General features: G+C 33.1%; 1 protein-coding gene across 4 annotated transcripts; it reads right to left on the bottom strand.

Moving 5' to 3' along the window:
• Positions 1–128,358: 128,358 nt before the first annotated feature.
• LOC149567490 (G2/mitotic-specific cyclin-2-like) lies at positions 128,359–131,922 on the bottom strand. Of its 4 annotated transcripts, none has more exons than XM_089820674.1 (12): positions 131,768–131,922; positions 131,614–131,674; positions 131,388–131,448; positions 131,213–131,269; positions 131,081–131,123; positions 130,897–130,986; positions 130,566–130,700; positions 130,315–130,404; positions 129,916–130,137; positions 129,474–129,572; positions 129,211–129,389; positions 128,359–128,856 (listed from the first exon to the last, which is right to left on the bottom strand). In XM_089820674.1, the coding sequence occupies exons 1-12, from the start codon at positions 131,780–131,782 to the stop codon at positions 128,709–128,711; spliced, it is 1,200 nt and encodes a 399-aa protein (XP_089676800.1). In that variant the 5' UTR covers positions 131,783–131,922; the 3' UTR covers positions 128,359–128,708. The 4 variants fall into 4 exon arrangements, with proteins under 4 accessions (XP_089676800.1, XP_089676801.1, XP_089676798.1 ...); XM_089820675.1 differs by having other exon boundaries at positions 131,614–131,671; XM_089820672.1 differs by having other exon boundaries at positions 128,494–128,856; positions 129,211–129,572.
• Between the last annotated feature and the right edge of the window lie 12,257 nt (positions 131,923–144,179).

The raw sequence follows: 144,179 nt of genomic DNA, 5'->3' as shown, positions 1-144,179 counted from the left end.
TTCATGTCCACAATATCACACAACACTTGATCCTTATACTGCCCAATCTAGAAACCAACAAGGCATTGCTCCCTTACTTCCAAAGCATTCCCACCCTACAACTAGCTAATCATGTAAGGATAAGGATGTATCATTCTCTTCAAACCAAGTTTCTAAACCATCTCCTTAGCAACAAGGTTATCATTACTCCCACCATCCACAACCATATTGTAGACTTTACCAGTAGACTTGGAACAAGTCTTGAAAAAAATAGACCTCTGACAAGAATCTAGTGTCCTCTAACCAATCAACACTCATCAAGCTAGTAAACTCTCTCCTTGCTTAGGTTGACTATCTTGGATTTCACCCTCATTGAAAATAGTATCTCTTTTGTTACTAGCCTTAGGATATTCATAAAATCTACATCCTACATCTCCACATTTGTAGCAAGTGCTCTTAAAATCACCTCTACCTATTCTCTTCTTCTAATCAATAGGTTTTGGTTCATCTTTTGCACTTAGTTTAGCTTTTCCTCTTCAACTCATCTTCTTCCTTTAGAGCATACTGATAAGCATCCTCAACTGAAGAAATATTTAGCATATCAACCTCATCCTAAATATTGAATCTCAAATCATTAATTTATTGAGCTACCTTATCATTTGATAATTCTTTATGCCTAGATCAAATAATAAACTTTTAGAACTCCTTAGTATAATATTTTATAGTCATATCCTTCTCTTTTAGATTCTACAACCTCTTAAATAACTCAAGTTCATAATCAGCAGGAATGAACATATCCTTCAACTTAGTTACCATCAACCTCCATCTAGTGATCTTCATTTCACCTTCCTCCTCTCTATCTCTTTGTAGTTCCTTCTACCAAAGAAAAGAATGTCCTTTCAACTTAGTTCATGCCAACCTCACTCTCAATAGATCTCTAATATCTCCAAGCTCAAAGTAGTCTTCTAATTCACCAATCCAATCAACTAGGTCTTCAAGAGTAAAATTACCTAAGAAATTAGAAAATTCCATCTTATGCTTCACCCTCAATTGAGATCCAAGTCTAGCAAACTAACCAAACCTAGTTCCAATAGGTCTCTCCACATGATTAGTTCTATCCTCATCACTAGATCCTATAATTTCAAAGTCTTCAAAAACTTCCTCATAACCATCTTCAATACTCACATGCCTAGGTACACAACCTAAAGCACTCACAATTTCAGCAATCATGTTACTCTTCATCAGTGCCACCTTAGATTTGAAATTGTTTTTAACCTCCTCCATTTCAGATCTAAAATCTATTTTAACCTTATTGAAGATCCTTTATTCTACAACATCACTAAGATCATCAATTTCCCTAGGTTCCAATCTTCTTCAAGGCATCTTCCTATTAATGTAATGGTCAAATCATTTTTCAATTAGTGCCTAAATACTTAATCATTTGGTTGGTTATATTGTTATTGAGCTTCACAGTGTTAACAGAGCTATTGCAGTGTTAACCAAGCCTCATAGTGTAAATCAAGCTATTGGAGTATAAACCAAGAAAAATTAAGTGTTAAAGAAGTAGAACACAAAGATAGTGTCTACCAAGCTAGCCAAGTAGAAGGAAGGTAGTGTTGACCAAGCTACAGTATCAACCGAGCCCTTCAGTGTCGACCAAGTTCTCCAGTGTCTGTCGAGTCATCAGTGCTAACCAAGTTCATGCCTACTCTTGAATGATCAATGTGGATTGAGAACTAGCGTCAACTAAGTGCTAGAGCTTGTCAAGTTGACAATGTTTTTAAGTGTCATAATATCACCCGAGTGGTCTTCAGAATTTGAGTTATAGCATTGAGTCAACTTAGTGAACATTGTTGAATTAGGTATTGTAGCCAACTCCAAAAGGTAATTATTTGGATTCATATATATGTAATATATCTTTTGTAATCCAAATAAAAGTATGTAACAAATAAGAAGCATAATGAATGAAAATTGAAGAGTAAAGGTTACAAGAAGTATAAGGAAAAGAAGAGTCCCATCTATCATAGCAAGGTGATCATTTCTACATCAAAAGAATCTCAATCAATAAACAAAGTTGTAGAGCTAAGATCAGCCATTGGTTCATTCTAATAGGTGCATCAGTCAAATTCTCTAACTAGGTGGACTTAATAGTCTTATGCTAAATCTCCTAACTGAGTGCATACTTCATTGTATTGTATAAATCCTTTTACAAGTTAGACCTAACAGTCCTTATTCCTCCTAACATAATAGATTACCAAAAGTGATTATTTGTAATCCTTAATAGGCCAACTTCATACTATAGTACTAAAGCTTGTGGTTATCATCCCCACCCCAGTTTTACTTTCTATTTGGAAGGTTTTTGGGTTACCAAACATTGTGTCAACTCTTGTGAATGTTTTATCACTTTCAGTTTTTCATGCATGCAATTAGATCATATTATCTTTAAGAGGATTGATTGGTCAATTGAAGTTAAAGTTTTATTGGTTCCTAAATCTTAAGTCGCCCCCACTACTACATTTGGACCCAAATTATGAAAACCACCCGTCACCCAAATAATAATACCAAGAATTGGCTCCCGTCAGATGGGCATCAAACTTTTGGCATCACAAATTGTGATAGCAAGCTCATCTATCACAATTGAGATGCCAGATGCTATCACAATTTGGCAGAAGCCAAGGCTAATATTTTTTCATCACATTGTTATAATTGGGACATGCAACTATCACAATTAAGACATCTGACATTTTCATTGTGTCATCGCAATAGCGATGCCCGATCGGAAAGGTCAATGGTCATCCATTAGAGTTGGTGTCACAATTGTGACAATTCGTGACAGCAAGACCATGGGTGTGATAGATATCCATCAGATTTAGCTGTCATAATGGTGATGACCATGTGAAAATAAAATTGTTCATCCAACATCATTCTGTTAGATTGAGGTGTCATAATTGTGACGACCTACTAAAATATTTTTTAAAAAAAATGTTGCTAGAAGAGGAAGTGGAGGAGGACCCTTCAAATAATGATGTTGTGGAGGAGGATTTCATAATCTTGTTGATTAACTAACTAGGTATAAACAACAGGAAATAGACCCTTGATCTTTTTTTACTTCTCAACTTACAACAAACTTCCACCATCAACATGACTAGATCACAGATCTACAATGCAAATGTCCATATTCAAGGTGAGCCCCACCTATTTTTGACTCTTGTTAATTGTGGATCCAACAAACATTAAGTATATCTTCAAGAATAAAATTGATAACTATTTTAAGGTGAGTGTTATGATTTTTTTGAAATTTGTGACTTACAGTGAAATTGGACTTATGATTTAAAATTTTATGTTCAAAAATTGTTTTAATTTTGTTGGCATAGTTTTTCTCATGAGATAGTGTCAATATTTGGCTGATGGTATTTTTGAAACATACATCCAAGTGTAGAGAATTCAACACAAATCTACACTTTTCACTTGGCTCATTTCATCAACATTTAAAAAATCCTGACATAGATGTGTTTCATTTGATCTTCAATGTGCATGAAGGCTGAAAAAAAGAGCATTGGCCCTTTCCTTTAGATCACCTATTATTGGTCTATTCTCCAAAGACCAACTCTTACTCCATATAGTAACCAAAATCATCATTCCCAAAGACCCTTTTCATCATGATTCATCTAGAGAATCAATTGACTTTTGTCAAAAAACAAAAAAAAATTGGTTTGGTTCAAAATTTTCGCTCCACAATCATGACTATGCATAGAATGTTTGAACATGCAATCTAAGAATATCACCCGAGCTATGAGAATGGCCAAGCACATCAGGGACTTTGATGATCATGTTTTCCATTAGAAGACTACATGCCAGTGTAAAAAATCTAAAGATGTCATTGATGAATGATTAAAGTGGAATTTTGGGTTAGAGTGACTTTACATGAAAGGAAACCCTTCTTTTCTATGTTCTTGTATTCATGTTTACATGAAAGGAAATACTTTACAGTCAAAAAAAGAAATCTAATTCTAAAATTAAAAAAAACAACAAATCTTGCACTTCTTGTAATTACATGTAAATAAATCAAAACTAGCAAAAAAAGTACATCAAAGTAATGATTAAATAAACTAAATTTCCTATTGCTTTTAGGCAAATAAATGAATGCTTTTATATTACAATTTGTTTGCTACTTGTTGATCTTGATTTTAGTGCTTGGATGAAAAAATTGTTCTCAGTTCAAAAGAAAACTTATTGATTTATTGATTTTCATTTTGTTGTTATTTTTTAGTTCGTGTGGCTTGCTCTACAACTAATTTTCTTTTAACAATAATTTTGTACAGATAAATTTTGTCTACCAACAATAATTTAGATTTATATCTATCTAATCCCGTTGCAAGAAAAACTCATTTAAAATTTGAAATAAGAAAATTTGTATGCTACACCATATCTAACAATTAATCTACTCTAGGATAACAGGATACTTTATAAAAAGCAAAAACTTAAATTCCACATAGGACAAAAATCGGTCCAAGATGTAAAGTAAATTGTTCATGCAAGTTGATCCTTAGGGACCCAATTTTTCTTCCTATCCTCTTCACTCAACCAAAGATTCTCCTCTATAGTTGAAAACAATATTGGAAAAGAAGGACCAACTTGACACTAAAGTCGATGAGAGCAATGTTGCAACTATTAGCAATATTGAGAAAGAAGCTTTCGAGCTATTTGAGATTATCACAATTGACAATTAAGCTATACTAAAGGAAGTTGAGGTCATACATGTTTGCACAAATGTTTTAGAAGATTTATTAAATGTATTATAACTTAAAAGTACAAAAGATACAATATATTTCTTCTTAAGTGTTTGTATGAGCTCAAATCTGCTAAACATGCCAAATGTCTAGAAGAACAAAAACCTAAGAAAAGGCTTATAAAATATATAAATATCATGAGATCCCAATTCAAAGGAGCTTAAGTGAGATAGAATAAATATAACAAAAATTGTTTTGAACTAGAATGTGAGAGGTATAGAAGCTGATTAGTTGAGCACATGTTAATGTTTACAGTCACCAAAATAAACCTTCCATTTTCCCCCTTTGACAATAATATATTTATGAAGGCTATTGTTTTATTTCCATGGCATACATGATAATAATTGGGCCAAACTAAGCATAAAGGGGAAAACATGCAACAAAATGGGTTTTTGAATGAAAATAAGGGCCAACCATCTACCAAATAACTTGACCATTGTAGAGGACTAACAAGATGCTTCCACCAAATCAAAATCAATTGAGAATTAATTTTATTTCCATGCCATGTAAGGTTGTGTGTTGTTCCATCAAGTTATTTTTTATTTTAAAAAATAACAATCTGCATGAGTTTGGTGCAGCAGCACATCTGCGACAGGAAGTCTGATGGCAACAAGAAGGCAATTTGGAATATCAGTAAAATGTAGAATTTTGCGACAGGAAGTTGTAGAAAATATTAAAATTTAGAAGTATTATAATGTTGAAAATATTAATTTATTAGAGAAATATGCATGATGGATGTGCCAAATGTAATGAAAAATCTTTTGTAACTGAAAAGGAATCCAAAGAATCATGCAACTGATAGGAATATGAAGAGTCATTTGTAACTACCCAAAATAATTATTAAAAGAAAAGAATGATCCATAGAGAGAAATCAGTTAATTCAGAGGGAAGGACAAAAATGTAAAATCTATCTCCACCCTCTAGCTATCGACAATCATGGTGATAGTTTTGTTATATTTTTCATTTGCAATAGATTTTAGAGTTTTGTGTTATTTCATTCTTAGCAGATTTCAACATGCATTTTAGTCTTTCTTTCATTTAGAATTTGGTATCATTGGTGTCGGATTTCTCAAATTTATAATGATTTTGCAGCAAATCAATATCATACTGTTGATTTAATTTTGATGGGATAGTTTGATCAATTCTATGAATCAATATTGAGGAAAGATTTATTTCAAAATATGAATCGGTTATTGGTTCTATAAATGAAAGATTATTTTGTCCAAACATCAATGTGATTTAAAAAGATGATGAATCAAGTATCAATGTAAATCAATTTATAGTTGGAAAATACATTTCCATTACATGCAGCAACAAAGAGACTTGGGCTGAAAGGAAACCTGTTTGAAATTAGAAATTTAGGGAGCTCTTTGTTATTAATTTCTGATTTTTAGATATATATGATCAGCCGGTCAATTCCCTAAATGTAGATTTTTGAAAGGACTTTAATTTTCTCAATGGAATCATTTCTTTATTCCAATATTCACACTAGTACAACTTTCAAAATTTACAACACATTTATGTATTTTGGAGTTTTTTGGAATTGGATATTTGAAGGGGAGAAATCTGATTTTTCTCTTCTATGGGCAGATTTTCCATACTTTAAATATTTTTGGGATTCCATTTGGGGAAACATGGAAATAAGATATAAGGTTTGGTGTGAAGAGATTAGAAATTAAAATGTTTAAATGAGAAGCCTTGGAACACTTTAATCACAGGAACAATATAGAGTTGCCTCTTTCTATCTACATTTTGATAGTAAATTAATTGGAGTTTGCAGATTTGGTCAAAGAGCTCATTATAAATTTTATTATGATATAGAATAGATCCACTATTGAGTCCCTTGAGTGTTTAATTCCTTAAGGAGAGTTACAATGTTGATCCCTTTGCATTAGAGTTACTAAGAACCATTTTTGGGGATCAGCTTACTAGTAGCATTTTATAGTTCAGTAAAAGTTACTATCCTCAATCTATTGGGAAAATTATTTCAGCTCACCAGTACCATCTTTTCCTGTAGCAATAGCATAGTTGATGTTGTTACCCAAAATTCATGCCTCAATGTTGTCTCCTTGGGTATTTTGTTATTTTAATTGTTATATTTTTATGCATATTGACAGTGGAAGCATTTTATGTTGATTTGATTGTCAATTCTCATGTGAAATATCAATTCAAGTCTAATGTTATGAATTAAGCTTTCATTATGTTTAGTGATGAATGATTTAACAATGTTATGATGTGAATAATTGAGATTTTTCCATACTTCTATCGATTTCCTTATTTTAATTGTTGTCCCTTACCATCCTCCCCATCCCGAAAAATTGGGGGATAAAAGGAAATATTGGATCAAGGTTTGTGTGAGATCAAAGATGCAATTTTTTTTACAATGGAAATAATAGGAGTTATTTCTTGTTCTTGTAAACATATTACTCCACAAAATACAAATCCTTTGTCTAAAAAATGATTTCACCTTATGCCGAAAGGATGCATTCTAGATGAGAACAAATAGACAATTGGGTAGAAACAAAGAAAGAATGATGTGAAAACACTAGAATAAAATTGGAAAATATAATGATAAACAATCAATAGAAATCTAAAATAAGTCCTAGTGAGAATGTAAATACAAGCTGAAGAATCCAATGATCTATTTATATCAGAAGTTAATGGAAGTTGGACTAGATTATAAGTATATCAGCAACACTTATTTGATGACACTTATCCTTATGTCATACAACATAATATAAAGGTTTTAAACAATAACAAAAACACATGAAAATCATACCATCAAGGGTATAGGATTTTTTCCTTAGTAACAGAGATGTCCAGTGAATATTTTCAATAGTAACTTACAAAGTGAGTTGGTCCTAAATCTGCAAATTAGGCCTAATCTTGCTCAATCTAAGTGAAGGGAGTTAGGAGGAAAAAAAAATTCCCATTCTTTGATGCTATTTCATAGATTGAAAAGAGTTTATAAATATGAAATTTAATTTAGGGGTCATTTAGGATTTTTAGGAGAAAAAACTCAAATACCTCATTAGAGGGCTAATTTTATCATGTCTCTTTTAGCCCTTATTGTAGCAAATTGGATTGTGGATTTTTTTGTGGACAAGAACCAAAGTATCTATGATTATATGTTGGGTCTAAGTAACATATAAACACATTCATTCTCTATGAGTAATTCTAATTTGATTATATACTAGTTAGTAAAGTGCTTGTGGAAAGGTAGTCCTTGGGAAGGAACAGGATTCAAGGTTTGTTTGGTTGGAGAGTTTGTAACTCTACCAAGGATTGTTGGATTTTCTTGTTAGATACCTTAGGAAGGCCACTAATGATTAGACTATTGGATGGTTATTAAGACCTTGTTAAGAAAAAATGTGTTTAGTTAGTTTAACCACAATCCCCTCTACATCATATTGGTCTCAAATACATTATTATTGTGATCAGTTTGGTATATATTAGTCACCAAGAATCATTATTTCTAGAAATATCAGAGGCTAGCACAATGACTAAATATTAGAATGTAGTATTCTTATTTCAGTACTTAGCCAATGGAGAAAGTGGTATCCTAAGGAATGAAAATATCTAAATTATCATATGGAAAGGGCACAAGTACAATGTTGGGCATCTCTTCTTCAAGCTTATAAATATATGTTGTACAAAAATATGGTAGGAAAAGAACCACTCTTTGTTTAGTCTTCTCTAATATGTGCCTAGAAAATTTCACAAAGCTAAGAGAGATATCAAAATCTATTAATATTCTCTCATTTTGGTGTTTGGTGATTTTAGACTTGATGAATAATTGGAACTCTGATCTTAAATGGTATCTTTAACATACTTATACCAATTTCTCAAAGCTAAGAGAGATATCAAAATCTATTAATATTCTCTCATTTTGGTCTTTGGTGATTTCAGACTTATGAATAATTAGAACTCTAATCTTAAATGGGATCTTTAACATGGTATCAAAGCCTAGTTAAGAGAAAGATTAGATTTATTTAGAGAGATGTCTCTTCTATGATGGCATGTTCTTTTGAGTTTGAAATAATGTCTATTGATGTTTGTTGATACAAGCTCAGCTATCTCAAGAGTTTTCTATACTACAAAATTAGACAATAGTAGGAAAGATCACAAAGTAACCTAGGCTTAGGATGGATAACCATGATGTTAGGAAATATATATGAATAGACCATCCTATGAAACATGTGTGAATTAATTAATATAAGGAAAATTAATTTTTTTTAGTTCTTGCTTGACAAAGAAGGTAATCAATGAGTCAATTCTACTATGAAGGAAGAATCAAGCTCAACCTTATTTGCAAAATGATAGTCACACCATTGAGTAACCGTCACCAGATAAGATGTCATTCTTGCGTGGAAGCATGTCAGTTGTCAAGTTTTAAAGAAATATGACAATGTATGTCTTCCAATGCACTAAATAATAATAGATCATTGATGTCAGCACTAGCAAGTAAATGTTTACGATATTTTATGAAGCATGATAGTCCTATAGCATTCCAACATTATTCTTGGCTAAGAACCAATTCAATAAGGACTTCACCATAATCCCTAGAAATATCTGAGAATTCAAAGTTTCAACATTGGCCAGAGTTTCTAAAAACATTCATTAGCGTTACAACATTCTTGTGATCAAGATGTTTAATGAGCATGGACACTATACAATGACTAGAATGGCTTGAAAAATGAAATCTTCACATATAAATTATAATTTAACCAAAGTATTTTGAAAGTAAAATTCAAAATTCACATCAATAGATATCATATATAAACCTAGCTAGAGATGTAGCTAATGAATTTTGACTTTTGCATATTGTAAGTTGCAACAAGGATTATAAATTGTGAAATTATGAATGTTACCTACTTTCTCCATTAAGTGTTGCATGTCATATAGAACACATAGTGTGAGTCAATTCTAAAGGGACTAGTATTTCTCACTATCAAAAAAATGAAACATAGGTTCAAGTACACAACATATTGTGGTGGCCTCCTTTGCTAATTTTGCCATGTTTTGAAGATTAATCTTTGACTGGACTTTAGGGTCCTTTGCTTCCTTCTTGTAATATTATTAGACATATCACCACACTCAAAATAAATAATGAGAATAGTTCATGAATCAATGTATACTTTAGAATGATCTAATATCATTTGTTTCCACTATTCAAATTCTTCTTCGTGTCTCCCAATTTACAAAAAAAGTTGTCAAATACAATTAAACATGATTGTAGATAAATATAAACATTAGAATACCTTAGAGAGGAATAATTTGAGGCAATCCCATAGCAATCCTTTCTTTTGAATACTTCATACATTGCAACTAAATTTCTTAAATAAATGAGTTTGACTATGGCATCCTTCTGCATTGCCTAAAACCAAGAGATTCACAAAGTTAGCTATCATGCAATCATAGGTTAATGTTAAACTTCACTTGGTTTCAAGAATAGTTTAATATTCTCTACTAATCAGGACCAACCATGTGAAGCTGGAAGCTCATTCCCCCCCTCCCCCAACATCTAAATTCCTCAGTAACATCTAAAATTCATTCATTCTATTAATAAAATGTAACATTCATGAATTATCACATGATAACATTCAATAACACATTAGTTTCATTAGAACATTAACATTACCATTGAAACATAAGATTCATTGCAACATTCACATGAACATTCAATAGAACATAAATCATTATCAAATAAGTTACATGAATCATTTCTTTTTTCTTTTTTTCTTTTTTTGTCCTTTCCTATATTGTTCAGAGGCATATCCATGTCATCATCGATATTTCTTCTCACTTGTGAATGTGCACTCATTGTTCTTTGCAAAGGAAAGTCCTCTAAAATAACAAATAAAAGGGTTAAATTTAAAAAAATTGAGACTTTAAAGATTTTAAAGAACATTTTAGTGCTCTTTACCTTGTCCAACCACATCATTTTGCCTACTGACTTGGACCTCAACATGCTCATCAGGAACAACCTTTGCATCCCCTACAACTGTAATACAAGATGTTTTTTTAATCCCAACACATATTATAGTTAATTTTTTATTACTACACCAAATTTGATTTAAAATGTTTACTTGTATTAATAATTCAAAAATAAAAAATCGAATAGAAAATATATAACTTGAGTACTAGGATCCACATTCGAATTGTCGCCTCCATGATACTTGGCTGATGTAGCAAGATTGGCAAGCAGCAAACCAATGTAAATAATTAGTGCATTTATCAAAAATATATACATATAAAAACAAGACAAATACTATAAAATATTAATCATTCATTTTAATACGTATAAATATATTTACTTTAAAGTCTTAAAAAAATATATAATCATTATTTCCTTACTTTAAACAAATATAAAGACTTGTATTTTTGGAACTTAATATCAAATACATTAATTGTTAAAGTATTCAATTTGAAATAAAATCCAATTGATTTATTTACCTCATCAACCAATCAAACAAAAGAACCTTGCGCACTTATTGCTCAGAGTCGTTCACCCACAACTGTATAACCTTTTGTGTAGCCTAATTTCTTGTCCTCTTCAAAGATTTTTTTAAAAAACTCCATGGCCTAAATTTTTTGTTTGGTATCATGAATTTTTTTTGTAATCAATTTCATCAAGAAAAAATTGTTTATAATTTATAATTTTTCATTTACTTATACTTACAACTTGTGTAGCAAGTTTTGAATATCCACCCGAGCCAAGCTTGTGTTGCTTGTGCTTCTATTTTCTTGCTTTGGATGCCTTTTATGTGTCAGGCAACCTATGTGAAGTTTAAAATATATTAGATCATATAAGTATTAAGAGTAATTATTACATAATTTCATTCTTAATATTATGACATACCTTCTTTCCTCGGGTGGTATTGTTTCTCCATCATATCTTTCTTTTACCTCGGTGGCATCCTTTATAAGATTCTCCCACTGAATAATGAGAATATAGGGGGCACACTGATAATACATATTTTTTTTCATTTGAGTCCTATAGTTGAAACTAATATACTTCAAAGCTTGGCCCACTTTCTCAAGGAGACAAAGTCTTTGAAAGATGTTGGGTCCAAAAAGTGATGTCATGGCATCAACAAGTTGGTCCTTTAACTCTTTTGCCTACAAATTCCACCTTTTAAGAAAAAAAAAATTGTTAGAATCATAAATGAAATGAAGCTGCCTTTTAATTTACTTGAAGAAATTGATCAAATTAAGGAAACGTGATCTAGCAATGAAATCAAAATATGATACCCCATGACTATGGTTAGCCCAAATATATGCAAACATTCATCATTAAGTTTTTCATAAAATATATTATTCCTTGCAAAATAATAATGTGATTAGTAGTTATTGCAAGGGACTGTATGGGAGGTTAGTGCATTTAATTTTGAGTATAAAATTATATAGTAAAAGAAAGGATCAATCTTTGAAGTACCTAGAAGATGGGGTATTTTAAGGGGAAGAACATCTTTATTGCTAACAAGTAATTGATCATAGTTCTTTAATGTTCACATAAATCTAACATGGGATCACCTAAGAAGCTCCTCATTGCCTCTTGCATAAAATAAATCCAATATTACAAAATGGTCCCTAAGGAATAATAGTTCAAGTAAAATAAAAACATGCAAAATGAGAGAGAGAAAGAGGAATCAACTTACCAATAGGCAGTGCCCCCGCATCTATTTTCAAGCTACGTGTTACCAAATTTGTAGTCAATAGTGCCTCTTTAGTTTTGTTCCTTGTAGTAGGAATTGTAGTGAACAAAGGATCAATGATAGGAGTTGAAAAATGAGATTTTTAGAGCACAATAAAACAAGATTTTTATCTAGCTATTAAAAAAATATTGTTCGAGCAAAACACAAGTGTAGGATAGAACATGCAATGTACTTAAACCACCTAAAGTATCATCCTCTAGGGGACTGCCCTTAACATCCTTACCATCCTCTAAAAGAATAACACATGTGCATTTTATTTAATGACATAAATATAAGAGTATACATTAAAAACCATTATTGAGCTTTTTTTATAATTAAAAACTACATTAATACTTACTGTATATATGTGAACTAGGGTCACAAACCTATCAATCATATCTTGTGTTGTAGGAATCTGAGGTTGAGTTAATGCCACTTGTAATAAATTTTTTCCTATATCATTAATCAAGTTTTTCAATGCAACCATAGGACTAGGGTCTATAAGAATTTTCCTTAGGGAAAAATTCACCCATGACCAAGGAACTCAAACACAAGTGCAATAATAGACCAAAAGAGTATGATTAGAATAATGATATGATATTCAATTCAACGTATAAGTACACTAGGAGTGCCTATATATAAAGGCCTCTATAATGCTTCTAGAATGCATAGGAATCAACAACATGATAAGTCATACAAGCAGGCACGTGTCCACCAGGTGTGGGTTATCCTCCATTAAGCACATGAATAAGTGTGATGATGAGAGGATAAGGCTACAAAGGTGTAGCATGAAAAATTATGTTGTAGAAACTATGTGTTAAAATAGGAGTGCAAATAACTGTATTGTCTACATGACAACTCAGTTAATTATGCGAACTCCAGTGTTGTAGGCACCATGTGTTGAATTAGAGTTGCTTACTCAAGTGTTGTCAACATGACAACTCATAAGAGTACACAAAATCCTAAGTGTCTCACCTAAGAAATAATAAAATAATGCATTGACCTAAGTAAACTTAAATAAAATGTAATAAGTAAATACTTATTTACACCAACGCCCCCCTTAAGTGCAACTTAGGGGAATGCATTTAAGCTTATGAAAGCTAGGATGAAATGCAAGATGGGTCTTGTCTACTAGGCCATGTTAGGTTCCCATGTACATAATGTAATGCAATCTCTCATAAAGTGGAGAAAGAGGGAAAACCTCATGGGAAAAATCCTCAAACAAAAAGAGAGATGAAAATCCAAGATGCATGGATGGATGGAGTAATCAAGAATTGCCCCCCCATTACAACATACATCAAGTATATACAAAAGAGAAGTATAAGAAGGACAAAACGCCATAAGAGAAAAAGGTCCCTCCCATAAGAGAAAAGAAGAAGAGAGACAAGGTAGTCCCCTCCTAATGTAGAGTGTTGACCAATGATAGTTGCTCTAATATAGAAGTTGATGCATGACTATTGAATAATGTTCCTCCCCTTTGGAAGAAACAATATCATAGGTACATATGAGATGCTTCCCCTATGTGTAGAAATAATTTAGAAGATCAATCATGCCTCTAAAACTTTCTCAATTGTCCCTATGTCAATACTAACTAGCACCCCTTCCAATGCTACTGAAAAGAATAATGTTGGATCTAGCAAAGATGGATGTAAAACCTATCCCAAAGAACCAACTATCTCCTCAAATGATAAAGAGACCTCCTACAATTGTTGTACATAAGGATCCACAATCATATCAACCTGTGAATATTGATCATGTAGAGAATGGACATGAGGGTTAGAGTGAGCCCTCAAAAAAACTGAAGAAGGATGTTCTCCATCAAAGAGAAGATGTACATCATCAATGGTGTCTCCTATATCCACTATGTATGACTCCACAAACAAATCTGAAATATCTACCAAGAATTCATCCTCTGATGCTGGAGCTAGAAGACTAGGTGTACCTTACCACATTGGACCTATAATTGTGGCTATATATGCATGTGAAATATATTGATGATGTGACCTATCCCTATATCTATCAATAGGATCCCACATATCTAATTCTATTGAACCACTATTATTGGTGTCGCTATTAGTTTCCATAATGTATGAAGTGCAGAGAGGATTAGAGGATAAGTTGGGTGAACTTTCCTCAAAGTGAATATTACTCTCTATGAAAATATCATGAGTCTCAGGATCCATAAGTTTGTATGCCTTAACACTATCTTCATATCCAATGAAAGTACAAGGCTTAGGTGGTGGTGCCTTGCATCCCTTGGAAGATATATTTTCTCATGTTGGACAACTGAAGACTCTAAAGTGTTTCACAACTAGTTTTCTGCTACACTATGCCTCAAAAAGGAGTCTTTCCATATAAGGCATTATGAGGAGACCTATTAAGTATGTGATTGGCACTTCTTATAGCTTTGACTTCAACTGATGGATCAAGAGGCTTGGCTTGTATCATGTAACTTGCCATAGACTTAAGAGTTCATAACCTCATTGCTGAAACAACTATCTTATGTGGACTAAATGTTAGTGGATTCTGAAGATTAATACCCTCAGGTTTACAAAAGTCTAGAAGTCTTGTGTTCACATATCTACTTTTATTTTCCATCTTAAGAACTTTGATGGCTTTCCTTGATTGATGTTCAACATGACTCTTCAAGGCTAGAAATGTGTCCAACACTTCATTCTTGTGATGAAGAAAGTAGACCCATGTGTAGCATGGAAATTCATCAATGAAAGTGAGTATGCAATGACCCTGGCTGACCAATGTCACTATAAAAGGACCTGCTAGTACCATGTGAACCAAATAAAGAACAACTGGTGCTCTTGAAGACTTCTCTTTAGTAAACTTCTCCTCTAGATGCATATCCACTAAACATGTTGAATATTCACCCTTAGAAAAGTTGATTGTAGGTAGACCATTGACCATATTTTTTGAGCAAAGTTGTTGAAGATAGTGGAAGGCAAGATGTCCATACCACTCATGCCATAATTTGATGTGTGCATGAACTTGAGTCAATAAGGCATGTAAAGGAGACTTAGGCACAAAGTGGGAGAAATAATATAACCTTGTGTCATGATTAACTTTCTCCACTACAACCAATGAATCATCTTTGAGAGTGCACACCATTACCAAATTTGGAAGGAATGTCTTTGAATTCCCCATTTTCCATCTCCACATGTCCTTTTCCTTCAAGTTCCATTTTTGTATTATCCCCTACAAAGATGTGTGGTACCTTAGATTGCTTCAATGAAGAAAAATCTACTTTTGAAGAACCCATATGATATGAGGCACCTGAGTCAAGAATCCATTCCACTAAACAATTTGAGTTTTCCATAAGTGCTTGTCCTTTTGCCCTTTCAATCTGAAGAAGAAGAAGTTCATTTCTCTTTATAAGAATTAGGAAGTGGAACATTGTGTTTCTTTATGATGTTTGTTAAATCATCAATCCTTTTATGATAACACTCATGTTCATCATGACCCAACTTCTTGCAATAGGCACATTTTTTCTTCTCCTTATTAGTGTCCCTCTTCTTGTTTGAAATTGTGGAAGACTTGCCTTGTTTATTTGATGATGGTGTTGAATTTTCTATATCCTCTTGTGTGTTATTTTTCCACTTCTTCTTCTTTCCCTTTAATCTATTTGAAGTTTGAGAACTTTCATTATTGGCCACCAATGCCTTAGACTTGGTGGATGGAGAATCCCTATGGATTGTAACTTCTTTTCTTCTCCATCCAATAGTTGATCATAAAAATTAAAAGTGACTTTCTGATAGGCAGCCCCTAATGTAGTATTTGTGGTATTATAAGAGAAAACAAATGTGGAGTACTTAGATGGCAACTTATTATGAATGAGATAGATTAACCTGTCATGTTTAATAAGACTACCACTATCATCAAGATTCATTCTTAATTCAATCACCTTTATGATAAAATCATGTATAGAATCAAATGTCTTAGGATCTAGGGAGACAAGGTCATCTTAAATTTTGTAAACATCCTCCTCAGACACTTTACCATATAGGTTTTTGAGGGCATCCCAAGCATCCTTGGATGTCTTTTACTTCTCAATCTAATAGAGAATTTTATCTTCAACCTCCAACATAATATCACCTAGGACTTTCCTATCTACAGATTTCTAATCATTAATGTCACTTTTAGATACTTGATCACCTATTGGTTTAGGAAGGGTACCATCAACATATTAGGAAACTTGATTATGCATTAATTGATACCACATTTTAATGGACCATGTAGCATAGTTATGTAGTGTTAATTTTGGAAACTTAAAATTTCCCATGATCCAAGAAATGAAAGAAAACAACAAGAAAAGAGGAACACAATACCAAGAAACACCCTCCTTTTCACTCAATCAAGAAACCCCCCCCACCAAAAAAAAAGATGCTTTTGACACTTTATATGTAGTGCATTTACAATAGCCACTTGCCAATTTTGGCCTTAGTTGGCTTCTCATTTTTTTTTTAAAACCTCCTTTTAGAGTTCAAAACTAGAACATTACAATGTATCTTAGATATAATACAATTTTAAAATTATATCAAAGCATTACAATGCAAAAAATGACCTAATTATGAAAGTGATACTGTTTATCCACAACCCTATAATCTAATTGCAGATCTAGAAAGTAGACAAAAAATAACACACTTTCAAAAAAAAGGGAACCTTTTTTCGAGTCCAGATGAGCCCGTACAGAGCATTTAAAGTTGTAAAATGCAAGATTAGACATGTACAATTTTCAAAAGATGAAATTTATGACAAATCCATGCACAAAAACTATAAAAGAATTACACTAATGAAAAGTTTAGGAAATTCTAGCAAAAATAAAAAAAATTGCACCTGATTTGAATCCCAGATGACTAAGATATGGCCTCCCAAAGTCGGACTATGAAATCAAAAATGAATATAGAGAGGGTTATAATTAGCAAAAGATGAGGTTAAATTTGATGATCAAATGACTATCACAATAGTTCAAAATTGCCTAGGAATGATGGTCATATGGCTATCAAATTTAAGATAGCAAAATGATGACATCAGCATAATTGCCCCCTAGATGACATCACAGTTGATGTGTCTTGTACAGATGATGATGTCAATGGTATGATTAAGTGAGGTGTTTTTTGACATTTTAAGTCATACTTGTTGACATGGATGATCTATGGTGACAATTCAAAGAACACCACGTGACGGTTGCTGCACTGCTGGTGGGTCTACGTTTGTCGACTTGTCAATGCCAATGTGGTAGATGACGTGGGTGACTTTTTATGGGGCTGCATGGTAGTAGATCTATTGAAACATGTCACAATGGTGGTCACCTATGCAATTATTGATGATTAAAATCTAGGGGCAGTCAGCAAAGGTCCAGTCATTGAGGTTGGTAAAACTTTTTGTGAACGGCACAAGAATCTTCTTTGCCATGCCAGAGATCCATTGCACTGGTCTGGGAAGGTGATAATTACCACCAACTGCTATTTATGTGCCAAAAGTGAAAAATTGGTGGTGAAACAAATTGTAGGTCGTCAACAAGGATAGTAAAAATGGCTTGTGGGGATTTTTTAATCCCACATCAGCTATGGGAACACTCTTTGAGGTGTTTTAAAAAAAAGAGTACTCAATGGTTCATACAACAAGCAAACCATTAGAAGTGATGGCTTGGCTAGTTATTGTGGAAACAACCAGAATACTTAGAATATTCATGCTGATTACAAATGGAGGAGGAATATTTAGATGGAATATTCTATGGGGGTTGGAGTTTCACTGCCTAGTTCTTGCAAAAAATTATTCTCTGCAGGTCAAATAGACCAATTTTTATTTTTTTTAATTCCAAAAGTTTGAAAATATTTGCAAAGAAAAATAATTACAGATCTAAACAAAATAATTGTGTAGATTTAATAGATCATACCAGATTTGCAAATCGGGGCCTTCAGGTGCTAGTTTGCAAAAAAAAATTGCTACAAAATTGATTTTGGCCCAATATAGGCAAATTTATAGTCAATTTTCATTGAATCAATGTTTTGGATGTAATGGTGAGGTCTATTTTGGCTCTCCCAATTTTTGCAAATTCTTTGGATTTGGTTTGAGGTGCTAAAGTAAGAATTTTTTCAAATGGCTATGTGAAGAGAATGTCCCCAAGCTCTGATACCATGTAAGAATTTTTCTTAAGAAAAAATTCACCCAAGACCAAGGAATTCAAGCACAAGCACAACAGTAGAATAAAAGAGTATGATTAGAATAATGATATGATATGATATTCAATGTGTAAGTACACTAGGAGTGCCTGTATATAAAGGCCTTTTTAATGCTTCTAGAATGCATAGGAATCAACAACATGATAAGTCATACAACTAGGAACATGTCCATCAGGTGTGGGTTATCCTCCATTAAGCACATGAGTAAGTGTAATGATGAGAGGATAAGCCTACAAAGGTGTAGCACACAAAATTATGTTGTAGACACCATGTGCTAAAATAGGAGTGCAAATAATTGTGTTTTCTACATGACAACTTAGTTAATTATGTGAACTATAGTGTTGTAGACACCATGTGCTAAATTAGAGTTGCTTACTCGAGTGTTGTCAACATGACAACTCATAAGAGTATGCAAACTCCTAAGTGTCTCACCTAAGAAATAATAAAATAATGCATTGACCTAAGTAAACTTAAGTAAAGTGTAATACGTAAATACTTATTTGCATAGACAAGGTCTATAATTTAAATCAAGAGTAAATTTAGCCAACTCATTGTGGCGTGACTCCTTATCCTCATGGACTACTTTTTACTTTCCCTTGTCTTGATCAACACACATTTTCAAGAGCAATATTATTAGCTCTATATTTAAAATTAATCTAAAATAGTAGTGAAGAATAAAACATAATAAATTATATACATTAACATATTTATTATATCTAATTTGTACAACAATAATGAGTTTTACCTATTGGGAAGAAGAACCATTGCCATTGTGCATATCTTGTGGTTTTTGATCCATATTGTAGCCCTACATTTCAATAAAAATCATTGAGTCATGTTAAAACATGTATTAGTATTCTAAGTTAGCAAAAAAAATACAAATTTAATGGTGTGTTTATCTTCATTGCTTGGAGTTGATTTTAAATGTGCCTAGTATGTACCACCTTGCCCATGATACTGCCTTTTTTGTGTCTATGCAATTCAAATTTTAATCAATAAGAAGCACTTCACCTCCACGTACTGATTTTATGGAAAATACAAATACGTGATTTCTCTCATGTGCCTCAAATATGTAATTGGGTCACTTCGTAGTTGATGCAAGTCATTTACTATTTATAAAACCTACAATATTCCCTGATGCTTTTGGCCTTCCATCAATGTATATAGCTATTATTTTACTTTGTTTACTAAATTTTTGTTGTATATAATTTTTTGCAAGTGCATACCTATACATACTTTTTTTATATCTAACAATCTACATATAACTACTATAATCATAGCAAGGTCTAACATACTCCATCAATTCAACAACCTTGTTGTAAGAGACCTTTATGCCATCCATGGAAAATTGACCCAAACCATGTAATGAGGATGGTGCTATGTGATATATCCTCTCTCCAACACAAAATTCAATGTTTATTGGAGGAAGTTCATTGGGGACCCATTGTTTTTGTAGACATTTACACCTAAAGGGCACATCAGAGTCATCTTTCCTCTCATCATCATAAGAACATGACCCCCCTTGAGCAAGGAAAAATTTCATGTGCTTATTGAATTTCTTTCTAATATTTTAACCTCAAGTCAATCTACTTGATTTAAACATACTAAATGACTCACTTTCTTCTTCTATTCCTACATTTTCCCTACTTGAGGAAGAAAAATCTGACAAGTACCTATTTGTTGGTACCTAGACTCCATGAAATAAGAGAGATAGGTGGCAATGAGTGAGATATTTTACAAATGGTAAAAGATATTAATCTCTATGGGGTGTACTGACTTATACCTAATGATCCATGAGATTGCATGGGATGCTTGTGAAAGGGCTTCACGTTTTTGCAATAGTAAATCAATTGTCTTATGTTAGCTAAAACATTCATGATACATATACTCAAAATTACATCAAATAGTAGCATCACATATGAATTATAAATAGTAAAAGTTTATAATCATCATGATCATCCTCTTCCTCCTCCTCATCGTCGTGATCAATAGAAGCATCATCATCATCATGATCAGTAGCAACATCATTTGCATTAGTAGTATCATTTGCTTAATGTTTATTTCTACACATATGGTTTTGAAAGAAAACTTTGGTGTAATTAATGTGTCTATCTATAAAATATTGGACATTTTGTACTTAATGTTTATATTTTGTACATATGGTTTTGAAAGATAAATTTGGTGTAATTAATGTGTATATTTGCAAAAATATTGGACATTTTGGACTTATTGTTTATATCTACACATATGGTTTTGAAAGAAAAATTTGGTGTAATTAATGTGTATATCTACAAAAATATTAGACATGTTGCACTTAATGTTTATATCTGCACATATGGTTTTGAAAGAAAAAATTGGTGTATTTATGCCTCTTCATTTTGTGTTTGTTCAAGGGAAGCTCGTCAATGGTAATATACAACAAGAATACATTTTCTAAGAGTTTACAATTGTTTAACAAAATTGACGTTTTACAAGAAAATGCACCTAAAGAACTATTAGCTTAGAAGCAAGAACATGGTGTTGATATTATATCTACCTTGCTAACTCCTAATGGGTTGGGCTATTATTATTTTTCCCATCACATTCACTTTGATAGCCATGTTAGGGAGGTGATCTCACCTAGTTCATCCTCATGAATTTGAAGTCCTTAATGATGACCTTAGGTGCTCAAATTAATGTCCAAGACATTTGCACCTTAAGGCCCTATTTGAACATCATTTGAAAGGGCCTCAATTTCAACCACAAAATGTCTCTCAATATGTTTAGAGGTTTAGAGGTAATGTCACTTAACTCTTCACTGAATTTATTCTTCAACATCCGTGGCTTCCATTGTTGGGCCAACATTTTAAGCCTCTATATCCAACCATTTGTTATCATTTGGGGAATGCACTTTATTCATAGCATGCAAGTGATGCATTTGCATATGCAATTTTATCACCTTGAAAAATTCAATTTGATCCTACTAGCTAGGAACAACTAATTGTTCAAGTTATTTTCACTAGAAAGTTTATTATCTTCAAGTAACCTAAATCCTTGCTTCTCCCAGTTGTACTGTTTCTCTGCTGTTATATATTGTAGAATAGATTTTCAATTTCTTTATCCATATTTTTATGATGCATAGGAAAGCCCATATCATCTTAGGATAACACTAAGGAAAGTGGTTGCAAATATATGAATAAAAAACTCAAAAAGGAGTTCAATTAAATAAATAACTTGTGTGTGTGATGCTATTTAATGAAATACTAAACTAGCTAATCATCATATACTTATAATGATCAAAATATGTACAAAGTAAGATCTTGGTACATAAAATTTTAGCAAAAAATAGAGGGAACAAAATTCAAATAGGGATTCATATTCCTAAAAGAAGTCATAATATGAAATATGAATTACAATGAAAAGATAACTTAAACTAAATTTATAGTATAATAGAGCCAGATATGCAAGTTAGAAGTGCATGATATGCACAATGTATAAACTAGAGCCCAACTAGACTAGAATATTATAAATTTAGACTCGATTAAGTGAACTTAATTTAGAGCATGAATGTACAAACATGTTCTTGATTATGTATACAAATTTCTATGATGATATTCTTGAACATATAGGCAATTAGTTAATGTAAGATTGTAAACTCTCTAAGCATGAAATGCATGAATAGGTCCTAACAAACAAAAAAAACCTTATTAAGTACCCTTGCACAATGAAAGACTTTCAAAGTGAAGAAAAAGGAGCAAAACCACATGGTCAAAAAACCATCAACAAAAAGTGAGAGATGTAACTATATAAAATGTAAAATAAAGGGAGGCCTCAAGAGGACCACTCAAAGATAGATTCCTTCATTGAAATAATCAAACATAACTAAAGATAGCATGGAGATGATAGAGGCTTCAGAAAGATGCTTACAACTTGTTCCTCTATCAATGTGTACTACAAGTGGAGACTATCATCTTGAATCAATTGTTAAATATAGTGAACATGCATATTTCAATACACTTAATCCTTTGATGCTCCACTAGATTGCATAAAATGTGAATAGCACTCTAATTATCACACAAAAGAATAATGAGACCATTAGGAGGAAAGAGAAACTCTATCATTAACTAATTAAGCCATTAAACCTTTTGAGCATTAAGAATTGCTGCTTTGTACTTAGCCTTTGTAGATGATAATGCAATTAGAGATTAGTACTTGCAAAAAATTGCAGTAAGGCATAAACCAAGATAAATAAATAAAACAAAGCTAGAAGTAGACTAATTGTAACAAATTTCCACAATCCATGCTATTCATTTATGCTTTTGGGTGAGATTGTGTGTAAGTTTATTAGCATCAACATTTCAGATCATACTCAATGATCCGTCATTGAGATGAGAGAGCTAAGAAAAAACATATTAGGTTACAGAACCAAACAGAATAAAAAGAAAAGGAGAGGGGACCAAGGAAGATAGCACGCAAGTGAAGGAGACAAATGATTAAAAAAGAAAGAGAACAAAGAGGCCAAAAAGAAAATAAGAGAAAAGAAATGATATCACAAAAAAATCACAACACCATAAAGAACTAAATTAAAAGATATACATAAATATCTAACTAAAACTAAATAAGATAAATTGTATATATATATATATATACATATATATATATATATATACATATATACATATATATACATGTATACATATATACATATATATATATACATGTATATATATATATATACATGTATATATGTATATATATACATGTATACATACATATATACATGTATACATATATATATGTATATATATGTATATATGTATATATGTATATATATGTATATATATATATGTATGTATATATATATAATAAAACTAAGAAAAATATAAAGAACAAGAACCTAGGAGATAAAGAAAAATGTAGTAATCAAATAAGGTGAGATAACAAGCAACCAATTCAAAAGGATATGAGGATAAAAGGGGGGTAAAGGAAAAGGAGGAGGTTCCTAATTAAAGAACTAGAATTGGGAAGGCAGGGGGGGAGGGAGACACCAAAGAAAAAGAATAAAAAATGATAATAATAACAATAATAGTGAAAATAATAATAATTAATTAAATTACATTAAGTTAAAACAAAAACATAAATAAAATAATAAATAGATTAAATAAATTAAAAAATAATACTACTAATTATATATATATATATATATATATATGAAAATATCTGCATGTATGTATATATGTTTACATACATACATACATACATCCATACATACATACACATATATATATATACAAACTGAAATAAAATTAAACACAATTAATAATAATAATAAATGATAATAATAACAATAATAGTGATAATAATAATAATAATAAATTAACTAAATTTTAAAATATATACATACATACATACATACATACATACATACATACATACATACATACATACATACATACATACATACATACATATATATATATATATATATATATATATATATATATATATATATATATATATATATATAGCGAGAGAGAGAGAGAGAGAGAGAGAGAGAGAGAGAGAGAGTACATCAATATAAGAATAACAATAAAATTACAAACACCAATAATAAAAATTAAAGTTATATAAAAAAATTAAATTATATATACGTAAATTAATAAATAATAATAGTAATAATAATAATTTAAACTAAAAAGGGAGCGTGTGAGACGGTGAAAGGAAGGGACCAAGATAAAAGGAAGAAAATACCCAAAAAGGAAAAGCATAAGTGAAAGATGAAAAAAAAGGCGAATGGATCCTGATGAAGTGAGCCAAGGCTAAGAAAGGTAAAGGGACGGGTAGAGAGAGAAGGGGGGAGATAAAGGGTGGGGGGAAGAGTGAGAGGGAAACAACAAGGGTAGAAAGAGGAGAAAAGACAAGAGAAGAGCCAAGTAGAGTAGAGGGCTATAGAGGTCAACCAGGGGGATGATGGGGTCTCTTGATGGAGGATAAAAGTGGATGCCAAGCCAGGTTGAGGACCCATCCTTCATCCCAATTGAGATTTGTGAGGTGATTAATTATATCAATCACCTCCTTCATCTTTCTCTTATAATAATTTTCCTCTTTAATGAGAATTTGAGTGTTTTCCAAACAAATATGATGTTTGGTTGAAGATGAATGTTGAGCTAAGGAAGATTTAATCACCCTTTCATCCTTGATGTCGAAACTATGGTCCTTGATTCTTGTGGTAAAGGATCTACTTGTTTCACCAATATAAGGTGTACCACAAGAACAAAACACTTTGTAGACTCCAAATTCTAAAAATGTGTCTCTAGAGTCCTTAAGAGAGGGCAAGTGCTTTCTAATAGTGGAAAGGGGTTTGAAGGCACAACAAACTCCTTTTTTATCATAATTTTGGATATTTTATGGGAGATTCCTTCAATAAAAGGGAGGACAATAGGGGGGGTCACCATCCCTTGAGAAGGGATAGGTCTCAAGGAAGAGTGAAAAGTCCTTGCTTGTCAAAAGGCTTTGGATATATTCTTGTTAGAATACCCATTGAGCCTAAAGACTTGATGAAGGTCAGATAAATCTTGGTCAATTTTGTCATCATCACAAATGTGAAGGGCCCTAAGGGAGAGGGTTCTCAATACCCTTTCTTTTTGGTGAGGATGATGATGGGGCAACGAATGGAGATCCAAATCTGTGTGGGTACCTTTGCAGAGCACCTAACAACCTAGGGAGCCATCAAGTTTCCTTGAGAGCAACACGTCAAGGAAAGGAATGTGATCCTTTGACTCCAACATCATAGTGAAGGAGATGCAAGGTGAAACATTGTTAAGTTGAGTGAAAAACTCCTCTAATTTTTCAAGCCCATGAGGAAATAAAACATTAGTGACATCAACATAGTGCGTCCACCACTTGGGTTTGAGAGGGAAGGAGTGTAATGTCATTTCCTCAAAGTGCTCCATGTAAAGATTAGCAATGATCGGGGATAGAGGGGAGCCCATCACCACGCTATCGACCTATTCATATATAATGCCTTGGAAGGAAAAGAAGGTAAATCTTAGGCACAACTCTAGTAAAGTGGAAACCTCTTCATTAGCATTGTGTTTAACAATTTCAATAAAGTCAAGAATGGGAACCTTAGTGAAGAGGGATACCATGTTGATGCAATGAATAGAAGTAGACTTCCAATCATCAGAATCATAAACCCAATCTAAATTTTTGAAGCCAATGATGCAAGAGTCACTCGATGAATAGTATGTACCTCAAAATCCATTTGATAGTCTACCACTAACTCATGTGGATCATGAGAAAAGTGAACATGTGAAGGTCAGCCACAAAAGAAATATTAGGACAAGTATGTGTTAAGTATAAAAGTCTGCCAAATGAAATATCAACTAATAAAGAAGTGCTATTGGTATTCAAAACAATACCCAATTGAAAGAGTGTGGCAGCAAGCTTGGAATCAAGCATGCCAAACCTTTGAAAGCATGTCACTTTTGTTGACAAATGAAAATCACATGGAAATATTGGACAACCTCAATCCCAAGGAAATAGTGTAGATGCCCAAGATATCTCATATAAAAAATCTCCATCAATGTTCACTGAACATTTTGAATCATACAGTGAGATCTAGATTTGTAAGGACCAAATCATCTACATAGAATACCAAGATAAAATTATACCCCTCTTGTTGTTTCCCTCTTGCTATTGAGTGTAAACTATGGGACTAGAATGACAATGAGTGAAACTATAAGAGAGAGAAAAAGAGTTCATCTTCTCCTACCAAGCCCCAAAAACTCGCTTGAGGCCATATAATAAATGTTGGATACTACAAGAAACATAGAATTCCTAAAACAATACCTGTAGTTGATCCATATAGATCTCCTCATGAATATTTCTATGCAATAGTGCACTCTCTACATCTATTTGAAAAATTCACCATCCCTATGATGTTATTGTACAATAAGTAAAATGATGTTGAGGCCAATGTTATGGAATATGTATGTTGTTGGATCATTTTTGGTAAAGCTGATTGTTCATTTGATTTTACTTAATTTGATGATAGTTAAACAAGAATTTGTAATCAAACCAACTAATCAGCAACTAGACCAATTTAACTAGGTCATGGCTTATTTATTTCTAAAAATATCTATTATAATATGTTTTTTTTTTAAATTTCTTGCGAACTCTGCCCATTTTTCATGGTCTGCATTTTTTTCTGCAGGATCTTGAGGTAAGTCACTTAGCACAAGTTGAGTAAGTTTTATTGTTTTATTATTTGGATTTTAGAATATGTATGCAACTGGATCATTTTTGGTAAAACTTATTGTTCATTTTATTGTACCTAATCTGATGATAGTTCTACAAGAATTTTTAATCAACCTAGCTAATCAACAACTAGACCAATTTAATTGTGTTATGGCTTGTTTCTTTCTAAAAATATTTGCTATGATAAATTTTTGTAAAATTTCTTGTGAACTCACCCCATTTTTCATGGTCAACGTTATTTTTGTGCAGGATCTTGAGGTAAGTCACTTAGCACGAGTTGAGTAATTTTTATTGTTTTATTATTTGGATTCTGGAATATGTATGTAGCTAGATCATATATGTAATAAGCACCTTGAAAAAGATCTCTCTAAATATATAAAGAGATACATGTTTAGAAGGAAACATAAAGACATTCATGTTTACAAGGAAAAGAAAAAAACATTTACATATGTACCTCTTCTCGCCCTTGAAGAAAATCATAGAGCAAGGGTACGGATATCAAAAGATCATGACATGGCAATGAAATTGCAAAGCAAGGGCATGGCACAATAATGAAATCACAAAGAAAGGGTATGATATGACAATGAAATTGTAGAGAAAGGGCATGAAAATGAAATATAGAGATTACAAGGGCACAAAAACCAAATGCACTGATCACAAGGGAAAAAACAACATTCATAGCTCTCCACCCTCATCTAGAGATCTCCACTTCTTTCACACATAGCCAAAATCAAAACAAATGGAAAATGATTTTCATGTTTTATTCTTTTTGTTTTATTCTTGTAAGGGTGTCACAATTATGACACCGACATTGGTATTGTGATGGTGTTGGGCAGGGATAATTGCAAAAGAAAAAACATGAAAATGACCACAAATTACATCACCATCACAAATTGACATTTCAATTTGACCCCAAATATTGTAGTTCCCCCCCTCTTAGTCACCTATCCTACCACACATTTCAAAAAATTGGTATTAGAGAATTTGGTTCTCACATTAGAAGTTTAGCAACTTCAGAAAAGATCAGAGGAAATGGAAGTGTATAGACTTGAGAAAGCTACTGAAAATGAAAAGTTGGATCTGCAGATAGCCATAGAACAATTCAAGAAAATAAAGGATAATCTCTCTCAATCCTTGAAAAGAAGAAAAGACCTAGCAACATAGATAAATGAGAATCTCTACATAGAAGAAAGAATTGAAGACATTTTCCAAGACACAAGTTCAGATGAAGTTGATGCAACAATCAAAGACCTACTTGAGAAGAGTCTCACTCTTTATGAAGAAGTTAGAAAGCTAAAAAGAGGACAAGGAATTTAGTCAATTAGAATGAGTGAAGACATGGATAAAAAGGACATGTAAAATAAAGAGAAAATATTGCTAACTAAAAGATAGAAGAAAAGGACAATGAAATTGAACACCTATCTCTTCAACAAGAAGATTTGATAAGTCAATTCAGTTCTGGAAATCAAGAGCTTGTCAACTTGAGAATAGATAATGAAAGATTGCAATATGATCTCAGAATTGAAAAGAAAACCAATAAAAGGATAATGAAATCTCAAGAAATCATAAATCAATTGGACAAGAAAACTCAATTCAGAAACAAAGGCAAAGTAGGATTAAGCTATACAGATAAAGGTGAATAATCTCAGCAAGGAGCTCAAAAGAACAAAAGACCTAGTTGTAATCATTATGGAAAGATAGGGCATACATCAAACAAGTTTTGGAGAAATGGTAAATCAAAATTCAATGGAAAATGTTATAGTTGTAACAAGCAAGGTCATAGAGAAAGTTAATGCATAGAGAAAACCAAGTTTGAAGGAAAATGTTTCAATTGCAACAAACAAGGGCACAAATATTGAGAATGCAAGATCAAGAAATGGAATCCAACATAACAAATTGTGAAAGCTATCTTTGGCTAGGATTACAACACATGGTGTAAATGTCACTTATGTGGTGAGCATGGACATAATGGAGAAAATTACATAAAAACTTAGATGAGGAAAAGAGATCCTACAAAGAGATGTTTTGTATGCACAGAACTTAGACATCTAGCTAGAAATGGTATGAACCAAGGTAAATTTGAAGATGAAAAGAAAGGAAAGGAAGACAATATCAGAAGTCAAATAAGGTAGTAATGGGTAAATAAATCTATAGAGAATGCAAATCAAATTTATGAAAGTGTTGCTAGGCAAGTCAATGAGTTGGGTGACTCAACCATTTCAAAATAGTTATCCATGGAGATCACTGGAACTATGATTCAAAGAAGATATCTCATATTAGTTCTATTCAGCAAGCAAGAAGATCCAAATTAGCATTTTAGATGCCTTGGGATCACTAAGTTAGATAATAGTTGAAGTAATATCTTAGACCTTACTGAGCAAGGTCAGGTTACAAGACCTTATTGAGCAAGGTTGGGTTGCAAGACCTAATTGAGCTTGGTTGCAGATGATGAGTTTGGAGTTCCAATCAAGTGTTGAAGACTTTTTTTGAGTGGGATGGTAGACGAATGAAACTAAATGGCATCACAAAATTGAAGATTAAGTTTAGAATAAATGTAATTGCTCACAAAATTTATAGTCCCAATTGACTTAACAACATTCTGTCTGAAGTTGTAGACTTAGCATTCAAGGTCATCAAGAACAATCTATCCTTTAACCTCACTGAGTTGCAATTGATCTAATTAAGAAAAACATGGAGATCATCCAATCATCCAAGACTAATCCATGTAACTTTGGATCACTTCTTGTATGTTTATTCTTTTATGTTCAATTTTTTTTTTCCTTCAAAAGGTATTGTAGTATGGAAAAAAGATAAACCTATTTTATATCAGATCAATGATTTTATAGATGAAATGGGAGATAATTTTGAGGGCATCATGGATGCATATTTTGAGACCTTTAAGGAAAGGATGTAGAGTAGGTTCAGAATACCCAAATAGCTTGTTGATGATTATGAACAAGATATATGTTTCCTTGTGGACTATGACAAGATAAACATTTAGGTAGTTAGGCCAAGGGTGGAATAGATAAAACCTCTTAGTTATGAGGTAAAAATTGATGACACAAGAGATATCATTAAGGCTCTTGTAAATGAGCCTATGGATCCAAAGGAGTCATACTTTTGCACATATGAAGAGGCAAATACCAAGATTTCTTTGGAAATAAAGATACCTTAGGCCTTGAAGAGAGGAAGGAAGACAATTGAAAAGATTCAAAAGGAAAGCAAGAAATTTGGTTCCCCTCTTTTGCTCACAAAAGAAAAGGGAAATGACATTGAAGAAGAAGAAGGAGTAGAGGAATTGAAGAAGAGGAAGAGGAAGAAACAACAGAGGAACCTCCAAAGAAAAATGGGAAAGAAACCATAATAAAGAGAGCTACAATGTACTCTCCTACATTCTTCACCAGAGTGCCTACCAAGTCAAGGAAAAAGCTCAAACTTCAAGATGAAGAAGAGGATGAAGAAGAAAAGTAGTAGGTAACTTTTAAGAAGTGTTCTTCTACCTTCAAAGAAAGATTGAGAAGACTCATAGAAGGAGGAGGCATGACATATTTCAAATCTCTTAAGTATGAAACTAGGAGTAAGGAATAGAAAAAATAGAATGAAGAAGCCTTAGTGGAAAAAATGGCTAAATGGAAGTATTCTCTAAGTGAATTAAAAATATAAGTTCTACATATCATACTAAAGGTAGTTGTACTTCAATGGGACAATGCTATAACAATTGCTGGGGTTATTAGGGAATAAACCATGAGGAAGGTTATGATAGATCTTTCAAACAAGGAAGTGAAGGAAGCATTGACCAAGCATGAACAAAAGCGAACTCCTAAGTTGAATGCATTCCTAATTTTGTCCAAAGATATTGCATTTTTTGTGTAATCAAATAAAAATGCATGGAGAACATATATGGATTGCATGTTGTAAATCATATTGAGGAGGTTGTACAAGTAGATGATGTTGATGATGAGGAATATGATGTTGAGAAAAATGATGAAGAGGATGTGGATAATCATATAGTTAGTGAGGATCTACTTGAGATTTAGGATATCCAAGATTGCGATCTTGAAAAGATTACAATAGAGGTAAAGGCATCCGTTCCTAATTCTCCAAGAAAAGCAATAGCTACATCAAGCTTAGTGGAGACTACAACTGAGTCATAGATAATTGAGCTAAGTACTGTCACCACTACTTCATCTTCTAACTCCACTCTTCACAACTCTAGGCTAGACCAAGTTACAACAAGCTATTATAAATACTCCCTCTATTGTTGTTGTTTATCAAATTAGTAATGTTGTTTTTGCTACTAGTGTTTCAATAGTAAGTGCAATTATAGTTGAGGTTAAGCCTTAACTAAGCACTGAGGATTTGAGTAAAGGAAAGGAAATTATTCCTTCCTCTATTTCAAAGGAAAATGGTAAAGAGATAGAAGCCTCCATTGATAAAATTGACCTGGATAGGGATATAGTTATTCCAAATTGGGATACCTCTAATCTCACTCCTAAAGAGATGGATAGCCTTGTAGAGATTTGGAAGAAAGGGAAAAATAGCAGAAGCTGAGAGTAGAAAGGAAGAAGAGGAATCAAGTATTAGAGGACATAAAATGTATATTTACTAATGCACTTAGTATTCAAATTGATAAAAAAAAACCTATATTGGATCAATTTGTTTACATAGTTGTCAAGTTCAATGAAGATCTAAGTGGCCAAGAAAAAATACTACAGAGGGTAGAAAGAAAGTTTGATAACAAAGTTTTTGAGAAAGTGGCACAAAAAATTGCTATTGATCAAGTAGAATTGTCCATTATTCTTGTTAATTTTGAAAGTTCTATAAATAATGTTGTTTCCTTATTTATAAAGTTAAGTGATACTAAAAGTTTCACCAAGAAAATAAAGGACAAGTTGTCTAAGATTAATATTGATTTGAAGACAAGTGTACATCAGTTGTCACTTGACCTAAACACTAGCTCTACAAATTTCATCAAGATCAGTATCTGATAGACTTGCGGGTAGAATTGTTAAGAGAGGAAGCCAAAATCTAGGCTACAATAGTAGATATTTGGAGTTTGATAATTCCCAACATGGATATAATGCAAAAACATATTGTTCATGCTAAAAAATTAATCCATGACAATAACTTTTTAATTGTTGATCATATGATGGAATTATTAGCTGAAGTATAGATAGCTTTGGACTCTTCCAAAGTTTTGCAAGATAATTGGGACAAAACAATGTCCACAATTTTGAAGGTACATAGTGATTTCCTTTCACATTTTGGTGTTAACTTGTAATTGTGTATTTTTTTGGCATTTGTGTCAAAAAAGGGGGAATATATCTATGGGAATATAGAATATAGCATATGTATATTAATGGATACAATTATTAATTGTGTATTGTCTTTGATGTTACACAAATGTCATATCAGTCATCAGACAGAGTCTACCAAGCTTAGATGATCAACAAAGCAATTTACAGTATCTACCAAATGTTCCTGAACATTACTCAGTAAAGTTAGTTCTTACCGAGCTCACTCGGGCATCAAAGGATTTTGTAGCAGAAAGTTAGTGTTAACCGAGCTCCCAAGGTTAATGAAGAAAAGTTAATGTTTATCGAGCTCACTCGGGCATCAAAGGATTTTGTAGCAAAAAGTTAGTGTTTATTGAGCTCCCAAGGTTAACGAAGAAAAGTTAATGTTTACTGAGCTCACTCGGGCATCAAAGGATTTTTGCAAGGTTTGCAATGTTTACCAAGCCTCACTTGGTTAACACTAGAAACCATTTTGGAGTAGTGGTTACTAAGCTGGATCAACCAGCGAAGGATTTTATTGTTTTGATATTAAGTTCAACTGTTTCGTGCAACCCACTGATGTAATGATTTTTTTAGTTGTTGTAACCTATATTTGAGCTGACTTGATAATTTGAAAGGTATATATATAGATGTTCAAGTTGTGAATTTAAGTGTGAAATTGAATAAATGGATGAGGATGGCATAAGCGAATATTAAGTGAATTCTGATGAAGGATTAGATATCCTAGAGGAGATGCAAAGTTGTATTCGATTAGTAAGGATCCAATGAAGTCAAGCAGAGATCTGCAATCAGCAAAAGATAAGTTGCATATCATTCAGGTCATCTCATTGTTGCTTTCTAATCATTGTAACAGTGAATCCAAAATCTCTTTACAAAGTTGGTTTAACAGCCATTTTGTAAATCCTCTAACAAGGTGATAGTTTAGTTGAATTGTTATAAAGACCTTTAACCACACCACTCCTAATAGGGTGATTAAATCCTCTAACAAGGTCACACCTAACAGCGTGTATTGTAACCTTTAACAGGGTTGGCTCCTAACAGGACTCACTTCAGAAGAGTGAAAATTGGTAACTAGTTACTTGGTGGTTTTTCCCATATTGGGTTTCCACGTTAAATCTGGTGTCTCTTGTGTTCATTTATTTAACCTTTACATGCATATTAATAACTATGAATGATAGATGATTAATAACTAGTTAACCTACCGAGTTATAGTATTTCTGCACTATTTACCATGTATAAGCAATAAGTAAAGACGTCAAAGGGATTTTTTGAATTGTTTTTGTGGTAACTGATTCACCCCTCCCCTCTCAGTTACTTCATCTATATTTCCAACATATTTAAGGAAGGATACAACATCAAAGGGGAAATATATGTACATTAGAGCTACAAAAACAATTTTTGAAAAAGAAAAAATAGAGTCACTATCAGTTGAGTATTGGCACAATAGTCAAAATTGAGTTACAGACCCAAGCACATTGATAAGGAGAGTTTTGAATTATATTTTTGAAGTATTTATAATTTTGGTATGATAAGTGTTTTTTCACTAATGCCAAAGGGGGAGACTGTTGACCTTATGGTCAAATCTTTTGTCAATTAGTGCCTAAACACTTAATCATTTGGTTAGTTATACTACTATTGAGCTTCACAATGTTAACTGAGCTATTGTAGTGCTAACTGAGCCTCACAGTGTAAACTAAGTTATTGGAGTATCAACCAAGTAGAAAGTAAGTATTAACCAAGAAAAATAGAAAGAAAGTGTCTATTGAGCTAGCCAAAAAAAAGGAAGGTAGTGCTAACCGAGCTACAGTGTCAACTAATCCCTTCAATGTCAACCAAGTTCTCCAATGTTTGCCAAATCATCAGTGCTAACTAGGTTCATGCCTAGTCCTGAGTGATTAATATGGAATAAGTACCAGTGTCAACTAAGTGCTAGATTTTTCTAAGTTTACATTGTTTCTAAGTGTTAGAATATCACCCAAGTGGTCTTTAGAACTTGAGTTACAACATTGAGTTGACCTAGTGAAGATTGTTGAATTAGGTATTGTAGTTGACTCCAGAAGCTAATTATTTGGATTTGTATATATGTAATATATCTTGTGTGATCTAAATAAAAATATGTAACAAATAAGAAGAAGAATGAATGGAAATTTAAGAGTAAAGGCTACAAGAAATATAAGGAAAAGTAGAGTCTCATCTATCACAACACGATGATCATTTCTACATCAAAGGAATCACAATCAACAAACTAAGTTATAGAACATAGATCAACCACTAGTTAATCTTAATAGGTGCATTAGTCAAATCCTCTAACAAGGTGAACTTAATAATCTTATGCTAAATCTCCTAACTGAATGCATATTTCATTCTATTGTATAAATCCTTTTACAAGGTGGACCTAATAGTCCTTATTGCTCCTAATAGGGTAGATCATCAAAAGTGATCAAAAGTAAGCCTTAATAGGCCATCTTCATACTATAGTACTAAAGGTTGTGGGTATCATCCCCACCCTTATTTTACTTTCTATTCGAAAGGTTTTTGGGTTACCAAATATTATGTCAACTCTTATGAATGTTTTATTGATTTCATCTTTTCATGCATGCAATTAGATAGATTAGCTTAAAGAGGATTAATTGGTGAATTGAAGTTAAAGCTTTATTGGTTCCTAATTCACCCTCCCCTCTTAGTCACCTAGCCCACCATAAATTTCCAACACTTCTAATATTTTTACAAACCCAAGGCAATAGATCCAAAAATCTAGAAGATCAATCAACTCCACTACATCAACATTCTCTTCTAGGCTCCATCCATGTCCTAGTTCAAACTACCTCAACTTTGGCGATTTTTCTAAACACTTAGGAACACCTTCATTCTAATAACACCTGATGTAGTGAGAATCTAAGGGTAACCCTATTGAAGGTAATCTAGACCCCTATAAACAAAAAAATAATAGAAACACAACAATTGAGCACCACTATTTGGTGAACAAGTCCACAACTCCTAGCCAAAATACCATCAGCATGCAAGATTGCAAGCAAGTTGATGATGTTGTTGCATCACTTTTAGATTATATTTTCTCTCAAAGATATCACCAAAAGAATTTTTATTCCATTAACTCTTTTTTAACATTCTTAAGTTTAGAAGCAACACTGAACAAAGTAGCACCTTCAATTTTAATGTTCCACCACTTTTCCAGTAAAGAGTTGATGTTTGGATGTTGCATCCACATTGTCTTGAACCTAAATGAGAAATTATTCCTAGCTTGAAAATGATGAATCTTAAATTGGAGTGGAAAGTGGTTAGAGGAAATGTTCTAAATAGCAACTTGAGGGAGCAGACACAATCATTAGTCTAATCTAGAGAGATGAGGCTTTGTCCAAATGGGCTTCAATGGAGTCATCGCCAACTCTTTTATTGCTCTAGGTAAATTCAATACATTGGAGGTCCATATTCATTAATCCTTCATTACTAATGAAGTCCATAAGATCCAATCTACCTTCCAATTGGCTAGTATTTACTCCTTTTTTTCATGTTCATAAAGAGGAACATTAAAATCCCCTAGCATCTCCAACTCTTTTATTGATCCAATTAAATTCAATACCTTGGAGGTCCATATCCATTAATCCTTCCTTATTAATGAAGTCCATAAGATCCAATCTATCTTCCAATTGGCTAGTATTTCCTCCTTTTTTTCATGTTCATAGAGAGGAACATTAAAATCCCCCAACATAATATATTTACCATTATAATCCAAACTCTTAAGCTTAGATAAAGAGTCCCAAAAAAATTTCCTAGAATTTTTTTTATTTGGAGCATGTGTGTGTGTGTGTGTGTGTGTGTAAACTACATACCAATAGTTTCCCTAAGATAAATTCTAGATCTTGACTGCAATAAAGTTCTTATTGGCATCCATTAGAGTTCTAGAAGACATAGATTTCTTCCACATGACCAAGGTTTCTCTAGAGGCTCCTTCAGAACAACTAGCCATAAGACCATAATTATTAAAAGATTTCAAACTTTCAGCTTTAGCTTTCTCCATCTTCATTTCCTGGATCACCATAATGTTATGTTTATAATTCCAAACAAAATTTCTAACAACATCCAATTTATGGATGCTATTCACCCCCCTTACATTCTAGGTTATAATGTTCATTATTTTTAGGGGTAAAATCTAGAATAGTCACTTTCTTTCCATCAATGATATTCTATTAACTTTGTGTTGCTCTCTTATTTTTGGATGTCCTTCAACCTAATTTTTCTAGGGTTCCAACATCAGGTTTCAATTTTAGAGACCCTATTTCCAATTTTCTTCTTCGAGTAGCTACTCCTGTTGACATAGTAAGAAATGTCATTTTATTTTCAGCTTTTTTTGTTTGTCCCATTTTCTATTTTAATTCTTCCTTGCCTACTTTCTATTCCATTTTTTTTGAATAAGTACGTTCAAGCATATTCAAGGAAATCTCTTCAAAAAGAGCTTCTAATAGAGGTATATTTCCTCAATCCAGAGAATCCTTTACAAATTTATTCAAGATATCTTCCAACTTTCTTTTCCCTTCCTCTAAGATTTCTCCTTCCTCAAACTCCCCTAGCCCATCCACATCATCTGGTTCCTCAACATAATTTTGATAAATGGCCATCTAGTTTTGTATCCTTCCTAATTCCTCATTATCTTATGGAGAGGATAAAGGAATAACCTCATCATTCATTGTCTTCTTTTCTTCATCCTCTAGCATCTCCTTCTTATCATATTTAGTCTAAGAACTAAGGATTTCTTCACTTAGCTTTCCTTTTAGTAAGGATTCTCCTATTACTACTTTAGGTTTCCATACCCTTTTTTGAGCCTTCTTTTCCACAGTCTCCACCTTTTTCTTGGTTTTAAGGTTTAGTGGAAAATTTTAAGCCCAAGGACCCATTTTTTTAATAGACAAAATGAGCATTAGGAAGATCTTCAAAAATAACCTCTTGTGCCCATTTCTTTAGTTGTGAGTAAATCTCCACCTTTTGAGGAAGATCTTTTAGGTGTGTTACTTTGACATAGATCCTAGCAGACAAAAGTTTAGATCTAGAAGCAGTCATATTATCAATAGCTATAATCTCTCCAAACGATCCAACTATCCCCTTAAAAATATCTTCATGCCAAAAATCAAGTGGGAGTGCCTAGAGTGTTACTCAAATAGGAGTAGCTAGAAAGAATGCATCTGAGAGGTCCATATTTGGTTCCCATTTTTTGATCATTAAGGAACTATTTCCAAATAACCATGGTTGACCACATAAAACTATATTCAGATCCTCCTTACAAGTAAATAAAAAGGAGAAAAAACCTTTAGACATTAAAGCAATGTCCACCTAACCTCGAAGGATCCATTTCCTTTTAATCATATTTCTTAAGGTTTCTTGATATCTTGTCAGGTTCCAAGAAATTTCCCAAATAGGGTTAACTCCATAGAGGAAATAGAATAATCAACTATTAGGTTTGGGATGAAAATTTGGAACTCTCCTTTTCCTAGCATTCCACTACCGAGCAAGGAGAGTTATATTATATAGAGCTCATAAAGTTGGACTTACCATTTTTGCTCCTACAAATATTTTTTGCATGTCTTGGATTTCTACAATGGTAGTAAGAATATGTCTTTGGCTTTGGATTTGTGTAGGAATTCTTGTGTTTAACTTTCTTAGATGACTCTCCTTGTTTGATAGTGGAATGCTCAATATAGCCTCATCTAGATGTGTCTCTTAGTCACATTTTCCCTCTTAGTTTTTCTTCCAAAATTCTTATCCTTTCCTTTGATCTCCTCATCATTTCATTGGTTTACTTTTCAAATGTCAGTTCACTCTTCAACTTTTCATTCTTAGTTCTCAGTTCAACAATTACTTCCATCTGTCTTCTAATCTCATGATTTGCACTAGATAATTGATTTAACATATCATAGTGATTATGAGTCAACCTCATGATTTCTTCATCCTTAACATCTAGTCTTACATTTATTTTTATCTTATATTCTTCAATAATTCTATTCTCATCTTTAGCTTGTCTCTTTGTTCTAGCACTTTACACATCCTAGTAGATTAGAACTCTTGTTCTCTTTTCATTGATTTCATTTACTCAATAAGGTTGTATTTTTTCTCTAGTAGATCAGCTATAGCATAATTAGATTCATCATACATGTTTATATCTAATAGTTTCTCAATCATTTCTTCTTGTTATGTTGTGTCATTCATTTGTTGGCCAATTTCCTTCCTTTTACTCAATGACTACTACAATTTCTTCTTCATCTCATTGATTCGATTTAGGGCCATCCTTAGTTCCAATTTTTTATTCTCAATGCTCTAGTCAAGCCTATACCTCTCCATATCTCATATCTTTTTTATTGGGTGGTAAAGCCTTTTAACAAGAGAACTATGCTCTAATATCAATTTCTGGATTATTTAGGAAAGGTATGGTGTTGAGAGGGAGGGGGGTGAATTATAGTTTCCCATGTAGTTCATCCTCATCAATAGAATTTCAACACTAGCAGCATCAATAATAACTCTTCAAACTCTCAACATCTTTTATCCATCCCTTATTTTTATAGTAATATTTTGGCTCTTCGATATTTGACCTAATTAGGGTTTAGGAATTCTCTATGATGTGTCGTAGATCAAAATCAATGATCTATAATAATCCTTGTTTCATACTTTTCTTTTTTGTTATTTCACTAGCCTTTATTCTACCTTGGAATCATAAATAGTCAAATCAAATTTTCCAATAAATATTTACTTTGATTTGTTCAAATTATGTTTCTCACCTAGTGTAGTTGTTGGACATCAGATTATGTGCCAATTCAGACTTGTATGAGCTTCTTGAATAACTCAGTGTATACTATGTTCCTCCTTGATAGTTATGTTGTCACTTAATCTCCTTCCAAATCAGTTAATCTTGCAATGCTTAGTGATGTCTACACTTGGTTAAGCTCTCTCTACTTGATAACAATCGTGCTTAGTGAATATAGAATGCTCAATGAGTACTGAGATTAGTTGTGACTACTCAAACTTAGACTTCTTCCTTCCTCTTTTCCTAGGCACTATAGTATGCCTCAATGACTATGTCTATGACCAATATCTTCTTCACTCATGAATTTACTTTTGATACTAATTGACAACATGAATGTTCATAGGAGTAACACGAAGGTCAATGAGAATGCCATCGAGGGTATGGAATCCTCATTAGAACAACTTCAATGGGCATCAATATTCTAATGGTAAGAAGTTGAAATTATCATTGAGGATATTGTCAGTGTATGGAATTCTTGTCAGAATATATGTAAAAATGTATTCAGATTTTGTCAAAAGTTTGACAAATTTTGCATGGTATAATTGTATTAGGTAAATGATTTGGCAATTAATGATTTCCATGTTGGTAGTGGTATAGTATTCTCCCACCATAATCTATTTTTTAAAGTTTGATTTGAAATTGCAAAAATATTCTAAATAATGCACAAATGATTAGATGAGGAGTGTTGATTGTACAAGTGGCATGTATCCATCTCAAAGTCATAGTATTTGAATGTGAATGAACTCAAAGCCATTACACAATCTCTTGCATAAATGTCTTTGAGTTGATTCTCATTCCAATACTATGACTTTGAGCTAGATACATGCCACTTGTACAATCAGCACTCCTCATCTAATCATTTTCATGTTATTTTAGAATATTTCTACAATTTTTAAGTCAAACTTTTAAAAAATGGTTTATGATGAGAGAATCCTATACCACTACCAACATGGAAATTGTTAACTACCAAATCATTTTATTCATAATATTATACCATGCACATGTCACTAAAGTTCCAACAAGGAGAATTGGTGTCATTTACAAGTTTGAAGAATATAGAATAATAAGAAATACGAAAGCATATTATGGATTTATTAACATTTTCATCATAGAAAAGAAGGTTCATGTTAGTGATGTTCTAGTTATACCAAAAAAGGTGTTTCTATTATGATTATGACAAGGGTAGGTAGATGTTTTCATGAGACATAATAGCATGTACATTGTATTACCAACTATAGTGGGGTATGTAAATGGTCATCTAAGAGAAATATGACACAAGAAATAGTTATTGTTGGATACAATTGTCTAATTGTGTATTGTCTTTGATGTCACACACATGTCATATCAGTTATCAATGAGTGTCTATCGAGCTCAGTTGGTTAGCAAGGCAATTTTTAGTGTCTACTGAGCTCACTCAAGCATCAAAGGAAAATGTGGCAGAAAGTAGTGTTAACTAAGCTTTCATGGTTAATGAAGGAAAGTTAGTGTCTACCAAGTTCACTTGGTCTCCAAAGGATTTTTTAGGGCTCGCAGTGTTAACTAAACTTTTGTTGCTTAACACAGGAAATCTTTTTTGGATTAGTGTTTACCAAGTAGGGTTGGCCAATGAAGCATCTTCTGAAATGTTGAAATATGATTTATAATATTTTGAGATTATAACATATTATAACTAATCAAAACACTCTAAAATTTATATAATGATGATCTTTAATCTGAGATCTATAAAAGGGTATTTTTAGTTTTTGATAAAAATTGAGGTTTTGATAGAGAAATGAGATTTGACCAAAATAGGTTTTGGTATCATAAACGGTGACACAGATCTATGCTTTTACCCAAAGTTTAATTTTTTCAAGTATTAATTCTAGCTAACTGAGGTAATGATTAGTGGTGATTGTAACTTTTAAATGAGCTAACTTGATAATCTAAATGGTATGTATGAAAGGTCAAGTTGAGAATTCTAAAAGTGTATGAGTGAGTATGAAAGTGTATTGATTGTTTGAGAAGGAAAGTGTGAGAAAACTTTGAAGGATAGTCAGATATCCTTGAGGAGCAACAAAGTTGTATTTGATCAAGAAGGATCTAGTGTGAAGTATAACATAGATCTATATTAGCAATTCAATTGCATCTCATTCAGGTCATTTCATTGTTACTTTCTTATCATTATAACAGTGATTCCAAAATCTCTTAGCAAAGTTGGTCTAACAACCATTTGTAAATCCTCTAACAAGGTGATAGTTCTATTGAATTGTTCTAAAGACCTCTTGCAAGCACACTTCTAAAAGTGTGATTAAATCCTCTAACAAGGTCACACCTAACAGTGTGTTTTGTAACTTTTAACCAAGTTGGCTCCTAATAGGGCTCACTTCAAAAGAGTGAAAATTAGTAGTTACTTACTTGGTAGTTTTTCCCATATTGAGTTTCCATGTTAAATCTAGTGTCTCATGTGTTCATGTTATTTCCTTTATTCTTGCATGTTAATCACTATGAATGTTTAAGATCTATTAAAGTTAACATACATTGCATCTACCTAGTTACAACATTTTAAGTATGTTTACTGAGTGACAATAGTAAATAGTTTTATCAAACGTCTAAGGGATCTGTGAATTTTGTTTTGTAGTAATTGATTCACCCACCCCCCCCGCTCTTAGTTACTCTATCTATATTTTCAACAATTGGTATCAGAGCTTTTGGTGCTTGTAGGAAAGGTTTCAAGGACCTAAGCTAAAGATCAGGATGTCTTACAAGAGAGAAATTCCAAGGCTTAACAGAGATAATTTTTAAGCATGGTAGGGCCTCATGAGACTTCATCTAGCTTCCATTGGTGATTTAGGATTGAAATACCTTCATGAAGAATACACAACTCCTTTTGGTACATTATTTGTTGGTGGCATTGCTAAGAAAAAGACTCATAACACCATGATGATAGACATTGCATTTTCCCTAAGCTATGAGGAATTTGATGATATCAGAGACAAAAAAAACTACCTTTAAAATGTGGAACAAACTAAAATACATCTATGGTGGTGATGACAATGTGAGGAGAGCCAAAGCAAAAATCCTAAGAGGAGAATTTGATTAGATGAGAATGAGAGAGGATGAAAACATTGCCAAATATGTTGAAAGGATCAAAGCAAGTGTTAGTGCAATCAAAGCTTCTGGAGGAGAGATCAAAGAAGAAACTATTGTAAGTAAAGTTCTTAGAACATTGCTTACCATTTATGCAATCAGAGTATCTGCAATTCAAGAAAGAAGATGTGAGACAAATCATAAGATAACTTTGGATACCCTAGTAGGAAGATTAATAGCCTTTGAGCTAGATAACTATGATAATTATGTTCCAGCTTCCAAGAATATTGAATCAGCATTTGAGACCAAGCTTTAACTTAAGGAAAAAGGCAAGAAAGTAAAGGACACTCAGTCAAAAAGTGAAGAAGAATCAGAGGAAAGTTCTGACAGTGATCTTGAATTTTTTGAAGCTCTACTTGCAAGGAAATATTCTAGAGGTAGAGGAAAATACAAAGGTAAAGTTCCCTTAATCTATTTTTCATGTGAAGAAATTGGTCATATTGCAGCCAGGTGCCCAAATAAGCAAAGCAAGGATGAGAAGAAAGGTCACAAGTGTAATGGCAAGAAGGATTTCAAATCATTCAAGGATAAAGGTAAGAAAACATGTTTTATGGCTAAGGACTCTAATGATTCTGATAATAGTGAAGATGAAATTTTTTACATTTTTGTAAAAGATGAATTTGATGATGATAAGATGGCACTTATCTCTCATGTGAGAAAAAATGATACATGGATCATAAATAGTGGATGTTCACATCATATGACTGGTGACAAAACAAAGTTTGAACACTTTGAAGACTATGATGGTGGTAGTGTAAGGTTTGGAAACAATGAACCTTGTTGCACAAAAGGAAGAGGACAAATCTCATTAACCAAAGAACTTGTATGTGATAATATCTATTGGGTTGAAGGACTAAAACATAATCTATTGAGTGTGGCACAACTAATCAATATTGGATTCAAGGTGGAATTCATGCATGACAAAGCAAGGTTGTTGGATGAAAAAGGAAAACTAATTGGATCAGGCAAACAAACAAAAGGTAACTTTTTTTATTTTGATCTTGGTGAGTGCTCATGTTTTATTGCTCAAGTTGAAGAAAGTTGGTTATGGCATAAAAGGTTATGTCATGTAAATTTTGATAACATGGTGAAAATAAGAAAATTTAGGAAAGTAAGAGGCATTCCTAGTTTGAAGTAACTTGATATTGGTCTATGCAAGAATTATCAGATTGGTAAAATGGGAAAAACTAGCTTTAAAAGTAAAAACTATCAGTCTAAAGATATTTTAAAAATTTTGCATACTAATTTGTGTGGACCTATTGGAATTGAGAGCTATACTAGAGAAAAAATCTTTATTCTTTTTGTTTATGACTACTCTAGAATGATGACTGTTATGTATCTAAGAGAGAAGTTAGAAGCATTTGAGAAGTTCAAATGGTATTTGGAAAGAGTAGAAAAGGAAATGGAAAAAATATTGAAATGCTTGAGATCAAACAAAGGTGGTGAATTCATCTCCCATGAATTCAATGAATTTTGCATTGAAAGAGGAATCAAAAGATAGGTATCAGGTCCTGGAACTCCCAAGAATAATGGAATAGCTAAAAGGAGGAATACATCTATCATGGATTGTGAAAGTACTCTAATGATTGAAAAGAACATTGCTATCAAATACTGCAAGGAAGCTATCAGCATTGCAATTCATACCTTAAATTGAGTGCAGTTGAAGGGACACTTTTAAAACCCCCTATGAGTTATGGTATGGCTATAAACCAAATGTAAGTTACTTGAAAGTATTTAGAAGTAAATGTTACATCTTGAAAGAATCTCTAAAAGGAAAATTTGATGTGAAGGGTGATGAAGGTATATTTTTGGGATATTCTTGCAAGAGTAAGGCATATAGATATTTGGATTTGTCTACTCAAAAAATCATAGAAATTGCACATGTGAAAGTTGATGAGTTTGTAGAAAGGACTAAAGAAGAAAGTAGAAAGGAACCAGAAGATTACATGAGATTTATTTACATTGAACTTGATAAATTGCTAGACACATCTATTAATCAGGAGATTTCTATTCCTAAGTCTTCCTCAGTCACCAAGTTGCAAGAAGTTCAAACCAAGTCACAAGTATACAAGTCTCGGTCTAAAGCTACCAAGCCAATGCCTACTAAGTCTGAGCAACCAGAACCTAAAGTTGAAGTTCAAGAGGATGACAATGCAATTCATTCAAAAGGCAAGGAACCTGTATTGGCCAAGTATGTTAGAAGGCATCATGCACTAGATCAAATTATTGGAGATAACTTAGAAGGTACTATGACAAGAAGTAAGCTAAAAGGTACATGTTTACTTGTTGATTTTGAACTAGAAATTTCAAAGATGCATTGAAAAATAAAAGGATAGAAGCTATGAATGAAGAAATAAAGAAAATAGAGAAGAACAAAACCTAGACCTTTGTACCTAGGCCTGAAGATAAAAATGTGATTGGAACAAAATGGGTATTCAGGAATAAGTTGAATGAAGATGGAAAAGTATCAAGAAACAAAGCTAGATTGGTGTGTAAAGGATATTCTCAAGAAGAAGGAATTGATTATGGTGAGAATTTTGCTCATGTTGCAAGATTGGAAGGTGTCAGGACCTTACTTTCATATGCAAGACATAAAGGATTTAACATATATCAGATGGATGTCAAATCTATATTTCTCAATGGTATTCTTGATGAAGAAGTCTACATTGAGCAACCTAAATGTTTTATTGATCCAGACAAAAGGGATATGGTCTGCAAGTTACAAAAAGCATTGTATGGTTTGAACAAGCCCCTAGAGCATGGTATGAGAGAGTGCATAACTACCTTATTCAAATTAATTTTTAGAGAACTAATGATAATAGTAGTTTGTACATCAAGGAAGGACTAGATAACAAGATTGTTTTGTAGGAATTGATGAAATTAAACTCCACAGCTCGCCAAGATCACCTACATGCAAATAGCTTGCTAAAGAGAAACAGAAGGAGCAAGAGCTTGAAGCAAACAATGCAAGAGAAAATATTTCACAATAGGAAAATAAAATTGCTATGTGAATAAATGAATTTACAATGAGAGAGACTGAATATAAAGGCTTCAAGAAAGCTTGTAGAACAAGCTGGAAGGTGGTAGAAGATAAGGTTGACAACTAAGCACACTTCCAAAAAAAGGTGGAACATGCTAGAAGGGAACAAACTCCCATGTTGTCAACAACTCATCACTACAACTATTAACTACATGCATTAACCTAAGTAAGCTTAAGTAATGGAATAAATAATTAATAAATAATTAATTATTTACCCTAACATGTTTTAGCAGAAATATTTGTTGATGATACTTTGTTTACAAGGAATGATGATCAATGCAAAGAATTTTCAAAGAAAATGAACAAAGAATTTGAAATGTCTATGTTTGATGAAATTAACTTTTTTGTTGGTCTTTAGATTAAACAGAGCAAGAATGGTGTCTACATCACTCAGTCTAAGTATATCAAGGAGATACTTAAGAAGTTTGGTATGGAAGATTCTAAACCAGTTAGAACCCCCATGTGTACTAGACTAAAGCTTACCAAAGATAATGAATTAAAAGAGGTAGATCAAACCTTATATAGATCAATGATTGGAAAATTGTAATATGTAGTTTAGACAAGGCCTGATATTGCTCTTGTAGTTGGTATAGTGCAGGCAAGATTCTCAGCAAAATCTAGAGAAAATCATATGATGGTAATCAAAAGAATCTTGAGATACTTGAAAGGTACTAAATATTATGGCTTATGGTATAAACTTGGAAAAAAATTGTACTTAAAAGTGTTTACTGATGCTAATTGGGCAGGAAACATTGATGACAAAAAGAGTACAAGTGGTGGAGCATTCTTTCTTGGCAAAAGGTTGGTATCTTGGACAAGTAAAAAGTAAAATTACACATCCCAATCTACAGCAAAAGCAGAGTATGTTGTAGTAGCAGTGAACTATTCTAATATTGTTTGGTTTAAATAGTTGTTGGAAGGAATGAAGGTTGAGATCAAAGAACTAGTTGTCATGCTTTGTGATAATACAAGTGCAATTAACATTTTAAAGAATCTAGTGATGCATTCCAAAACCAAGCACATTGCTATAAAATATCACTTTGTCAAAGAATTGGTGCAGGACAAGAAAATCATATTAGAATATATCCATACAAAAGAATAGATTGCAGATATATTTACCAAGCTATTACCTAAGGATGCATTCTTGTTTCGAAGAGGTAAGTTAGGGGTCATTCCCCTATCTGAAGCTCACTAAAATAAAGTTTTAGTGATGCATCAACAAGAACCAAGTTAAAGATCTATTAATTGATGTAGCATAGTCAAGGGAACATTACATATGAATCAACACTCCAGGTACATTGATACTCATTTGGTATGTGTTATCTTTGGCATGTGTTGTCAAAGAGGGAGAGTTTACTGTCATATCTTTTTGAAATTTGTTTAAGGGAGATTTTATTGTTTGAAGAAGAAGCTATGTAATTTCTTCATAGAGGGAGATTACTGCATTAGAAAGGTTTAAGGCATAAAATCTAAAAAGGAGAAAATTTTCAATTAGAGAATGACTTGTTTTCAAATTTCATTGTGCTATGACATGTTGTGTTGCCATCAATGAAAAAGAGGGAGATTGTTGAATACAATTATCTATTTCTGTGTTGTCTTTGATGTCACATAAATGTCATATCAGTTGGTTAGCAAGGTGATTTTAGTGTCTACCAAGCATTCCTAGACATTACTCTACATAAACAATGTCTACCACGCTCACTAGGGCATCGAAGGAAAATGTGATAGAAAGTAGTGTTAATCAAGCTTTCATGGTTGATAAAGGAAAGTTAGTGTCTATTGAGTTCACTTGGTCTCCAAAGGATTTTGCAAGACTCGTTGTGTTAACTAAGCTTCCAAAAAATCTTTTCAGGATCATTGTTTACCAAGCAAGGTCAACCAATGAAGGACTTTGTTGATTTGAGAAATAAAGTTTAATTGTTTCAACTATTAATTCTAGCTGACTGAGGTAATGATTATTGGTGATTTTAACTTATAAATGAGCTAACTTGATAATCCGAATGGTATATATGAAAGGTCAAGTTGAGAATTCTAAAAGTGTATGAGCAAGTATGCAAGTGTATTGATTGTTTGAGAAGGAAAGTGTGAGCAAACTTTAAAGGATGATCAGATATCCTTGAGGAGAGGAAAAGTTGTATTTGATAAGGAAGGATCTATTGTGAAGCAAAATAAAGATCTGTATCAACAATTTAGTTGCATCTCATTCAGGTCATTTTATTGTTACTTTCTTATCATTGTAGTAGTGATTCCAAAATCTCTTAGTAGAGTTGGTCTAACAGCCATTTGTAAATTCTCTAACAAGGTGATAGTTCTATTGAATTGTTCTAAAGACCTTTTGCAAGGCCACTCCTAATAGGGTGATTAAATGTTCTAACAAGGTCACACCTAACATTGTGTTTTGTAACCTTTAACCAGGTTGGCTCCTAATAGGGTTCACTTCAGAAGAGTGAAAATCAATAGCTAGTTACTTGGTGGATTTTCCCATTTTGGGTTTCCACATTAAATATAGTGTCTTATGTGTTCATCTTATTTTTTTTATGCTTGCATGTTAATCACTATGAATGTTTAAGATCTGTTAAAGTTAACATATACTACATCTATTGAGTTATAACATTTTAAGTATGCTTACCAAGTGACAATAGTAAATAGTTTTATCAAACATCTAAGGGATCTGTGGATTTGTTTTTGTGGTAACTGATTCACCGCACCCCCACCCCCGCTCAGTTACTCCATCTATATTTTCAACAAACTACCAAATCATTTTATTGATAAAATTATACCATGCATAGGCCATTAAAATTCCAACAAGGAGAACTAGTGTCATTTACAAGTTTGAAGAATATAGAATAATAAGAAATATGAAAGCACATTATGGATTTATTAACATTTTCATCATAGAAAAGAAGGTTCATGTTAGTGATGTTCCAGTTATACCAAAAAGGTGTTTCTATTATGATTATGACAAGGGTAGGTGGATGCTTCCATGAGACATAATAGCATGTACATTATATTACAACTATAGTGGGGTATGTAAATGGTTGTCCAAGAGAAATGTGACACAAGAAATAGTTAGTTGAAAAGTTGCAAAGAATCTTTGAAACAAGTCTTTTTCTCAAGCTTAAAATATACTACTCATCAAAGTAACTATAATTGTGCCACAATAATACATAAAAAAACTTTCCTTAATAAGTGTTATGAGAGTTTTTGATTGTGGAATCCAAATTAGTTCATAGAAAAGGATTGAGCTTGGGTCCTTGGGAAAGCATTCATATTTTAATTCATTGTATCTTTTTACCAATAGACTTTTACACCTCTTTTCCTTGTAATAATCTATTATAGAGCTTGAACTATACTTACTAAATTTACTTGTGGAATTTTTCTCCCATGATGCTCTAGCATAAAAATAATGTTAAGGTGATATTCTTTAAGTACTTTCTTTCCATTTAAATTTCTAAGTTATTATCTCATGGTATACATATATTTCATTTCTAACACTATGTAAACTAAAGAAACACATATAAGTTGATTTTATAAGAACAAAATGTAAGGAAAATTGCAAAGAAAAAAAAACCATTTCCACATAACCCATAAAATATCTGAGATAAATATGTAATTAAAATCCACATGCAAGAGAATAACCAACATACCTACAAAAATGTGACATGTGAAATACCTTGGAAACCCTCATTGAGGGAAAAAACCCAGTCTCCAAAAGTATCCATCACCATGTATTATTCAACAAAAACATCATTGCAATACAACCACAGAAGCCTTTAAAGACATAACCACAACCAAGCAATCCATGTGAACAAGCATGAATCTACAAATCCCATGCCATGCTTTCAACCTTCACAAATGCTCCCTCGACTAACATATCAAGCCTTATCTTGCTTGACTCTTGCCTTTTTCCATTTTCCCTTTTGTCTTATTTGTACAACTACCCTTGTGGTTTCTTATATAGTAGAAAGTCCCACAAAACCACCAAGTGGTATTATATAAACTATGTGCTAAAACCATGTGCTACCTAACCCATTGACCCCACATTTAATATTGAAAATTTTATTTTTTTTCCCAATGTTAAATAATTACCTAAAATATTATCATCATGTTACAATACAACTTATCAAGTATATCCCACAAGAATCTTTACATGTTGCATGTTCATCTAGGTTCTCCTAGGTGCAACATTACATAGTAAAATAAAATAATACAATATAAAAATATTATGCAATGTATTCAGCACTAATTATCTCAACAATCTCCCACTTGTTCCATACATTACATAGGGTCAATCAGTAGCCACATAAATGAACAAGAAATAATCCCTCTTAGCACATCCACCATCATGGATCAAAGTAAACAAAGTCCTCTATCCTAGTACTTGCATCATAATCAAAGTATCCAACATCTCAAACATGGATGATCCCACCTCCTATTATGCCACTTCCACCAGACATACATAAAATCCATCCAAAGAGAAAGCCACCCAACCTATCACATTAGAAGATCATAAAATTATGTATCAATTGTAGATGTCAAGCACAAACACTTGATCCAAAGGTAATCATATGTATCCATAGTTGTCAAATATCCATAGCTGAAATAACACCCACAATAGGTGCTAACACATATAACTATCCATACATTGAAAGGTACACCAAGTGAATCTCATATCATCAACATATCCAATCTGTAACCTACAATCACAAGCCTCAAGAGCAATACCTATCACATATATGCCAAGAACCTCCTACTATAAAAGATAATGTCAAATATGTAACCAATCCACTCACAACATCTTACACAAGTGAATCCATGTAGTATCAAGGATATCTACAATACATAAACCATTAATCTACAAGAACAACTCTCATAACAAGTCTCCAACACTCTCCCAAGTTCTCCACAAACAAAAAAAGAAAAAGATAAAGGAATAATCATGGCATCTGTCACATACATGAACATAAACTAGTTATCAAAATCTCCAACTAATTTCAAATCCAATCTAAATGAAACTGAGCATCTACGAAGATAACCAAAACCAAAGAGAAACCATGCAAATCATAGCTTGTATCATGTCCTTCTACATACACTTTTGGATGTAAACTATGCCAAGTAAGATCTCCTCCATAAAACCCCAACAAAGAAGCCACAACAACACCCGAACCATACCATATAACTAATTATGGATGCAAGCCTCTCACAAGAAGATCAAACTCATAAAACATTCCTAAACCAAGGAATAACCATTCCTAATCCAAGAAATATTCCCAATATAAAACCATCTCCAAAACTCAACCAACATAACAACACCATATGCACATGAAGATAACCAATGCTAAACAATCTCTCAAATGAACCCTCTAAGACTCACTCATGTACCATAGTTCAGGATCCATATCTATGAAAGACAAGCATAAACATAATACACCTAATAGAAACAATGAGCTATACCTCTCAAGCATTAACTTCCAAGTAGACCAAGAGCGGGGAATGAGAATTCTTATCGAGATATCCAAGTCTCCAACCAAGACTCATCTAAGAATAATCTCCTCTCAAGTCCATATCAGGTGAATGCCCCTCATACTTCTCACTAATACCAAACAACTGCCCCAAGAAATACTTCTCTATTCCAAGAGAAATCAGCATCACCACCATCTCTAAGTATCCATTAGCACATGTAACCAATAAATCCATTCCAAATCCAAATGCAACATAGCACTATCATGAAGTATCTAGCAAATAATTAATGTACTCAATACCAAGAAACTAAACTAATATGAATATCAAAGTTCCAACCATGGTCTTAGAAACACATGACAACATGATCAAAACCATCTCAATCAAAGAGATAATGTGCTCCATATGAACATACTATAACATGTCAAAACTCTAAATGTGTATCAAGAGTATACCATGACATAATAATGAAACTATCCTAACACCACAGATAATATGTCAAATGAAAGCATAAATCACACCTTTACCAAGAACCTTGTGAGTGCTCAAGATGAAACCATCTCCACACATCATGAAGAAAACCATCTTCATACACCATGAAGATAACCAAGTACACCATGCAAATGTCAAAGATGATTCTACAGAAATAAGATCTAGGACAAACCTCCAACATCTACAAACACTCAATAAATATATCAACACCAAAAACTCCCACTCAAACATGGTGCCAAGTCACCCATGACATCATAACATCCATCTCCTACATGAAGATCCTCCAGGTCTACACACAACCAAAGTCTCAATACCAAGTGAAACCAAGAAGATACAAACCAAACTAGGAACTGATCCCCATACTACCACCTCATCACTGTCACAAGATCTCACTAAACTATGTATCTAAGCTATCCATGACATAATTATGAAAAAAATATCCTCTAACCATGAGAATCAACCAATGCATCAAACCATCAAAGAACTCAAAGTGCACATCATGAGCTCCTCAAAAGAAACTCAATAACCATGATCCTCAACCAAGAAGATATACCACCATAACCAAATCAAGAATCCAAACCAATCATCATCAAGGATGTACCTATATATCTAATCATGTCGTGCCAAAATCCATAACAACATGATTACATCCATGAATTGAGTGTGCAATCTGTCAACATAAAATAGGCAACCACAATCCTCCATCATGACTATCCCTAGTAACAACATATCATCCCTTCTACATGAAGAAAATATTAGAAAATCATTTGACTTAGTGCATAGACTACCCAAATCTATGCCACCAATCTAAATATGCATCAATAATAAAGGATCAATGGACAAAGACAATCCATATCCAAGGCATAAATGCAACATGTAAGTATAGACTACTTACAACATTGCACAACTTGTAAACCGAAAAAGTCACCATACATATTCAAATCAAACATCAATAATCACATCATCACAAGACCAATCTGGAATATGAACTGTGTATAATGACATCAAATCCAAATCTCCAAAATATACAATGTCATAAACTCATAATGTTACCATAGTCAATATATATCATTAACCATTCAAATCATTATATCACCAAATAAATCATGCCAAACATGCACCAAATTTGTACCAATGTGTAAATCTCTCCAAGAGGTTTCCATTGACTACTTGAAGTCTAAAATCTGACTTTGTATGCCCAAGTTATGCCCTAATCTATCCTCAAAATAAATAACATCTGACTTTCAGGCTCTTAAAACTTGACAAAATTTTAAAATCATATAATTAAACCTACACCAATTTTTAGTGCTCTGAATTATTTTTCCAACACCTATAAAAAGTTTGAAATCTAATATCTTGAGAGAAAGTTATGGCATTTTTACTAAGATAGTCTTTTTACCATCTTCATTGCTTTTTTTTGTGACAAAAATTCTGACGAGATTAAATTTGATGACCATCATGGGTTGAAACTATAAACCTTTTGCATTTTCTCTTCACGTGGCCAAAATAGAGCATATTATATATCAAAATTTATGAAAAAACCAACCTGAATCCAATGGTGATGTAAGTTTTTACCTAGGAGGTCATTTTTGCAAGCTCTCCCCTAAAACCTTCATTTAAATAAAACATCCAAAAAACTCTTTTGACCAACAATTTCACATGCCCAAAATATACCAAAATTCCATCATAATAGCAAACCCAAAATCATTATATGTGCAATAAATAATCTACAAACTCATATATCTTGCCATTTCTTTTATCCTCTCATGCATTCCCATGGATTTAATCTAGGGTTACAACAATAAAACAATAGCTTTGATACCACTTGTAAGGAAACTTGCATAGAAAAATATAATCATTTCCACATAACCTATAATAAATCTAAAATAAATATGTAATTCAAATCCACATGCAAGAGGATAGCCAACATACCCACAAAAATGTGACACAAGATATATCCTGTGAAACCCTTGACGAGGTAAAAAACCTAGTCTCCAAAAGTATCCATCACCATGTATTATTCAACAAAAACACCATTGCAATACAACCATGGAAGCCTTCAAAGAAATATCCATAACCAATAAATCCATGTGAACAAGCATGAATCCACACATCCCATGCCATTCTTTCAACCTTAACAAATGCTTCCTTGGCTAACCTGTCAAACCTTGTCTTGCTCAACTCTTGCCTTTTTCCCTTTTGTCTTGTCTCTATAACTACCCTTGTGGTTTCTTATATAGTAGCAAGTCCCATGAAACCACCAAGTGGTATTACATAAACCATGTGCTACCTAACCCATTGACCCCACATTTACCATTGGAAATTTAATTCTTTTTCCCAATATTAAATAATTACATCAAATATTATCACAATGTTATAATAAAACTTATCAAGTATATCCTATGGGAATATTTGCATGTTGCATGTCCATCTAGGTTCTCCTAGGTGCAACATTACATAATAAAATAAAATAATAAAATATAACAATAAAGTATGCAATGTGTGCAACACCCATTATCTCAACCCAACAACATTTCATAAGACATAAGAATGAATATGTAAGTTGATTATGAAAATCACAATATCATTGGCTGAATATTTGAAGATAAAATCACAAGACTTACAAATGAATAACATATTTTGGATTTCTTTCATCATATATACTTGATGGATCCATGTGTTAGATAACTTAAAGGGAGGAGGGTGGAATCAATTATATCTAGTTATCCTCCATGCCTTTCAAAAATCAGTACCAATTTAAACTTCATAAATTGTCATAACAATAATTCAACAACCACATTCATCTTCTCAAATCAAACTTATAACCTTTTAGCATCAAACTATTATCATATTGTCCATTACTTTACTGAATATCAGAGCTATAACTTAGCTTATACCAAGTTGCATCAATAAGTAAATAATATGAAAATCAATGTGCAACACATAAGAAATCATACATTTGACATTGATATTTTAATGTGGAAACCCTCTAAAGGGAAAAACCACATGGGAATCAACAACCCAAATATTGCATTCTTTTGAAGTGAGGTCTATTCAGAGCCAATTGTAATCATCCAAAAATGGTCATCTAGACTATTAGCCCCCTTCTCAGCATTTTGGCTAAATTTAATTAATCAATTACCTAGACCAAGTTGCTAATAATAAATTGATTTGATTATAATCTATAGTTTCAATATGCTATCATAAGTCCATTATTTGATTAAAAGAAGATAACCTCTTTTAATTAAATAAAAGACCCCATTCTTCTAACCCACTTAAAGTGCACACATAAACTCATTTTCTAATTTTCTAATTAAAAGAAAAAAGGCTTTGTGACTTTTGTCTTATATGAAAAATTAACTTATATTCTATTGGTTGACTTTGTGTGTGCACATGGATAACTCCTCTTTTTTGAATTCCATTGTTGATCATCCACCATCTTCATCTTGATCTCTACCATCTACATGGCTTAAAAAGAGAGAGAGCTTTCCCCCTCAAAGGATCTACCATTTGAATATTTTTATGTTGTAGGTTTTTTGATAGGTTTCTTGGAGCTTTGAGGAGAACTTCCACTTATTTTCTTCATTCTCTCATTCCACCACACACTAGCATAGTTGCATGTTAATGTAGTTCCTTTGCAATAGCATAAGATCACATAGTTTAATTGGCATGGGTGTAACACTTTCATTTTTTTAGCTTAGTTGCATTGTGCATTTCATCTTAGCTTACTTTCATTTTTGCATTACATACTCAAGAATTATTTTACACTAGCATTCTTGCTCTTGTTTAAAGAATCTTCCATCTCATGGTTTACTAGCAAGGGCTACATTCCTAAGGCTTAGCTAAGAGCTCTCTTTATGCTTATTTGTATGCCTCTTACACTCCATGGCTAGGGAGCTCTAAGTTGCCATTCAAGCTTTCCAATCTATGAAATATCTTAGATAGAAGGGTTTAGAGAAGTGCAATTTTTTAGTGTACATATTTGGTGCCCACCGTAGGGCTCGAATCAAGTTTTTAGCTCTATTTGCTTTCATTTCTTATTTCTAATTGTTTACAACAACATATTGGATCTAAAGTAGTTTTGTAGAGTTCTCACTTTGGTTTTAAGGATAACCCATATGCAGATTGGTTTGAAAGCCAAAACCTTAGGTTTTTGAAGAATTGATCATATCTCATAAATGACTTGGATTTTGATTCTGAAATTTGTTTTGCAAGTTGGCTATGTGTCAGTCCAATTTTTAGATCATTTTGACTTGCTTTGCATTAGTTATGAAATCTTATTTATTTTTCATAAGCAGTCATTTTTGGTCATGAATCAGTGACTTTTTTGGAAAACCTTACATTTTTAAAAAGAAATTGAATTCTACAGGGGGTACTTTCTTTGTTTTTTCAATCTTGAGGTCATATTAAGGATCAGAAACTTGATTTGATAAATTTGGTCTGTTTTGACAAAAAGGGGTCCCTAGGGCACAAATGAAGAGATTTTTTTGAATTTCTTGTATTTTTGGAAATCTCTCTCATTTTTAGCAAGGGTCTCTTCTTTTCATTTCTATTTTTGAATCTAAAATCATAGAAAAAAAAGTCCAGTCTTATTGACTAGGTCAAAAGCAAAGAGTAAAAATGAGAGCATTTGTGATTAGCTTGTACTTTCTTTGCATACACTTGGTTGGAAGATAACTTGGATCTTTGAAGCAACTGACCACTTTTTATTGCAGGTCTTACTTGGTTGTTATGCCCTAACCTTTGTTGCTTTGCAGGGAGTTTCTCATTTTCATTGCTAAAAATAACACATGTCAAAGCTTCAAATGCGCAAGGGCTACTAATGATTGTTTGTAGGGCTACCCAAAGCATAAAAATCGATCTTTCTTGTATTTCTTTTATTCCATGTGTGGCACTCTACTAATTTCTTTCATTTCATAGAAACATTAAACTTGTGATTGAGGTTCTTTAGTGCTAGGAGAGTATGCTCTTCACCCTTGTGGTGAATCAAAAATATTGAACCACATTTGGATTTTGAAAGCAAGAAGATAATTGAATCTTCTAGCATGTTTGGGAGAAGCAATTCAGGTAGGAGAGTATTATCTTCACCCTTGAGGTGAATCAAAAATCTTGACCCTTGAGAGTGGATCCATTTTTTGGTAGTTAGCATCCTTTAGAGAGCCTACTATTGAACAACCTGAGAGTAACAACCCAAGTGGGGACAGGAAAATTTCCTAGCTCTTCCAACCCATTATAAACTCAAGGCTATCAAGGACACAAAACCTTGGTAGACGTAGTGTTTAGCTTTTCTTAGTGTGATCTCTTATGGGATTTTCACCATAAGGAGATCACTAAGCAAGACCACTTAAGGTGCTCTTATGACCGCAAGGTCTATTATCCACTGCGAGTTGGGGTGTCCCTTAATTGGATGCAAGAGAAACATTATGAATGAAATCCCTTTATAAATACCCTAAGTTAGTAGCTACCCTATTTTGCTACTCAACTTTTTGGTGCAAGGATTAATCCTAGTGGACTACCTGGATCACCCCAAGATTTTACACTCACCATTTGTATTCCTTTGGTTGTGCTTATGGCACTTCCCTGACAAAGCTAATATCTCTTGTGGAAAACCACTCAGTGTAAGGAAAAGGAGCATCAAGCGTGGGCCATGTTATTGAGTAATGAACCATGACTTTTAGGTAGATATTGATTGATGTGTTCTCGAATGTGCTAGACCTATGGAAATCTATTGAACATACAAATGGTGATAGTTCTAGGGATTTATTTTAAGATCTCACATACGCTTGGATCATGCAAGGTTTCTTTGTCCCTTGCTTAATTTTTTGAAGACTACTCCATGTGTCACTATCTTGCTTGGAAAGAAATTGCTTTTGAACATCAAACTTTCTATGCTATCAGCTATTGTCAAACTTTGTCAACCAAGTCAAAGCATCAAGTCTTAACATTTTTCTTGTGTTGCTTACTAAGGGGAGTCTCATCATTTTATTTTTCTTTTCTATGTCTCTATTTCTTGAACATGCTTAAAGTGACTCTTTGGTCTTAGTTCTCTTGGTCTTTCTATCTTCATGGTCTATGTCCACTTGCTAGTAATCTTTTTGCTGAAATGGTTACCTTGTTTTCTTGACTACACTCTTAGGTTGGGAAAGTTGTTCACTTGTCACCCCACTTGCTCTATCTACTTGGCTATTTGGATTCTTTCCTAGATCTTGACTTGAGTTACTAGTTTTGTAAGTTTCTTGGACACTTTCTTTAAAATTCACTTTATTCTATCTTTACTATTTTGGAAAGTGAACACTCTACATCTTTAGTTTGGACCTCAAGTTATCTTGTGTCACCTTATTAGCTTCCTCTAGTCTCCTTTAGGCTTGATTATCTATCTACCACTATGGCATTCAAACCTTGTGCTACCAAACCTCAACCAAATCTAGATGATCATAATATCCTCCATGTCACTAAATAGTTTCAAGATCTACATGCTCGATACAAAGAACTAGAAGAGACAAACAATCTTTCTTACCTTCATCTCTCTAAACATATGATAGAAATGAAGTCTAAACTTGAGAAAATATTAGAGGAGAATAGTTCATTCTTAAATTAATCTCCCTTAAGACCTTTACATACACATGGTTCATCTTCTTCAAGTTTTACATATTCTACTCCATGGCATCAAATGTCTTCATCTTCTAGATCTAAAGCTCCTTAGAGAGAAACAAAGTGGTACTTCCTTTGAGCCTATTCCAAGATATCATGATGGACCTATCTTTGACCAAGACAATGATAAAGACATGGATGCATACCATTCACTTGAGAAACAAAAAAAGGACTCTAGATATAGTTTTGATAGAACTTTTTCTCCCTTGGAAGATTCTTATGATGAAACTTTGAAACACTTCTTGGCACCAAGCTCATCACATTACCTAAGTCTAGCTCATATGGAAACCCATTATTGGATATCTATTGTGCTTATAATCAACATAATGAGCATAGCACTTCAGATTGCATTGAGTTAAAATGTAAAATCCAAGATATTATTGATAATGGGATTATTGATACCTCTAATGACTCGTGTGATGAGGATACTTTTCTTAAGAAAGATCATATTAATGAACCTATGTCAAGTGATGGTTTCCTTGATACCTCCACTTCTTCCAACACTCATGCACCTCCCAACACTTCAAATCTTTCAACATGCCTCTATCAAATAAAGAACCTAATGATTTTCATGTACACTATGACTATTCTCAAGGGCTACCTCTAAAAGAAAATCAAGCTAACTTTCACTTGGCTACAAACCTTTTCCATGCTACTAAGCCTAAATATCCAAGCACTACTCCATTAACTCTTAATTCTCCCTTTTCCTTAAAAGTGGCTCCATGTCAAGAGGACTCTCAAAAATAAAAATCTATAACTGTCAAGAAAGATCAAGATCAATCACCCTTTATCTCCTTCAAAATTTCACCACTTCATATCCTATGTCTTTTCCATCCCCCAAGTATTATGAAGATACCACTTCCATTATCTCCCTTGAGCTTACTAGAAATTATGAGAAAATTTCTCTTCCTATGCTATCCAAAGCTACTTTTCAAGATCAAAGTGTCCCCTCATGTTCTACTTCTCCATATCCACTTCAAAATTGTGCTCAAGCTTCAAGTGCTCCTATTAAAAATGTTGTTCCTATCAAAGCTACTCATGTGTCTAATGATGGATTTGACTATGTCGCTCACTCTAAAGATGTTGATATCCATTTTCACTATCCATGTTCCTTCATTTCCTACAGTTTCCACTCCTACCTCTCCCATCATACCTCAAGATCAACAAAGACACTCATCCTTTATGAATTTTCACCCATGTATCCATTTAAACTAGTCATATCATCCTTATTCATCCACAAATCCCAAGTCCTTAGGAAGTGAGAATAAACATAAGAATCCATTGAAAAATGAAGATCGCTATGTCCCATCTAATCAACATATGAATGAATAGAAGAAATTTAAGAGACCACAAAGGTCCTCTATTAAAAAAGCTAAATCAAAGAAAATATGGGTTCCTAGACCCATTATTGAAGAAATGTATTCTGAAGTATCCAATGGAAAATCTAAAGTTATATGGATTCCCAAATCTCTCTTCAAAGACTTGAACATTGAAAAGAAATAAAAGTTAACATTCAAGCTTTCAAAGGCTTCCATTCCATCTTCTTCCAAAAATCTTCCTAAAAATATTCCAAAGCCTTCCACTCCACTTTTTTCCAAATCTCTTCTACCACCTCATATATCTAAACCTCAAGATATTTCATCCATCATTCCTCCATCATTCCAATACCCTTCAAAGTGTGTGTCAATGTTGATTTTTCCCAATATTTCAGCTACCCTCATGAAATCCTCTAAAGCTTACACTTACTTTCTATACATGAACTCTTATCCTCCATATACTCTTCCTACTATCATCTCCCTTCCATCACCCTATCAGCATCTTTGAGCATACTTATCTATGGTCTTAGCTTATCATGACTTATCCTTCCTATAAGAGCATTATCTAAGTTGAAAAAAAAAAGCTTCACCTATTTCTAAAAATTCCAAAAATAAAAATGTGCCTTGGTGAAAACCACTTCTTGTGGTACCTTGTTAGCAAAAGTAAAGACAAATAAATTCATCCTACGGTGAAAACTACTTCTTGTGGCACATCAGATAAGTACCATGATGAAAACCTATAAGCAAGCATCATGCATAATTCTTCCATCATCCATCTATTCCCTCTTCTCTCTTTGATCTTGACAATGTTGAGCTATCTTTGCATATTGTCTATCTTATCCATGAGATTCTCTATTGTGCTTTCTCATTCACTCATAGCCTCCATCTTGAGCTTTATTCTTATTTCTCTATCCCATCATTGTCCTATTTGGTTGACCCCTTGGACTTAATCAGAATAAATAAAACATGGTTCTCATAGGTCTCTTGACATGGCTACTATTTTGGACTATAAGCTTCATGCTATCTCACTTGTTGGCTTCACTGCTTATCCTACATGCTATCTTGCTCATTACTTCCATTTCTTATCCACAACATACTTTACCTCACTATTTCACCTCTTTCCCTAGCTTGGGTACTTGTGAGGAGTCAGTCCTTAAGGATCACTTTCACTTGCTTCATACTCCTTTCTTATCCATCTATACTTATCCACTAGCTTGTTTCTCCATCATGTCCTATACCTTGCTAGTCATTGGGACAAAATGATATGATCTTGCTTGAGAACTAGTGATCTCTAAATCATTCTAAAAAATCCTAAAAATCATATATGATGCTGAAAAAATCCTTAAAAAATAAAAAAAATGTATTTAAAAAATGATCATCTTAGTGAAAACCTAGCAATAGGAACTTTGATGTATCACCAAAAAAATGAAAAAAGTCATGAAAAAATCTACCAAGTGGTGAAAAGCTGGAAATAGGCACTACTTGAGACCCTTGCACCTATGTCTATTAGTCTTAATAACTCACTTTGCAACATATTTCCTAGCTTGGAATTTTTTCTTGTCCTCATCTCAAGGGCATCACTACTTAGCCTATCAAGGTATTCTTGTGCATTAGGGTTTCTTTAACAACTCACAGAATAGTGTTTCTCAAAACTTTTGAGTTAGTTTACCTATGATCTCTGATGTTGCAATATTTCTCACTATTAGAATCAAGTCTTGAAGAAATGGCCAAGTGACTTACACTAATGCACTTACACACTTAAATGACTAAGGTATGCTAATCTTTATCTACTTTGTGTGTTTCCTATGATGATTTCTTTACTATATGTTCCCTCACTAATAGTCTTTTGGTGATGTGATGGAATAGAAGACTAGTGGCATGGAGTATGTTTTCTTGATTTTTTCTTGTGGGTATACTTTATTTGTCGATAGAGTTTAAAGAATTCATGCTTATCCTACTTGACATGACTTTGGACCTAAAACATACCATCCTTGTCTATATTTGCAAGACTACACCCAAGGGTTATCCTAGTGTTTATGCATTGGTACAAGTGTAATCTTGCTTTATTAAACTTAGGGAACCTATCTGATATAAATCATATTCATATCCTCATAGTTCATGCTAGTGATGATTGTATGATCTTTTGATGTCCCTAATAAAGCTCGATGATAAAAAAAATAGGACCTACTTATGTAACCCTTGCAATTGCACCTTTTCATACTAGCTTGCATTCTAGGGTTCATTCTAGCTTAGCTTTGCATTTTTCACGTTGAGAGATGTCTCTTCTTTATCTTTCATGGATGTCTCAACTAACTATGTTCATCATTTTCTTACCTCTTCTTGATCTTATCTTATCTCTTCTTTTCTATCTTACCATCTCATCTATGCTTTTGACCTATCTTTTCTAATCTTGACATCCTAGATCCATTTTTGGGATCAAAATCCAAATTTGGCTTCATTTTGCTAGTCAAAAATTTCTTCTTTCTTCTACATTGTTGGCTGACCTATTCAGGCTTAATTTTTGAATCTTTTTTGGGGAAATCATCATTTCTTCATTTCTTCATCATTTCTATTCTCTTCCACTCTTTGCTTTCATTACTATTTCATCTCATTTCATATTTCTTCTTTCTTTGACCTAATTCTTATGCTTTATCTTTCTTGGTCAAAGTTAGTCAAACTGGGACATATCTTCATTGCTTGGTGGTCACTCATTGGTCTTAATTCCTTATCTATCATCATGAATTTTTCTTTGTTGTAAATTGATCAAATCTAGCTTATTTATTCATCTCCTCTATCTCATTTTGATTTCAATTCTGAGGGGGCATGAATATTCTATCATTGTTGCAAATTTCTTTCTTCTACAATTATCTATTTTTCTCTTGATCTATCTTCTTTTCTTGGTGTTAGTACTCTTCTTGAATTTTGATATCATCTCTATCTTAGTGTTCAGAACTATCACTATCACACTATACATTCAGGATTTGCTATCTCTTTCTGCATTTCATTCTTCATAATTAGATCTCTCTATCTATTGCTGCCTACTTGGATTATGTATTCTTTGATGTCATGTATTCCTAGATTGATCACACATTAGTCAAAGAGGAGCAAATGTAATCAACTAAAAAAATTCATCTAGACTATGAGGCCCCTTTCTAGCATTTTTCCATAATTTATCTAATGGTTATTTTTTATCAAGGCAAATCTAAATGATGAAATAAGAGTGTAAATGTTATGTGTTTCTTTTTGGTAAACCACATTGCATATTAGCTTGTATTATAGGTTCATTTTCTAGTTTAGTCTTGCATTCCTATATATGGGGAGAGCTCTCTCTTCATTCTTTTTTGCGGCCATATCACCTAACTGCTTTCACATCTTTCTTTGCTTTCTTATTTATCATTTCTTTTTCATCTTCTTGATCTTTCGCTTCATTTCTTTGCTATCCTATCATCACAAGGGGTTAATCTAAACATCACATTCAATCTATCCAAGTGTCATATATTTTCAAAAGCATAAGCCTATATCATACACATGAGAGCTAAAAACATCATACATGAGAGAGATACATGAGCATATACACATAAGTATCCAAGCAACACCATACATGAGAAAGAAACTAAAACTGAAACATCAAATGAAAACTATAACATTGAAACATCCATTTGAGACAAGTACACAAATCTGTCGATCAAAAATCTAGTATCCCATATATATATCCCAATGTGTCATACTACATATATACAAAAAAATTAGATCCAAAATTTGGATATCCATCTCAAAAATACATGGATTACAATCAAAAATGTCAAAACTGTCATAATTAGCCTATGATTGGCTTACACCCTCTCTAGCTAGTGGTGGTCGTGGTGCTGGAGCCTATCTCCTATCTAGCAAATGTATCTCACCCTCTAACCTACCTACCCACTCTAAGTAGTCAGGAAGTCCTTGCCTTGGCAGTACCACACCCCTATAGGAAACATAATAATAGGCAGCACACGCACCATGATGTGATGCCTCTTTCCTTTCCATATCTCACTCCCTACAGAGCTCATCTCCCTGAGCTAGCTCATCCATAAGCTACTAATCTCATACTACAATAGTGACCTGAACTACCTATAGCTCTACCTTCAAAGAATAGATCCTCACATCTTAGTCATCATCCCCTTATGCTAGCTACTTTGCCTGCACCTTCGCTCATCCCACTCACTATTGCCTCAAAGGCACCTCCTCCTACTCCTCCTCCTCCCTAGTAGCATTTTCCCATGTCCTCCTCCTCCCAGAGTAGGAACACTCCCCAATCTCCAACCATCTCCCTCCTCCACCTCCACCTCCACCCCCACCCCCACCTCCTCCATGTCCCCTTGCTATAGATAGCACATCAAACTTTGTAAACCAAGGAAATGGATGTCTCTACCTCTCATATAGATAGGTTAGGTTTGCTCCTACATCTACCACATTTGGGTGATAATCCTAGGGAGTCCACACTAGAGCTATCACATCATGTACTACTATGTGATAATCCAGCATAGGCAACAATCCCCATGCCTCATCTAAGTGAAAATGAGCATAGGTGGTGGTCTCCACTGATATCACCTATCACTCCACAAACTGCTACCATACTTAGCTAATAACAAATCACTCTATAATATATGCATGCCTCCCTACCAATGGCCTACTATACCTCATATAATCTAGTTCCTAGGCATTTGACCACCTATGGCAATTAGGTAGGGCCACCACGTGAAAGTGGTCAACTCATCAAAAATACACCAGTAATATGCGACATCCCCACTATGAGTCTGTGGGGCAAATCTTGTGTACCCAAAGATATAAGGCTAGCTCCGCTCCCATGGCTGCACCCATGGTTAGATCATAGCAATGTGCTTCCAAGCTCAGATCTATGCTAGTACTACTCTACATGCCCAAGAGTATCCCTCATGATAGACTACCTCATGGAGCTCATGGTACATATCTACTAGAATAACTGGGCCCCATGTCATCCTGTGTGGCTGTACAATCAAATCCACCACCAATTGACCCCATCCTAGTGGGAAGCCCTTATGGCCCCTATCTGTCACCAAGGCCTATGCTACTAGAGAACATAACAAGTTGGGAAGAGGGTAGTCTACTCCATACTCATCAATGAGTCACTCCCAACTTAGATGCTGGTCTAGGATAGTAACATCCTGGAACAACTATTGCATCATGGCTCACCCCTCTGTTGGGGTCTGATCATAGTACACCTATGACATTCAACCAAACTTAGCATTAGTATCCCTCACAATATATCAAAATGTGTAAAGCATGACAAGAGCAATCAAGAATACAACTTACGAGATCACTATAGCATGGCACTTGAAGAATTTGATATACATCCTCCAATGTAATCAAGGGCTCTTCAGTCAGTAGATGGAAGGTATTATGCTCATTATGCCACTGCTCAGCCAGTGAAATCAGTTTCCCATTGTTCACCTGTATATGGGGCATTCGAATAACCCATCTCAATCTAATGGCTGATATCACAACATTCTCATCATCTGTCAAATGTTGCACAACTCATAACCCCACCACTTTTGGGGCTCTGATAAGTAGTTCCAGAAATACCTCTTGCAACCATAAAATATGTAAACATTAGTACACAATCAAAAACATGATCACAACACAAAAAAATAATGAAAATAGGCTGTGTAATATGTTTTCCTATATGCAGGCGATAAAAAATGTTGGCATAGTATCGTGCGATGCTTTTTTTGAAGTGGTACAACACTATTATTTCATGCAATATTTTGTACCAGTCCAGGCGACAAATGGGTAATGTCCCATATGACACATTTAAAAATAGTCATGCAATACATTTTTGTAACACGATGTATCATGTGATATTCTATAAAGTACGCATGTGATACATTTAAAATATCACATAATATTTTGCATTTAAAACCTTAAAACATGTGAAAAAGACAACAAAAGATTGAAAAAATGACGAAAAGGTTTTTACTTACCAATGCCCCATAGTCGTTGTGCAACCAGTTGCACTCAAAATGATGTCGATGAGTTAGAATGCCCACTAATGCCATGATGATCTCATAACCACTCACAAGCTCTCACAAAATCATAAAAGACAAAATGATTTGAAAATGACACTTGGGCCCCTTTATAGCCTCCGACCTCATTTTGACCTAATTTTCAAACTCCTTAGAATTCTACAAAAATTGCACCCCTAGCTAGTTTCGATGTCCTAGAACCATTTTCAGGATCAAAATTGAAATATGAGTTTATCTTGATGGTCAAAATTGCATTTTAAAATTCTACCTTCTTCTGAGCAGTTAGTTGACCTTCTGAGGTCTAATCTCTGAATCATCATTGGGGCATCTTCATTTCTTCATGTATTCATCATTTTCATGCTTCATATCTACTCACATTCACTTTTCATGTTTAAAATCATCTTTCTACTCGATTTGAGCTAATTTTTATGCTCTATCTTTCATGGTCAACTCTAGTCAAACTAAGACATTCTATCACTCCTTAAGAGTCACTCTTTGGTTCTAATCATCTATCTATCATCTTGGGCATTACTATATCTCAATTTTCTCATATTGTGCTTGTTTTTGCATCCCCTTACCTCATTTTGATTTCGATCTCGAGGGGGTAGAAATACTCTATCATCACTCCCTAAAACTATCTATTTCTTAGGAGCATTTGTTTGATCTTTTGAACTTTCTCTTTGATAATATCTTCTCTACTAGGTCTTAGCATTCTTCTTGAACTCTAACATCATCTTTTATCCTAGTGTTCAATACTACCATTATTAAGCTGTACATTCAAGATGTGTTATCTCTTTATGCATTTCATGCTTCAAAATTAGATATCTATATCTATCACTGCCTACTTGGCTTATATTTTTTTTGATGTAATGTGTTCTCAAATCAATCACACATTAGTCAAAGAGGGGAAAATGTAATCACCCAAAAATGCCCATCTAGACTATTAGCCCCCTTCTCATCATTTTGGCTAAATTTAATTAATCAATTACCTAGACCAAATTGCTAATAATCAATTAATTTGATTATAACCTATAGTTTGATTATTCTATCCTAAGTCCATTATTTTAATAAAATAGCATGTCCCCTTTCAATTAAATAAAAGACCCCATTCTTCTAAGCCACTTAAAGTGCACACATAAAGTCCTTTTCTAATTTTTAAATTAAAAGAAAAAAGGCTTTGTGACTTTTTTCTTATATGAAAAGTCAACTTATATTCTATTGGTTGACTTGTGTTTGTACATGGATCACTCCTCTTTTTTTAATTCAACCATTGATCATCCACTACCTTCATCTTGATCTCTATTGTCCGTACAACTTTAAAAGGGAGAGAGATTTCCCCCTCAAAGGATCCACCATTCAAATATTGTTATGCTATGGGTTTTTTGATAGGATTCTTGAAGCTTTGAGGAGAACTTTGACTTCTTGTCTTTATTCTCTCATTCCACCACACACTAGCATAGTTGCATGTTAATGTAGTTCCTTTGCAATAGCATAAGATCACATAGTTTAATTAGCATGGGTGTAACACTTTCATTTGTTTAGCTTAGTTGCATAGTGCATTTCATCTTAGCTTACTTTCATTCTTGCATTGCATACTCAAGAATTCTTTGACACTAGCATTCTTTCTCTTATTTAAAGAATCTCCCATCTCATGGTTTACTAGCAAGGGCTGCACTCCTAAGGCTTAGCTAAGAGCTCTCTTTATGCTTATTTGTATGCCTCTTTCACTCCATGACTAGGGAGCTCTATGCTGCCATTCAAGCTTTCCAATCTATGGAATATCTTGGATAGAAGAGTTTAGAGAAGTGCACTTTTTGAGTGTACACCAACCTTGTTAAAGATTACATGCACACTTTTATTGTGACTTGGTTAAAGAATTTTAACCAAAGATCATCTAGACCTTATCACTCCTTGTCATTACTAAAGAGTGGCCATCTCTAAAGGACTTAAAAACATCACTAAATGATGTTACCATATAGGATTTCAAAGACTTTTTAGGTCCACTCGGTTAAGAGATTTTATCTTCTACAATGGTAAGAAAGTAGCAGTCAAATAATCTACAAGATTTAGCACTAGCTTGCTTGTTAGATCTTTGCTTCACTCTATCTTCTTCTTTTTGATCTCTATCTGGTAGATTCACACTCTTATTCTTTTACTTTGCACTTCCTCCACTTGATATTTCTTCTTCTACTCTTCTAGGTTAATATTTCTCTTCTTTCTTTTTATTCACCTTCAATAATTTATACTTTATCAACATCTATCAACAATAATCAACAACTTAAATAGTTAACTTTTGCCTTCCAAACTTTTCTATATAATCATGATTGCAGATCTGATATTCATTGAATTTAGACACTCAAAAAATAGAACTTCCTTGAAATTTGTGCTCATTTTTATCTTGCATAAATCTCCTTCATTGGATCTTCATTATATTTCTCCAACCATAGATCACATAACTAACTTTGACTTTATCCTTTGAACTTTCTCGATCATTCTTTGTTTTCACAAAAAGTTAGCCTCGGATTAGATCTTTCTTAATTTGTTCTTCTTGTTCATATTTGGTTAACATTGTAACTTTCTAGGGAAATACATCACTATTTAACCATAGAATTACTCGATTAATACTAGACTTTAACTTTTCTTTACCAAGAGCTCAGTGATAATTGTAATCACCTAGTGTATAATGTATCTCATTTTTAACCTAGTTGCTCAATTTAACTTGTGTGGCTTAGTGAATACATGAACTTCATAAAAAAATCACATGATTTTAAAACAAACTAACATTATAGTGCCATAATCTGGAATTCATTCAAGTACCCATTGAATACCAATTTCATCAAATCCTCTTCATCAATCAAATGATATGGTACTTGATGGGGACACAACCCAACAACAGAATGGACACAATAGAAAAGGGGAATTATATTAACTGAGAAAATAAGCCAGTACAAATAGTACAGAGAAAATAAACTTTAGAACATGCCCTAAGGGCTTACAATAGCATAAATCTGGAGAATATTTCTCCTTATAGCACCTCCTCTCAATCTCCAATCCGAACTGCCTTTTACAATGCCAAAAATCTCCTTAAATAGACCCCGGAGGGTTAAGGACTAGGAGTACATTCTAGACAGTGCTAGTAGGCATCCACCGACAAAATAGAAGGTTCCAGAAGCTGTGTTAGAAGTCAGTGCAAATCTAGAAGAATCCAGAAATGGTAGCCGAACTTTCGAGAGGCATAACTTTTGAACCGTAGCTTTGATTGACGAACCGTTTACATTTTCGGAAAGCTCTAGAAGTGCTCTATAGACCTATGGACAAGCTTTGCTCATCCCCCATTTTTTGACCCTTTTCAAGGTCATTTAATGCCCCAAACCTGACGTTGAAGCATTCTTAGGAGGTCTCCAAAAACCAAAAAAATGCAATAACTTTCAATCCATGGGGCCTTTTGACCTGATTCTTTTTCTGGAATGCTCTAATTCACAATTACATTCATCTGGCCAAGTCACACCTTATAGGTCACCAAAATGATGGCCAAATTGCATGCTCCTATTTTTTTGAGATTTTCAAACACACTGATAGTTGGACTATGAGAGTTGGAACCTTTATTTGAGCCAAATGGGTATCCAAAAATGTAAAGACATGAAACAGAAACTAAGTCTAAGTACATTTTTTTGGGTGACACAGGATTGCCCTTATACCTCTGGATGCTCTTGCATCAGTACTCTACTGAATCAACATAATGTCTAACTAGATAAGGCTTAACATCAATAACAACATAACAACTAATATGACTCTTTTACATAGAATAACAATATTATCAGTTATATCAATAGTTAAGTCTAACAATCTCCCTCTTTGGTATTAATAGTGACACATAACTCATAAGATAATCAAATGTATGCATTGACAAAAATACAACTTTTTCAGCTCTCTGACTTTATTTAGGTTCTTTGTAATTGATTTCAACATCATAATTCACTCAATTCATATTTCAACAACTTCATCTTCACAACTTCACAAAAAAAATTATTCTCTTCTTTTTAGTTCTTCCTATTATTACTTCTTTCCCTCTTTAGTCATTCTATCCCTCTTTGATGACAATGTCAAAGGTAAATATAAGTTCCAATATAAAACTTATAAAATTTTTTAGTAATACCTCATATTCTACATGTAATATATACATCAGTTTTATTACAATCACTTACACATATTCAAGAAACATCCCTAAATAGTGAACTCTTGCATCAACTCCACAAAGATGTATCTAATCATCCATGAATTGATGCAATATGCATCTTTTCTTAATGAATCTTGGATAGGGGAAGGACCCCTAGTTTATCTCTTAGATACTCAAAAACATCCTTAGGCAATTACTTGGTAAATATGTTAGCAATTTGTTTGTGGGATTTAACATGTTCAAGCCTCACTTTCTTCTCTTGTACTTTCTCTCTAAAGTAGTGATACTTGATAGATATATTCTTTATTTTGGCATGTATCACTAGATTCTTTGAAATTTTTATATTAACATGCTCGATTACCTTCTCTTACATTACTTCTAATAATTTTTCAATCAAAAAAATATTAGGACAATTAATTGCAACAAAAACATACTCAACTTTAGTAGTAGATTGTGAAATACAACTTTGTTTCTTGCCCAAATATGTAATGAGTCTTTCTCCTAAGAAGAAAGTTCCAGTACTTGTAATTTTTTTGTCATCCATATTACTAGCCTAGTCTACATCAATGTAGACTTTAAGTGTAAAGTTACCATCTTGTTTTTACCACAATCTAAAATCTTCAGTTTCTTTTAGATATTTAAATAACCTTAAAACAATAGTCATGTGTGTTTCCATAGGATTAGAAGAAAAGATAGCAACAATTCTGACTGCATGTGCAATATTAGGTATACTATACACAACATACTATAATTTACCAATCATTGATCTATAATGGGTTGTGTTTACCTCTATTCTATTATCCTCCTTTCATTATTTGCATCCATTTACCATAGGTATCCATTTACCATAGGTGTACCAACTGGCCTTGACTCATCCATTCCAAATGTTATCAAGATCTCCTTTACATACTTAGATTGGGTCATATATATACCATTTTTTGTTTCATGAACTTATAAGCCAATGAAAAATTTGATCTCACCAAACATAGACATTTCAAACTCTTTTCTCATTTAATCAACAAATAGCTTGCATAACAAATTATGCCCACCAAATATGACATCATCCACACAAAAATTTGCAATCAATGCCGTGTTAGTTTCACTTTTCAAATACATATTACTATTCTCATGTGTTCTAACAAATCAGATTTTGATTGAGTATGAATGCAAACTTTCATACCATGCTTTCAATGCTTGTTTTAGTCCATACAAAACTTTGTTTTCAATTTCCAAACTAGGTAATTCTAATTAGGTTCAACAAATCTTTATGGTTGTTCTATGTACACTTCCTTTTCAAGTATTCAATTCAGAAATGTTGACTTAACATCTATCTGATATACCTTGAATATGTTGTAAGTAGCATAAGCCAACAAAGTTCTAAATCCTTCCAATCTTGTGACAAGGGAAAAAGTCTCACCATAATCAATACCTTCTTCTTGGCTATAACCTTTACAAACTAATCTCACCTTGTTCCTCACAACTTCACTATTTTCATTCAGTTTTTTTCTTAAAATCTACTTTGTTCCTATTACATTCTCATCAGTTGGTCTCGGTATTAGTGTCTATGTATTTTTTTTCTCAATCTGATCAATCTCTTCATTCATGGCATTTATCCAATTTTCATTATCAAGTATAGATTTAATAGTTCTTTGTTAAAATTTAGAAATTAGAAAGGTGCCATCTTTCAATGTACTTCTTGTCATGACTCCAAAACCTTTATCTCTAATGATTTGTTTGAGTGAGTGGTTCCTTTAACATATTTTTCTACCATAGGTTCATTTCTACAATTGTCTAAGAAGTTAAGGTTTGACATCAATGACAACATAACAACTGATATGACTTGTTTAGATACAATAACAACATTATCAATTAGATCATCACTTAGGGTTAACAAACCCCTCCTTTGGTATTGATGCAAACTCATAAACATAATATTTTACATTACAAAATATTACTCATAAGGTAATCAAATATATGAATTTATAACAATACAACTATTCAACTCTCTGACTTTATTCAAATTCTTTGTAATAGATTTTAACATCATAATTCACTTAGTTCAAAATTTGGTAGCTTCATCTTCACAACTTCTCTCAATTTATATGATTTTCTCCTTCTCAATTCTTCTTCCTCTTATTACTTTTTTTCCCCATTTAGTAATTCTCTCCCACTTTAATCATTCTCTCCCTATTTGATAACAATGACAAAGGTAAATATAAGTGCCAATGTAAAACTTATAAAACCTTATTGTAATACCTTTGTACCTAGTATGTACTATTTACATCAGTTTCATCATAATCACTTACACATCTTCAAGAAACGTCCCTAAAAAGTGAAATGTTGCATCAACTCCATAAAACTATATCTGATCATCCATGAATTGATGCAACATGCATCTTTTCTTAATGAGTCTTGGATAGAGGAAGGACCCCTCGTTTACATCTTATTTACTCAAAAGCATCATTAGGAAATGGCTTGGTGAATATGTCTACAATTTTTTCTTTGGATTTAACACATTCAATCCTCACTTTTTTCTCTTGTACTTTCTCTCTAAAGCAATGATACTTGATAGATATATGCTTTGTTTTTTCATGGATCACTAGATTCCTTGAAATGTTTATTGCACTAGTATTATTAGAGTAAATAGGAATAGGCTTGACACCTCACTTTACATTCTTTCTAATAGTTTCTTAATCCAAACAATATTAGAACAAGTAATCATAGTAGCAACATACTCAAATCTAGCAATAGATTGTGAAATACAATTTCATTTCTTTCTAAACCATGTAATTATTCTTTCTCCTAAGAAGAAAGCTCTGCCACATGTACTTTTTATGTCATCCATATTAGTAGCCCAGTCTGCATTAATTTAGACATTAAGTGTAAAGTCACCATCTTGTTTGTACCATAATTTAAACTCTTCAATTTCTTTTAGATATTTAAACATCCTTTTAACGAGATTCATGTGTGTTTCCTTAGGATTAGAAGAAAAACTAGAAATAATTCTAGCTACATGTGCAATATAAAGTCTATTATGCATAACATACTATAATTTACCAAGCATTGATCTGTACTAAGTTTTATTTACCTTTTTTGTATTATCCTCCCTTGATAATTTGTATCCAATCACCATAGGTGTACCGACTGGCCTTGACTCATCCATTCAAAATGTTTTTGGGATCTTCTTCACATACTTAGATTAAGTCACATATAAACAGTCTTTTATTTGATGAACTTGTAAGCCAATGAAAAAATGGATCTCACCAAACATAGTCATTTCAAACTCTTTTCTCATTTGGTCAACAAATTACTTGCATTAAAAATCATTCCCACCAAATATGATATCATCCACAAAAAATTCAGCAATCAACACCATGTTATTAGTTTCACTTTTCAAATATAGATTATTGTTCTCACTTGTTCTAACAAGCCCAATTATAATTAAGTGTGAATGTAACCTTTCATACCATTCTACCAATGCTTTTTTTAATCCATACAAATCCTTGTTCAATTTACAAACCAAGTGCTTTTGATTAGGCTTTACAAAACCTGCTAGTTGTTTGATGTAGACTTCTTCTTCAAGTATTCCATTCAGAAACATTGACCTAACATCAATCTTATATAGCCTAAATCTCTTGTGAGTAGCATAATCCAACAAAGTTTTAACTCGTTCCAATCTTGGAACAGGGGCAACAGTCTCACCATAGTAAATACCTTCTTCTTGGGCATAACCTTTGCAAACTAATATTGCCTTGTTCCTCACAACTTCACCATTTTTGTTTAATTTTTTCTTCTTCTAAAGGTCCACGTTATTTCTATTACATTCTTATCAGTTGGTCTTGGTAATAGTATCCATGTGTCATTTTTCTCTAGCTAATCAATCTCTTCATTCATAGAATATATCCAATCTTCATTATCAAGTACAACTTTAACAATCATTGGTTCAAATTCAACAATTAAATAGTTACTATCTTTCAAATTACTTCTTGTCATGACTCCAACAACTTTATCTCCAATGATTTTTTCAGGGGAGTGGTTCATGCTAACATATTTTTCTAGCATAGGTTTAGTTCTCTAATTTTTAGCATTATCTTCACTCAGTTAGGGCTCTCTAACATTATCATTAGGTTCAGTTCCTATTCTCTACTTAACAAAGCCAACCATTTAAAGACAGAAGATCAACTAGCTACATGACCCCTAACATAACTCTAAATTCTTCTTTAACATCTTATGTTCATTCATGTTCCTATTCTATTGTCCTCATTTTATGCATTGGTGGGTCATGGTCACTTGTAGGTGGGTCATGGTCCTCTTGTTCAACATTGTCAACATGTTCTACAATACTAACAAAAAAGGTTTCATTAATTATTATACTAGTTTCAGTTAAACATGTTTATTTTTATTAATAATTACATTAAAAGATTAATAGAAAATGACTACATGCACTCCTAGAATCCAAATTGGGACCTTCACCATGTGTGGATAATGCTCTCAAAGAAACAATCTACATTCCAATGTCATGCACTTTATTATTATTCATTTCTTATTTTAAAAAATATATAGTCACTTTATGTTGGAACATAACATCAAATCAAAAAGATTATTGGTAAAGAATTCAATTCAAAATATATTTTTATTGATCTTTTTAACCTTTGTGAAAAATCCAAAAGAACTTTAATTGTAATATCTTTGATTAATTTTGTAATTGCATTGACTAGGTTAGCATATTTTATGATAATGGCATCATAATCCTCATCAATCATAGCTCTCCTCAAGGACTAGCACATGTTCCTTTCCTTTTCCTCGAGCATCTGTCTATGACAACAATATTATTAACATAATCAAACTTACTCCAATACATTCAAGAAAAAAGAAAAAAAACATTTTTCTTTTATCTAACTGTAATAATTACAATGAGTTTGACCTTCTTGGAAGAAGAGATGGGAGTATCAATATCCCTATCTGCACCATGTGGTCGTTGATCCATGTGGTCCTAAGAAAATGATAAAGTACAAAAATGTTAGAAATAACTTAATAATAAAATATTGTAGCAAAAAATATTACTATTCATAATTTTATTAAATAAACTCTCTATACATTGTACCTATTGATCCATGAGATTGTGAGAGATGCTTAGGAAAGGGGTTCTTGCATATGTTACATAAAAATTGCAAGCATTTAGAAATCAAATTTGTCTACAACTTAGAATGCAAAATAATTCAAATTTACATTGTAAATGTTTTGAAATGCATATCTATAAAGATATAGAATTTAGCTACGAATTGCACCAAGGTCAAAGCAGCTGACTGTTGAAAGAGTAAACTTTTCCTTCTAGAAATGACTAAAAGATTTTAGATATTATACAAGTCAAACTTGGCACCTTCTCCCAAACTTGTTTTCACTTGACTACTAAATTCTACATCTTATTGATCTTTTAAATAGCCATTTTAATTTTGTAAGCCAACCTACTTCAAATCTCATTAGATTTGTTTGCTCTATTGTATTTAAATATTTTAATTAAAAGTCATCCTAGTATACTAGATTAACCTATAATTCATACAAGACCATTTGAACAATATTTTTTGTAGGGCATTATAAGATCATTACATCAGTGTCAATCATATTTTATCCATTGTATTCTTCCTTATCTACCTTAATCCATTTTCCTAAATCACCATATTAATCCAACTTAGGGTCTTTCTTTATAGACATTCATTCATTTAAAATAATATTAGGACACAAGATTAACTTGGAAATCATTGAGGAGCATTTGAAGAATCTTTATCATAGTTTTAATACATCAAGACATCATCCTAAATCATTAACTACATGCTTGTTTCTTATCATCAATCATTGTTCCAAATTCATTAAAGCAAACAAAATAGTGTGTAATACCCAAAATTGGCACATTCCCATGATAAACCAATTCTAGTCTATTTAATCAATCTTAAGTCCTATTTTACTAGGCAATTCTGACTTTTGATAGTTGCTACTTAACCTAAGTGTCAAATGAAAAAATCTCTAATCTGCATTAATTACATAATTTATTTAATTCCTAAGCCTAATCAAATTAGCAAAGGTAAACCTACTAATTTATTTAATTTATTATGAGTCCTAGCACTCTAATTAAATTAAATTTACCAATTTTGCTAAAATACATATTAAGGAATTAAATGTATTTGATTTAATAAAATATATCCTCATTTAATTATTGAGTTTAATTATTCAATCAATTAAGAATATCCATTTATGAGGTCATATTCTATTTTATTAAATTAAATATATTCTCTAAAATCCTCTTTTTAGTTCAGAAATGGAAACCCTAAGTTGACTAAAATCAAAAAAGGAATTAAATCAGTTAACTCTTTATTCCACTCAAAAGAAATCAATTAGCTTCCTTGTCATAAGGAAACTTTCTATTCTGATTGAATCTTCTTTAGATCTTGACTGTTCATTCAATTTGATCTCAACTATTGGTCAAATTCTTGGATTCTATTTAAGAAGCCCTCAATTCCTCATTTTGGAGGTTGGCAATTGAATAGTATTGAACTTATGTTGAATTGTTGACTCAATTACTCTTGTATTCTTAGCTTAATACTCTCATATTTGCAATCTCATATAGATTAATCATGCATGCATATAGATTAATATGTTCTTATGTTCTTAGATTTACTTGCATACATCTAACTTAATACTGCACATCATCTAACTTTATTAAAATCCTTCATTCTAGATGTTTGGTTGCTAGTGTCTTGGTCTGAGAGTGAATAGAAAAATAATTATAGTTAGGAGGCAACAAATTGACTTGTTGGTTATTTTGGATGAAAAATCCCATGTTCATTCTAGGATGATTCTTCAGATAATGATCACATTGAAGTGTGTGTGAATCATAGAGGCCCACATTTCCACATTTCTAGCACTCTCTGTGGGGCCGAGAAAATAAGTTTTTCTAGCGTCATTTCTTCTATTTTCTGCTTATTTTCATCTTTTTGCCCATACAAAACATCATTTTCTCACATTGGAAGTCATTCCCTCACACATTAAAATGCCAAATTTGCATTTCCTTTCATGGCTTACTATACTTTCTTGTGTGAGAAAATGCACATTTTACACTTCCTGATGGGGTTCACTACACTTTCTTGCACCATGTGTTGTGTTTCTTCATGCAAGACTTGACACTAGTAAACTAAAAGTCTTCATTTTTGCTTCATTTTCATGATTTCTTTGATCTAATGACTATTTTTGCAACATTTACTTGATGATATCTAACCTTTGATGTAGCTTAATAGTGGTTTGCAGATCGCTTGTTGAAGACACCCTACTATAGAATCTTAAACAATACTAATGATTTGATTGTAAGATGCCTTGTCAAAGAATCAATTCAAACCCACTAAAATGATGTGTCTTCTTTTACTACTTTCTCACACATAGTGTAATAGGGCTTGTGAACTTTGTCGGGCTCTAGACAAAGGAATAGTGGAGTATGTTCTTTCCTACTTGGAAGTGATTCCCAAGAGTAAATTAGAAACCTAGATGCCTTTGGAATATAGTACCCAAGGAAGGTAAGAAAGTTAGTGATTCTCCCAAGAAAATATTTTTATGAAGAGATAATGATTTCCTTTTAGGGGATCAAAGTCTTGGAAAAAGACAAGTTGGGATTGATAAGCTAACTCGGTGATGAATATGTTCTATGTACTTGGGTAAGGTGACAAGGTAGAGGAGTGTGCTCCTTTCCCTTGAGGGAAATCAGAAACTTGGACCCTTAGATCTGAACCACCTATCTAAGTCATCCTTTAGAGGGCCTGCCAGAGCAATCCAACCTTTGAGAATGACCCAAGTGAGCACACACCTTTGGCCAGTGAGTCCAACTCACTATAGTAAAGAAGCTTTGTAGAGAAAAATACTCCAAGGCCATGTTAATTTCCTCTTCTTCATTCTAATATCACATTTCAAAAAGAGGCATTGTATGTTGCATTGGTCAACGTTGTCCCTAGTCTTGCTAGTCAAATGTGCACTTACAGATGTTGGTGTGGGTTTCTGGCCTCAACTTCACTTGTGAAGCCATGGGAATTAATATGAATGGAAGACAAGTAAAAACCTCTTAGTTAGTTGTTACCTAGTTCACCTTCGAAAGGAGGTATAATCTTTATGCAAGGAGGGGGAAGAATCTTCATGTAGACAAGCACCATAGGCATGTACCTAGATGCTAGAAGGTGGTATACACACTTGACCCCTACCACAAGGGTACTCATTCATCATATATGTTATTGAGTCCTTGGAATACACCAAAAATATGAGTGCCCTCTAGTGGGGTGATATGACTATGTGAGGTGAATGCATGCACATAAGTTGTGAGACAAAGGTTTTGCTTCCTCTACCATTTTTGGTTATAGGGATAAAGCATGTATTTTTTGAGTCTTTAAACTTGTCCAAGTATTTCAAACAAATGAAAGGTCAAGACTCCCTCATCCTTCTAAGTTGCTTTGTCCTTTATTGGATTGTTTACGACTATTGCTTACTTCTTGTATCTCAAAACAACTATCTACTTCCAAACCAAAACGATATCCAAAATTTGAAAACTATGTTGATATCTATCTAAAAATTGTAAGTAGTGTCAATACTTGAATCAGAACTGTCAAAACCATTGAAAATCTCTTCAAGTTCAGTTAAAACCTATTAGTCTGGTCCTTTTCTCACGTCCAATTCTATAAAATTTTGTGTGAGAAATTTATCTATCTGCACTTCATCGTAAGGTTCTTTGTAGTTCCTCGTGTACTTTTCTATATATCTTCATGCAAAATCCTACCAAATACTATCTTTTCAAGTCAAAACCTATCTTTTGGTCAACTGTCAAATCCTTGTGTGACCCTATGCAAGTCCTCATGTGAGACAACTAATTGTTGTTCTGGAATTTCACCCGATTCTTTGAACTTCCTCACGTAGTTCTTTGTGAATCTTCATGTGGGATCTTGTCCTAAAGCTATCAAAATTGTTTAGATAGTTGTGTCTTCTCACCTGGTTGTCTATATTTCCTCACCCTGGAGTCATTTTCTCATGCGAGTATCAAAATCTATCAAAAATAGTGAGCTATTTTGAGCTCCCTCTTCAAAAACTTGATCCAAGTCTAGTTTGTGGCTATAACCCTTACACTATTCCTTTGTCTACAATGAGCTTATGTTCTAAAACTTGGTTATCACTACTTGAAACATAGTACATCAAAATGGCTAGAAATAAATACACTCAGTCTAATATTCCTAGTAAGGAAGAAGAAATTCTAATTACAAATATGAAGAAACAAATCAAAACAATAAGCGCTCAACTTCAAATACTAAAAGAAGAAGACACATTATTTAGCATATTCTCCTTGCAAAGTTATTCCAATTCCTCTAAAAAAAATGAGCCATCAACTTCTTACGATGTTGAAACGAAACCCTTGGAAAATAGTGTACCCAAGAAATCAAAAGGTATCTTTGAAAACAAACCTTGGGAATTTAAACCAAAGCGTGATTTCACACCTTTGCAAAAATCTTATGAATTAACCTTGGAAGAACTTCTTGAAGAAAAGCACATTATTTTACCTAAATTCAAGGAGTTTCCTTTATGAGTAACTATTGTTCCTATCATAGACATAATTTACATAAAAATTCACATTTTAAGGAGTTAAAATACAAGATCCAAGATCTCTTTGATAATGGAAAAATTTAAAAATCTAAGCTCTCATCTACTAAAGATTCTACTCTCAAGAAGGATCAGCATCATGAAACAAAGTCTAGTAATGGTTTAAATGTGACACTTATCTCTTCCAACATACAATCACCTTCTAAAGTTTCCAATCTTTCCAACACATATTCACCAAACAAAGAACTCATTACTCCCCATGTTGACTATTTATACCCTCAAGGACTGCCTTTAAAAGAAACTCAAGCCAATAAATATTGGGTTGTAATTCTTTTCACTATCTTCACAGATCATATGTCTTCATGCCTTGCTATGCCTATGAAGTCCACTCCAAGTAATTTTCCTTCTGAACTTCAAGAGCCTATATGTAGACTCTAGAAATAGATTCAAATACAGATTTAGATACTCCATCATCCTTGGAATTGGTTTCATGTCAAGAGGACTACTTCAACAATGAAGAAACAAGTGTTGATCAAGACCAAGATTCCTTCATCCCCTTTCAAATCATCCAAGATCTCATGTCTCCATCTCAAGAGCCACATAGTCCTCCATCTCCCATGTCATGCACTTCTACCAAGCAAGATCAAGATATTCCTTCCACCATCCTTCTGGAGATTTTTAAAAGACCAAGAGAAGAATACTTTTCCTATGCTACCTAAAATTCCTTTTGAAAATAAAATTTTCCCTCATCCTCTTGTTCTACCTTGCTACATTCACTTCAAAACTATGCTCAAGCTTTAAATACTCCTGTCAAAGGTATTGCTCGTATAATAGTTACTCATAAATCTATTGATGGATTTGGTCATGTTGCTCACTCTAAAGATGTTGATATCCCTACTTAAGGTCTATTCACATTTTCTAAATATATCCTTGGTCCCTATCCATCTAAGCTAAAACCTTCAAGTCTTACATCCATATTGGGACCTTATGTTCCTCTACCTCCTACTTCCACTTTCATCTCATTAATTGTTCCTCCTACCCTACCCCAAGATCAAAAAAGATACACATACTTGAACTCTTCACATTTATCTTTCCATCTAGACTAGTCATATTGACCACATTCATCGACAAGTACCAAGTCCTTTGGAAGCATTTTGGATTATCATCTCAAACACAAGTGCATGAATCCATCTTCAAAAGTTCACTATGTCTCCTCTAATCAACATGTGAATGTTAAGAAGGAAAATACATAAAATAGATTGCAAAGGTCCACTATTCAAAGAGCTCAACCAAAGAAAGTGTGGGTTCATAAATTTGTTATTGAAGAAATGCATTCCAAAGCATCTAATGAAAAATTAAAAGCTATATGCATTCTAAAGTCTCTTTTGAAGGACTTGACTATTGAAAACAAATCAAAGTTGACATTCAAGATTCCAAAGCCTTCCACTCCATCTTCTTCCCAACATCTTCCTAAAAAGGTTTTGAAACCTTCTACTCCACCTTCCTCCAAAATGGCTTTGTTGCCTCATATATCTAAGCATCAATCTATTTTTTCCATGATTTCCCCATCATTCCATTACCCTTCAAGGCATGTGTCAATGTTGATCTTGCCTAATATCTCATCCACCCAATCCTCTAAATCTTACACCTACTTTCTATCCTTAATTGTTTCAATCTTCTAAAACCAACAACCTTATCCTCCATCTACCTCTCATTTTCCTATCATTTCCCTTCCATTACCTTATCAACATCTTTGAGTGTACCTTGCTATGGCCTTGGCTTATCTATATTTATCTTTCTTATAGGAATGCTATCTAACTTGAGAAATATTGAGTTCTTTCTGAAAAAAAAAAGTCTCTACCAAGAATGTTAAAACCTGGTAATAGGTGCCTTTTGTTTCAAAATGCTATATCTTGCAATTCTTCTTCTGGCTCATGCATATTTTCTTTCCTACTTTAGTTTTCTTCTTTCACTCATACATCCATGGATTGAATATTTTCATAGACTCAAGGGAAACACCCTATAGTGTCATAGGAATCTCTTTTGCATCAGTCACCATTTGTTCTAACTGTATTTGTCTACTATCGCTTGTGTCACTATTGAGATTCCTCTCAAAGAAAATCTCTCGCATCAATCACCAGTTGTTCTAACTACATCTATCTAGTGTCACTCAGTATCCTACTAAAGTTATTCTTACTAAAGATTCCTCTTTGACTTTAGTCACCTATTGTTCTAATTGAGTCTATCTACTATCCTCACCCTATTGAAGAGATTTATTTCACATATTTTTTGAACATTGACACTTGACATCAATCCTATAACTAACATTGAAATACAAATGCTGATATGATTTGAGATATGCTAAGCTTTTCTTTGTTTTTTTTACTTTGACTATATCATGTCTCTTTGAGAAACTCGATGATGTCACTTTCAATTAGAGAAGCAAGGACTGGGGGCATGATATTTTCTTTACTTTCTATTTGATGGTTTAGTTCCAATGATTTGAAGCATCCATATAAAAGGGTTGTCCACTATAAGAGCCTCTATCTCATGTTGGATGGCCATGTGTACCTCAACACATTTTATATGAACTCTTCACTCAACTTGGTTCTTCTCCTTTCTTGTTTGAATGAATTCACTATACTACAATAAATACCAATACTCATCTTGCTAAGTGAACATACAAGTCACTGCAAGTATACTTAGCACACTTCTATATTAGGTTATGAATGCAAGGGTTATTGCACATAGAATATTTACTAATTACTTAGCATAAGAAGGATCTCTCATGTATCTAGTGTGTCTCCATGCAAGAAATGATATGGTCATTGTAGCGTTTATGCTCTTATGCTTATGTTTGCTTGCTATATTAAAAGGGACAAATGTTCTGGTCATTCTAGCTTCTTGTACCTTGAATGCTTACATTTAATCCTAACAAAATTAGAACATGTGTCATATTCATATTTCCATCATTACAATGTTAGTTAGAATTGTATGAAATTTGTGGGTTTAGCTAAACACTCAATGATGATAATTTTATGAGTTCACTAACCAAACCTAGGTATGCATCTAGCATAGGGTTACATTTCATACTCCACTTGCATAAAATTACAATTTGATCACTACTTTACTTGCATCTTTCTGCATGAGAGGTTATTGGTTTCTTCAAAGTATCATGTTTCTTCACAACTACACAACTAATTGATTAATCACCCTCTTGGCTACTTTGGCTGCTCTTAACCCAGTTTCTAGATCAAATTTGAAATTTGAAACACTTAACAACTCAAAAACACACTTTCAAATTTTGGGACCAATGCGATCAAATGCTTGTGTAGTTCATTTTTTTATGCTTTCTAAATCTTCGAATATGTAGTTCAACTCTAGTCAAATATGGTCAACTTTGGTCAAACCTTATCTTTTGGACCTCAAAATCACTTCAAATCAATTCCAAATTTTCTTCAAACTCTTCTAATCTATTATGCATTGTTCTAAATCTCTAATTTCTTCAATATCTCTCAATCTACTACTCTCCATCATTGTTCTAGTGTGTCATCTTTTGATTTCTCTCCTAAGGGGGTAGGATGATTACATCATTGAATATTTCAAAACTGGCTTCAACTCAATCTAAATCTTATGTCCTTATTACTCAAGACATCTCATCACTTGGGGCATCCTTTTCCCCTCTATCTAGCATCATACGTCATCTATCTCATCTTTTGATCAGCTAATCGATCTTATAATAGTTTTTGTCAGAGTTCAATGGATAGGTATCGAGACAGTCTAACCTTGACTCCTAAGGATCAAGCCTCATTCTAGGGATGATTCTATGACTCATGATAGGTCTTGTTATCACTTTCATGGACCACTATTCAAGTGTTCTATCTAGACTCTAGGGGATTAAGCTCTATTCTGGAGATAATTCCAATTTCTTGCTAAGGGTTAAGATCTATTCTGGAGATAATTCTAACTCTTGCTGAGAATTAATCCTCATTATGGGGACAATTCTAAGATCGTTATTTTGATCACTATTTAATGGAAACATATCAAGACAATCTAACCTTGACTCTAGAGGATAAAGCCTCGTTCTAGGGATAATTCTATGGATCATGATTAATCTTGTCAAATTCTAATGTACAAGTATCAGGAGAGTCTAACCCCGACTCTTGAGGATTAAGCCTCATTCTGGGGATAATTCTATGAATTGTGATTAATCTTGTCATCTTCTAATGTATAGGTATCAGGATGGTCTAACTCTGACTCCTGAGAATTGAGTCTCATTCTAGGAGAAATTCTATGAGGTTTGATAATCTTTGTTCTATCAATTTCAGTATCTAGGTGTTCTATCTAGATTCCCTAAGGTTAAACTTCATTCTAGACATAACCTTTAAAAACTTATCAATTTTAGTATCTATGTGTTCTATCTAGATTCCTTAAGGTTAAGTTTCATTCTAGAGATAACCTTAAAATATCATCAATTAGTGTTTGGGTCATCAATCTAAAAACCAATCTCACTTCTTGGGCTATATTCTCAGACTTCTAATTTCTTTGAATCAAATGTGTTGCTTGCATATTTATTCAAAGAGGGGATAATGTAATACCCAAAAGTTGGTATATTTTCATGCTAAACTAATTTTGGTCTATTTAATAAATCTTAAGTCCTATTTTACTAGGCAATTCTCAATTCTGATAATCGCTAGTTTGACCTAAGTGTCAAATGTAGAAAATTCCTAATCTGCATTAGTTACATACTTTATTTAATTCCTAAGACTAATCAAATTAGCAAAGGTAAACCTATTAATTCATTTAATTTAATTATGAGCCCCAACACTTTAATTAAATTAAATTTACCCCTTTTGCTAAAATACATATTAAGGAATTAAATGTATTTGATTTAATAAAATATATCCTCATTTTAATTATTGAGTTTGATTATTCAATTAATTAAGAATATCCATTTATGAGGTCATATTCTATTTAATTAATTTAAATATATTCTCTAAATCCTCTCTTTAGTTCAGAAATGGAAACTCTGAGTTGACTAAAATCAAAAAATGAATTAAATTGGTTAACTCCTTATTCCACTCAAAAGTAATTAGTTAACTTCCTTTTCATAAGGAAACTTTCTATTATGACCGAATCTTCTTTAGATCTTGACCATTCATTCAATTCTATCTCAACCATTGATCAAATTCTTGGATTCTATTTAAGAAGCCCTCAATTCCTCATTTTGGAGGTTGACAATTGAATAGTATCGAACTTATGCTAAATTGTTGACTTAATTACTCTTGCATTCTTAGCTTAATACTCTCATATTTATAATCTCATATAGATTAATCTATTCTTATGTTCTTATATTTACTTGTATACATCTAGTTTAATACTGTACATCATCTAGCTTTATTAAAGTCCTTCATTCTAGATGTCTAGTTGCTAGCTTCTCGATCTGAGAGTGAATAGAAAAATAATTCTAGTTAGGAGGAAACAGATTGACCTATTGGTTATTTCAGATGAAAAATCCCATGTTCATTCTAGGATTATTAATTAGATAATGATATTCATGTTGAAGTGTGTGTGGATAACAAAGGCCCACATTTTCCACTCACATAGTGGACTAACTTAGGAGAACATGACCTTTAGGATTTATTAATGGTGCAACAACACCCAAGAAATAAATTGGTTGCATGAGGACACCAAGCATGGAAGGAGGTTCAAGGGCATCAATAAATGTTGATTGGAATGTCTTAAGGCTCATCATGACCTATTTTAATGGTCAAACTAAGGAAATGTAAATGAATTCTAAAGATCCTAATAAGGAACTTAGGATTAAATGAATGTAAGGGGGACCAATAGTGACCAAACGGGAATAAAATAAGTTGTAAGGGTATTAGATAGGTTATATTATCATTAGAGTACATTTGGAATAATTTTGAATTATTTTTAAATCCATTGAAGAAAATAGATGTAAGTTAGAAATTCAATATTTTGAATTATAATGGTTAGTACATTTTTGGGGGATAGTTGATTTAGACCCTTAAACATATTTTTAATATCTTCCAACTACATTGGATTAGCTAAGGACTTTATTTTCCACCCTATATAGTATGATCAATGCATATGGGCTATAGGGAGTATGGATTGGATAACGTTTGGTATAGGTTGTTTGAGGAAAAGTAATAAAAATTCATTGTTTCTGCAATTTCGTACTACTCTTTCATTGTCTCTCATCCTTTTTTTTATAATAATATAAAAACATCTACTAATCCTTGTTGAATCATTTTTTAATGTCTTAAAGTCATTTTTGTTGTATTCACACATAAAGTAGTGAAAAGGCTTGGGAAATCGCTTGATTTCTAATCAATTTTTTTCTCTTTCCACAAGAACCATGATCATCTCATGGATCTAAGACTTGAATTCCAATAATATGATCATTTCCTAAATTTTAAAATGGTAAACTAACCATCTAATGTGTAGATAAAGTGGAGAAGTTGTTGGTTATCACCATTTACATATTGAAAACAATTGTTCAATTGTATGCTATCTTTGATGTTAGGCAAAATGTCAAGTCTTTACCAGTCAATGTCTACTAAGCTCACTCATGAAATGAAGAAAATTTCTAGTGTCTATTGAGTGTTCCAAAGATAATCAAGTTCAAAGATAGTATTTTCCAAATTCACTCAGGCACCAAAGGAAGTTTGTTGGAAGATAGTTTATGGTGTGTTCACCCAGGCACCAAAGAGAAGTTAGCATGGAACTAGTGTTAACCGAGCTCACCTAGTTAATAAAGAGAATTTAGTTCAAGATGTAGTATTAATTGAGTTCACACACTTAACAAAGGAAGTTTGAAGAAAGTCTTTTTTTGAGTTAGTGTTGATCGAGATGGGTTGGCTAACAAAGGATTTTCTTGAATCATTATATTTGGTTTGACGGATTTATTTGTTAATTATAGCTGACTTAAGGGATGAATATTGAATATTTTTAAGTGTATTCAAGCTAACTTGACAAGGAAAAATATATAAATATAAGGTCAAGTTGTGGGATTGAAGAGAGAAGCATGAGATTGAAAAGATAAACCGAGAAAGTAACTTGGAAGGATAGAAGAGTATCTTGACTTGATAGAGTTGCAAACTTTTTGTGATCAAGGAGGATCAAGTGTTCAATCTAGATTAGAGATCTAAAATCAAAAATTCAATTGCATTAGTAATTAGGTCGTATCATTGTTACTCTTTAATGATTGTAGTAGTGTATCAAATCTCCTAAAAAAATTTCTAAACAAGTATCTACCAAATCCTCTAACAAGGTGGTATTTCCAGATTGAAGTGTCTAAAGACCTCTAACAAGACCACTCCTAATAGGGTGACTAAATCCTTTAACAGGGTCACACCTAATAGTGTGTTTTGTAACCTTTAACATGGTTGGCTCCTAACATGGCTCACTTTAGAGGAGTGAAAAATAGTAACTAGTTGTAATTAGTGGTTATTCCAAAAATTGGTTTCCACGTTAAATCCTAGTGTCATATGTGTTCCTATTATTTGCTTTATGGTTTTGCAACTAAGTTAATTAAGGTTAATCACATTAAACATCTTAAGAAGCATTTATTTTAGTGATTTTTGAGTAATAATAATTATTGTGTTTTCTGAGTGATTTAGTACTAACCGAGTTACAATAGTATTTTTAGTTTTAGCAGACTTTGGTTTTGATTTGTATTGACATCTAAGGGATCTAGGATTAATTTTGTGGTAGCTAATTCACCCCTCCTCTCTTAGTTACCCCTCTTATATTTCCAACAATTGGTATTAGAGCATTTGGTTCTTGTAGAGAAGGTTTCAAAGACTTAAGCTAAAGATCAAGATGTCTTACAGAAGGGAGATCCATAAGTTGAATAGAAATAACTTCAAGGCATGTTAGGAACTCATGAGATTGTATTTGGCAACCATTGGAGAATCATGCCTAAATTACCTAGACACCAAGTATGTGGCACCTACTAGAACTATGACTATTGAAGAACTTATAGAAAAGAGCAATCATAATATTATGATGATTGATATTGCTTCAACTCTCAACTATGTTGAATTTAATGAAGTCAATGAGTATGGTATTACTTATGAGATGTGGATCAAGCTAAAATATATCTATGGAGGTGATGAAAATGTAAGGAGAGCTAAGGTAGAAATTCTTAGAGATCAATTTGATCAAATGAGGATGAGAGAGGATGATAACATTGCAAAATATAGTGATAGAATCAAAGCCTGTGTGTGTGTAATCATGGCCTTACGAGTAAACATTGATGATGAAACAGTGGTAAGCAAGGTTCTCATTCCTATTTATGTAATTAAATTTTTATAAATTCAAGAAATGAGATGTGATACTAAGAATGATATATCATTGGATGTACTAGTGGGAAGGCTGACATCATTTGAGTTAGATAACTATGATAACTATGTTCCTAACTCTAGCAACCTTGATTCTTAATTTCAAGCCAAGTTATCACTCAAGAAGAAAGATGCAAAATCTAAAAGAAAATCTGATAGTGAGGATTAAGATGGTTGTGATGTAGATCTTGAAGTCATTGAAACATTACTTGCAAGAAGATTTCCCAAGGGAAAAGAGAAGTGAAAAAGGAAAAATTCCTTTGATCTTATTTTCTTGTGAAGAAGTTGGTCATATTGTTGCAAGGTGTCCAAATAGAGAGAGCAAAGAAGAAAAGAAGAATGACAAGTACAAGGGCAAGAAGGACTTCAAAAGCTACAAGGACTACAAAGACAAAGGTAAGAAATCTTGTTACATTGTTAAATATTATGATAGTAATGAAGAAGAAGATGAAATGGTCTATATTACTGTTAAGGATGGATTAGATGATGAGAATGATAAGATGACACTTCTCTCACATATTAATAAGAATGATACATGGATTATTGATATTGGTTGTTCTCACCATATGATTGGTGACAAATCTAAACTTGAGAACTTGGTACACTATGATGGTGAAAGTATTAGATTTGGAAATGATGAACCATATTATGTGAAAGGAAAACATTGTATTGCACTAACCAATGATATCAGATGCAATAATGCTTATTGGGTTGAAGGACTAAAGCATAATCTACTTAGTGTGGCTCAATTGAGTAACATTGGATTCAAGGTAGAATTCATGAATGGAAAGGCCAATCTACTAGATGGGAAAGGAAATTTGGTTGGGACTAGCAAGAAAACAAAAGGTAATCTATTCTACCTAGATCTTAATGGAAGTTCATGCTTCATTACTCAATTAGAAGAAATTTAATTATGGCATAAGAGGTTATGTCATGTGAATTTTGATAATCTGGTAAACATAAGAAAGAAAAAAAGGGTTAGAGGCATTCCAAGCCTCAAGAAACTTGACATGGACATGTGTAAGAATTGTCAAATTGGTAAGATGGGAAAGACACATTTTGAAAGAAAATACTATCATTCTAAAGAAGTGATGGAGCTAGTTCATATAGACCTTTGTGGACCTATTGGCACAAAAATATACATAAAGATAAGTAATTTATTTTTTTTGTTGATGATTATTCTAGGATGATAAAAATTATGTATTTAAAGGATAAATTAGAAGCTTTTCAAAAGTTTAAATGGTATTTGGCTATAGTGGAGAAAGAAATGGGAAAGAAACTAAAATGTTTAAGATCAAACAAAGGAGGAGAATTCATTTCTAATGAATTTAATGAATTTTGTGATGAAAGAGGAATCAAAAGATAAGTGTCTACATCATCGATTGTGCAAGGAACCTGATGATAGAGAATAAAGTTGCTATCAAATACTAGAAGGAAGAAATTAGCACTATAGTTCATACCTTGAATCAAGTTTAGTTGATGAAGGATTCAAATCAAACACATTTTAAACTATGGTATAGATATAAAACTAATGTGTGTTAGCTCAAAGTATTTAGCTATAAATGTTATATTCTGAAGGAGTCTAGAAAAGGAAAATTTGATGTGAAAAGTGATGAAGGAATATTTCTAGGATATTCCAATAAGAGAAAGCATATAAATGTCTAAATCTATCTATTCATAAAGTTATATAAAGTGCACATGTGAAGATTGATGAGTTTGCAAAAAGGAGTGAAGAAAAAAGCAATAAGGAACTTGAAAACTATAGAAACATTTTTTACTATGAGTTTGACACTTTATCTAATGCAATTGGGAATCAATACTCTTCACCAGCCAAGTCCCCAAAGTCTCCTATTAAACCTAAGTTGAAACCAACGCAACCCAAGCCATTAGAAGGACCCAAGTTTTAGCAAATGGAAACTGAGTCATAGTCAGATGGACTTGAGTCACAATCAATAGGACCCGAGCATGATTACTTACTAGATATGTTAGAAGGCATCATGCACCTAAGAAAATAATTGGAGATCAATCAATTGGTACAATGAAAAGGAACAAATTAAAAGGTACATGTTTGCTTTCTTAATTTTAACCTAGATTTGTCAAAGATGCATTAGATAATGAAATATGGATTGAAGCAATGAATGAAGAAATTGACTAGATAGAAAGTAATAATACTTGGACTCTTGTTCCTAGACCCAAGGATTAGAATGTAATTGGCACAAAATGGGTATTTAGAAATAAGTTGAATAAGAATGGAGAAGTTTCAAGAAACAAGGCAAGGCTAGTTTACAAGGGCTATGCTCAAGAGGAAGACATTGACTATGCAAAAACTTTTTCTCCTATTGCTAGACTAGAAGGTCTTAGAACACTCCTTTCATATGCATCACACAAAGGATTCAAAGTGCATCAAATGGATGTGAAATCAGCATTCCTAAATGGAATCTTAGAAGAGGAAGTCTACATTGAGAAACTAGAAGGTTTCATTGATCCTAGAAAAAGGGACATGGTTTGCAAACTACACAAAGCTTTGTATGGTCTCAAACAAGCCCCTAGAGCCTAGTATGAGAGATTGCACAAGTATCTCATAAATATTGGTTTTCAAAGAACTAATGACAACAACCACCTATACATCAAAGAAGGACTAGATAAGAATATTGTGTTGGCAAAAATCTTTGTGGATGATAGATTATTTACTAGAAATGATGATTTGTAAAAATATTTTTCAAAGGAAATGAGTAAAGAATTTGAGATTTCAATGTTTGGAGAAATAAAATTCTTTGTTGTCTTTTAAGTTCAACAAAAGAAGGATGGTATCTATATTACTCAATCAAAGTACATCAAGGAGATACAAAAGAAGTTTGGAATGGAGGATTCTAGACTAGTTGGAACACCTATGTCTACTAGACATAAGCTTTCCAAAGATGATGATTCAAAAGAGGTAAATTAGACTACATACAAATCAATGATTGTAAAATTTCAATATGTGGTACATACAAGACCTAATATAGAATTAGTAGTTGGAATGGTGGCAAGATTCTTTGCCAATCCAAAAGAAAATTGAATGATGGAAATAAAAAGAATCATGAGGTATCTAAAGGGTACTAAAGATTGTGGTTTTTGGTATAAGAAAGGAGGCAAATTTGAATTGAAACCATTCGCTGATGTTGATTGGCCAAAAAGCATTGATCATAGGAAGAGCACTAGTAGTGAAGCAGTCTTTCTTGGAAAGAGGCTAGTATCTTGGACAAGCAAGGTATCTAAAGGGTACTAAAGATTATGGTTTTTGGTATAATAAAGGAGACAACTTTAAATTGAAAGCATTCATTGATGTTGATTGGGTAGGAAGCATTGCTCATAGAAAGAGTACTAGTGGTGGAGCATTCTTTCTTGGAAAGAGGCTAGTATCTTGGAAAAGAAAGAAGAAAAATTTTATCTCTTAGTCAATAACAAAAGCAAAATATGTTGCCACAATAGTCAATTGTTCAAATATTGTTTGGTTCAAACAACTATTGACAGGTATGAAGGAAGAGATCAATGATCCAGTTGTTTTTTACTGTGATAACACCTATGCAATTAACATTTTCAAGAATTCTATGATGCATACCAAAACCAAGCACATTGCAAAATAGTACCATTTCTTAAGAGAATTGGTGCAACATAAGGAGGTAAGATTGGAATATGTGAATACAAAAGAACAGATTGTAGACATATTCACCAAGCCATTACCTAAGGATGCATTTTTGTATCTAAGAGGTAAGCTAGGGTTCATTCCCCTATCTAAAGCTCACTAATTAGATTTTAGTGATGCATCAACCAAGCATGTTCAAGATCAATCAAGTTCATGTAGTATTCTAAAGGGTAGATTGCATATGAATCAATACATCAAGTACATGTAAATTCATCAAATTTTATCTTTGGCATGAGATGTCAAAGAGGGAGAGTTATGTCATACATTAGAGAAATTTTTTGTCTAATAGGGAGAGTTTCTATCATATATCAAAGATATTTTTTTATATATGTCAGAGATGTCAAAGAGGGTGAATGAACTTGAGTTGATATGAAAGAGGGAGAGTTTGATATTGTAGTCATTGCAATTAGAGATTGATGACAGAGGGAGTTCACACTAGTAAAGGGAGTTCTCATGGATTAGAATCAAGATGAAACTAAGGATATTATGCTTACTTTTATTTTTATCTAAAATTTAATTATATTATGACAAGTTGTGTTATCGTCAATTCCAAAGAGGGAGATTGTTGAAAACAATTGTTCAATTGTATATTATCTTTGATGCTACACAAAATGTCCATTATTTACTAGCCAACATCTATTGAGATCACTCAAGAAATGAAGATAGTTTCTTGTGTCTGTCAAGCATTCTAGAGATAATCAAGTTTGGAGACAATATATATTGAGTACACTCAAGTACCAAAGGAATTTTTTTGGAAGATAGAATCCATCAATTCACTCAGGCACCAAAGAGAAGTTGGCATAGAACTAGTATTAACTGAGCTCACTTGGTTAACAAAGGGAATTCAGTTCAGGATGCAGTGTTAACCAAGTTCACATGGTTAACAAAGGAAGCCTGAAGAAAGTCTTTTTTGGAGTTAGTGTTGATCGAGCTAGGTCGGCTAAGGAAGGATTTTCTTGAATTAGTATATTTAGTTTGATGGACTTATTTGTTAAATCTAGCTAACTTAAGGGGTGAATATTGAATATTTGTAAGTGTATTCAAGTTGACCTGATAAGGAAAGACATATAACTATAAGTTCAAGTTGTGAGATTGAAGAGAGAAGTATGGGATTTAAAAGATTAACCAAGAAAGAAAATTGGAAGGATAGCAAAGTATCCTAAGTTGACCAAGCTAAATAGTTTTATTTAATCAAGAAGGATCAAGAATTCAAGCCAAAATAGAGATCTAAAATCAGAAAGTTAGTTGCATCAGTAATCAGTTCATATCATTATTACTCTCTAATAATTGTAGTAGTGTATCAAATCTCCTAATAGAGTTAGCTTAATAATTGTCTGTCAAATCCTCTAACAAGGTGGCATTTATAGATTGAAGTGTTTAAAGAATTCTAACAATGTCACTCCTAATAGGGTGATTAAATCCTTTAACAAGGTCACACCTAATAGTGTGTGTTGTAACCTTGAACAAGGTTGGCTCCTAATAGGGCTCACTTCAAAAGAGTAAAAAATAGTAACTAGTTGTAATTAGTGGTTTTTCCCAAATTGGGTTTCCACATTAAATCCCAGTGTCATATGTGTTCATGTTATTTTCTTTAAGATTTTGAAACTAAGTTAATTAAGGTTAATCATATTAAACATCTTAAGAATCATTTATTTCAGTGATTACTAAGTAATATTAATTCTTGTGTTTACCGAGTGATTCAGTGCTAACCGAGTTACAATAGTATTTTTAGTTTAAGTAGATTTTGGTTTTGATTTGTATTGACATCTAAGGGATCTGGGACTTATTTTATGGTAACTGATTCACCCCTCCCCTCTCAGTTACTCCTCTTATATTTTCAACATTACATTCTTGTAGAGAACACTAATTCGTGGCTAAAGTATAGTAGTAGAGGATTTCGACATTAGAGGCCACCCTTTTATGTTTGAAACCATTATTACATGGTGAGAGGATGGAGAAAAAGTATTTTTTGGTCAAGATTGAGAGTCAAAGGCCTACATTGACCATGCCCTAGTTTTTAAGGGTTTTTAACTAGTATTTTGTGGCGTTTGCATCTAGAAAGATCAGAGTTGCATTGATTGGAGATTCATCTAATTGGAGACTATTTAAAATTATGTCTAAAGTGGTAAGGTTTGCTAATAAGATTCAGGAGGGGTTCCTTTCTAAATGCACCCTCATTTTAGGCTAAAAATGGGTACAATTGTTTAGTTGTAGAGTTTAATCAAAAATACCAAGTAGAAACCTTTTAGTATGCCAAAGATGACACAAATGGATATTAAGAAATGTAGATTTTTTTGGCAATCCTTTGGGAATAGTTAATGGTATTTTCCTTGGAGATAGACACTTGAGATTTTGTAACCTATTCAATTGGGTTGGGTTAGTTTAGCTAAGGCCCTTTTAAATCCCTATAAGTTAGTGGGAAGGTTGGGTATTTGAATTGGGCCATGTAAGCCTTGAGATTGTATTGAAAATATTGGTTAAAGTACAATATTTTGTGTGATTTTATCATTGAAACTTAGCAAGCCCTAGAATGCTCTAGATAAATTAGATATTTCTCCAAATGTGATTTTAAATACTCAAGTTCCTTACCGAGTTAAGACATAAAAAGATCAAAGTCATCAAATTCATATAGTCAATTTTATGCCAAATCATTCTTGTGAATTACAATTCATATGAATTCATCAAATTTAGTTTTAGAATTATGAAGATCAGTTATGAGCTTTATTAGAAATAGGAAATACAAAGGGAGGGGGGCGAGGGGGTGAATCAATATTTTACAAACTTTAGCCCAAAATTGGATATTATTAATAACCTTATAACTTGTTGTAAGATCAGAAAATGGGGTTAAACATATAGCCTACTATGAGAAATTACTAAACTCAATCAACATACACTAAAAACCATCTAGTCTACCATGAAAACCAACCAAAATAAAGAAAGAAACATAAAGTAAAACTCCATCTTTAGGTGTATCTCCCATGTCCTTCTTTCTTCTCCATTTGATGTATCTCCAATTGCCTATAATGCACACAATTGAAAAGAAAAATCCTATAATATGATGATGCTATGAGAATACTAGAAGATTGATTTAGGTTTGAAGGACCAAAGACCAAGGGATTAGAAATGAGAGCAATGTGGCTCACTTTATAGCCAACATGCAAGAGGAGAGCATTGAACTTGTCACATTGGATTGAAACTTGGCAAGAGATTCCTTAGGAAATCCATGACACATATGACACAAGAAGCCAAATATAAGATTGTATGAAGCATGGACGTCAACATGGCTGAAAATGGTGGAGGATCTATGGCACATCATGTGACACCTCAAAGCCACTTAAAGCTAAGAATCTATGATGATGGTGGCTAAATATAGATATGTGTAAGGAAGAATTTATGGATTAAGACATATCTTAGCCAAGTATAAGGATAGCATCCATGACGTAAGATGTTTATGTGTCACAATGATGTCAAGATTAAATGGAATATTTGAATTAAAAATTTATTATTCCACACAAATGGAAATTAGACATGGAAAATATGAGTTAGGAAATTGAGGATTTCCATGGTTTGTGAAGGATGAATCAATTAATTAATAATATTAGTCAATTGAGGATGTTAATTAGGAAGAATAATTAGCTAATACAAGATGAAAATGATTGGAATGGCATAGGATCAAATTATGGGTTATTTAATCCTTTAAGAGAAAATTAATAGATGATTGGCCAATTTTATTTGATAAATGCGACAATATCCTTTGATGAAATATGATGATTATACAGATCAACCAGGATGATGATGGGTAGATTAAAGCCATGGTCAAATTGAATGACTAATTTGGATTGATAACATGTCAAGGACACATGACATGAATTGAGAATGTGTAACATTTAACAAACATTATAAATGCTAGAGGATCAAAATTGATTGATAAGGTTGATCATAATAACATCAACAGACATTGTCAATGTTATTAAAATGGTTAATAATGTCATGATCTAATACTGAGGGACTTGACAATGTCAATGATCGAATGACAAGAATAATAGTTTGACCTAGCACTGAGAGCCATGACACTACTAAGGTTAGATTGATAGGTTTTAGACACTAAAAGACACAACAATGCCTAAGATTGGACAAATGATGATTGATTTAAAGTATCTAACATTTTTTGGGTTGATTATGATTTATTTTGGGTGATTCTAAGTAGATTTGGGGTGATTTTGATGATGTTGAAATGGTTTTGGGTTCATTGGATATGATTTTGAAATGATCTATAATTGATGTGAAGATGGATACAAGTGATGAAGAATATTGTTGAGATATAATCATGTTGGACAAAAGATCAAAATTTGTGAAATGAGAAAATGGGACGAGTTAGTACGAAACTGTGATTAAACCATAAACACAAACCATTTTTCAGCGTCTACACTTGCATATGAAATTAAACTAATTATGTTGAGCAGTAAACATAAACATGCATTAAGAGAACTCATAAAACCATATATTCTTAATTAGGAAAACCCTAGCCAAGGGGAAACCCTAGTGGGGATGACCCAAAAAATGATCCACTAATCAAAAGTATATGGTTAAAGATATTGACCCTATTAGGTGTCTATCACATCCATATAGTGTCTCAGTCCTTGTTAGAAGCCTCAACCCTATTAGGATTTTTTATATGAAAATAAAAATATATGTAATATGAACCCACTACCCAAACATGCAATATACAATATAGTTCCTTAATACAAAGAGATAGATACAAAAACCTTAATTATATTGCTACCAATATCCTCAATATCTGATATTGTCTTCGTTGCTCAACACAAACTTTGGTTCATGTTCCTTTGATCATACATTAGAATTTTCATATCACATATCACATATATTCAACTCTAGTTCAACATACCAACTTCACATTTCCAATCTTTCCTTTATACCTTTTCAATTACAATATCATTGCCCAGCTAAACTTCATGCTTTTAGATACTTTACAAAATGTATTATTATAACTTTCTGACTTAGGTTTATTATCTTGGATTCCATCCCCAAATAGTTAAGTAATTATTTCATATAAAAAATAGTTCCTTAACCCAAAATAACCATTTCTCTATTATACTATGTCCTGCATGTATATTGTCATAACTGGTAATCTTCTCATAACTCTGTTTGTATAGACTATGCTGACCTGCACTCTAGTGTACTCTAGCATATGTCATCATCATAGTGTGTACTACCTTTCCTTAAGTTTGCACATGCCAATATGACTTCTATGAAGCTTGCCAACTGAAACTCTATCTGTTCTACCAAATAATTTGTATGAGACTTGGACAATTTTCTAAGTATGAATATCAGGTGAAGATATGTTGCCATAAATGAAAAAATCCAATGTCTACCTTAACCAAATTTCCAACAATATTCCCCTTTAGCATTGATGGAAGCATATGGTAAAATTGGTTAAGTCCTAAAAACTTACAACATCAAAACTTAACAAAATGTGGCCTTAACTTTTTTTCAAAATTCAAAACTTGTGGATCAATATGTTTTAAACATCTTTCCTTATATCTCCTAATTACATTACATAACTCCCTCTTTTACTAATCTCCCTTTCATACAATATACAATCTATTTTTCTTATATTTTTCTCTCATTGTCTTTATCCTTCTATGTACATACATCTATAAAAATTTCCTTATCTTTCTTTCCCCATTTGACATCAATGAAAAAGGTGCCAAAACTTATGTACAAATCAAAATTTTATTACCTTTTCTTCATGTCAAATTTGAAACTCTAGATATCCAATCTACAAATCTTTTCTTCAAGCTCTCAAATTATTTCTAACTGTTAGAATATTTCTTCTTTTTCCTAGTCCACTAACCATGTACTTGGTCCTTTTATTTGTTTATGGCTCAACTAGTTCTTGTTTCACTTTTTTTAGTTTTGCTAATCTCCTATTGTTGTTGGGGGTTTGTGTCTAGGATATAGCTAATATACTTGCTTGAGGTTCTACAATAGTTATACCTTCTAATAGACCAACTACTACAAGTGGTGCCACATACATGATTCCTTCTTGACCACTCTACCTTATACTAGTAACTATTTGTCTTACTACTACCACTTCTTCTAGAGTCACTTTAGCTTCCTCCATAATTTTCCCCATTGTAGCCTATACTTTCATGTTTGAATATTTTTCAAGCTAAGCTTGAATAGTTGTTTGCATAATTTCCTCATAGGTTCTGAACCTATTAAATTCATCATCTCTTGCTGATTTTAGAATTACTTCCACATATCCCTCAGTTTTCTCCTCAGTAACCTCATAACCAAGTGGTTCAACATTAGTCATTCTTGTTTCAACTAGTTTTTTGTAGGTGAAATTAGTATCAACCATAAAACATATAGAATTCTTCAATTTCCTCACAACTGGAGGTGGGATTTTGTACATTTGTTTCATTTCTTCTTAGAATATCTTCATAATAAGATTCATACTATTGTTAATCTTATCAACCGGATGTCTTGTATACACATTATTTATCTTTTCAATTTTGCACTTATCATTGTTAATCAATTTAGTCAAAGATAACAATGGAAATATCTTAATCAAATTTAAAAACATATAAGTGATTAGTGATCTAAATCTAAATTGATTTTTTTTTTACTTTCTTTCTTTCCAAGTTCTCTATCAACTAAGCTCTCAAGATTTCACAAATGTTGACATTTAATCCTTCTACACACATCTTGTAGGCCACATATATAAAACCCATTTCCATATCATCCTCTCTAGAGCTATCACATATCTTAGATGCCATGATCCTTCATATAAATCTCACATCATGTTGCTTTATCTTGCTTATCACAATTCCTCTTCCATTGTATTGAGACTTGGTGTTTTCCAACATAATTTTCTTCACATTATTTTCATTGTTTGGAATTGATCCTTCAATGCACAAGATAGTCACTTCATGAATTAGGTTAGCTGATATATCTATTATATTGTCTCCTAACCAGAATTGTCCATCATGAATTCTACCCAGTATAACTTTTTCCCACTCCTCATTATCAAAGGTGTGTGAAAATAAAAATTTAATTATCTTGTTCTATTCAATGTGTTCATAACCACCTTTAAAGCTCATACCTTTGTTTTACACATGATAAAATTCCTTTGATATACTTCCTTCACCTATTGTTTCAAACTTTCTTTTCAAATAACTTCCTATGTTCTCTAAATACAACACTCTATTTGGAATAATGAAAACCACTATCATAGGGTCTTCCTCTAAGGGTTGAATAGGGTTAATATTGATCTTGGGTTTAGCCTCAACATTGACATTGTGAATTAGACTCCTATCCATGCTTACCACAAATTCTAAATTCAAATTCACAAATAAAGCTTTTGAAATATGACTTTACTTACGGTAAATACTTGATTTTTTCATAATTAAGGCTTCTTCTTGCTTGCACGTGAAAAATATTTCAATTTTGCATTAAAGGAACTCAAAAAAACTTCTTTAACTTTTGCACACTCAAATGGTCCTTAATTAATCATTTTTTATCCTTAAATTGCTACCAATTCATTTATGCGTTAATTGTGTAAGTACACAATCACCAAAAAGTTGTTTATGATTACCAAACAACTCAATTTCCTTTGCACACTTACATTAAATCTCCAAATGATCTATGCTTTTAACCATGGCTTCACAACATCATGTTATACGCCATATTAACTATGCAAACCTTAATTTTCTCTCTGACATCATCTTTACCTTTTAGATACTCGATATCTTATCTAAAGTACTTAATTCAAATAAGATGAATCACATGTTATTGTTGACTTCAATCTTTCTTTTGGTGCTTCAAATTATTTTTCTTCTAACAATTCATGTGAGTTGGATGGATCTTTAGCTTTGGCAAACATCTCTTTGAATTCTTCTACATGTTCCTTTAAACATTCTTTCTGACTATTATTGTTGCTCTTTGTTCTTCTGTCATTCATGTTCATATTCCTTCTAAAATTTAAATTCCTATTGATGTTCCTCATATCCATTTAAGAAAATCTCACTATATGCCCAAAATTATTACATAATTGGCATACTAGTGCATTGTTTCCAAAAATGGGTCCAAACTAGTTAACAAGTGCTCTACAATTTCTCACTATGTGTCCAAAGTTGTTACTCTTGTAACATACAATGTTTTTCCTTGCTACATTGTTTCCTTCTTTGAATCTTCTTCTTATAGGGTTAGTACCTCTAAAAACTCTACTACTTCTATTACTATTATAAAACTTAGGTTTCTTACAATTAGGTGCTCTATGACCAAAACCATGACAATGTTGAAGTTGATGAAAGATCAACCCAACAACTCCCAAGAATCACCTGCATGCAAACACCTACCACAGAAAGAGAGAGAAAAAGCTATAGAGATTGGAATTCCTAGATCCATAGATGAGACATTCTTGATGAGTAAAAAAAATAAAAATTGAATCAAAGTAATAATTACAAAGAGAGATCATCCTTATAAAGGATATCAAAACCCTAAAAAGGTCTAACCTATGTTGCATTATAATAATTAATAAAAGAATTAATTATTAGATGCCTAAAGGTTAGCTTAAGTGAAATAGAGTTAATTAGAAAATATCTAATTACTCTAACACCCACTCACCCCCCTTAAGATAAACTTAGGGAGTAGCTATAGACAATAGATTTGGGTCCTGAAAACAAAGCTTGGTGAGGTACCCAAGCACAACCAAATCTCTGAAAAGAGGAGAAATAAAGAAAAACACATGGAAAAACCCTACTCCAAAAAGAGATGGAAAACATGTTGAAATAAACTAGTGAAGGATTGAAGAAACCTCCAAACTAGGGAAATGTCCTAGAAGATAGGAACAAAAGATGATCATGAAGAACATCACTGAAGCATGTATAAGCTGCAAAGATTTGTCAAAAGTAACTGGTGATATGAAGAACCTCCACTGAAATAGAATATGACCAAGTATATAAGACTATAATCTATATTGAATCAGGAGGCACACAAAGGTAAACAACTTAACTTGAACATACATATGGCATGATAAACCAAAGCTTGAAGAGATAATCAATCAAACATGGAAGGCTACAACTAGAGTAGGAACAAAAAGAAGAGTGTCTGTATGGTAAATGATCCATCTCACTAAAATGCATAGGTACCCAGCCACTACATCTACATAGTACATATGAATAAATACTGAATACATAGCTCACTCCATCAAACCAAGGAAGTATGAGAAATAGTAGAAGAACCCCCCCTAATGAAGACAAGCGTGAGGTGACAGGCAATCGTAAAAGTGGGCCAAAAGAACTGCATGTCAATGAACTAAGATCAAGATACACAAAAGAGTACATATGTGTGTACTAAGGTGATCAATCTTAGACATGTCATGAGGTTAATGTCTAAGAAGGGATACTTACTGGACAAAGGAAGATGGTAAATAAAGGAAAAACATCAACCCCCCATGACAGTTTAATCAGAGTAGTGCATGTACAATAAGGCACAAGACATGGTGAATCCCATGAATAAAATAATGAACATGAGTGTCCATAGATGAAACTACTTGAATTAGAAGGTAAAATAAGGCAAAAAAACTAAAATGAAAATACAGATGGAATATGGCACTTTATCTCAATGTGTTTGCAAGAATGCATAAAAAAAAAGTCTAAATAGACTAGAATAGACATAAGGATAATAAAAAATACAGTACAACCCATGACAAATCATCTAAAGAAACAAAATTGATCCTCAGACCTAAGACAACCAAGATATCCACCAGAATACAAAAATGCAAAAGACTAAATAGAATATGCCTAGCCCAAAATCTAGAAAAACAACTAGCACCACTAAAAATATCTTGAAAAGACATTTCCAACATTATAAATAATTCCCAAATTGGAGATTGGATACTCAAGATATGTCTCCTAGAGTGCAAAACTATACCCTCGAGTTGGATAGCAGAAAAATCCATCAAAATATATCAAAATTGAAAACCACCTCTACCACTATAATAGGCTTGGAAGCAACTTTTTGGTGATATATTGTTTTTAGAAAATTGAGTTTGTATGCCCAAGATATGAGAAAAAATGTGAAGGTAGGTTCAAATAGAGCTTGAAGGGAAACTAGGTTAGTGATGCAGTGCTTACATGGTGTTGACATCAGCAAGTAACAAGCCCAAATTTGATGGTTAAATGGTTGTCGAGGCAAAAAAAATGCTTGAAAATTACCCCTACCAGAAAAATTTTTGATTTTTAGGAAAAATTCAAAAAACCAAGGGTCGGTGCCAGAATAAAAAATTGGTGGCCAATATGACAATTTTTCATGTCTTTGAGAAAACATGCATATTGCGAAAATAATGAAAAAAATGCACACTTAAGCCCATAAAATCATCGCCAATGCACAGATTCCAATCATATGAAAGAATGTCACTTCCCAATAAAAGTGAGTCAATAAAAAATAAAAGACTACATACACTAAGTCCAAAAAGGATGGGGCCTAGCACATGAAAAAAAAGTTGTGGGGGTCAAAAAAATGGGCCCAGTCATTGGCAAGACTTTGTCTCATAATAAAGAGACTACCAAGAGAAAATTCAGACCAAATCCTCATTAAAAGACTACTTAGTGATGGAAAAAATCCATCAATGTTGTTGTCATTACTATGTAGCTCCAAATCTACACCAAATTGATGCAAAAATCTACAATCAGATAATACGGAAGCCAAGACACATTTTAAAGTTTGGTGAAAGCATAGAGAACATGTACAACAATCACACGTGGCCCCCAAAACAAGTGGTGCTCCCCCTAAAAAATCTTGACTAAGAAGGGGACGTAGGCCTTGAAAAAGGGCAAGGGAGGCCATGTTCACCAAAAGAAAGAGCCAAATCTGACAATGGGAAGAAACAAAGAAGGTTGCATAAAAAATGTGTGAGGCATCTTCCATGCATGACCCACAACAAAATATTACCACCAAACTGAACTCCAAACTACCCCCAACCAAAAGGTATGTGATTGAATAAAGGTGCATGATTGGTGGACAAGAATATCACAAAGAAATCCAAAAAAAAAATGCCATCAATAACGTTGACCAAGAATCACGAGGATGGAACATGAAGAAGACCACCATTGATTGCAACGCTCAAGAAGGATGCCAAATCACATGAACTACATCCATCAAACAAGGATGACACAAAGATCAAGGTATTGTAAGCACATGGAAAAGGGTAGATTACGTGGAAATACACATCACCATGAAATAAATGCTTGTAATTTGCACTTGGAAAAATGTCTGGTAAACCTCGAAACCTTCTCACATATGTCAAAAATAATGATAAAATCCTTTAAAAATTGTTGTACAAAGCCTGGGAGGGTGAAGGTTGGCCCAAAACTACCAACATAATCTCAAAAACCATCAAATGTCATGAAGGAGATTGTCGATGTAGATGAGTGAATGGGTTGGGATGGGGCCACAATAGCTAATGTGTATTGATGCAAGTTGAGGTAGCTCTTCCTCCAGTGGCCAAGCTCACCAAAAAAAAAGTAAGCGCTCATTGCAAAATGCCCACTTGCATAAGCATCGACCTAGGTTCAAAATGCCAAAAAGAGCTCATCCATGGTACAAAGCATGGGTGTTCATGTTGACATTCTAGTCATGTTTGTTATTAGTGACATACACTTAGATTGTAAGTATCTGTCGAGCTTATTGTATAGTTAATAGTGTTAGCCAAGAATTTCAGTTGCTACCAAGTTCTACAGTTGCTACCAAGTGCTTTGGACAAATTTTTGCCAAGAAAATACTACTATGGTGATGATCAGCAATATAAACTGAGCATCTCAGTGTATACCAAGTTTACCAATACAAATTGAGTTGTACAGTGCTTGCCGATTTCATAGTTGATGTGATGCAAGTCTAGTGTTAACTAAACTACTCAATGTTAACCAAGTGATTCAGTTTATATTGAGCTCACAGTGATAGCATTGACCAAGCTATGCAGTGTGAATAAAGTGATTCAGTTTATATGTTGAGTTTCATAGTATTTGTTGAGTCACTAGTGTAGACTGAGTTCAAGAATACTTGGAAGTGATCAATATGGATTGAGCTTCTATATCTACCAAGCACATGATGATGTTGAGCATTGAAAATGGATTCTAAGTATCAGAACTTCACCAAGTCAGTCTTTAGAGCCCGAGTTTCTTCACTTTGGCCAACTTTGTAATATTTGTGTAAACTTGTATTGTGGCTAGCTTTGTAATTTTGTAATTAGATTGGTATATATGTAATGTATTGTATCACATCCAAAGTAACATATTGAAGTAATGTAATCCTTGGAGAAGAGAAGAAGAGTGTATTACAAAGGCTACAATAGTATAAGGAGCAGCAAATATTTATCTATCACAACAAGGTGATCTGTACAGTTAGAGGAATTTCATTCAACAAACCAAGTTGCATATTAGAGATCAGCTACTACTTCATCCTAATAGGTGGATCAATCAAATCCTTTAACAAGGTAGACCTAACAGTCTTGTGTAAATCTCTTTATCAAGTGCATACTTCATTGTATGTTTGTAAATCCTTTTGCAAGGTGAACCTAGCAGTCCTTATTGCTCCTAACAAGGCAGATCATCAAAAGTGATTATTGTAAGCCTTAATAGGCCAACTTTATACTACAGTACTAAAGCTTGTGGGTATCATCCCCACCCCAGTTTTACTTTTTATTTGGAAGGTTTATGGGTCACCAAAATTATGTGTCAAAAGTGTTATGGATGCTTTAATGTTTTCAGTTTCTCATGCATGCAATTAGATCAAAATATACATGAAGGATTGATTTCTAATTAAGGAATAAGTTTGATAAGTTATTGATTCACCCCTCCCCTCTCAATAACTTAGCCTATCAAAATATTTCCAATAGTTCAAGGAAAAACTCAAGCTAGATGAACAAAAAATGTCAGCCTCCAACTTAGTGCAATCTCCAAGATTTATCTGCAGGAAAACCAAACTCCAAGCAATGGGCACCAAAAATGATCATGTCTCAATTTTCGAGCCCAAGTCAAAATAACCCAAGTGCAAAAAAATTTTGCCTCAGATTTCAAATGTGTCCAAACTAGATGTATTTTATATGGAAATGGGGTTTTGAGCTCTTTGAGCTCAATAGTGATTTTTTTTTGGTCAAAGTGCCTCAAAAATTAGTGACCCCCCAGATCCAATAAAATAAATGTTGAAAGCTCAGATCTGAAAACCGATGCCAAATCTCTCACAAACAGAATAGGGGCATGAAGATATGGAGCTCTGATACCATGTTAAAGTTGATGAAAAATCAACTCCATATCGCCCTAGAATCACTTGCATGCAAAAACATGTCACAGAAAGAGAAAATAAAAATCTATGGAGACTAGAATTCCCAGATCCATAGATGAAACATTCTTGATGAGCAAAAAGAGAAATCACTATAATCAAAATTGAATCAAAGTAATACTTACAAAGAGAGATCATCCTTATAAAAGAGATCAAAACCCTAAAAATATCTAACCTAAGTTGCATTATAATAATTAATAAAAGAATTAATTATTAGATTCCTAAATTTTAGCTTAAGTGAAATAGACTTAATTAGGAAATATCTAATTAATCTAACAAACAATTATAACAATAAAAATCAGTAAAATGTTTAAATGACTTACATGTGAATTCCCTTTTCATATGACCAATTTCATTACATGCATAGAATCCATATTTGAATTCATGTCTCACTTCTTTAGGTGAATTAATTTTCTCATATTGCTTAGGTTCATTAGTTTGTTTGGGTTTATCAACTTGTTCGGTCTCCTTGGCTACATTATCAGATTGATTTGACTCAACCTTGTTTAGATATTATTTCTCTTACATGGGATGATGAATTTTAGGACTAGTTTCCTTTCTAGCTTCTATTTCTTGGCTAATTTTCCTCCAATAAAATATTCAAGACCAATTTTATGTTAAGAAGGTCTCTAAAAATACATTTTTTCATCAATATTCTCACTACTAGAATATAACTTCTCTAATTATTTCTTTGTCTGGGTTAGCTATCCTTTCACAATAGTATTGTACTTCTTAAGTTTTTCATACTACAACTTAGTGGATACAAGTTCAAATGTAACTTTTGTAAGGTTGGACCTCAAATCTAATTCTCATATTTTAGATCTAACTCAATTTTACTATCATCTTTCTTCAAGCTCAATTTCAGATCATTAATTGACAATTCATGCTTCAAAATCTCATTTTCTTTCTTCAATCTTGAAACTTCATCACTATCTTTAATTTGATCTTTAGGCTCTATCTTGGACTTGAGATGATCAATCTTGTCATTTAGCTTCCCAATGTAGTCTTTTGTATCTTCATATCTTTCTTTCAAGTTGTCTCTTTCTTCGGTAAAAATATCAATCTTCTCAAGAGTTTCTTTTGGATTTTTTTGTAACTATTCCATATCCATAGGGATGTTTCTCAAGTTGTTAAGCCTCTTCTGAGTAACTAGGCTCTAGTACCAATTGTTTGAAATAGGATATATTTAGAGGGGGGGATTAATCAATATTTTACAAACTTTATCCCAAATGAATATTATTAATAACCTTATAACTTGTATATGAAATAAACTAATTATGTTGAATAGTGAAGATAACCATGCAATAAGAGAACTCATAACACAATATTTTGTTAACTAGGGAAGCCGTGGCCAAGGGAAAACCCTGGTGCGGATGGTACCCACAAAATGGTTTACTAATAAAAAGTATTTGGTTAAAGATATTGATCTTGCTAGGAGTCTATTCCATCTATATAGTGTCTTGATCCTTGTTAGAGGACTTGGGCCTTGTTAGAAGCCTCAATATTGTTAGGAGTTGTTATATACAAACACAAAATGTATGCAAGATGAACTTGCTACCAAAACATGTAATATACAATTTAATTTCTTAATACAAAGAGATAGATACAAAAACCTCTCTTCACATTATTGCCAATATCCTCAATATGTGATATTGCCTTTGCTGCTAAACATAAAACTTTGGTTTGTATTTCTTTAATCATACATCAAAATTCACATATCACATATATTCGACTCTAGTTCAACACACTAACCTTGTATTTCTAATCTTTCATTTATTATTGACCAATCAGCCTTCATGCTTTTACACACTTTACAAGATGTATTGTTATAACTTTTTGACCTAGGGTTAATATCTAGGATGTTATTCCCAAATAGTTAAGTAATAATTTCACAAATAAAAAAATTATTTAACCCAAAATACCTATTTATTGGGTATGTTCTATCCTTCCCATATATTTTTGTAACTGATAATCTTCTCATAACTTTGTCTGTATTATCCATGCTCACCTGCACTCTGCAATACATCATCATCATAGTTTGTACTACCTTTTCCTTAAGTACACGCATACCAACATGACTTAGGTGAAGCTCTCCAACTAAAAATTTATCTTATCTACTAAATAATTTGTATAATACTTAAACAATTTTCTATGTATGAATGCCATAACTTAATTTGCAAGATCTACATTCTTCATATTGAAGATATGTTGTCATAGATGACAACATCCAATGTCTACCTTAGCCAAATTTCCAACAAGCTCATGTAGGTGAATGATAGAAGATTTTGATCAGTTTAAATGATCTCAAAAATAATCTAAATAAGCCCCATTACAACTTAAAGTTAAAATTAATACATCAATTTTACTTTTACATTTTGAGGAGATTCTGTATGCCCTCATATAGGTGACCTCAAGAAAAGTTTAGTCATTTAAAAGTGATAAAAACTACAATTGGAACAATTGTTATGTTGTCATTGATGTGAAACCTAATGGTAAGACAAAATGCCAAACCTTTTGGAGATCCATTTACTAATAGTGTAGAGTGCCATATAATTTGATTGATGAAGATGATTTGAAAAGAAGAGATAGCAAGGTGACCTAGTCATGTTGATGAGTGATGAGAAGTGAAGTATTATGGAATTACAATAGGTACATGATAAGTTAGTCCTTGACAAGATAATGTGTTTTGTAATCAGTACATGAAGTAAAGAAAATAGTTAAAGTTTTTGTTTAGAAGACAAGACAAGACTTGAGTTAAACTCTAAGCTTGACTGAGTATCACTATTGGTTAGTCAATGAAGCAAGTGAAGCAGAAGATTAAGTAACTTAAGTAGAAGTCAAACACACAGTTTAAGCTAAGTATTAGTTATTTTCAAGAAAGCTGATGAAGGAAATGTTAGTTATGAATGAGATTTAGTAGCGATTGGGTACGATAGTGAATGTTGAGCTACATAGTAATGAGCAAGCAAAAGAATAGAGTGATTTTTGACTAACAAAAAAAGTTATAGTTCATGAAAGAATCAAATTTGAGGTCAACAAAGTTGGAATTTTGAATTAGTCAAAGCCTATGGATGATAAGGATTGATGAGCTCAAATATTTAATCCATGAAGAGAGTTTTTTATGCAATCAAAGGCAAGGATTTGATTAGAATTTTCTACAAGGAGAAGGAAAATAAATGATGGAAGGATTTGATGAATCTTGCCTAACCCTAAAATCTATGGTAATGTTTATGTGGAAAAAAATCAAAATTACCTATTTAAGGAGACAAAAGAGATGTTTTCTAAGGTTGGTTCATTTTTTATTAGAAATCTCAAGGAGAAGCTTTGAAGAGCAGAGAAGAAAAGGAGAAATATGTGGAGATTAGTAAAGTGTAACTACTTGAAGAGATGCCAATCAAATCACTGATGGAGATGATAATGGAGGCCAATCAATGAACTATTAGATGAGAAAATGGAGATCTAAATTTTCAAAGTGATTTTTATTTTATAAATCAAACCTATTTTTACATTCTAACCATTATGGCAATCAAAATCCTTTAATCAAGGTGACATTCTAATGGAATAATCCAAAGCCCTCTAACAAGGCCACTCTTATTAGGGTGATTAAATTCCTTAACATGGTCAAATTTAATAATGTGTTGTATAACCTTTAACATGGTTGGCTCTTGACCAAATTCACTTTAGAAGAGTGAAAAATTGGTAGCATGTTACTTGGTGGTTTTTCCCAAATTGAGTTTCCATGTTAAATCCTGGTGTCAAATTGTCATTTATTTATGTGGATATTATTTAATGCATGCTATTTTTATAGTTATTTATTTTACTAGTAGTTGGCACGCATAGAGAATAGTGAGTTAATTAATGAATGGAAAGTTGTGTTAGAGTGGGGTTTTCATTGCACCAAAAGACCACTCTATCAATTCTTGATACAACCACTCAACTTATAGTACATAGGAGGCGGTTAAGCCCTTGTCACAAATGTTGGAAATGAAGTATAGACTAGGTGACTAAGAGGAGGGTGAATTAGGAACCAATAAAACTCATACTTTAATTCACCAATTAAATATTCACCATGTAATCTGATCTAATTGCATGCATGAAAGATTGAAAGAAATAAAACATTCATAACACTTTGACACAATAATGGTAACCCAGAAACCTTCCAAATAGAAAGAAAAATTGGGGTGGGGATGATACCCACAAGTTTTACTACTGCAATATAAAGTTAACCTATTAAAGCTTACAATTGACTACTTTTGGTTATCTACCCTATTAGAAGCAAGAAGGACTATTAGGTCCACCTTGTGAAAGGATTTACAACATATAATGAAGTATGCACTATGTTAGGAGATTTGGAATGAGACTGTTAAGTCCACCTTATGAAAGGATTTGACTGATGCACCTATTAGGATGAATTAATAGTTGATCTTTGATCTATAACTCATTTTGTTAAATGTGATTCCTTTGAATAATAATGATCACCTAACTATGAGAGATAAGTCTCTTCTTTTCCTTATACTTCTTGTAGCCTTCTTTAATTCACACTCATTTGCTTCTTACTTGTTCACATACTTATATTGAATATGATATAATACATTACATATATATCAATCCACTTAATTACCTTTTGGCATCAGCTACAATACCAAATTTATCATAATTCACTAAGTCAACCCATTGTTGTAACTTAGGTTCTAAAAATAACTCAGTGATGTTCTGACATTTAGAAAACACTGTCAACATCAATAGACTTTGGTACTTGGTTGATATTGGAGCTCGGTCCATATTGATCACTTCAAGTAGTAGGAACTTGGTTAGCACTACATGACTTGGTGAACACTGAGAAACTTGATAAATACTAAAATGTTCAGTTGACACTACTTGGCTCAGTCAACACTAAATTCACTTTGTTAACACTACAAGCTTGGTAGAAACTACAGAATGTAGTTAATAATATACTCTTTCTCAAATGCTCAATAGATACTATGAAGCTTTTCATGAACTGTAGTCTGATTGATTAGCTCAGTAGCAACTGAAACACTTGCTCAACACTACTAGAATTATGGTAAACTCAGTAGCAACTGTAGAGCTCAGTAGTAATGAAACCAATTGAGTAAGTTTTAAGTCACTAAGAGATAAATTATTTGACCATAAGGTCAACAATCTCCCCTTTGGCATTACTAACAAAAACACTTATCATACAAAAAATCTAAATGCTCAAAATACAAGTCAGAACTCCCTCTATATGTAATCTAGGTCTTCAACTTGGTTTTGACTGATGTCTTTTGCTGCTACTCGATAACCTCTTACTCTATTTTTTTATTTTTCAAAATTTCTTTTATAAACATATTTTATTCTATTTGTACATATGTTTCCTTTCTTATTACAACTACCCCATACATATATCTCTCCCTTATGCATATATCTAGAGTATGATAATATTCTTCCCCTTTAACAATATTTTTTTTGTTATCTATACATGTGTTTCCTTTCTTATTACAACTCCCCCACACATATATCTCTCCCTTGTACATATAACTAGAGTATGATAATATTCTCCCCCTTTTTGACATAAATGTCAAAGGTGCAAAATATATACAAGTTAATACCAAAATGAGATAAGAAATCATTGTGTACCTTCAAAAATATTGTCATTGTCTTTTCCCAATTTTCTTATAATACCTTTGATGCATGCAAGGCTATATGTTCTTCTACTAAAAGTTCCATCATATGATCAGCTATGGAGAAATTATTATCATGGACCAATCTCTTTGCATGTGCAATACGTTTTTGCATTACATCCATGTTGGGAAGGATAATGGCTTGAATATCTACAAGTGTGGCCCTTACCCTAGCTTATTCCCTTAATAATTCTTCCTGAAGATCTAACAAGTACCTAATCTTCACAAAATGTGTAGAGTTATTGCTAGGATTAAGTGAAAATTATTGTGCACTTGCCTTCATGTCTTCATCTTCTTTTGATAGTTTATCCTTTATTTCCTTAGAAAATTTAGATACATCACTTAGCTTTATCAATAGAGAAACAACATTATTTATAGATGTTTTAAGTATATCAAGAATAGTACAAAATTCTACTTGGTCAATAGTTATCTTTTGCGCTTCCTATTCTAAAACTTTGTTTTCAAACTTTCTTTCTGCCCTCTGTAGAATTTTTTCTTATCCATTAATTTCTTTATTATACTTGTGAGCAACTTCAACAAGTTGATCTAAAATTTGTTTCTTTTCATCAACCTCAATACGTAGTGCATGAATGAATATTCTTTTTATATCCTCAAGCACTTAATTTTGCTTCTTCCTTTCTTCTCTGAGATTTTTCTGTTTAGCCCTCTTTTTCCATAGCTCACCTAGGGATTCCATTTCTTTAGGAGTGACGTTAGAGGTATCCCAATTTGGAATGAAAATTTCCTCATTCAAATTAATTTCTTCTTCTTTTCCCTTTTCTATTAAAATAGAAGAAGGAACAATTTATTTTCCTTTTCTCTTAACTTTTGTGCTTGGTTGAGGTTTAACCTCAACTAGCTTTGCACTTATTTTGGATATACTTAGGATAGAAATAATAGTTAAAATAGTATAAACAACAAAAAATGTAGGAGTAACAATACTAATAGTAGGAATGTTTGGAATACCTTGTTGTAGCTCAGTAAAGCCTGATGCTAGAATGATTGGAGTCTGTTGCTCGGTAGATGAAGTGATAAAATCTTCACTCATTGTATTACTTAGCAATGTTGTTCCATAGATTGGTTGGGTGCTTGGTGATGTATTTTTTACCTCAGCTAACTCAGTAGAAGCCTTCTCTGAGCTGGGTTGCACTAAGGCTTTGCTTGGAGAATAGGCAAGAGAGACCATTACCTCTACTGCAATCTTCTCAAGATCTGAGTCTTCAATACTATGTATCTTAGGAAGATCACCTCTTGTAGCTTCTTGATCCTCTTCTCCTTCAAGATCATCTCCTTCCATATTTTCAATATCATCAATTTCTTCATTATCTTTTTCAATACCTCCTTCATCATCAATTTGCACAACCTAATCACTGGGTTTGTGCAACCCATAGATGTTTTTCCATGCTATGGTGTTGGACTTTACAACTGACTCAATATCCTTTGATAGCATTAGTAATGCATTGAATTTTGGTGTCATCTTTGTTTAATTCTCCTTTAGTGATTTCTTTAGATCCTTATCACTGAGACTTGACATGAGTTGTCTCAAGGTCTATTCGTTTATGTCTTTTACAACATTTACTGCATTTTCCCATACTAGTGCAGCTTCCTTCAAAATTACATTAGGAACTTGTGCTTTCAACTCATTAGGAGAGTATTTCCATTTTTCCATTTTTACCACTAGGGTACCTCTATTTGTTTCTTCTCCTCCATGCTCCTAGTGTCATAGCTAAGATACTTGAAATATGTCATGCCTCCTCCTTCTTCTTATCTTTTGAATCTTTTTACAAAGGTAGGGATGGCCTTCTAAAATATTATCTGTTCATCTTCATCTTCATCCTCTCCAAGATTTAGTTTCTTCCTAGATTTTGTTTCTCTTCTGGTGAACATAGTAGAGGATGATTTTACAAGTTTGGTTATAATGACATTCCCTTTCTTCTTGAGAGGCTCCTCCTCTTCAGGTTCTTCTTCCTCTGCTTACTCTTCCTCTCCTTCTTCTTCACCAAGATCATCTCTTTGCCCTTCAATTATCAAGAGAGGGGAACTAAAAGATTTGGCGGCCTTATGAATCTTCTCCATTTTCTTTCTTCTTCTCTTTACTGCCTGGGGAAGCTTTACTTACAGTTCAATTCTAGCCTTTTCTTCCCCATAGGTTCGAAAATATGGAGCCTTTGGATCTAATGGCTCATTGAAGAGAGACTCAATTATGTCTTTAGTTTCATCAATATTGACCTCATATCCTAGAGGTTTGACCCATGCCACACTAGGTCTGATTGCTTGGATATGAACCTTGTCACAGTCAACAAGAAAATAGATATCCTGCTCATAATCCTCTACCAACTTCTTTGGTATTTTGAATCTCACTTGCATTTTCTCTTTAAAGGACTTAAAATAGTTATCCATTATACTTTCAAAAAATTCTCCCATATCTTCTATAAAATTATGTATCTGATATAATACTAGTGTATCCTTCCTCCACACCATAGTTCCTTTTGAAGGGAAAAACTTTTTCAAATAGAAAAATAAACAATTCAATAGAGAATTAAATTTACATGGATTATTCTTTGAGACTCGGATGCTTTCCATGTTCTTGTTGAATTGGCTAAACTTTAGCTCGGCAAGGTCAAAGGATAGATTGTTCTTCACCACCTTGTAGGTAAAGTCAATAGCTTCATAGGAAATGTTGTTCAGACGGCTTGAGTTCTATATCTTGTGCACAATAACATGGATGTCAAACTTAATTTCCATGTTAGTTACTCTATTCAACTTCATGTCTCTACCATCCAACTCAAAAAGAGTCCTCTTAGTCAATTCAACCTGACCTAGGGTTTTAGTGGTCTTCACCTTGTTCAACATCAACAACTTGGTAATTATGTGTATCATCTTATGCATTATCAAAATGGGTGATCCAACCACAAATGCATGTTTTGGACTTGGCTCAAGCTGAACCTAATCCATTTCCCTTGGAAATCCCTCAACATATGTAGAATGTGTTAAACACTTAGTCTTCATATGCTTTTGCTCGAGTTTCAATCCACACACAACTCATTGAATGCCTAGTTCATTTATAGGGTTCCCAGTTCTTGAATTGAATAGTGGTAAAATGATAGGATATCATAAATAAGGAGTACCTTTGGAGGAATCTATGATTGCACACTAGTAGGGATAGGTGCTTCTACAACTGTTGGACTCAATTTGAATGCAGGAGCCTTACAATCAACTCCTTGAATCAACATCTCTGCACCCTTTTTTACCTTGCTGCTAGAAGGCACCATTTTCTTGGTTAAAATTTGAACATGGAAGTAAACTTCAACAATTACTACTTCAAATCACTTGGAGGCTTTGAAATTGCTCTTCTCTCTTAGCTCTGAAAATTCACGGTAAAATGATTTGATCAATTTCCTCCTTTTAACAATTTTTTTTTTTTACAATTTCCATTAATACTTCATACAAATGTTCACATGGTGACAAACTATCCTCCACTTGGTTTAGTCTTCAATTCTTAGAAGACACCTTCAACTTGGTAAGATCTCTTGACTTGGTAGGAACTACCAACTAAGAGAGAACTTCGAACTTGGTAAAGCTACCACCACTCAATCTAAACTTGGTACTCGATAGAGTCACCAACTTGGCATCTGAATCCAAAACTTTGTAAGGTTATGCATCCTAACCTTTCTAAGTAAGATCTTTAGTTTCCATCTTCACTCGATGATCCTTGTGCATCTTGAATGTTGATATGGATCTTTTGCTTGCTAAATAGAACTAATGTTAGATGTCCTCTAAGAATCATAGTTCCAGTAATCTCTATATAGAACTAGGTTGAAATGGTTGAGTCACCCAACTCATTGACTTGGGTGTCAACACTTTCATTACTCTTATTTGCATCCTCAAGAGATTTCCTTACCCATTACTTCCTCGTTTGTTTTATAATATTTTCATCTTTATCTTTCTTTTCATCTTAAACTCTTCCTTGGTTCATTTAGTTCTTGGCAAGATATCCAAGTTTTGTACATACAAAACATCTCCTTGTAGTATCACTCTTCCTTATGTGATGTTTTATGTAGTTTTCTCCAATGTGCCTAGACTCACCATAGTAGTGGCATCTGCACCATGTATTGTAATCCCAAAAAAATATAGCTTTGACAATTTTTTCTATTGGGTTCCATTTCTTGGTCTTTCACTTTGAATATTTGTGTCCTTCTTTGTTGCAATTGTGACACTTTCCTTCAAACTTGGGTTTCTCTATGCATTCACTTGCTCTATGTCCTAGTTTGTTGCAATTGTAACACTTTTCACTAAACTTTGATTTACCATTGCTCCAATGCTTGTTTGATGTATGATATATTTTTCTATAATGACTACATGTAGGGTTTTTTTTCTTTTGAGATCCTTACTAAGAAGATTCACCTTCTTCTATATATCTTAATCCAGCTTTACCTTTGTGTTTGAAATGGGTTTTCTTATCTAGTTGATTCATGCTTTCTTGCAAATTTGTTATCCTCTCATTTTTTCATCCTCAAGTTGATAAGCTCTTGATTTTCATCGTTGAGTTAATTAATCAAATCTGATTGCTAAAGATACAGTTGATTAATTTCATTGTCCCTTTCTTCCATTTCTTCTTTGGCTTTGTCCTTTTGTTCTATGACTTCACATAATATGACTAATTGAAGTTCTTGTTCTCTTTTCAACTTTTTGACTTCTTCATGAAGAGTAAGATTCTTTTCAAGTAGATCTATGATTGTTGCATTAGCTTCATCTAAACTTCTTTCTTGACAAATGTCTTCAATTCTTTCTTCAATGTAAAGATTATCATTCATTTGTGCTACAAGATCTTTTCTTCTTTTTAGGGGTTGAGAGAGTTGCTCCTTCAATTCATTGAGTTGATCCATGGCCAATTGTAGATCCAACTTTTCATTTTCAATGGCTTTCTCTAGTTTATAGACTTCCAATGTCTCTGATTTTTTCTCAAGTTGCTAAACTTCTAATGTGAGAACCAATGCTCTAATACCAATTGTTGGAAATGTAGTATAGACTAGGTGACTAAGAGGGGGGGTGTGAATCAAGAACCAATAAAACTTATACTTTAATTTACCAATTAAACATTCACCATGTAATCTGACCTAATTGCATGCATGAAAGACTGAAAGAAATGAAACATTCATAACACTTTGACACAATATTGGTAACCCAGAAACCTTCCAAATAGAAAGTAAAACTGGGGTGGGGATGATACCCACAAGCTTTATTATTGTAGTATAAAGTTAGCCTATTAAAGCTTACAATTGACCACTTCTAGTGATCTTCCTTTTTAGAAGCAATAAGGACTATTAGGTCCACCTTGTGAAAGGATTTATGACATACAATGAAGTATGCACTCTATTAGGAAATTTGGAATGAGACAGTTAAGTCCACCTCGTGAAAGGATTTGACTGATGCACCTGTTAGGATTAATCAGTAGCTAATCTCTGATTTGTAACTCAGTTTTCTGAATGAGATTCCTTTGAATAACAATGATCACCTGACTATGATAGATAAGTCTCTACCTTTCCTTGTATTGCTTATAGCCTTCTTTAATTTGCACTCATTTTCTTCTTACTTTTTCACATACTTATATTGGATATGATATAATACATTACATATATGCCAATCCACTTTATTACCTTCTAGTGTTGACTACAATACCAAATTTATCATAATTCACTAACTTGGGTTTTGTAGACAACTCAGTGATGTTCTCACATTCAAAAGACACTGTCAATACTTGGCAGACTCTTGCACTTGGTTGGCATTGAAGATCAATCCATACTAATCACTTCAAGTTGTAGGAACTTGGTTAGCACTATATGACTCATTGAACACTGAGAAACTCGATAAATCTTGAAATGCTCGGTTAACACTACATGGCTCACTCAAAACTAAATTCACTTTGTTAACACTACAAGCTTGGTAGACACTACAAAGCTTGGTTAACACTATACTCTATATCAGATGCTCAATAGATACTATGAAGCTCATGATGAACTATAGTCTGACTGATTAGCTTGGTAGCAACAAAAACACTTGGTTAACACTGCTAGAATTATGGTAAGCTCGATAAAAACTATAGATCTTGGTAGCAATAAAACCAACTAAGTGTTAAGTCACTAATAGAAAAATGATTTGACCATGAGGTCAATAAAAATCCTGAGGGGAGCACTAAAATTTTTTCTATCTCTCCCTCAATGTTTCCCAAGGGTCTAAGGATTTGAACCTGTGACCAAGCTCTTATACCACTTGTTAGAGTGGGGTTTCCATTGCACCAAAAGATCAATCTATAAATACCTAATACAACCAATCAAATTATAGTACACAAGAGGTGGTTTAGCCCTTTGTCACAAATCCTAAGGGGAGCACTGAACAAATTTCTAACAAGTTGATTTATTGACGAGATGTTATATTGACTGAGCTATTGAATGAGATTGTTTGAGTTGTTTGAACCTAATAATAGTTTAATTGGTAAATCTATACCTAAGGATAACTAATTCATCCCCCCTCCTACTTATTCTAAATCATTCTAACTATTGGTATCAGAGTTGTGGTGCTTGTAAGAAAAGTTTGAAGGAATCACAACCAAAGATCAAGATATATAAGAGAGAGATACCCAAGTTGAATAAGGAGAACTTCCAAGAATGGAAAAGAATGATGAGATTATAGTTGTCCAGTATTGGATATTTTGTATCATACTACCTAGACAATGAATACATTGAGGTACCAAGACCTATGACAATTGAAAAAATGAAAGAGAAGCAAGAGCACAGCCAAATAATGAGTAAACTTGTAGGAACCTTAAGTTATGTTGAATTTGATGATGTGAAAGACTATACTATTGCAAAGAAAATGTGAGACAAGTTGGCACAAATCCATGGAGGAGAAAAAAAATTATTAAGAGCTAAGGTAGAAAGCTTGAGAGGAAAAATTAAAGATATGGGAATGAAAGGTGAAAAAATTTCACAATATTGTGGCCAAATAAAAGAGGTGGTGAATGCTATTAGAGGTGTTGAAGGAGAAATATTTGATGAGACTATGGTAAAAAAGGTATTCTCATATATGCAATTAGGGTTTTTGCAATTCAAGAATTGAGATGTACACCTAGTAATGATTTGACCTTGGATAGTCTAATTGGTAAACTCACTGCATTTGAGCTATCAAATTTGGATAATTATTCAACTAGTGGTGAATATTCTTTTAAAGCACAACTAACCCTTGATGGATCTAAGAAAAAGAAGAAGAGAAAGTATGTAGAAAGTAATAGTGAATTTGATGATGATCATTATAAACTTGAAGCATTATTGGCTACTACCAAGAGTAAAAGGAAAATACAAAGGTAAAATTCCTATTATCTATTTTACATGTAACAAAGTTGGTTATGTTGCTGCAAGGTGTTTTGATAGAGATGACAAAGAAGAAATGAAAGATTCCAAGTACAGAGGAAGGAGAGACAACAGAGATGGCTAAGGTAACAAAGATTACAAAGACTACAAGGGTAAAGGTAAGAAATCTTGCTACATTGTTGAGGAAGATGGTTATGATAGTGTTTCTGATGATCATAATGAAGAAGTTGTTTATGTTGCAATGAAAGATGATTCTGATAAAGATGTTAAGACTGCATTGATGTCACATGTGAGTAAGAATGATAGATGGATAACTTATAGTGGTTTCTCACATCATATGACTAGTGCTTAAAGTAAGTTTGAGAAGACATTATAATGGAAGTGGTGTTAAGTTTTCCAATGATGCACCATGTTATGTGAAAGGTAAATAATCAATTATATTGAATAATAAGATTAGATGTGATAATGCATATTATGTTGATGGTTTGAAATGTAACTTATTGGGTGTGGCATTGTTGATCAATTCAGGCTACCAAGTTGATTTCCAAAACAAGAAGGAAAGGATCTATGATGCTACTAGTGAACTAATTGGAAGTGGGGAGAAAATAAGACGTAACATGTTCTATCTAGACCTATCTAATGATATTTGTCTATTTGCATAATTTGAAGATGTTTGGCTACGACATAAGAGGCTATGTCATGTGAACTTTTATAATTTGGTGAGCATTAGTAATATGAAAAGAGTAAGAGGGTTACCAATATTGAGAAAACATGATAAAGTGATATGCAAACAATGTCAAATGGATAAAATGACAAAGTCTAGTTTCAAGAGCAAGATCTATTCTTCTGATGATATTTTGGATTTTCTTCATACTGACTTATGTGCTCCTATTTGAGTACAAATCTATTATGGTGACAAATATTTCTTTATATTTGTTGATGACTTTTTTATAACAATGATTGTGATGTTTCTAAGAGAAAAATCTGATGCATTTAAATGTTTAGGTGTTATTTGGGTAGAGTTGAGAAAGAAACAAGAAAAAGTCTAAAGTGTTTAAGATCAGATAGAGGAGGTGAATTCATATTAGATGAGGTCAACATAATCTACAATGACAAAGGAATCAAGAGATAAATGAGTGCATCGAGAAGACTACCCTAGAATGGAACATCTCAAAGAAGGAAACGATCAATTATGGACTATCCAAGGACATTAATGATGGGGGAAAATGTTTCATGGAAGTACTAGAAAGAAGTTGTAAGTACAACATTCTATACTCTAAATTGAGTTTAAGTGAAGAAAGGTAAAAATAAAACACCTTTTGAACTTTGGTATGGCTATGCACCTAATGTGAATTATTTCAAAGTTTTTAGAAGAAAATTATACATACTTAAAGATGCAAGAAAAAGAAAACTTGATGCCAAGAATGATAAGGGTATATTTCTTGGATATTCCACTAAAAGAAAGGCTTATAAGTGTTTGAATTCTACCACTAGAAAAATTGTGGAAAGTGAAAATATTAGAGTTGATGAATTTGTAGAGAAGAATAAAAAAGAATTCAAGAAAGAACCTTAAGATTATATAAAATTTATCTACATTTATGAAGGTAAACCTAGCACCTTACTTAAACCACAGATAGAGGTTGTCGAGTATCAATAGCTAGTCACTATCAAGGTTCTATAGAAGATTTATGTCGAGAATCAACAAACTATCAAGCATTATGCTATAGGAGTTGAGTCATAGATAGAGATAACCAAACACTAGATAAACAATGTCAAGTTCATGCTATCAGAGATAATTGAAGAAGTTGAACAAGAAGAAGAAGAAAGAAGACAAGAACTTGTATTGGAAAAGTATGTGAGATGACATTAGGCACTAGATCAAATCATTAGAGATAAATATTTAAGAGTCATGAAAAGAAGAAAAATGAAGAATGATACATCCTAACTATGTGAGTTTGAACCCAAATCAGTCAAAGATGTGTTGGAGAATGAAGATTGGATCATGCCACTGAATGAAGAAATTGAACAAATTGAGAAGAACAAGAGATGGACATTGGTGCCCAAACCAAAAGACAAAAATGTGATTGGAACTAAGTGAGTTTTTAGAAACAAGCTGAGTGAGAAAGGTGAAGTCACAAGGAACAAGGAAAGAGTAGTTTGTAAGGGATACACACAAGAAGAAGAAGTTGATTATCGAGAAAGGTTTGCACTAGTTGCAAGGTTGGAAGGAGTGAGAAGTTTTCTTCCATATGTTGCTTACAAAGGATTCAAAGTTACCAAATGGATGTCAAATCTACATTTTTGAATGAATCTTGGAGGAAGAAGTCTACATTGAACACCTTGAAGGATTTGTTGATCCTAGCAAGAGGACTATGCTATGTAAATTTTAAAAAGTTATATATGGTTTGAAACAACCTCTAGAATATGGTATTAAAGGTAACATAATTATTTGGTGAAAATTTATTTTTCTAGAATGAATGACAACATAAATTTGTACCTGGAAAGTGAACCTGAAAGTAAGATATTGCTAGAAAATATCTTTATTGATGATATCATATTTAGAGGAAAAGATTCATTATGCAATGTTTTTGCTAATGAAATGAAAAAGGAATTTGAGATGTCAATGTTTGGAGAAATAATTTTTTTGTTGGATTGCAAGTTTGTTAGAAGAATAAAGGCATTTGCATTACAAAATTCAAGTATATCAAGGAAAATTTGAAGACTTTTGGATGGATGACTCAAGACCAGTTGGAACACCTATAGTGGCTAGACATAAGGTTTTAAAGAATGATGATTCTACTAAAGAGAATCAAACATTATATAGATCAATGATTAAAAAATTGTAATATTTTGTACATAGAAGACCTAAAATTACATTGGCAATTGGTATTGTTGCTAGATTTTCTACTAATCCTATAGAAAATCATATGATGGCAGTGAAGAGAATATTGAGATATCTTAAAGGAACAAAAGACTATGGATTATGTTATAAGAAGAGTGACAAGTTTGAACTAAAAGTTTAAATAGATGTTGACTAGGTAGGCAAAATTGATAATAGAAAAAGTACAAGTGGAGGAGCTTTATTTCTAGGTAGAAGATTGATTTCATGGACAAGAAAGAAGCACAATTATTCTCAATCTACAACAAAGGTTGAATATGTTGCTATAGCAGTTAATTATTCAAACATTGTGTGGATCAAGAAATCATTGAAAGGAATGAAGGAAGAGATCATTGAGCCTATTCTTATTTATTGTGATAACACAAGTTCTATAAACATATCAAAGAGCCTTGTGATGCACACAAATACAGAGAATATTGAGATCAAGTATCATTACTTGAGAGAGCTAGTACAAGACAAAGAGGTGAGATTTGAATATGTAAACACAAAAGAATAGATAGCTGAAATATTTACAAAGGCACTACCTAAGGATTATTTTGAGTATCTAAGAGGTAAGTTAGGGGTCATTCTCCTACCTAAAGAAAACTAAGCAGAGATGTTGAATTACATCAATTGTTATAGTTAGATTATATTACTTATTAGTGTAGGAGATCACACTTTTGGATCTTCCTAAAGGTGTGAAAAGAAACACACTAAACTATGAGTAGATGAAGTTGTAAGGAGTTATGAAGTAAGATGTTGAAGTGGCATTTCTATATCAGTTAGAGCAGTGATATGAAGTTGTTATGTATGCGAATGGTTGGTGTCTTTGGAATTGTTGTCAAAGAGGGAGATATATGATAGTTACCATTCATATATTGACAGAGAGTGTGTGCAAGTTACCATACATGCTACGTACAAAGAGGGAGATATGTAGCTAAGGGAGACATATGTTGCTAGAGGTGTTTTCATCTAGGGATTAGAAAGAGTATATGTTGGAATAATAGATGGAGCACCCTTAGATTGTAGCGATGAGAATTAAAATGAAACTAAGAAAGAGAGAACAAACACAAAGGTAGAAAATAGTACTAGTATGAATATTTTGGATTTCATGGTAACTAGAGGTGTTGTCATCAATGCCAAAGAGGGAGATTGTTGGAACCTACAATTGGAACCATTGTTATGTTGTCATTGATGTCAAATCTAATAGTAAGATAGAGTGTCAAACCTATTGGAGATCTATTTACTAACAATATAGAGTGACATATCATTTGATTGATGAAGAAGATTTGAAAAGAAGAGATAGCAAGGTGAGCTAGTGATGTTAATGAGTGATGAGAAGTTAACTATTATGGAATTACAATGGGCACTTGATAAGTTGGTCCTTGACAAGATAATGTATTGTTTAATCAATACATGAAGTGAGGAAAATACTTAGTTTTTTTCTTCTTTAGAAGAGAAGAGAAGAGTTGAGTTAAAATCTAAGCTTGGTTGAGTATCAGTATTGGTTGGTCAATGAAGAAAGTGAAGCATAAGATTAAGGAACTTAAATAGAAGCCAAATAGATAGTTTTAAGTTGAGTGTTAGTTATTTACGAGAAATTTGATGAAGGAAATGTTAGTTATGATCGAGTGTCAGTAGCGACCAAGAAGGATAGTGAATGTTGAGCTATATAGTGATGACCAAGCAAAAGAAAAAAGTGATTGTTGAGTGACAACAAAAGTTATAGTTTGTGAAAGAATCAAATTTGAGGTCAACACAGTTGGAATTTTGGATTAGTCAAAGTGTGTGGATGATATAGATTAATGAGTTGGAATATTTAATGCATGAAGAGGATTTGTTACATGATCAAAGGAAAGTTTCTAACAAGACCATTCCTAATAGGGTGATTAAATCCCTTAAGAGGGTCACATTTAATAGTGTTAACCTTCAACAAGGTTGGCTCTTAATTGAGCTCACTTCATAAGAGTGAAAAATTGGTAGCATGTTACTTGGTGGTTTTTCCCAAAATGGGTTTCCATGTTAAATCCTAGTATCAAAGTGTCATTTATTTGTGTGGATGTCATTTTATGAATGCTATTTTTATAGTTTTTTGTTTTACTGGTTATCAGCATATATAGAGAACATTGAGTTAAGTAATTAACAAAAGTTGATTTACTGATGAGATGTTATATTCACCGGGCTATTGAATGAGATTATTTCAGTTGTTTGAAGCTATTAAAAGTTGAATTGGTACATCTGGACCTAAGGATAACTGAGAAACTTTAGACAAGCAATAAAAATCTCATATTGGGTTAGCTCTTAACCAAGCTCACTTCAAAAGAGAGAGAAATTGGCAACACGTTACTTGGTGGTTTTTTTCCAAATTAGGTTTCCACGTTAAATCCTAGTGTCAAAGTGTCATTTATTTGTGTGGATGCTATTTTATGCATGCTATTTTTACACTTATTTATTTTACTAGTTGTTGGTATATATAGAGAACAGTGAGTTAAGTAATTAATAGCAAGATGATTTATTGATGATATGTTATATTGACCAAGCTATTGAATGAGATTGTTTTAGTTGTTTGAAGCTATTAAAAGTTGAATTGGTACATCTAGAAATGAGGATAACTAATTTACACTCCCCCCTCCCAGACCCCCACACACCCCCCCTAGTTTCAAAATCATTCTAACAAAAAGGCTTTGATAAATTTTAAACATGCAATAAAAATCCCATATTGTGAACAATATATTCCTTTCTCATTTATCTCAAGGGATTTATTTAATAAATACTATATTTATTTAAATATCATAGATCTAAGATATTTATTTAAATATCATAGATCTAAGATATTTATTTAAATATCATAGATCTAAGATATTTATTTAAATATCATAGATCTAAGATATTTATAAAACTAGTATATTTCCCCATACATACACACATCGATACATGTTTGCACACTTTAAAGTGAGCTAGAGATTAAATGTTCATATACATTCTACAATTAATTTAGTATCTAATTCACAATTTGTATATCAACTTTAGTTGTTTATTAAATGATTTATTATTAAATTACCCTATAAATATTTTTGTTTTATGTTTTATTTATTCACTATCCTAGATATTTTATTTTATGCGAGTGGTTTGTTTTTCCTTACAAATACATATGCATATATATCCAAAAGAATGTGAGTATGTAAAACTCAAATACTTTTTCATCTCCATTTTGAACTTAGTTTGATATGTATGTTTGTGTACATGTGAGTGTGTGCCTTTAGTTATTCGTATGCCTTGTCTATGCTTCCATAGTTTGTATCATTGTTTACTTGACCATTTGTAACTACAATATCTTACAAAATTACTCTATCATTTATACTTCAATGGATATCTACAAATTTTTCCAAAGTTTCCATTCTGACATAGAAAGGCTAGATGCTAGTAAAGTTCCCATATCAAAATACATTGAAGACTGAAAACCCATTAACATCAATATTCCCTTCCATTTTTTCACATGTAAACACCTACACTTTAGGATTGTTTGGGGATCAAAAAAATATCAACAAAAGGATTCTTATTGCTATTTAATAACAAGTTACTACCTATCCAAAATACTTGTGAGAAGAGTTTGATCCATCTATGAAATCATTTATTATACAATCTAGAAGAACTCTATGACTTGTCTTCTTTGTAAACCTTTCCAAACATCAAATTAGTCAATCTATACCCCTCCACCCTATTCACCACATTTCCCCTAAACCCTCATTAAGTGCTAGTTTTTCTATAGAATAATTTGTTCTACATGATGAAGATAATATTTTCAATGTTCAAACTAATCAAATCCCTTAACTAAAAGTTGGGTTAAACTATACCACACTAAAAATAATGATAATAATAGACCATTCATTAGATGACTTAAGCGATGATGCAAGTCAAGTTGCTTTCAAAGATTTTTTCTCAAATTTTTTTTTGTGAACACATTATAATTTTGCATACTTTTGCATACACATAAATGAAAACAACTTAGAGAGGTCACATCAAACTTAGGAAATCTAACTACACTATACATCTTGACCTATATGTCTTTGATGCATAGGTTGAGTTCCCACATACCTATATGATATAGATCATATTCATATCCTCATATTTATACTAGTGATAATTGTATGATCCTCTAATGTCCCTAATAAGGCTCGATGATAAAAACTAGGACCTACTTATATCATACACTCACATTAGTGGCCAGTAAGAGCAATAGGAGGCCCCACAAAACCAAAACCTCCCCTCTCCCTCCTTTAATAATAATGATATATACACATACTCTTTTAATACAAAGAAAGCTTGTCTATGGTGATGCTTTTCTTACAAATGTACACATCAGGCTGAGGGAATCCATTTTAGACTAGCAATAGGATTCATCTATGTTCATCTTTGGTTTGTGCCTGTCCACATATCCCATCTCATCTCATTTTCCCACTTCTCCTAATACCCATATAAGAATTCAACACAACATCTCCCCACAACCCACATATCATATTACACAAAAGGCTAAGGGCATGTAGTGAATTGGATAGGGTTGTCTTAGCCTATATAGTGGAGGACAATTGAAACAATCCATTTGTTTTCTTATTTTTTTGTGAGCAAATTGGGAAGAGAATTTGTGTTTTTCTACAAGAACTTGAAAAAGATATTGATATGGAAATAAGCATAATGATTTCAAAATGAGGAATACAATTGATGCAAGAGGCAAAACTAATGATAGTCACATGGTGCACTATTAGTTCAACCTTAGTTTTTGATAGTTCCATCAATAAAAAAAGATACTAGATATGTAAGTTGTTGATAAGATATACATGGGGTCACACTTTAACCCTGATGATAAGAGTTTTGTCACATGGTCATTACATCTTCTCAATAAAAGAAAGATTTATTGATAGGAAAATGATCTTCAAACACCTTATGATGCAATGAGTATTGCACTTCAATAATGACCCTTCTTGTGAAACAATTGTCTAAAACCTTTCTTACAAGTAATGTGTTATGAGCTCTTCATTAGTGGGATGGAACCTGAATCTACAAGGTGGTTATGCATCACCCTTATCATTACTATAGCTAAAGTTAAGTGCCTCCATTGTTGAATTATCTTCTCTATGTTCTCTACAAAACACAAGAAAACAAATGGAGTGTTTCAATTGTCCTCCACTATATAGGCTAAGGCAACCCTTCCCAATTTGCTAGATGCCCACTTAGCATTTTGCAAAATCTAATATGTGTGTTGTGGGGAGATGTTGTGTTGACTTCTTATATGGGTGTTAGGAAAGGTGGGAACATGAGATGGGATGGGATGTCTGGAGAGGCACAGATCAAAGATGAACATAGATGAATCCTATTACCAGTCTGAAATGGATTCCCTCAGCCTAATGTGTACATTTGTAAGAAAATCATCGCCATAGACAAGTTTTCTTTGTGTTGAAAGAGTATGTGTATATATCATTATCATTAAAGGAGGGGGAGAGGAGAGTTTGGTTGTGTGAGGCCTCCTACTACTCTTGTTGGCCGCTAATGTGAGTGTATGTAAGCCACTTGTACTACATTGTGTATACAAGACCCTTCCTTTTCCTTTTCCCTTTCTCCCTTTTCCACTGAAAAAGATCATTGCAAAGACATATATCACAAGGGCACAATAAGAAACAAAATATACATTCACTTATGGATTTCGTAAATGAATAAATGAATAGAAAAACTAGGTGGAGGCATGAGTTATAACACAGTCAATCAAAATTTAAGACTCTTAGTTTCCTTCCATTACCCCAACTCAACAAAAGCTTCCATTGTGTAGCCCCTGGTTTCTCTTTATCACTGATTTATGTGTATTTAAAGAGGAGAGAGTGAAGAGGATGTGGTCATAACACCACATCAAATCCATGTATAGAAAAGGGCTATAGGCTAGGGCATGCGTATATGTTTTTTGGTATATATACGTTGTGTATGTACATTTTTACATAGTGTGTACGTGGCTCAAGGTGTGTAGCTATACTTAGTATGTTGATATACTAAATGAATATATGAATGCCATGGGAATGGGCATGTTGTACTACTGGGCTAGGGGGTTGGGTTTGTGCTGCAACTTAGTACTGACAAGAAGTCATCCCAAAAGGATTGGTGCCACAAATTATGCTTCTCAAATGTGACAAGGGTTACAATGTTTTTAGGGCACAATTGATGGTGTTTTTGCACAATTTTTTTGTGATTTCAAGAAATTTTAGTTTCAAGTAAAATCAAGTTTCAAGCTAGGGAATTTTATTTTCAATTCACATAAATCTAGTTTCAAACAATTTCATTTTCAAATCACATAAATTAAGTTTCAAGCAATTTCATTTTCAAATCACATAAACTTGAAATAGTACATGTCCTTACCCAGGTAATGTCTATGATATGTTGGCTTGCAATGTTGAGTTAGTCACATGGGAATTTTGTACTCAAACCTCACACTAGAATCGTACCTTTTGCACATAGTCGACAGTGAAAATGATTTCATTTTTCTCTTTTTTATTGTATTTTCAATAATTGTTGGAATTCTAATGGTATCAAAATAGGTAGTCAAAATTTTGATAACATATATGATTTGTATATCAATTTAATAGCCTCGACTCAACACAAAACCAAAAGGAAAATATGCAAGTCAAAATATCATGAATATGAATTCTTGTGTCATGTATTGATGAAGAATGGAAGATCTTAAATGGAAGATTTTTCCTCCTTAGAAGCTAATCTCCACTACCATTTGGAAGGAAGAAGTTTGATACAAGAATGAAATGCTAGATTGTGGTTGTGAATACTTGAAGATACTTGCTTGAAGTCTCATGTAGGTGTGTACACTTTCTCTTGATAATAAGTGGATAGCTTGATTGATGAAAATGAAATGCCCAAGCCTCCTTAACACTTGGGCCCAAGGAAAAAAATCCCCAAAGGTATAGGTGAGGGATACTTGAGGAAAAGTGACTCTAAGGTCTTCAAAAAAGTGCAAAAGGGTTTGGAAAACATCGAAACTACTGAAATATATGACCAAAAAGATGATAAAATAGCAACTAAAGTCTCATGCATAGAAATGAGAGATGATCTAGAAATTTGAGAAAAATTAGAGGAAGAAAGAGAGACCAAAATCACACTACCTTCTAAAAGGTCTCAAAATGAAGTTCTTCCATTTTAAGACGGTGCATTTATAATTCTTGGGTTTCTATCTAGTATCTAATTTAGAATGCCTTAATATATATTGTGCTCTTCTTCTTTAGAGAAAACATCAACTTAGCATGTTTAGACTTGGATCTTGCACTTGCGCATAACTGTGCAAGATGAGAACAGTCAAACTAGATACTTTTGGAAAGTAACAAAAATGAATTGTGCATAGAGATGAATGGGGTTTGGGTTTTCTCTCCCAAAACCCTTGAAAGAGAGGTCACGAGACAAAGCATATGAATATACTAGTTTATAGCACAATTAAGTACCTCTTACACAAAAGACAAGTAACTACGAGACAAAGCATATGAATATACTAGTTTATAGCACAATTAAGTACCTCTTACACAAAAGACAAGTAACTATGAGACAAAGCATATGAATATACTAGTTTATAGCACAATTAAGTACCTCTTACACAAAAGACAAGTAACTACTATAAACTATAAGTTATTTGTAGATGCCAAAATAGATTGCTGAATTTTTAAACTACATTTAATTTTATCTTCTTCTTGTAATTGGATTTTGTGTTAGTGAATAATATGTATGCAAAAGTTTGTGGTTGTCGTCTGATTTTTGTTAGTAACATGCAAGGAAGAGTTTGGCAAGTGTTTTTTCTACAATGAACTTCCTTAATCGATTTTCTAGCAAAATCTTTTTTCTACTTCTTGTAATGATGTATGTAATTGAACTAAAAGATTTTTGTAAATATAATTTTAGCACCCAGTTTAGTGATTGTGTTAGTGAATGTGTGCAAATGTCATGCAATTTTTTCAAAAACATACTTAATAGCAAAAATGAAGAAATTTTGTGATAACATTTTAATTTAGAACAAGTTCAATAAAACAAACAGAGGAAGCAAGTACAAAAATGATAAAATGGAAGGAAAATCATTTCTCTTTTAATTAAAAGTAAATAACAATGATGCACCAGATTGGTGTTCAAATTTGTATACTTGGCCATTTCCAGGCAAACTAAAAATTCCAACTATCACATTTGATCACCGATCACCCTAAAGTAGCCAAATTAGCCAAATTATTGTTAGCCAAATTACAGTTGCAACAACAATATTGTTAGACTAAACAATATTGAAGTCTCTTTGCTAAATTATTGTTATCCACATTCTCTTCATTAACATGAAGAGATAAGATAATCCGCCCCCCCCCCGGACCCTCTGCAATTCATGTTATATATACAATAACATAATCTCTTTACTTGTCTAGTCTAGAATAGAATCTCGTCTGCAATCATGAGAGTCGGTTCTATTCTTGCTGCACAGTCATATTTGGAAGATGAGTATTTTCTGTGGACACATGTCAGCTTGCCCTGCCCTGCCTTGCGATGGTACTCCACAATCATCTTGGCACATTCCCTGTACAAATATGAATGAATGACTGATTTTAATAAAGTCTACAAGACCAAAGCAGCCTATAGGATCCACAAGCTAGCACACACTCCAGAAGAAGAGACAAAATAGAACATGTAGTTAAGATTGAGACAAAAAGGAAACAGGGTATATTTACAAAACCAGGATAAAAATGAACAACTGATGAAGATGTTTTAGTGAGGATTGATTGAACAAAGAAGCTGGATATTTTTAGAAAATTGGGATGAACATATTTATCTTACACCCTTCTCTCACAGAATGTGGTTCAAAATATTGATGTCAGAAAAACATACATAACCAAATCCACAAAGAAAAATCATTGAACATAAGCTGTCTTACCAAAGTTGGCCTTCTGAGTAGCCAGCATGATGTTCCATGGTCCTGTTCCAACAAGCAACTCTGTTTAGTGTACATTGTGCTGTGTAGACAACTGCAGCTGCTACCATTGATGGTGGGTACCTCAACATTTCATACTCCACTAGACAGAGCTCCATTAAGAAGAAGGACAATGTCTCCAACTGGAAAGGCAGAATGAAGAATAAATCATGAGCCAACAGGAAGCTGAAATTCTTGGTCAATAGTATATGGAAATGCATGCATACCTCTTTATCAAATTCAGCTGCCTTGAGAAATCTCTTGATGAAAACATAAGGGGTTGGTACTGTCATATTGAATCCCAATACACTGAGCATTGATTTTTCCTACAACCATGAAAAAGGTTTATTGATTAGGGGAATGGGATTTCCCACACAAACAGATGGAAGGCTTGGCTGCGCCACACCCATTCATTAGAAACTCTCATTAAAGAGATGGGAAGTTTCTTATCATTTGTAGTTTTTTTGTTTCTGGATTTGGTTGTCTATCAATGTCTGGGATCTCACACTCCGTTATCCATCATCAAGATGATCATCATTTTACTATTCCATTCTTGATGATGGATCACGGAGTGTAGTCCTAGACATCAATGCTAAAAACCACAATCAAATCCAAAAATTAAAAAATTACATTTCTAATGGATTGTGGAAATCTGATAAGGTTTCTTACCATTTGTAAAACTTCTTCTTTAGTGTAGGCTTTGTCTGAAATTTGGACGAAATCATCAACTACGGGAACAGAGACCTCCTCGTACTTGCAGGCCAAGAGCATAGCAGTAACCCCTACTAGCTGTAAATGCTTTCTCATTACCTTTTCTTTTGAGAGGTATCTATCTATAATGTTGACAGTCAAGAACAGTGTTTCGTCCATCAGCTCGAACTTCAAATGTACCTATACAGGAAAGGAGAAAAAGGATTATTAGTATGATTCCAAAGGTTGAACACACAATTTCATTCAGAAGCATAAATATAAGATTATGGATTGTGATAATCTATCATATTAGCATTTCAAACTGTTTTCATTGGGAAACAGAGGAATGTAGAAAAAAATAAAGTATCCAGATTCTACCTCAATGAGCCAATCAATTAGAATACCCCTCATTCTCTCATTTATATCTGTTTGTTCCCACATATAATCTCGGGGAACACAACTAAGGTGCTGCAACAAACGAAGATTCCGTGTTAATGTAAAATATTGTGACATGAAAACTCTAAATCTGTGTTTTTGAAACCAGTAATGTGGATTAAAAAACACACAGTAAACTCAAAAAGTTGAAATAGAAAACTCATGCCAACTAAAATCATATGATCCAGCCTTACCTCCCTTTCTCTATACATAGTGTAAATGTCCTGTACATAATCTGAAACGGCCAATTGGTTTTCACCATCTTCCTCATCAATATTTGACATCACCATTGGATCAACTGGATCTTCCATTTCCACTTCATGACATTCCTGCAAACCCTCCCATGATATGATTTCCATGTCAAGAAACAAGCCGCACACAGAAAATCACGAGGATGGCTTCAAAGGGAAAACTCCCATTCCTCCAAATGTCATTCTACTCAAGTCATAGGCTTAGATTGTATACACGTTATAGGTATATAATAGGTATACATTTTCTAAGAAATATACTGATTTATCAACTAACCTCGGGTTGAAATGAAGAAGATCCATCCAGGTCTTCCATATCAACCTCGGACTCTTCAACTTCATGTATATTTTTATGATACTGAGTATTCTGATAAACAAAGCAATGATCAATCCATTAATACAAACCTTCTGAGAAAAATCACTGAGATTTTGGACGTTTAAGATATTGATTTTTGGAATACCTGTACCAAATGTTGATTGTTTGCCAACGTAGCAATATAATTCCTGGAGCAACCAAGCCAGTAACGGATCAATTCCTCCACTAATAAACATCAAGGCATATATAACAGAGACTAAAAACTAAAAATCTTCACCTGGTCACAGGGCGATCAATTGGGAAAAATTTCTTGGCACCAACTGCTTGAGGATTTCTATAGATATAAGAGGGTAACACAACGACCAATCAAGAACAACGAAGAAGAGATCCATGGATGCCAATAATTTATTTTTTATATCTAAACCAAGACAGAAAAGATAGAGAAAACACACCTTCCAACAACATTGCCAATATCAGAAAGGGCCCTTCGCCCTTTACCCTCCATTTTAAGGCCTGTAAAAGCACAAAATCGATTATTTGCTCAAATGCTCCATTACAAAGCCGATGCCCAGGAAACATATGAAAAGAAGAAGCGCGTAAGCATTGGTTTTTCCTCATCCCACACAGGAATTATAAATTGCTCAAACAAACACAAAACCATAAATGGGCACAACAGACCTTTGTTATAGGTGGCCTTGACGCCGTCAATCCTGTTCTCAACACACCCTCGCACTTCCTGCTGCAAAATTTTGTTGTTGAAAGAGATTAAGAACACAAAATTTCAAACGAAACCCGAAAAGTCTGAAAGCAAGAAAAAATTTAGGGCATTTACCCTGGCGAAAGACATTGTTATGGGGCAGGGAAATTCGAAAAACAGATTGACTTTTCTTTCTCTTTTCGTTTCGTCTAATGAGATTTAAGAGGGTATTTGAAAAAGGGACTGCAGAGAGCAAAATGTAGAGGAACCCTGCAGTCCGATCCGCCCTTGCATTGAGTACAACGCCGAACGCTATAAAAATCCCCTGCAGAAACTAGTAGCATGTTCGTTTGCAACGGATATGTGCCCGCTCAAGCAGAAAACAACGGTCGGTTAATCACCACCGTCGGATGTATTCACTGAATCGCAATGATTGCGCCACGTCGTATTCTCCAACGGCTCCTCTCATTTCATGCTTGCCTGTACACTGCGCGTATTCAACGTAAAGCTTCTGATTATCAAATGAAATTACAGGATTAAGTGTTTGTAATATGGGACCCCATGTCCCTCATAACCATACTTCCCTTTACATTTCATTGGCCTTCCCTTCATATATTTTTGTGAAAGTTTCCACGTGTAACATGGCAAATTAATTAGTGGACACTTCTTCTTCTTTTTTGTCATAGAAAAACATTATGTGCGACTAGTTATATATTTTCATGAACTATTTATAAATAGTGTATTGATTGATAAAGATTGATTCAAGAGTTGAGGATTTTATGTAGGAGTTCCTTTGTTAATCACAAGAAATTAATGAATAAATGAAGGATTTTAATGACGTCAACAAGACCATCGGTCTAAGGGACTGAACTACAAATTAGATATCAAAGGTCTAGATTCCTTTCCAGATCTAACCTCCTGCTATGGATCCTTACAATCAAACCAGCAGTCTGTCGTATCTTATCATCCTCGAACATACTTTGTAAGCTTATGTTATCTCTTATGATGACCTTGTATTGGGCCTGAATGTCCTCATATGCCTTGCAGTCAGCAAGAAAGTGATGTTCCGTCTCAACCACCCTCCTTTCGCAAAATCTGCAGATCCTCTCCTCCCACTCCTCTTTAGGCTTCTCCCATCTACCGGTCTCGCATCTAAGGTGATTTGATCCAATCCTCAACTAAGCAATTAACATCCTAGCCTTATTATTAATAACTGACCCTAGGTATGCTTGATCTCCATACTCCTTCTAATGATTGAAAACATTAATATAATGTGTCTTCTTCTTACCCATGTTGAGAGACCACATGACCATTTGAAATTTTCCCCTAACGAACTTCTTTATTTCTATGTTGTTGGTGGGACATTCTTGCAACTCGATATTCCATTTGCTCAAGCACTTTATGTTTTGTTTCATCCAGGTCTTCTTTCTACGAGCCAAGTCCTCCTACATTGCAATTTTGGGCCAACATTGGCTATCCATGTTGTCAAGTTTCTTTATATAACTTATTAACCGAATTATGGCAGCCGCCTCCAATGGATACATACCAGTCTCTGCTAATAGAATTTTGTAAGAAATAGAGGCCTTGACTTTGACATTAGAAATGATTAGATGTTTCTGGATCCTCTCTAGTTGTCTCCACCCACACTTGTCATGTTGTCCCCCCAAACCTCGTAACCATAAAGAACAACTAGAGTGACCAACAAACCAAATAGAGTTTTCTTGGTCTTCCAGTCCCATAACTCAGCGTTCCTACACCTATTTTGTAATAGATATAGCGCATTACATCCTCCCTAAATCCTTTTAGCTCTACAAGTCTCCCAGCTGAATCTGTGGCTGAAGTCAATCCCTAAGTATTTGTATTCTTTCACCTTTTCTAAAGGGCTACCCTCAAAGAGAAAATATGAATGATCATCCTTTCTTTTCAAAGAGAAAATCATGATTTTTGTCTTGGATTTGTTCATCTGCATCCCCACTTTTTGACAGAAGTGCTCTAATGCTTTAATGAGATCTTTTAATCCTTGGGAAGTTTTCGATATTAATATTAGATCATTTACATAGAGAAGAAGCTTCACCACATAATTAGCTAACTGGACCCCTTCCCCATCAATTTCTTCTAGCCAAGCTTCTAGTTTATCAATATACAAACCAAACAAAGTGGGAGATAACAGGAACCCTTGTTTCACGCCAATATCACTTCCAAAACATTTGGACATTCCCTCTTTGGTTTTGATTTTTGCTCTAACTTTTTCATAAGTCTATGCACTTTTGCTTTGTACTCATTCGGAATGCCTAATTCTTCCATTCTTTTCTATAGCTTGTCTCTAAGTACCGTATCGAAGGCTCTCTTGAAGTCTACAAAGTAGCAAAAAGCTTCTCCTCCTTGGTTGTTCCATACTTTCTCTATCAAGTGCCTAAGGGTAACACAGTGATCAATAGTAGATAGTCTTGGTCTAAAGCCTGCTTGTCCTTTTTCTCTCTCCTTCCATTTCTACCCATTTGCTGATCCCGTTTTCTACCATGCTCCCAAAGAGTTTTCCAAATAGCAGGTTGACCATTATAGTGTAATAATTAGATGGATTGTTAATATCCCCACTCTTAAATAAAGGTATAACTACACTAATGGTCCAGTCATCTGGAAAGCCATCTTGAATGACCTTGTTAAAGATCCCTTTTATGTGAGGAGCTAGAAGATTGACTCCCCATTTCAAGAATTCAACTTGTAGCCCTTCTATATCACTTGCTTTGCCATTTGCTAATTTCTTTATTCCAAGTTTGATGTCCTCTAATTTAAAGAGCTCAGAAGAGGAGTTTGTCATAGGAGGTGGTTCTTTCTCCTCAATGCACTCATAAATCAACTCCACGTATTCTAACCAATGGGCATTAGTGATATTGTTTTTAGTTTGTTCTTTTATTTGTTGTAATTCATTCCAAAAGTCTTTGGGGGTTGTGTTTGCTTAGGGTTAATAACTCCTCTCATCTTGCATTGACATAATCTCTTTTCTTTGACTGGACCAACTCTGTATATTTCTTCTTGTCTGCTTTGCTTGTATACTTTCCTTTCAATGATCTCTTAGCTACCTTGCATTCCTCATCATACCACAAATTAGTAGGAAAAGTATTTGCAGTCCTCTTTTTACTATGAGATCTTTTGCATCCTTTTAGTGCCTTGTGGAGAATAAGGATGATCATTTTGTTGTGCACATGTTCTAAATCCATGTTGATCCATTTGTCCATGTTATTTGTGTCTTCTTCGAGAAATTGTTGTTGGAGAGCAGCCCTGAATATGTCCCTGTTTACTTGATTTATGAGTATTCTCCCACTACTTGTGGTTGCATTTTCCTTGCGTACTTCACCTTCATTGTGTATGTTACGTGGGACCAATTCTAAATTAAAATAGAGAGGCATGTGATCAGATTTCATTTCTATAGGAGCTTCCCCAATATTGAAGTCTATCACTCTAGGAATCTAGTTTTGAGAATAAATCACATAACCCACCACACTTTGTCCATTGTATGTTTTGCACGTGATATCCCTAGATGTTGGCCAGCTGCCCATGCCATTGCAAATAGTCATGTGAAAAAGACTACACATCTCCAAAAGTTCTGTCCCGAAATGTGAGATGCCCTCTTTGTTGTCTTGTAAGGTTCTCTTCCAAAAGTGGTCTTCATTTTCTACTAACCATAAAGGGTTATCCTTCCCTTCTTCTATGTTCAATTGCAGTGATTGATTATTGGTCATCCTAGCATTGAAGTCATTGACAAGCATAATTGCCCCCCGAGTTACTAAATAGAGATATCTCCTTTTTTAATGAAGCAAATGGGTCTTTGTTGTGCAATTTTTGTCTCTTGTAAAGTTTAGAGTTCTTTGGTGCAAAGTAACAAGCAGCCAAATTGAAAATAGATTCATCCATGATGATTTGTAGCCATATGTATTGTTTGTTTGGATCTACTTTCAAGAGTTTTACAAATCTGTCCCACTTCTCCTTGATAAGAACTGTAATTCCTCCATGACCTTTCCCTATATCCTTCTATTGGTTCCAAACTAAAAATTTCTTGTAACCCTTAAAATCTAGGACCTGACATCCTTCGTGCTCGTGTGTTTCAACTAGTATGATAATATATTTCCTCTCTGCTATGTGACCTAGCCCAGGACCTCTTCTCCATGGATAACCTCGACAATTCCAGCTTACTACACTTACGTGATCCTATGGGACCCCAAATTCTTATTTCTTATTTGATAAATGCTCACTAATTTGGGCTTTCCCATTTTCTAGCAAAGCCCACCTTCCCTCACTTCTAGTTGCCTTTACTTTGTCCCATTCCTTCCTTTGTTCCTCTTGTTGAGTAAAAGTTAGATCTTCATCTAGATAGATATGAGTCCCTTTAAGCAACCCCTTATTCCTAAGAATGAGATTTTTATTGTCTATGTTTTTTAGAACAACTCTTACATGTTTATCTCTTCCCCCATCCACCTTTTTACCTATCCTACTTGCTTGTTGAATAGAACCTATCCATTTTAGCATATCATTGAGAAAATCTCTCGCTAGTATATCAATCCTTTCCCTTTCTCCAAAGTCTTTCAAGCCTTTGATGATTATATTTTGAGCTTTGCCCTATTTGCCTTGTTCTTCCCTTATTTAAATCTTGATTTGATGTTCCATGATGTCCTTTTGTTTACTTGCTGAGTTGCCAACAACTTGAGACCATGATTTAACCTCTTCTATCTTTTACTTCAGCTAAGATTCTTTGAGTTCTATATCTGCTAATGTTGATTGGATTTCCTCCATTTGGACGATGCTCCTCTCTTTCATGGTTTCCTTTTCTTTATTCCCTGTTAACCTCCATATTGTCATTTCTTGTTTTAATATTTCCAGTTCTTGTTGTCCACTATTCATTTTGGATTGCACATTAGAAATTTGTTCTCTAAGGCTTTTCTTTTCCCACTCTATTTTTCTTGTGTATTCAATTGCTTCAAACACCTTGGTCTCTTCTTCCTAGTTCCTTGTTTCTACAATTTCTAGCCTTCTTTTTAATTCCATAAGCTCTTGAACATACAAGTTTGATGACCATGAGAGTGGAGTTTTAGTTGGGCTGTAATAAATATCCTCATCTTGTTTTCTTTCAAAGTTGTCTTATTTGCTTGTTGCGCTATTTTCAGCTTGTATCACGTTCGATACTGTGTTCGTGTTAGGTTCTACCTCTTTCTGCAATCTTATTTTACTTTCTTCCTGTGCTTCTCGTCTCATACTATCTTGGTGCATGTTGTTGGGTATTTCATTGATCCTCGATAATATCATAGCTAAACACTTTTTATTCGTTTGCCTGCCCTTCTGCCTCATTCTGCGTCTTAGAATGCCTTTGTACTACTATGCATTTACCAATATTAGCTTATCACCTGTAGCATGTGTCTAATTTAGGAATTCTATCATAACAAATTGACAAACCCTTGGTTAGATTTTCTATTGTGTTTGAAAACTGAGGTGTTGAAAGTCCTCCTGCTCTCTGATTCCAACCTCCTTGGTATAGCAAGTTAGCTATTGTCCCCGTTAACTAAGATTGTAGATTCCCATTGAGACTACTCCTCTCGTCTCTATCTAGATAGAATAATTGTTCCCTTCAAGCCACAAAGACCCCTCCAGATTAGGTCCTTGGCAAACCATTGTGAGTTTCTTGCCTATTTCCCCAAGGCTGAGCCCTATGTTGAGTGCACTATGACCTCCTAGAATGGTTTCCCGATGATCTTTTAACTATACTTAGAGGTTTTCCTTTGATGTTTCTAGAGTACTGAGTTTAATGTATCATGTTATAGGTGAGCCTTAAAGTATCTTGATTGCAGAAATGAAGTGTAGCCAAAATTAAAAAATAAAAGGCTACCAATAAATGTAAATGACTAGAGAAGCTAGCAAGCATACTTACTAAGAGAATGGTAGGTGAATCTAGCAAGCACAACCCTATCTAGTCTGCTTACTGTTAGAGTTGACGGTTTAATCCTATTGACGACTCCTTTCTCTGCTATTGCCTCCTGCTCCCTCCCTACTATGACTACCTCCTTCCTCTACAACTCCCTAATCATTTGAAGATGTGATTCACTCATTTGAAGAAATGATAATAAAGAAATGAACAATTTTTATTTTTTAAAATTCCATTAGCTCATAGTTCCAAGTTAAATTTGTTCTTTTAGAATATTAATTTTATAGTATATTTGATACGCGGTGGTGTTGTTGTTGTGACTACTAAGGTTCAAAACTCCTCAAGATTATTATGACTACATGTTTATACATGTGTTGATCAAATGTGCTCACAAGGTTTGATCTTAACTTTGACAATTGATGATGAGGTTTCCCTATTTGTGGCTTGATTGGTCAATAGCTTTGGTGTCTTCATTGATCTAATGTGCTCATGGTTTTGAGCCTTGGCTTTGGTAATTGGGGGATAAGATCCCTTATTTGTGACCAAATCCATTCATAGCTTTAGGTCAAAAGTGTTTCATATGGTATTACTATGTATGTCATGTCATCATGATCGATCACAATAAACATTTTACTCAACATTTCAAAAAAAAATAAAAAATAAAGAGAAGGTGAAAAAGATTCATTTAAAAAATCTACAATAAAGTAAAGAATATAACTTTTGCTCCACATTCTTCAATTGGAGATAGAATATATTTCCAGACTACATTATTTTATATATTAGTCAATAAGAAAATTAGGGTTTGTTATTTCAAAACCACGACCTAAGGTTGTAAAACAACTAACAACTCACTAAAGCAAATGAACATCAAAAACTACTACCAAAGAAAAGCAACATATTATAAGAAAGAACTAACAACAAATAGTCTAACAACATAATCACTACTAAAACTAATAGCATTATTAGTAGGCAAAATGTTCTCTTTGGAACCACCATTTAGAAGGAGAGTAGTAGAGCCTAAAGAGCTAGAAAGTAGAGAAATGTTCATACTAAAAATAATGTCCAAATTCCTAATAAACATGAAAATGAAAGAAATTTTAGCAAAAAGCCCCTAAGAGGAACTTTATAACCAAAACATAACTATGGAGAGTTATGCATTGCTTGCAAAGTTTATGCCACACCTCAACTCATAATGCATGACTCCAATCATCAATAAGGAACTTGAAGAATTCCTTGTAGTTTTTTTCTCATTTTCAACATCCTTTCTAAGTACCTTAAACTTCATTAGACAAAGCTATCTTAAAAAATAGCACATACAACTTGGAGGCTAAACCTTGACATACACCCACTACTAGATTTGGCCCTATTTCCAACTTTGATTTCAGACAAAGTGGGTACATTTTGTGAAATTGCTATTTTTTTCTCAATTGCACCTTGACATCGGCAAAATTATGACTACCTAGGTTGCTACCATCCAATTTTAGACAATAACAGGGAACTAAAAAAAAAAAGAAAACACCAAATGATTTTCATAGTTGATCATGCACGAAAGGCACTATTCGAATGCGAGGTTTGAGCAATAAATCTCCAGCCAGTGACTCAATGTTGCAAGCTAACATATCATTGACATTACTTGGGTAAGGATGTGTACTGCCTCTAGTTTATGTGATTTGAAAATGAAATTTCCTATCTTCAAACCTAATTTTATTTCAAAATGGAATTTCTTGAAACTACAAAAAATATGTGCAAAAACACCCTTGATTATGTCCTAAGAATAGTATAACCCTTGATGCATTTGAGTAGCACAATTTGTGGCACCAATCTTTTCAAGATGACTTCCTAGTAACATTAAGTTGCAACACAAACACAATGCCCTATCTCAACTATACCACACACCTATTTCCAAGGTATTCATATATTCATTTAGTATCTTTTGACCTTGATTATGGTCTTTTTATTCTAGTTTGTGTGGTTTGATTTATAGAGCTAGGTGGGATTCGATGAGAAATAGATGGAATTTTTCAAAGGTGGGTAAGAATGTAGATAGTTGTGAATGCCTAGACACTGAACAATGTTGTTCCTTGTTGTACATAGATTTGATGTGGTGTTCTAGCTACAAGCTCTTCACTCTCTCCTCTTTACATACACACAAATCAATAATAAAGAGAAACTAGGGGCTGTGTAATGGATTCTTTTATTGAGTTGGGGAATGGAAGGGAAACTAAAAGTCATTAGATTTTGATTGATTGTATTATAAGGTATGCCCCCACCTAGTTTTTCCATTTATTCATTCATTTAGGATTCATGGGTGATAAATATTGTGTCTCTTGTTGTGCCCTTGTGATCTATGTCTCCGTAATGATTTTTTTCAGTGGAGAGGGAAGAAAGGGAAAAGGAAAAGGAAGGGTCTTGTATACACATTGTAGTACAAGTGGCTTACATAGAACCACACTAATGGTTAGCAGGAGCAACAAAAGGCTAGGTTGGTCAGTAGTAATAGTAGTAGTAGTAATAGTACTAACTATACCATACTATATTGTGTAGAGGCGGACTATACTATGATTTAAATAATAAGTAGGCCTAGGCCTATCCATGCCATCATATGACCATGTAGTAGGAAATTCAAATAATCCTTTATCGATCTTAGCTACAAACCACAAACTCTTTTTATGTTCCCTTATGAACTAATTTTGCATTGACTTACTTTCTACCATTATTGACAACACACATATTCACACACATACACATTCTCTCTCTTAGGATTTTGAGATACATCATAGCAAGAGCTTTTAATATACAACACCACTCCCCCCAACAAAACTAAAACCTCTCTCTCTCCCCTTATTTAATGATAATGATATATGCACATACTCATTTGACACCAAGCAAGCTTGTCTATAGTGATGCTTTTCTTACATGTATACACACTGGGCTAAGGGAATGTGTATCCATCTTTTATCTATGCCTTACCACACATCCCATCTCATCCCATTTTCCCACCTCTCCTAACACCCATATAAGAAGTCAACACAACATCTCTCCATAATTCACATATAATATTTTGCAAAAGGATAAGTGGGCATCTAAGAAATTGGGTAGGGTTACCTTAGCCTATCTAGTGGAGGATAATTGAAATGGTCCATTTGTTTTCTTTTTTCTTTTTAGAGAATTGGGAAGAGAATTAAATAATGGAGGTTCTTAATTTTGGTTATAGTCATGATAAGGGTAGCACACAACTACCTCCTAGATTCAAGTTTCATCCCATTGATGAGGAGCTCATAACACATTATCTCATGAGAAAGGTTTTAGATAGTTGTTTCATAGGAAGGGTCATTGCTAAAGCGCCATCTCATTGCATCATAAGGTGTTTAAAGATGTTTATAGTATAAATAAATTTTGGCCTTTTATTTAGAAGATGTAATGCCCATGTGAGAAAACTCTTATCACCAGGGTTAAAGTGTGACCTTATGTATATCTCATCAACAACTTACAGGTTTAGTATAATTATTATTGATGGAACTATCAAAAAATAAGGTTGAACTAATAGTGCACCCTATCAATATCATTATTTGTGCCTCTTTAATCAATTGTCTCCCTCTTTTTAAAATTATTGTGCTTATTTACGTATCAATATCCTTTTTAAGTTCTTGTAGAAATTGTATCTCATTAGCCAAAGTGACCTCTCTAATTGTACCTCTCTAATGGAATTTTTTTTATAGTACAAGTCATGATTCTAAACTAGATTATTCTATAATTCTATCCTATTATTTGATGGTTTTCATTTATAGATGTGCTTGCATTGTTGATTTATGTTCACTAGTTTATGATTATACATGTTCATGGTTCACTAGGCTTACAATTAGTTATTGAAAACAAGATAGATTGATATTGAGGAAAGAATTGGTTTCCTGCAAATATACTCTTATTCTATCAACTTGTCTTAACCAAACATTGGTCTTCTTTATCTTAGAACATACCCTAATTGATATAACTCCTCTTCTCAAATACAAAACCCTTTAAAACTCAATACCACAAAATAACCCTCCTTGATTCAATGGTTAACATTCCTTATATTGAAATGTCATTTCGTAATTAATATTTGAAGTTCCATATATAACTAGGTCAAAGACCATGAGTTTACTTGCAACATCATTTTTCTTAGTTTGTGATGATTATAGAACAAAGTTTTGATAACTCGATTTTATTTTCTTATGGCCCATCAAATTATGTTAGATAATATAAGTGAAGAACAAAATAGGGAGTGGTCTAACTTTTAGTGAAGAGATGATGAAAAATGTAAATACTTGCTAGATTGTGGTTTAACATGAAAAAATTTCAAGGGCCTAAATATTAGAAGAGTTAACATCAAAATGACTAAGAGACATTGTAGCTCGACTGTGGTCATATTGCAGTATAAGTATCATGTAATTTTTATCTAATATAAGATACTTGTATTACATATGTAGGAACTTGATCCCCTTTCTTTAAAATCTCTCATAGTCTCATGGATCGATAGGTATAAGTCAATACTCGATGGGTACTCATGTTCTTATGATGATGAGACTAAAGTTGACTTCAAGGTACCCTTTAGGTACCAACATCTATAGAAGCAATGGGTACCCGAGGAACTTCCTCCAATAAAAACTAATTTTTGTGTTAACGAGAGGATATATCACATAGCACCATTGTCATTGCATGGTTTGGGCCTATTTTCCATGGACATTATAAAGGTCTCTTAAAAAAAGTTGTCAAATTGATGGAGTATGTTAGACCTTGTTACGATTACAAAATTTGGATGTAGACTAATGTTCGATATGAAAAGAGTATGGATAGGTGCACACTCTCTACAAATCATAGAATAGGAAGGCCAATTATCAAAGTAAAATATTGGCTAAATTTATTAATGGAAGACCAAAAGCAATAGGGTATATCACAAGTTTTATAAATAGTACCTAACTCGAGTAAACTCTTAAGCAATCCAATTACATATTCGAGGCGTGCGAGGCAAATTGTGTATTTGTATGTGTGACAAAATCAATACATGTAAGGGAAGAGTTCCTCATCAATCAAAATGTGAATCACATAGATACAAACAAAGCTACTATCATGTGGGGGTGCTATGTACTATGCACCATTTAAACCAACCTCCAAATAATGAATCCAACAAACAAATTTATTATTAAGTTCTTTTCACTAACTTTTTAACATTTGATGTTTTATTCAGGACCACATGGATCAGCATGGCATTGACAAGGATATTGATACTTCTATTAGAATATTTACAATAACTGAAGGGGGGGTGGTGAATCAGTTGCTCAAGGTACATAAGTACTATTTGAACAATCAAAACATTAAACATTTTATGCTCTAGTTTTGCTATTGTAACTTAGTCTCTATTAAATATTGATAAGAAAAATTACTAGTAGTTCACTGTCCTATTATAAAAAACTTGTTGAATGTAAACATGTAAATGAAAAACAACATAAAAAATTCAACACATGTTTGACACTAGATTTGACATGGAAACCCAATTTGGGAAAAACCACTAGTAACATGTCACCACTTTTTCGCTCTTTTGAAGTGAGCTCTATTAGGAGCCATCCCTATTAAAGGTTACAATACACTGTTGAATGTGGCCTAGCTAGAGGATTTAGAACATTCCAATAGAATGTCACCTTGCTAAAGGATTTACACAAACTGTCAAGTCCTTCAATGACTGTTAGGTCAACCTTTAATTAAAAGGATTTCAATACAAATTGTTTACAATAATTAGAAAGAAAATAGTAGGGTTTGATATGTATGATTTACAACTCACTTTATAGTTTCAGATATCTGCTCAGTTCATGGGTTGATTCTCTGATAAGCCTTCCTTGCTACCTCCATCTTTGATTCACTTGGAAACCCTTCAAGAAATCATCCTTCTCTTCATATCAAACTTAAGCCTTCTTCTTAGATTTAATTTCAAAATACTATTATTTGCTGATTACTTAAATTCTAGTACTTGGTCATCATTGAATTGTCATTTACAATAAAACTTCTAGCTTGGCACCAACTTGTTTGCTTGTTTGATATTGATGCTCAATCAACACTAAATTTTCTTAGCACTTACTGTGGCTCAATTGACACTAACATCACTCGGCAATCCTTACTCTTTCACTTTGTTGCTAGGTCAAGATTTAGATAAATGATATATCTTGACTTGTACTATAAAGACTTGAACATCAACATGATTTAAAAAATCAATTTATTTTGTCAAAATCTAACTAATCAAACATCCATTGTAGCACCCTTTTCATAACTCAACCTTTCTTCTAGGTGCTTTTTTATGAGAAATTTGTCAGATCCTCTTCATCAATCAAATATATATGACATTTAGATTAGTTGGAAACATATCTCATTAGTAGATTTGACATCAATGACAAAACAACAATTATTCCAATTTTAATTTCAATAATCTCCCTCTTTAGCATTGATGGAAACACCTCAATATCTCTTTCAACAAAATATGTTGCGTTTACAAGAATATAATCTCCCTCACTATTACCATGCAATCAAAAAGATTTCAATTACATGAGTGACCAATAGCCTTACTTTCATTTTGATTCTCATATCTGCAATTTCAAAAACTCCCTCTAA

This window comes from Cupressus sempervirens, chromosome 3, assembly GCF_028749045.1.
Source record: "Cupressus sempervirens isolate cs-2001-9-10 chromosome 3, ASM2874904v1, whole genome shotgun sequence".
Classification (NCBI taxonomy): Eukaryota; Viridiplantae; Streptophyta; class Pinopsida; order Cupressales; family Cupressaceae; genus Cupressus; species Cupressus sempervirens.
The sequence above is the reverse complement of the archived record's forward strand: the minus strand, read 5'-3'. Positions and strand labels throughout refer to the sequence as shown.

Excerpts from the sequence above, each read along its gene's own strand:
- LOC149567490 (XM_089820672.1), bottom strand. Across the intron at positions 131,124-131,212 it reads ATTGATCGCCCTGTGACCAG|GAATTATATTGCTACGTTGG; the intron begins GTGAAGATTTTT and ends TGGTTGCTCCAG. Across the intron at positions 129,573-129,915 it reads AAGAAGAAGTTTTACAAATG|GAAAAATCAATGCTCAGTGT; the intron begins GTAAGAAACCTT and ends TCATGGTTGTAG.